At 39.7% G+C, this 144179-nt stretch overlaps 5 protein-coding genes across 10 annotated transcripts; 4 read left to right on the top strand and 1 right to left on the bottom strand.

Annotated features, from left to right (window-relative positions):
• Positions 1 to 11999: 11999 nt before the first annotated feature.
• On the top strand, positions 12000 to 17003 carry LOC118806727 (carboxypeptidase A1-like). The gene is made up of 11 exons (XM_036568257.1): positions 12000 to 12105; positions 12366 to 12447; positions 12545 to 12679; positions 12995 to 13096; positions 14072 to 14173; positions 14346 to 14444; positions 14542 to 14652; positions 14768 to 14858; positions 14945 to 15144; positions 15255 to 15339; positions 16229 to 17003. The coding sequence occupies exons 1-11, from the start codon at positions 12041 to 12043 to the stop codon at positions 16420 to 16422; spliced, it is 1266 nt and encodes a 421-aa protein (XP_036424150.1). The 5' UTR covers positions 12000 to 12040; the 3' UTR covers positions 16423 to 17003.
• Positions 17004 to 34205: 17202 nt separating this feature from the next.
• On the top strand, positions 34206 to 40218 carry LOC118806726 (carboxypeptidase A1-like). Its single transcript, XM_036568256.1, has 11 exons — positions 34206 to 34299; positions 34733 to 34814; positions 34912 to 35046; positions 35193 to 35294; positions 37896 to 37997; positions 38168 to 38266; positions 38349 to 38459; positions 38575 to 38665; positions 38754 to 38953; positions 39064 to 39148; positions 39970 to 40218. The coding sequence occupies exons 1-11, from the start codon at positions 34235 to 34237 to the stop codon at positions 40161 to 40163; spliced, it is 1266 nt and encodes a 421-aa protein (XP_036424149.1). The 5' UTR covers positions 34206 to 34234; the 3' UTR covers positions 40164 to 40218.
• A 15616-nt stretch (positions 40219 to 55834) lies between these two features.
• Positions 55835 to 61767, top strand: LOC118806725 (carboxypeptidase A1-like). The gene is made up of 11 exons (XM_036568255.1): positions 55835 to 55967; positions 56251 to 56332; positions 56430 to 56564; positions 57026 to 57127; positions 58857 to 58958; positions 59100 to 59198; positions 59311 to 59421; positions 59531 to 59621; positions 59704 to 59903; positions 60471 to 60555; positions 61453 to 61767. Exons 1-11 carry the CDS (start codon positions 55870 to 55872, stop codon positions 61638 to 61640), a joined length of 1293 nt encoding a protein of 430 aa, XP_036424148.1. The 5' UTR covers positions 55835 to 55869; the 3' UTR covers positions 61641 to 61767.
• Positions 61768 to 64115: 2348 nt separating this feature from the next.
• Positions 64116 to 72154, bottom strand: cep41 (centrosomal protein 41). Of its 2 annotated transcripts, XM_036568254.1 has the most exons (11): positions 72067 to 72154; positions 71601 to 71663; positions 71175 to 71222; positions 69968 to 70029; positions 69779 to 69845; positions 69547 to 69688; positions 68724 to 68893; positions 67822 to 67889; positions 67605 to 67719; positions 67236 to 67451; positions 64116 to 65627 (listed from the first exon to the last, which is right to left on the bottom strand). In XM_036568254.1, the coding sequence occupies exons 3-11, from the start codon at positions 71212 to 71214 to the stop codon at positions 65512 to 65514; spliced, it is 996 nt and encodes a 331-aa protein (XP_036424147.1). In that variant the 5' UTR covers positions 71215 to 71222; positions 71601 to 71663; positions 72067 to 72154; the 3' UTR covers positions 64116 to 65511. The 2 variants fall into 2 exon arrangements, with proteins under 2 accessions (XP_036424147.1, XP_036424145.1); XM_036568252.1 differs by lacking the exons at positions 71175 to 71222; positions 71601 to 71663; positions 72067 to 72154 and adding an exon at positions 70162 to 70255.
• poc1b (POC1 centriolar protein B) lies at positions 71886 to 121563 on the top strand. 5 transcript variants are annotated; one of them, XM_036568249.1, is made up of 12 exons: positions 71886 to 71988; positions 73435 to 73519; positions 74086 to 74257; positions 74362 to 74541; positions 76801 to 76908; positions 77049 to 77164; positions 77267 to 77400; positions 77848 to 77916; positions 78014 to 78166; positions 78429 to 78506; positions 119437 to 119664; positions 120259 to 121563. In XM_036568249.1, the coding sequence occupies exons 3-12, from the start codon at positions 74112 to 74114 to the stop codon at positions 120400 to 120402; spliced, it is 1356 nt and encodes a 451-aa protein (XP_036424142.1). In that variant the 5' UTR covers positions 71886 to 71988; positions 73435 to 73519; positions 74086 to 74111; the 3' UTR covers positions 120403 to 121563. The 5 variants fall into 5 exon arrangements, with proteins under 5 accessions (XP_036424142.1, XP_036424144.1, XP_036424143.1 ...); XM_036568251.1 differs by lacking the exon at positions 71886 to 71988 and adding an exon at positions 72267 to 72443; XM_036568250.1 differs by lacking the exon at positions 71886 to 71988 and adding an exon at positions 72267 to 72448.
• The last annotated feature ends 22616 nt before the right edge of the window (positions 121564 to 144179 follow it).

Below are 144179 nucleotides of genomic sequence, written 5' to 3'. Positions count from 1 at the left end.
CGCCTACATCAAACAGAACAAAGACCTTCATGTGACACTTGAGGAAGGAAAAAGGGGAAAAAATACTTACTACTACTAAATACTTAGAATATTAAGAGAACCAAACTTGATTTAGCTGATATATTGCCACCAAAGAATAATCATGCACTGCTTCTTACAGGTTGCTGTTGGGGCTGTGATGCTAATAAAGTTTGAACTGCCCTCTCTCCAGTCTCTTTATTGTCTGATGCTGATTGAAGCTGCTCGATATTGTTCAAGGTTTGAGAAACTGGCTGGAGTGAAATGTGCAGAGCAAACTAACAACTGCGAATTGAGTTGTTGGCCTCCTTTTCACAAGCTTGTTTTACAAACTTTCTGTTCCACCTTAAATGGTGCCGCAATTACGTTCTGGCTCATGTACAAGCTATAGCATTTAAGGTGGAACAAAAAAATGATTAAGAAGCTGGTGAATAGGAACCAATTTCAGTCGTTTTTAAAGATGATCATTAATCGTGCCCGAATATGCAAAGTGCCGACATCCCTTCACAACCTGGAATGGTACATTTCTGCAAACAGTCTGCCATTTCCATTGCTGTCGCTCCATTGTCGTTGTCTCCTGCTTGGCTAGATCGTGGGCTGGTGTATGTAAATTTTGAGGGCATATATTAATGAGTCAAGACTGTTATGTAACAGTTTAGGTTTTTGGAATCGGCCCATTTTACCGCCCTCTTTTGCAAAACTGTTCGAGGTTCATAGTATGTTAGTTCTGTGTACTGACCTCTCCTTATTCAACTATCCAATGTAAATACAGTTTTCTACTCCATGGCACCTCTAAACTTATTTGGTATTTATTTTTAAACAAATGAGCTGCTAATTGATGTTGTGACCTGCAACCTGCCTATGGCCTCATGTTTATTACTGACTCTGTTTCTGAAAATACAAAAGAAAAATGTAGAAGGGACTTTATTTGTGCATGCACTCCCTTTTGTGTCCAGGAGGTGGCATAAGCAGATCAGCATAGTTGTTCAGCTGAAGTTTGTGTTCAGTGAAAGTTACTTTTAGTTTGCTATAAATGAAAAACAAAATAGTGGAGAACATGGACAACCTTGACTTTGGCCCTCACTTCAAATACAACACAGGCCACAGTCTGTTTTCATGCCAATTTCTTATCATTTTTAGCTTGTTTCTTTATTCTCACAACACTAAACCACTTTCACTGGTTTCAGTCTCAACACATGTTCCCACATTCACACACAGAGGGAGCTCTCAGCCAAAAGGTACTCATTCCACATGAAAGATTTCCTTTAAAATAAATATCATTGCCTTTGTAGAAACATGATAAATCATTTGATGAAGCTGGGTAAAATAAAGGTTTGTAAAGTTACCTTAAGTTTGCCTTTTACTTCCTTTGGATTTTTATATTCATCTAGAGAGCCTTGGGCTGTTTTTCCTTTAGCTGAGCTTTTCTAGTTTTTCCTTGTTTTTCCATAAATTCAGTCATTTTCTTGTTTTCACAGTCTCTGTTTCCACAAGCATTACATCAGTTTCCGATCTCTTGAGCTCTGTCGTGTAACACACTTATAAATGCTGGCTAACTGCCCTCAGGTGTTCTCTCTGTTGTCTGCATATTCAGATGGCATTGAGGGTCAGTCTGCTCCAGCTTCAGGGAACAGCCAGTAGAACAATCTAGAACCGGGGTGGGGAACTCTGGTCCTGGATTGTCAAATTTCTGCACAGTTTAATGAGTTTCCTGCTCAAACACACCTCATTCAGCTCACTAGATTCATGCTGCCTTCATGTCGCGATTACTAGAGAATTTTCAAAGTTGAATCTCGTACTTGCCACTTAAAAGCGTTCATGCAAACTCTCACAGACTGTGGATATAAAAAGTTCCTTAAAGTACAGCTTAACCTTACAATTATCTAAGAATCTGTCTGTTTTTATCAACATTGTACACAAATAGTGATACACAAAGATAAGGAATGATAGAAAACACTCAAAAATCTCTTTAAAAGGCTTAAATCATGCTAGCATTTCTAGTTTTATTGGCTGCCATGTTGAAATGATGTCATGGAATAACAACATGGAGAAGTCTGAGCTTCTTCCCACACTTCCCAGTTCTCACGTGATCATGAGTTTACGCATTCATGTGTTTTCAGTAACTTCTAAATCAGGGATGGAGAAGGGAGGATCAGAGGCTTGCACAGTTTAACGTTGCCTTCAGGTCTTCCTCTAAAGTTCTTACACACAACTTCAGAGGTGATGAGTATTGCCTGAAATGTGTTGAAGTGGTTTTGGTCAGAAAGTGCTGGAATGATGCTTTTTTATGTACATTTGTTTGTGTGATGTCAAAAAGAGCTTATTTTCCATAACTGCAACAAAATAAATTAGATGAGTAATGCTTTTATCCAGTTAGAAGTATTGCATTATACAGGGAGATTCACTCCAAAGAGGCCCCAAATATTCTGTAATAACTCTTGCTAGGACAAAGCAATCTGAACGAAACAATGTGCGATGTGCTCCTGAGTATACGGAGCTTTGAACAAGCTGGGATGCCCCTGCATCGGAGCGATGAGGTAGGCGTCGGACAGCCATCGCAATGTTTAACCTCCATTTGCAACTTCTGGGTGCAGACCCTCGTACCCCTTCATGTATCTGCCAGAAAACAGAGATCACTTCCAGCATCATATGTGATGCAATGGATTACACAAACATCAAGGTATGCAGTGTTTTATTTTGGTTCAGATTGCTTCATCCTAACAGCAGAATATTCGGGGCCTCTTTCAAGTGAATGTCTCAACTGTTTTTTTGAGTTTGGATATAAGAGTAAGACGTTAAGACAGGCTGATAAATAACTAAAATACACTTGGTTTACAGTACAACTATCAGCGGCTGCCACTTTTCTGTTGACTTAGAAAGTCACTAGTAATTATGACAGTGTGGTGACTTTCATGTTCACAGACTTTGTAAATACAATATTTCTAAGATAAAACTGAAAGCAGCATTAGCTTACCAAGTTAGAGGTGTCATTAAAAAAGCCATGCTGGTGGCTGATAGTTGTAAACTGGTTGTATCTCAGTTATTCAGCAGCCACATATGAACGCTGCAGGATAAAGATGACCGTTTTACTCTCCTTCCCACATGAAAGGACTGAGATATGAGCATATGCTATGTGATTTAATGCTTTTTACTGGATAAACCACACTCTTCATTTTGTAATGAAGCAAAATAACTTCCTTTCATTGAAAAGATTCCAAAGCCTTCACCTTCCCAGCTAGCATTGTGTGATAAGGGGACACCAAGCTAGCAGGTGGGAATTGGGAATTAATAAGTTGGAGCGGAACAAATGAGTATCCACAAAAAAGTGAAATATCTGTTAAACTGACTTTTCCTAATTTTCAGTAGTGATCATGTTTCCTTTACATGTAACACTGTGCTTAAAATGACTTTTAAGAGAGTTTTATGATGATGAATTATATAAATCATTTACATAATAATCATTGTGATATCACTTCTACAACTATATTGTAACACCACTAACCTGAAATTTGGGCAGTAAATTTGATAATCCAAAAATACCAGGAATTCTGCTGAACAACAACAATGAAAATGCAGAAAAAAGATTGCTTGATTGATTTATCAACTGTTTGATTTATTTATTTTATTAATGACTAATGACATTAATAATGCTCTGACACCATGTACTTTGCTACATGATTGGCAAGTTTGTCATTGATGATATCCTCATTTACCCGCCTGGAACTCCAATGTTTTCTGGAATTTGCTAAATTCTATCCATTCTTTATTTGTAACTTAAGTAGCATCGCGGCACCTTTGACAGCCCTCTTAAAGGGATCACCTAGAAGACTGAGTTGGACTCCTCAAGTTGAATGTGCTTTTGACTTTCAAAGAGGCTTTTACATCTCCTCCTGCTCTCAAACACCCTGATCCTTCCAAACCGTTTACTGTAGAGGCAGATGCCCCTGAGACTGGTGTGGGTGCAGTTTTATCACAAAGATCTGGAGAAGCCCTTAAACTGTACCCTATCGTGTTCTCACATAAACTAACACCTACTGAACACAACTATGGGATCGGGGATTGTGAGCTCCTGGTGGTAAAACTAGCCTTAGAGGAATGGAGACACTGGCTAGAGGGTGCTAATCATCTCTTCACTGTCCTGACAAATCATAAAAACCTAGAATGTGTATATGCTGCAAAATGTCTCAACCCCCACCAAGCATGCTGGTCTTTATTCTTTTTGAGATTTAACTTCAATATCTCATATCGTCCCGGTTCTTTTGCCCCTGCATGTTAACATTCTCTCTATCTGTTGGGAAATAGACGAGGAAATAAAGTACTAGAAAAAGAGACTGTACTTTTTTACGGATCAGTGCCCAGCTGACAAAATGTACGTATTGTCTCAGTTCAGAGATCGCCTCATCACTGGGGCTCATCTTCTCTTACCTCAGACCACACAGGATAGACCAGAACTCAGCAATAAATAGCCAATCACGATCACTATTCAGGGGTGTTCAAGCAGAAAAACTCAGTTATTTGCAATGTGGGACTGAACCTGATCACATTATGCATAATGAAATTCAAGCTTGCGTCAACCTGGCTTTTGGAACACTCTTGCTTCTTTGAGAAGTATTTAAAAACCTCTGCCCAGCAGTTTCTTCTCTCCACTTTATTTTATGGTGCTGAAGCATAAACCCCATACCACAGGCACCTTCATGAGACATCAAATGAGACAGGTGACAGATGGCAGTGCCTCTTTGTGATGACCTTCTGCTGGATCTCTTTGATGCATATCAATTTCAAAGCAACAAGAGAGCCTCATGTGGAAGTATGTATACTGTACGTCCTAAGCCAGCATCCCAGTTTCTGTTGGGGTCAACTCCAACACAAAGGGATCCAGAGATGGGCTTTCTTGTCTTGTGCCACATGTAGCTCTAAACACATGACACAGAAGAATTCAACATCACTAACTTGATTACTGACAGGTGATTCATTATAACCATATCAGTTATTGTGAGGGTATGCATGGTTTCAAATGTTTCAGTTTGACTATGTATGTGACTATGTGACATACATAGTCAGTTACAATCTACACAAGGAAACAGATAACAGTACATTAAAGCCAAATGCTACATGTATACTTGCAGTTGGGTTTCACTTCTGTTCGGGATCACATTAGTAGATGTTTGTTCTGTCATAGAAAGAGAAAAATTTAACCTTCTTAGTGAACCAGGTTCCGCTGGCCTGGGTGACCCATTCTCTGGAGTGGATGCCAGCGTCGATCCAGATACCAGGGCAGTTAGCACCAGTGCTAAAATAAAGTGACAGAATAAACAAAGAGTAGCTTAGCAAAAAGAATAGTGCCAAAATTGCAGGTTCTGTCTTCCATTGGTTTCAGTCCACTGTCTAAAATCGTTTATGAAAAGTGCCTTAACATAACGAAACCGAACCAGCCAGAAGCGCGTGATGAAAAATGATAAATTAGGCTTTATTGTTATGGGGTTTGGCGAAACTCAGTATTGTGAACAGATGATGGTCAAATCCAGAAAGGTCAAAATGCAAAAAGAACAAACATAACAAACACAACCAGGCAACCAGATCCAAAAGGGCAGCGACAAAAAGACAAGGTCAGAGAATCCAAGAGAAGGTCAGAATATCATAAAGGCAATCAGAAAAAATGGCCAGTAGCTGTCACAAGAAGAAACAACACCTTACGAGGAAAACAGCTTTATACTAACTATGTCTAGTCATGTGACAACAAGAATAGACAAACCAGATTCGTAGCGTGAGAACAATCATTGGAGTGCTGTGGAGGGTCAGCAGGTATGTAATCTCCCAGAGGATTCTATGAGATGGAGTTTATAGAAACATTACAGCTGGAGGGATGCATGACAGTACCCCCAAAAAGTCTGAGACAGGCACGGGACAGTGTCAACCACGACAACCACCACCCACACGGTGGCATGACTGGGAACATGCCTAGAGCCAGCACAGCACTGGACCTGGGAGGTACTCCTGAGACAACGACCAGATAGCGAACTAGGGAAAGCCCTCCTCGGGTGACCCCTGGGGATGAGGAGTGGGCTTATCTGGGTGCTGACTGTGGAAATCAGCCATCAACCCCGGGTCCAAGATATCTCCACCAGGTATCCAGCACTGCTCCTCAGGGTAATAACCTTCCCATACTGTAACTGGCCTCCCCTTCTCCTGGAGTCCAGCAGCTTACAAAGAGCATAAACTGGGGTCCCATCAACCCCTTCCAGAGGGGGGGTGCATTAGCAGGCAAAACCTCGTCAAATGGACTTGGGACAAAAGGTTTGAGCAGAGAAACTTGGAATGAGTGAGAAACCTGGTAACAAGAAGGCAAATCAAGTTTATAAGTAACGTCATTGTCAATTTCAAGGATCTTAAATGAACCAGTGTATTTAGGATGTAACTTCTTAGTTCCCTCAGCAAACCTGAGGTCCTGAGTCGACAGCCAAACCCGGTCTACTGGCTGGAAAGAGGGCGTGTCACCATGGTGGTGGTTGGCTTGTGTTTGTTGAAGAACTGCCTCAATTTTTGTGTCTCCTTCCAGACACCCTCGTTGCTTTGCATCCAATCATCAACAGCGGGGACATTAGAAGAGAGTCCAGTCCATGGGACAACAGGTGGTTGAAATCCAAGAACACCCTGAAAAGGGATGATAACAGTAGTAGAGCTTATAAGTGAATTCTGTGCTATTTCTGTCTATACTAAGTAGCGTCACCATTCATTGGGGTTATTGTGACAGAATACTGTAAGGAATTCACCTAATTCTTGATTAATTCACTCGATTTGTCCTTTTGATTGTGGGTGGCACCCAGAAGTCAAGCTAACCGAAACCCCGATATGTTCAAAGAAGGCTGACCACACTTAAGATGTGAATTGCAGACTAGCAAACTGAGCAAGATGACATGAAAGTATGAATGTAGAATGTAGAATCTTCTGCTGGACTCTGGCTGTCCAGATTGTAAGCCATCAGCAAGTGCAGTGCTGTGAAAAAGTGTTTGCCCCTCACCCGATTTCTTCTATTTCTGCTAATTTGTCACATTAGAATGTTTCATGTCATTCAACTAGTGTAATGAAGCGTAGTGTAATGAAACAGAGGAACCACATTGACATATTTTGACAGCACTTTATTTCACTCTCCACATTTCCTCAAAGCAATTTTAAGCTAAGATCATGTTGGATATGCCACTGTTCATGACAAACCTATATTGTGTCTCATGGGGAACATGATGTCTTGGCTTAGACGATGACTCTCCCTTTTGTCATGGTTAGAGATTATGTGAGAACATTTTCAGTCTTGTGAGAACCTTCTCAGCAAATGCTTCTCAGCAAGTCCAGCTGGGCCTGCATTTGTTTTTCAGATTTCTTACTGCAGTGAGAACCTCATCAGACTGTTATCAAGATGTTCTGCTAACTGACAGACTGGTAGATAGATCACTGCATGATCAGTGGATTTTACAGTGTTAAAGTGCACACAGGCACCCACAGAGGCATATTGAACCAATCAGTTGCTGAACCAGCAGGCACATTGCTTCACACTTGCCTTCGTGTTCACTTCCACAATAGAATGTTCTTTGTGCTCTGTTGAGGTGTTTTCACAAATTGCGGTGGATTATGAAACAGAAACCACCTCACTGCGCAATGGTGCTGATGGTTTTACAGTTCACAGAGATTGGGTTATCTGTTTGTGGAGCTCTGTCAATGAAATGAAAGTAGTCTGATTACATGAAACTAACATGAGTGCACTGCCAGTCTTTTCATCGGGTTTATTTAAGGGCACCAGGCAGTGGGGTCCTGCTGGTTCTTTGAGACAAACATGAGCAATTTTGAAGAACAATAGTTGCATGGTTGCATAAATGCCCGTCATGGTTTGTCAAATGACGATTGCTACAGTGTTCCAGCGAACTATGGAGGTTTTGAGATCCTCATTTTGCATCAACAGCATATCTTCTTTATCTACAGTAACAACAGATTTTCAACAAGGAATCTTACATCACACCATATTATGTCATTAGATTGGCTTTTATCAAAACATATTATTATAATTATTTCAAGACACTTTCAATCAACCTTAAAATATCAATAATGTTATAAAAATGTTCATAATATGTTGATAGTTAACACTGACTGATACCTTTCAAACTGAATCACTGAAATTGAAAGTAGAATGTGATTAAAGCTAATGAACATGTGGGTTAACTGGGTTTAGCCAGCTACTACAATATATCACAGAACATCATTTCAAAAAATGGACAATGGCAAAACAAACAGGAAAAAAATCACAAAATGCTCTGCTTTCTGTGTGAAAATGAGAGGAATAACGTAGCCCATCAGCTGCTCCTGCTGTTCTGCTAGTGCTGAGCTGGATCAGCTAATTTCTACTTAATAAATCTCCAATTTCTGTAGTTTAAGTTGAAATGCAAAATGTATGCTTATTTTAAATGTACAAGCTAAAAGAAAGTGGCATCATGATTGATGAGGACAGAGTGGGTTTATAATGCAGAGAGATTTAACAAAGAATAAACAGTAAGGCTGCTCACATTTATTCACTCCAATAAGAAAAACTGAGGAGCTTTAACTGTCAGCTAAAATAAAAAAAATGACAAATGCGCCTCAATAAATTATTCTCCAAATATTAGTCTCTGCTTATTTTCTTTTATTATTATAGTCTACCACATATACTGTTACAACCCATACAGGCAGTGGGACAGGTTGTAACATTGGAACACTTGTTTTTAAGACCAACTTACTCATTTTGTGACAAAGTACACTCTCAGAAATAAAGGGACAAGACTGTCACTGGGGCAGTGCCCCTCTTGTCACTGGGGTGGTACCCTCAAGGGTACATCTCAGTACATTTAGTCAGGGAACATAACTGCACTATAATCCATTAAAATCGTATGTTCTATGTTGTACTGACTCCACACACCCCGTCTCGTCTCCAGGTTTCTTATTTTATTGTTCTGTTTTAATGCGTTAGATTATGAAAAGGTACAAATACGTACTTTTCACCTGGAAAAACTAATTTAAGGTGCACAACTGGACTTTCAAACCACTGTTGTACCTTTGAGGGAACATTTACATTGTTTATACCTTGATGAATTAAAAATGTACCTACACAAAACCTTTTTTATGTGTAGTAGATTTCTTCTGTTACTTGTGATAAACAAATATGAGTGTCTTATTAAGATTTGAAATTTGTAGTGTAAACAACAACTGAGTGATTGTTGAACAACTGCCCATTCTGTGTGGTCTGATGCTGTATCTTCTTCTGCTTTATTGGGTGGCCACTGCTCACCAGCCATCTGGACCGATTTGACCACCATGGTGCTTCTCGCTGTGCCACATTGTGCAAACCTCATCTGCATGAACTGACCTTTCTGATGATACTGCCGCTGCTGCTGCTGCTGCACAGACTTAAACTATTTAATTATATCCATTGCTTCACCTGTTTTTCCCTGTTGCTGTATTTTAAAATTTTATACTAACACTCTCAAGGTTTCTTCCTCTTGCTCTTAGGGAGTTTTTCCTTGCCATTGTTGCCTTTGGCGCCAATCATGGGGGCTTGGACTCGGATTTTTGTTGTAAAAGGCGCTACATTAATAACCTTTAACTTTGACTTGACTTAAATAGGCTGAGCCAAAAGGGTTACAGCTTTCGCCAGTCTCGCCTATTCTAGACTTAGATCTAGATCAGTCAAATAATTATGTAATAAATAACTAAATGAGCTCTGAATTAAGTAGATGTACAAATAAAATTAAACATAGGCTGTAATAAATAATGCAATATCAAAACTAACTTAGTTAATTGACCATTTCAGATTATGCTATATATATATGTGTTCAAATATAATGGAAAATATTAATGAGTTGTCACGTTGCTGTCCAATCGTTATTGGTAGGAGACGTTATGACAGGACGTTTACCGGTTCCTGTCCTCATGTTCAGTATGTGCTCAAAGCAAAACCCCTAAAGCTCTACCTTTCAACAAGCTAATGCCACTCCCAGTTCTGAACAGCCCTGGTCTCACATCGCAATAGATTTTGTCTCTGATTTACTGCCTTCAGAGGAATTTACAACTATTCTCACCGTTTTCGATCATTTCTCATGTAGTGTTAGGTTTGTTCCATTCAAATCATTACCTTCCGCTTTGACACCACCATGGCCATATAGACTCACATATTTTTTAATTTTGGAATCCCTGAGCATATGGTGTCAGACCGAGGTTCCCAGTTTACATGAAGAGTTCGGTCCGGTTTCTGCGAACATCTAGGTATAAATGTCAGTTTGACCTCTGGGTACCATCTACAATCGAATGGACAATGTGAAAGGGTAAACCAAGAGTTAGGTAAATTCCTGAGAGCATTTTGTATCAGCAACCCTGCTGACTGGTCTAGATACCTCATTTGGGCAGAGAGTGCTCAAAATTCATTAATAAGCTCTGCTATTCAACTCACTCCTTTTCAATCTGTGTTAGGATCTCAGCTCCTACTGGCACCTTCGACTGCTATGCCCTCTGACATCCCAGCTGTGGATGACTGAATGAGACGCAGCGAGGAGGTCTGGGAACAGACTTGTAACATTGAGGCGGCTCTCCAGCTTGCCAAGGAGCAGGCAGACAAGCGTTTTGTGGAGAGCCCCTCCTATCAGCCTGGAGACCAGTAGTCTTCATTTGTAGCCCAAGTACATCGGTTGATTTCAAGTAGTCAAAAGAATCAATGATGTTACTTACAGACTCAATCTGCCTGCCCAGTTCTGTATTTTACCCTGATTTCATGTTTCCCTCTTCAAGCCAGTCACCCAATCCCCAGTTTTACCTTAAAACAGATGCTGCAACACTAATCCACCTGCACATGTTCAAACCAGAGCTCTCTGACGCAGCATCCAGCACAGCTGACTAAATTAAATCAGCTTTCTAAATTAACATTCTGAAAAACAGAGAAAGTTAGAAAAATAAGAAAATGTGAAAAAACTGAAAAAATGGTAAAAACTGTCAGTAAGAAAGATTAAAGATATGCTGAAAACTCCAATATCAAGAATAAAACACACTGAAGTGGTAGAGGGAGACAGGAAGTGCTCAAAACCTGCCTCACTCTGACCATCCAAAACAACATCCAGCAAGCCTGACTGAGTATCAGATGTCCAATCTCATTCACTCCATTCCTAGAAGATTTAAAGTTGTCATCCAAATGAAAAGACATGCAACAAAATGCTGACTTAAACAAAATATTAAATACTGATCTGCATAAAGGAAAGAGACAATAATATTTCAGTACTTTTACTTGTCTTACTTGAGCTTTATTTACAAGATCATCTGTAGTCTTAGAGATTCAGTTCTCATGGCTGGTTGTTACGACCTCTCTTGATTTTTCACGTTGGTGTCAGAAATTAACGTGTATATCCATGAAAGGCGAACTATTTCATTCACTTTGTACAAATCCTGGGAAATGGTCTAATATAAGTCAAATATGTACTAATTCATCTTGAGACCAGGCTACTCTGATGAATAATTGAATATGAATGAATAAATGATAAATTAATCTTAGTATGAAATACATAAACAAGATAAAAATGGTGTTCAGGGAGGGTCAAAGGACTTTGTTGGAGCACTGTATATAGACTGTATGTAACCTAAATCGTTATATAATCATATTTGCTCTATGTTATGCATGTGCTATAATATTGTATATAAAATTGTAAAGTTTAAATTGAACTAACAGGGTAAATATTAAATATATAACATAATATTAAACATGTATAATAAATATGTAATAGTACTGATGAAAATAATCATCTAAGCAACACTTGAATGTGGCAAACTTTATTATTTATTTATTTCTTATTTAGGCTGTTAGGACTGTTATTGTGTAACTGTGTTTGTTTGTTAGTCTGTTCACGAAGAAAAGTAGGAACTGTTCTGTTGTCAGTTCTGTGCAACAGCTCAGACCATCCCATCAGAGTAGAAACAGTATATAAGGCTAAAGTCACAGAGCAGCTCTGCTACAGGAGGCAAAATGAGAAAGCTGTTGGTTTTGGCATCTCTGTTTTTGGCCGTCTTTGGCAGGAAGACTTTTGAAGGGTATGTGTTCAAAATAAGCTTATATATATCAGAAATTTGTATTAATATTTACTTGCATATCATCACTGTTGGAACACAATCTTTTTTTTGCTTTATAGAATTTGAATAAGAGAATAAGTTCTTAGTAGAATAGAATAAAACATGCAATCAAGGTTAAGTTTTGGTTCTCCTAAACAACTATTCTTCATCAGTGATGATAAACATTGTGTTTTAATCACCGGTAAGAAAAGTCAATGAATTACTGAACTTGACATTAACAGACACCAGGTCCTGCGGATCACTGCAGTCAATGATGTTCAGATCTCTCTGCTGAAGAACCTGACTGATCATGAATATCTTGAGGTAAAATTCTTCCTGAATGTTGTAGGTAGTTTATATATCATTAGCGTTTGCATGTAAAATATCAATGTGCTGCATGTGTCTGTCCACCTGTGTGCAGCTGGACTTCTGGAGGGAGCCCGTTCACGAGTCTCTGCCTGTTGATGTTCATGTTCCCTCAACCAGTCTTCACAAGGTCAAGAGCTTCCTGAAGAACAACAAGATCCATTATGAAATCATGATCCAGGATCTTCAGGTTGGGAAGTTTTGAGTATTATTTTTATTATTATTATTATTATTATGCTAATCAAAACAGTTTCGTAAAAAAAGAGTATACATTTTGAGTGTGTTGGAAAACAAATTTCTCATATGTCCAAAATATCTGAGATCTTCTCTTTTTATCCATAAAAAAGTTGTGCTCTCAGTCATGAATTTTAATGTGACCGCTGAGTCGCTGACCCACCTCACCAAAATTGTAATGTCTATTTCTAAAAGCCTAAAAGCATTAACACATAGAGTAGAAGTGAATATAAACTTCTAATAACTCATTTAAACTTTCTTTTTCCACCAGGACCTTGTGGATGAGGAACAGCAGGAGATGATGCGCTTTCGTGCTCATCAGCCTAAATCCACTAAGGACTTTGACTACACCAACTACCACACCCTGGATGAGGTCAGAACTATTCTACTAATGTCTTACACGACTTGTAGATGACGACTTTGATTTCTTCAAAATCAGACATGTTCCTGGAACAAGCTTTCTTTTAACCACTCACAGCCATCTGATTTCATCAGTGTGAGCAGCTCAACAATTCATGACCAAATTCATGAGCAGAAATGTTTGTTTGTTGAACAAAACGAAACACTGATTGTCTTTATCAGAAGTCAACCATGTCAGCTCTCTTAGGTAGAATAAATTTACTGATGTTGTTCCACATTATCTTCCTGTTTATCCTGGGTAAACTTACTATTGTGCATTCAAGACCACCATCTTCATGTTGATCCTGAATAAACTTAGTAATGTTGTTTCAAGACCATCATCTACATTGTTGATTCTGGACAGATGTATTAATGTTTATCTAGGACCATTAATTCTGAACAGATTTGGAAATGCTGGCTGGAGACCATTTATATTGATCCTGGACAGATTTACAAATGTCATATTAACCCTGAGTAGATCTGCATATTGTGATGCAGAACCACCATCTTCCTGTTGATTTTGAATAGATTTACTAATAATAACATAAAGATAATTGTCCTGAATCAACGTTAGTAAATCTATTCAGGACCATTATCTTCATATTGACCCTGAACAGATTTACTAATGTTGATTGAGGTGAATCATATTCATGATGATCCACACTAGATTTTCAAATTTTGACCCAGGACTTTTATCTTCATGTTCATCCTGGATAGATTACATGAACAGTTTTACTTGATGTTATGAATTTTCAAGTGGCTCAGGGAGGAGTAGTTAGCACACACTGATGCCATGATCAGATGGCAGCGACTAATCAAACGAAGTGTTGCAGGAACAGGAAAGGGATATTGATTCATAAACATGTTTATGTAAATTAATGTTCACTGATGTTTGACCTCTGACTGACCATCAGATTTGCAGTTCTAACCATGTAGCTCTGACTTTCAGATTTATACCTTCATTGACATGCTGGTGAAGGAGAACCCTAAATTAGTTAGCAAAATTGTGATTGGTCAAAGCTACGAGCGCCGTCCCTTGAATGTTCTGAAGGTAAGTCACTACTGTTAATTAATGTTTTTAATATGTCATTAAAATCTTTTTTTTTTGACTGCACAGTAAAACAGTTGGGGAAAGAATGAGGTGTGGAACATGAAACTACTTTTGTTTGTAGGCAAATTTATCCTTTTCTTCTAAGTTATGTTTTGTTTGCTCTCTCACATAGTTTAGCACTGGTCCTAACCGCCCTGGTATCTGGATTGACACTGGCATCCACTCCAGAGAATGGGTCACCCAGGCCTGTGGAACCTGGTTTGCCAAGAAGGTTTTAACTCATATTAATAAGATCCTGAGGTGAATCAAAACTCATTTGAAAGTATGTGTATCATTTAGCTGTAACGCATGGCTGTCTCATTGTGCAGATTGCGGCTTCCTATAACCGTGATGCTGCTCTCACTGCCATCCTTAATAAGTTCGACATTTTCCTGGAGATCGTCACCAACCCTGATGGATTCCAGTTCACCCACACCTCTGTGAGCCCTCACATGTTCAGAAAAACATTAACCTACATAGAAGATCTGTCACACGCTTTAGGTCCATCACAGTAACCAAATAAATGATGGTTCTTCTAATCTGCCATGTGTTTAGGACCGCATGTGGCGCAAGACAAGGAAGCCCAATCCTGGATCGCCTTGTGTTGGAGTTGACCCCAACAGGAACTGGGATTCTAACTTTGGAGGTACTGTATACAAAGCTATACTGACTTTTTTATAGTTTATGTACAATAATACATCAAGCTAAAGATCTAAGCACTTTGATCTCCAGGCCCTGGTTCCAGTAACAACCCATGTCATGCTACCTACCGTGGACCCTATGCCCATTCAGAATCTGAGGTAAAGGCCATTGTGGACTTTGTTAAGTCTCATGGCAACCTGAAAGCCTTTGTGTCCATCCACAGCTACTCTCAATTTTTGCTCTACCCTTACGGCTACACCACGACTCCTTGCAGGGACCAGGCAGAGCTGGTGAGACCTGAAAAATAGAACTTCATTTCTTCTTTTCACATGACACTTAGTAGTTCAGGTCTTTCAGTGCTTTGTGTTACATGATAAACTTTCTTTTTATGTTCTTGCAGCATAAATTGGCAAGGAAGGCAGTTGCTGCCTTGAAGGGTCTGTATGGCACGAGCTACACATATGGCAGCATCATCAATGTCATTTGTAAGTAGAACAGAGCTAGAGCTTAATCCATCCACTTCCAAGTTGAACAACAAGCTAAAAGTTAATAAGGTCGCTACCTGGTTATCTAAATGCCTTACCTCAGTTTGCCTTTGTTTTTTCTGGCTTTAAGGGTAAAAATGTCACTGGTGCCCATTTTCTGCTGAATAAAGATAGAATTGCTGCTTTCTTTACAATTTTTTTTCAAAGCCTGAGGTAAGAATTACACTCATGCTAGCTTGATTGTTTTGTTAGCCTATAGCTTAGTGGCTAGGCTAAAAGTCAGGACTGGTAGGGATTCCCAAAGGCTATATGATGTATTTGCACAATGCACGCTGGGTATTGAGAGAACATTGATAAACGAAAACATGTACAGTCTGTATAGCATCATATATAACAGTAAATTCTGTAAAACCAGTGAAGGATCTATTCCTGCACTACAGCATACAGACTAATACAAATGCCTTTTTAAATGCCAATCAGTTCAATACACCTCAATAATTCCTGAAAAAACACAGAAAACTCAATGTTACTTGAGAAATGGATCTGGTTGATCTGGGATCCAGGCCTGCTTTACAGACTGTACATGGAAGTACATCTACAGAGTGCAAATATCAATATTTGGAAGTGTTTGACGCACCCTATTGATTGTTTTTAGGGTTTATCATGTCTGAGTAGCAGCTGCAGGTCCCTTAAAATAATTCTAGAATAAACTCTCCAAACCCCAAATATCAGGGCTGATTTCATTTTAATAGTGCAGAACATCCAAGCAATACAGCTGCCAAGCATATAAAGATTATTGTGTCAGTAATGAAATCACCCTGTTTCATATTGATTTCATCATATTTCATATTGATCTGCATCTAATCAAATTCTCAATTGTATCTCTCAGACCAAGCTAGTGGTGGCTCCATTGACTGGAGCTATGACCAGGGCATCAAGTACTCCTACACCTTTGAGCTGAGACCTTTGCAGTCCAGTCCCTACGGTTTCCTCCTGCCTGCTGATCAGATCATCCCCACCGCTAAAGAGACGTGGCGGGCCCTCAAGGTCATCATGAAGCACACCATGAACAACCCCTACTGAACCAACAGTTGGGTTAAATGATGCTTCAGGAGCCAATCTTCTGATTAATCTTCAAATGAATGAATAAACAAATAAAAAATAAGCAAAGTAAGCAATATTGAGACAACAAGTTTCTCTGTCGTTTCTCAAGAGGACATTAACTGAGGACATTAATTTTGTCAGTCTTGTTAGAGTCAGTGGTATTACAGCTTTACTGATATTGTCCAGCATATCTATGTCTTACGCATGAATTTCACTTAAACATTACTACACCTTTGCCACTGCAATGTTAGGTTATTTTTTTGGCCTCAGCCATGTAAAGGACGAATTTAATGCCACAAGTATCACTCTTTAAATAAGTGTCAGTCAGAATAGTGGGTCAGTCATTTCAAAAGCCTTGGATTTTGTATTAAATGTTTCTTTTACTTCTTTGTACACTGAATCGTTCAATCTATATATCTCAGTAAATGTGATGCCTATATTTTAACGGGACCCCCACACCACCACCACCACCACCACAGGTCTGTGACCTGGTTAATCACCTACATCAAACAGAACAAAGACCTTCATGTTACATTTTACGAAGGAAAAGGGGGGAAATATTTACTACTACTTACTACTAAATACTTATAATATTAAGAGAACCAGACCTCATTTACCCCATATATTGACACCAAAGAATAATCATGCACATTTAAACACTTATCTACATGCGTGCCAACGTGTCAAAGAATGCATTTATTCTGTATTTTAAATTGCTCTCTGATCTCTACATAGATGACATGTGATTTTGTTCGGGGGGAATAATTCCCAGAGGCAGTTTTATATGCCTATTTACAGCCCCATGATTTGGCTCTCGAATAAAATGAGCTGTTTTCCCTTTTTTTGGGCGGCTTTTGAATAATTTGATGAGCTCTGCTCTGATTTTTTTGGTTTACAGCGAGGCACCGTGATGGCTCATGCAAAAGCAACATGTCAGAATATACACAGACAGAAAAATAAAATAAAAACTATAAGCTATTTACTCCTTAGTTAGCTATGCTAGTTACCAGTGGTGGACAATAACGAAGTAAATGTAATTCGTTACTGTACTTAAGTAGTTTTTTTTTTTGGGTGACTTACTTTCACTCCACTACATTTCAAAGTCAAATATTTTACTTTTTACTCCACTACATTATGAGAAATCTGTCGTTCCTTTTGCCTTATGTGTGTATAAAAACAAAACGTCAAAACAAAAGAAGCGCGAAGCAAGAACACCAATCAGGGCACAGCGCGCACTTTGTTTTGAGCTTGTTTTGACCTGTTGGACATACCGACACAGTGCAAGCACACAGTTCAACGTCAGTGCAGCAGCATAAAATTTTGGGAGAGTCTATTCAAGATAAATGATGAACTAACCTAACTTTGTGTAAATAGACCACAATATAGAAATATGTACACTAGGGGTGCGGGAAAAAATCGATTCTTAGATGCATCGCGATGCAGACGTGAACGATTCTGAATCGATTCACAAATCGATTTTCTAAATATTTCATTTAAAAACACAGACTTACTTCGCTCTGCTTTAAACTTTAGCTTTAGCCGCTTTCCTCACATCTCCGCCAGAAAACTTTTCCTCAAAAGTTGAATAGTTTCTTGTAAAATGTCTTTCAGCTTTCAGTTGTTTTACGAGGCTGAAGTCGCTTCTCATTTTCCAGCTTCTTGCTGAACTTTTCCGGTTCCACCTTAAATTCTGACTGAGACGCTGAATGTAATTGCGGCACCATTTAAGGTGGAACCGGAAAATTAGAAACAGAAGCGACTTCATCTTCACAGCTTTTTAGTGTTCGACCGTCTGTCGTTGCAGATTTAACGTATCAGGAAACCAACGGCGCTGCTTATAAATGCCAATTTATATGGTCCATTCATCTCCCAATGTTCGTCTATCTTTCTCTTTTCCTTTTCGTTCGCTACTAGCCAGACGAAACCTTGTTGCTACGTGACCTGCAGTCTTCCTCAGTCTTGCCACATCACTTCCATTTGATTTACTTCTAAAAGATATTGGACGTAAATGCACTATGGATCATTACAAATACTTTGTTTTAAAACTACCAAGTCCTCAGACAGTAAGAAAATAGAGATCATGTGTAGAAAAAAAAGATGTATCGAGATGCATCAATAATTGTTTTATAATCGCATCGCAGCCCTCTGAATCGTAATCGAATCGAGTTGTGAGGTGCCTAAAGATTCCCACCCCTAATGTACACATATGCAGTTGTGACTGACATCTTTTTTTCTGAACTTATTCAAACACTATTTCATTTTATAGTAAATTTGTCTTGGATAGTTTATGTTTATGAACAGAGACCTACAGGTGCAGTATAGTAAAGGAAAACTCATTAGTGAATCTGAGTTTAAAGCAAGTTTTTATTCAACTTAAAATGTAACTAAGTTGCATTTAAACTGAAACTTTGCTTGTTTGTAAAAAGTTATTTCAGAGCCACTCAGTTCTACCTAATGGAAACAGTTTGCCTTCAGTGTTTTGTGCTTGTGATAATTTTAATAGACAGCAGCGTCAGACTAATTAATCACATTCTGTTAAAAGACTGGTTTACCAAGAGTGACACTGGAATATTTTCACCTAAAATAAGTGAATGAAGCAAGCAGAGTCTTGTTACAAAAATGATAATAGGACATTAAAGTCATAATTAATCTTTTAGTACTTTTACTTTCGATACTTAAGTACATTTGAAGGCAAATACTTTTGTCCTTTTACTCAAGTGGAGGTCTAAAGGGAGGAACTTCTACATTTACTGGAGTAATATTTTACCTTGGGTATCTCTACTTTAACTCAAGAACATAGTTTGTGTACTTCGTCCATCACTGCTAGTTACTTGGAGCTTGCTGGTAGCTAACATTACCTGTACTAGCTACTTGCTTACAATCTGAACAAAAATACAAAGTAGATTAGAGTTGTTAGCTCACTATGAAACTCTCAGTTTAAGATGATCTGGCTTCAATCTTCAAAAAGTGGACTAAATCACACAGCATGGCTGCTACTTACAGGTTGTTGTTGGGGTTTGAAACTGCCCTCTCTCCAGTCTCTGACCTCTCTCCAGTCTCTGCCCTCTCTCCAGTCTCTGACCTCTCTCCAGTCTCTGCCCTCTCTCCAGTCTCTGCATTCTCAAAAGCTGAGTGAAGCTGCTCGATATTGTCCAAGGTTTGAGAAACTGGCTGGAGTGAAATGTGCAGAGCAAACTAACAACTTTGAATGAAGTTGTTGGCCTCCTTTTCACAAGCTTGTTTTGCAAACTTTCTGTTCCACCTTAAATGGTGCCGCAATTACGTTCTGGCTCACGTACAAGCTGTAGCATTTAAGGTGGAACAAAAAAAATGATTAAGAAGCTGGTGAATAGGAACAAATTTCAGTCGTTTTTAAAGATGATCATTAATTGTGTCCGAATATGCAAAGTGCCGACATCCCTTCACAACCTGGAATGGTACATTTCTGCAAAAGGTCTGCCATTTCCATTGCTGTCACTCCATTGTCGTTGTCTCCTGCTTGGCTAGATCGTGGGCTGGTGTATGTAAATTTTGAGGGCATATATTAATGAGTCAAGACTGTTATGTAACAGTTTAGGTTTTTGGAATCGGCCCATTTTACCGCCCTTTTTTGCAAATGTGTTCGAGGTTCATAGTATGTCAGTTCTGTGTACTGACCTCTCCTTATTCAACTATCCAATGTAAATACAGTTTTCTACTCCATGGCACCTCTAAACTTATTTGGTATTTATTTTTAAACAAATGAGCTGCTAATTGATGTTGTGACCTGCAACCTGCCTATGGCCTCATGTTTATTACTGACTCTGTTTCTGAAAATACAAAAGAAAAATGTAGAAGGGACTTTATTTGTGCATGCACTCCCTTTTGTGTCCAGGAGGTGGCACAAGCTGATCAGCACAGGTGTCAAGCTGAAGTTTGTGTTCAGTGAAAGTTACTTTTAGTTTGCTATAAATGAAAAACAAAATAGTGGAGAAAATGGACAACCTTGACTTTGGCCCTCACTTTAAATACAACACAGGCCACAGTCTGTTTTCATGCCAATTTCTTATCATTTTTAGCTTGTTTCTTTATTCTCACAACACTAAACCACTTTCACTGGTTTCAGTCTCAACACATGTTCCCACATTCACACACACAGAGAGAGAGAGCTCTCAGCCAAAAAGTGCTCATTCCACATGAAACATTTCCTTTAAAACAAATATCATTGCCTTTGTAGAAACATGATAAATGATTTGATGAAGCTGGGTAAAATAAAGGTTTGTAAAGTTACCTTAAGGTTGCCTTTCATTTCCTTTGGATTTTTATATTCATATAGAGAGCCTTGGGCTGTTTTTCCTTTAGCTGAGCTTTTCTAGTTTTTCCTCATTTTTTCATAAATTCAGTCATTTTCTTGTTTTCACAGTCTCTGTTTCCACAAGCATTACATCAGTTTCTGATCTTTTGAGCTCTGCCCTGTAACACACTTATAAATGCTGGCTAACTGCCCTCAGGTGTTCTCTCTGTTGTCTGCATATTCAGATGGCATTGAGGGTCAGTCTGCTCCAGCTTCAGGGAACAGCCAGTAGAACAATCTAGAACCGGGGCGGGGAACTCTGGTCCTGGATTGTGAAATTTCTGCACAGTTTAATGATTTTCCTGCTCAAACACACCTCATTCAGCTCATCAGTTAACTGCATGATTTATGCGGCCTTCATGTCGCGATTACTAGAGAATTTTCAAAGTTGAATCTCGTACTTCCCACTTAAAAGCGTTCATGCAAACTCTCACAGACTGTGGATATAAAAAGTTCCTTAAAGTGTTTACATTTGCTTAAAAAAAGTGGACATAGGCATGAAAGTATGCAGTTCAGAATCATGCACAGAACAGCTTAACCTTACAATTATCCAAGAATCTGTCTGTTTTTATCAACATTGTACACAAATAGTGATACACAAAGATAAGGAATGATAGAAAACACTCAAAAATCTCTTTAAAAGGCTTTAATCATGCTAGCATTTCTAGTTTTATTGGCTGCCATGTTGAAATGATGTCATGGAATAACAACATGGAGAAGTCTGAGCTTCTTCCCACACCTCCCAGTTCTCACGTGATCATGAGTTTACTCTTTCATGTGTTTTCAGTAACTTCTAAATCAGGGGTGGAGAAGGGAGGATCAGAGGCTTGCACAGTTTAACATTGCCTTCAGGTGTTCCTCTAAAGTTCTTACACACAACTTCAGAGGTGATGAGTATTGCCTGAAATGTGTTGAAGTGGTTTTGGTCAGAAAGTTTTTATTTACATTTGTTTGTGTGATGTCAAAAAGAACTTATTTTGCATTACTGTAACAAAATAAATGAGATGAGTAATGCTTTTATCCAGTTAGAAGTATTGCATTATACAGGGAGATTCACTCGAAAGAGGCCCCAAATATTCTGTAATAACTCTTGCTAGGACAAAGCAATCTGAACAAAACCATGTGCAATGTGCTCCTCAGTATACGGAGCTTTGAACAAGCTGGTCGGTACACTTGGTTTACAGTACAACTATCAGCGGCTACCACTTTTTTGTTGACTTAGAAAGTCATTGAAAAATACAAGTTTCCCACTAGTAATTATGACAGTGTGGTGACTTTGTAAATACAATATTTCTAAGATAAAACTGAAAGCAGCGTTAGCTTACCAAGTTAGAGGTGTCATTAAAAAAGCCATGCTGGTGGCTGATAGTTGTAAGCTGGTTGTATCTCAGTTATTCAGCAGCCACATATGAACGCTGCAGGATAAAGATGACCGTTTTACTCTCCTTCCCACATGAAAGGACTGAGATATGAGCATATGCTATGTGATTTAATGCTTTTTACTGGATAAACCACACTCTTCATTTTGTATGAGTAAAGCAAAATAACTTCCTTTCATTGAAAAGATTCAGAAGCCTTCACCTTCCCAGCTAGCATTGTGTGATAAGGGGACACCAAGCTTGCAGGTGGGAATTGGGAATTAATAAGTCGGAGGGGAACAAATGGGTATCCACAAAAAAGTGAAATATCTGTTAAACTGACTTTTCCTAATTTTCAGTAGTGATCATGCTTCCTTTACATGTAACACTGTGCTTAAAATGACTTGTAAGAGAATTTTATGATAATGAATTATATAAATCATTGACACAATAATCATTGCGATATCACTTCTACAACTATACTGTAACACTACTAACCTGAAGTTTGGGCAGTACATTTGATAATCCAAAAATACCAGGAATTCTGCTGAACAACAACAATGAAAATGCAGAAAAAAGATTGCTTGATTGATTTATCAACTGTTTGACTTATTTATTTTATTAATGACTAATAACATTAATAATGCTCTGACACCATGTACTTTGCTACATGATTGGCAAGTTTGTCATTGATGATATCCTCATTTACTCGCCTGGAACTCCAATGTTTTCTGGAATTTGCTAAATTCTATCCATTCTTTATTTGTAACTTAAGTAGCATCGCGGCACCTTTGACAGCCCTCTTAAAGGGATCACCTAGAAGACTGAGTTGGACTCCTCAAGTTGAATGTGCTTTTGACTTTCAAAGAGGCTTTTACTTCTCCTCCTGCTCTTAAACACCCTGATCCTTCCAAACCGTTTACTGTAGAGGCAGATGCCCCTGAGACTGGTGTGGGTGCAGTTTTATCACAAAGATCTGGAGAAGCCCTTAAACTGTACCCTATCGTGTTCTCACATAAACTAACACCTACTGAACACAACTATGGGATCGGGGATTGTGAGCTCCTGGTGGTAAAACTAGCCTTAGAGGAATGGAGACACTGGCTAGAGGGTGCTAATCATCTCTTCACTATCCTGACAGATCATAAAAACCTAGAATGTGTATATGCTGCAAAATGTCTCAACCCCCATCAAGCATGCTGGTCTTTATTCTTTTTGAGATTTAACTTCAATATCTCATATCGTCCCGGTTCTTTTGCCCCTACATATTAACATAGCACAGACAAGGAGATAAAGTACTAGAAAAAGTGACTTTACCTGATCAAATATATGTATCATCTCAGTTCAGAGATCGCCTTATCACTTGTCATTCTTCTCTTACCTCAGGCCACACAGGAGAGACCAGAACTCAGCAATTAATAGCCAATCACCATTGATGAAAGAATATGCACAACGACTCAGGTTTGCTGAGGGAACTAAGAAGTTACATCCTAAATACACTGGTCCATTTAAGATCCTTGAAATTGGTAATGACGTTACTTATAAACTTGATTTGCCTTCTTGTTACCAGTTTTCTCACTCATTCCATGTTTCTCTGCTCAAACCTTTTGTCCCAAGTCCATTGGACAAGGCTTTGCCCACTGATGCACCCCCCCTCCACCGCCGCCTCTGAAAGGGGTAGATAAGCCCTCTCCTCATCCCAGGGGTGTCCCGAGGAGGGCTTTCCCCAGTTCGCTATCTGTTCATTGTCTCAGGAGTACCTCCCAGGTCCAGTGCTGCACCGGCTCTAGGCATGCTCCCAGTCATGCCTCTGGTCGTGTGGGTGGTGGTTGTCATGGTTGACATTGTCCCGTGCCTGTCTCAGACTTTTTGGGGGGTACTGTCATGCATCCCTCCAGCTATAATGCTTCTATGAACTCCATCTCCTAGAATCCTCTGGGAGATTACATACCTGCTGACCCTCCACAGCACTCCAATCATCGTTCTCATTCTACCGAATACTAATCTGGTTTGTTTGCTCTTGTTGCCACATGACTAGATGTAGTTAGTATAAAGCTTTTTTCCTTGTGAGGTGTTGTTTCTTCTTGTGACAGCTACTGGCTATTTTTTTTCTGATTGCCTTTATGATATTCTGACCTTCTCTTGGATTCTCTGACCTTGTCTTTTTGTTGTTGCCCTTTTGGATCTGGTTGCCTGGTTGTGTTTGTTATGTTTGTTCTTTTTGTATTTTGACCTTTCTGAATTTGACCATCACCTGTTCACGATATTGAGTTTTGCCAAATCCCATAAGAATAAAGCCTAATTTATCATTTTTTTTTCACAAACTTTTGGTTGGTTCGGTTTGTTACATTAAGGCACTTTTCATAAATGATTTTAGCCTGTAGAGTGAAACCAACGTAAGACAGAAAGATGGGGAATTTACCCACTATTCTTTTTGCTAAGCTACTCTTTGTTTATTCTCTCACGTGGTTTTAGCACTGGTACTAACTGCCCTGGTATCTGGATCGACACTGGCATCCACTCCAGAGAATGGGTAAACCAGGCCAGTGGAACCTGGTTCACTAAGATGGTTAAATTTTCCTCCTTCCTTCAAAGTACAAACTTGTACTAATATGATCCTGAACAGAAGTGAAACCCAATTGCAAGTATGCATGTAGCATTTGGCTTTAATGTACTGTTATCTGTTTCCTTGTGTAGATTGTAACTGACTATGTATGTGACGCTGCTCTTACTGCCACCCTTGACATTTTCCTGGAAATCGTCATCAACCCTGATGGATTTCACTTCACCCATGAATGTGTGAGCCCTCAAACTGTTCAGAAACACTTCTAAAGTTTATCATCTGGAGCAAGAATGGTTCTCCATAGGAAGGTAGATCTTAAGGACCAGGGATCGTGACCACTGCTTTAGTCTATTATGTGTACCTGTAAAGCTTGCTTCACGTGATCTGTTATAGTGTGGTCATGGTAAGGCTGGGTCCATCCATTATTGTGTTAAAGTGTGTGCTTTAAAGCGGAGAAAGCACTAAAATGTGCAGGGCAGCAGGCCTCCAAGACCAGGATTGAGAAGTGCTTCCATAAAGGACCTGAGAAGGGGAAAGGGATAAGCAGTGTTTAGCCATTTGAAATACAAGAGTAACCCAGCACAAAAGCTGGTCACCTAGATGATGTCTATTTTGTGTCTATTTTATCTGCCTGTATGACATATTTGATGTCTCATGAAGGTGACTGTGGTATGGGGTTTATGCTTCAGCACCATAAAATAAAGTGGAGACAAGAAACTGCAGAGCAGAGGTTTTTAAATACTTCTCAAAGAAGCAAGAGTCTTCCAAAAGTCAGGTTTGCACAAGCTTGAATTTCATTATGTGTGATATGATCAGCTCCAATCCCACAGTTCCAAATAACCAATGTCAAGCACAGTTTTTTCTGCTCAGGCACCCCTGATCTAACTATTGATTAATTACCTGGTTTTGTAGATGTGTTTGAGCAGAGAATATTCTACTGGACTCTGGCTAAGCCATCAGCAAGTACAGTGCTGTGAGAAAGTATTTGTCCCCACCCGATTTCTTCTATTTTTTGCTGATTTGTCACATTTGAATGTTTCATATCATCCAACTACTTTTAATATAAAGACAACATGAGTAAACACAAAATGCCACTTTTGAATGATCATTACTTTTATTGAAGATAAAGATTTATTCAAAACCTATAATAACTATAATAACTTAATGACTGGTTATGCCACCCTTGGCACTAATGACTGCAATCAAATGTTTGTGATAATTTGTGATGAGTCTTTTACAACACTGTAGGAATTTGTAGAATTGTTTTAATTCTCAGACTCAGCCACTCCAAAACCTTCATTTAGTTTTTTTTACCCATTCAGAGGTGGACTTGCGTATGTGCTTTGGATCATTGTCCTGCTGTATAACCCAAATGTGCTTGAGCTTTAGGTAGCAGACTCATGAGCGGACATTCTCCCCCAGGGTCCCGCAGGCCCAGAAAGTCACACTACTGCCACCATGTTTGACTGTTGGTATGATGCTCTTATGGTGGAATGCAGTGTAGGCCAGAAGCAATGGGACCTATGTTTTCCAAAAGGTTCCACCTTTAAAACCTCAGTCCACAGAATATTATCCCAAAAGTCTTGGGGGTCATCTAGATGTTTTTTGGCAAATGCGAGACAAGCCTTTGTGTTCTTTTTGGTCAGCTGTGGTTTGTGTTTTGCATCTCTCCCATGGATGCCATTTTTGCCCAGTGTCTTTCTCATTGTGGAATCATGTATATTGACCCCAACTGAAGCAAGAGAGGCATGCAGCTCTTTTGATGTTCATCTGGTGGATGAGTCGTCAGTGTGCCTTGGTGAAATTTTGTTAGACAGACCACTCATGGGAAGGTTCACCACTGTTCAAAGTTTCCTCCATTTGTGGATTATGACTCTCACCGTGGTACACTGGAGTCCCGGAGCCTTAGCAATAGCTTTTTAACCTTTTCCAAACCAGTAGATTTCAATGACTTTGTTTTGCATCTGTATTTGAATCTCTTTAGAACATGGCATCATGTGTTGCTTTTTGAGACCTTTTATCCGGCTTCACATTGCCAGACAGGTTCTATTTAAGTGATGCTTAGATTCAACAGATCTGGCAGTAATCATGCCTGGGTGTGGCCAGTGAAAGTGAACCCACTAGTCAACTAAATTTGGTTGACTGGTTGATTTTATAGCTAAGGGGGCAATTAGTTTTTCACATAGGGCCAGGTAGGGCCGAACAGCATTTTTCCTTCAATAAATGAAATTATCATGTAAAAACAGTGTTTTGTGTTTACTTGGGTCATCTTGTCTAATATAAAAAGTAATTTAATGATCTAAAATATTCAAGTGTGGCAAATATGCAAAAATAGAAGAAATTGGGATGGGTGTGAATACTTTTTTCACAGCACTGTACATGTGCCTGCATACAAACATGATGTAGTGTAATGAAACAGAGGAACCACACTGGTATATTTTGACAACACTTTTTTAAAGCTTTGCCAAATCATTCCTGTAAAAGGCCTTGGTAAGAAGAACGGAGATCTTTATTTCACTCTCTACATTTCCTCAAAGCAATTTTAAGCTATGATCATGTTGGATATGCCACTGTTCATGACAAACCTATATTGTGTCTCATGGGGAACATGATGTGTTATCTTAGACGACGGCCCAATCCCATTTCTTCTTTTTACCTCTACCCCTTGTTTTCGAGTGTCACCCTAACCCCTTGGAACTGAGTTACAAAGGGTAGTGGTTGAAATCTTGCCTACGAAATGGGACCCTCAAATAAAAAATAAAAAAAAAACATTTCTTCATTAACAGGCTACAAGCAGAGCTCTCTAGGCGACCCGGCCCATCTTCAGTGATAGCAGAGAACGGAAAAGTTCAGCAACACTGGGCTTTAGTTACATTTAGGGCATCATATGCTTCCAAAGAGGGGGTATAAGACAATTATTTATTATCGCCCACCGCTAATTCTTTGGTGATACGAAGCTGAAGTCAGCTATTCACCAGGTTCTTGTTCAAATTTTCCCGTTTCACCTGAAATGGTGCAGCAGTTACATTCTGGCGCTTCAGTCGTAAATACTGCTGGACTATTTAAGGTGGAACGGGAAAGTTAGCTAGCCAGCTACCCAGACATGCTTGTTACGAAGAAAACGACCATAATACATTGAAACGGCATTAAGATACTACAATGGTTATGGTAATTTTTTAACGGAGAAAATACTTACATTTGTGGGTTTCTTTGGTAACTCGCACAGCCATCTTGCCGGTTTTTCTTTTTTTTCTCATAACACTCCGTTTAGAGTGTGCCTCTGATAAAACCTCTGTTTAGAGGGCCATATAGCCCTAACACTTCGCCCTACCTGTCTATCATACAGCCCCCTACCCCACTTCGCCCTAGCCCTCTATTTCTATATCTAAAAATTGGGACACCCTAACCTTAGATGTGAACGCGCAAAACAGAGGGCTAAGGGCTAAGTGGTAGGGGCAAGGGGTGAAATGGGATTGGGCCAATGACTCTCCCTTTTGTCTTATAGTTAGAGATTATGTGAGAACATTTTCAGTCTTGTGAGAACCTTCTCAGCAAACGCTTTGCTGTGAAAAAGTCCAGCTGGGCCTGCATTTGTTTTTCAGACTTCTTACTGCAGTGAGAATCTCATCAGACTGTGGCAAGTTATCAAGATGTTCTTCTAACTGACAGACTGGTAGGTTGTAGAGCACCGCATGATCAGTGGAGTTTTGAGTGTTAAAGTGCATACAGGTACCCACAGAGGCATATTGAACCAATCAGTTGCTGGACCAGCAGGCACATTGCTTCACGCTTGCCTTCGTGTCCACTTCCACCGTAGAATGTTGTTCATGCTATGTTGGGGTTTTGTCATGAACTGCAGTGGTTTATGAAATGGTAACCTCCTCACTGTGCAATGGTGCTGATGGTTTTACAGTTCAGGCTCACAAAGATTGGCTGTGGAGCTCTGTCAATGAAATGAAAGTACTCTGATTACAAGAAAACTAACATGAGTGCACAGCTAGTCTTTTGATCAGGTTTATTTAAGGGCACCAGGCAGTGGGGTCCTGCTGGTTCTTTGAGACAAACATGATCAATTTTGAAGAACAATAGTTGCATGGTTGCATAAATGCCCGTCATGGTTTGTCAAATGACGATTGCTACAGGGTTCCAGCGAACTATGGAGGTTTTGAGATCCTCATTTTGCATCAACAGCATAACTTGTTTATCTACAGTAACAACAGATATTCAACAAGGAATCTTACATCACACCACATTACATCATTAGATTGGCTTTTATCAAAACATATTATTATAATTATTTCAAGACACTTAAAATATCAATGATGTTATAAAAATGTTCATAATATGTTGATAGTTAACACTGACTGATACCTTTCAAACTGAATCACTGAAATTGAAAGTAGAATGTGATTAAAGCTAATGAACATGTGGGTTAACTGGGTTTAGCCAGCTACTACAATATATCACAGAACATCATTTCAAAAAATGGACAATGGCAAAACAAACAGGAAAAAAATCACAAAATGCTCTGCTTTCTGTGTGAAAATGAGAGGAATAACGTAGCCCATCAGCTGCTCCTGCTGTTCTGCTAGTGCTGAGCTGGATCAGCTAATTTCTACTTAATAAATCTCCCATTTCTGTAGTTTAAGTTGAAATGCAAAATGTATGCTTATTTTAAATGTACAAGCTAAAAGAAAGTGGCATCATGATTGATGAGGACAGAGTGGGTTTATAATGCAGAGAGATTTAACAAAGAATAAACAGTAAGGCTGCTCACATTTATTCACTCCAATAAGAAAAACTGAAGAGCTTTAACTGTCAGCTAAAATAAAAAAATGACAAATGTGCCTCAATAAATTATTCTCCAAATATTAGTCTCTGCTCATATTTTCTTTTACTATTATAGTCTACCACATATACTGTTACAACCCACACAGGCAGTGGGACAGGTTGTAACATTGGAACACTTGTTTTTAAGACCAACTTACTCATTTTGTGCACAAAGTACACTCTCAGAAATAAAGGGTACAAGACAGTCACTGGGGCAGTGCCCCTCTTGTCACTGGGGTGGTACCCTCAAGGGTACATCTAAGTACATTTAGTCAGGGAACATAATTATACCATAATCCATTAAAATTGTATTTTCTATGTTGTACTGACTCCACACACCCCGTCTCGTCTCCAGGCTTCTTATTTTATTGTTCTGTTTTAAAACATTAGGTTATGAAAAGATATAAATACAAACTTTTCACCTGGAAAAACTTATTTAAGGTGCCCAACTGGACTTTCAAACCAACATCAAACATCTCAAGGAGCCTTAGTGCCTCTGTTACCTTTCTGGTTTCCCCCTTTTAGTTAGGCTGTTGTAGCTCGATCTGCCAGAGTCTCTGCTGAACTCTGTTAACACTGCTATGATCAGTCACTCTTTACAAAACTGACTCTCTGTGTGTTTTCTTTTTGTTTGTAGAGTTGAATAACTCCCCATTCTGTGTGGTCTGATGCTGTAGCTACTTCTGCCTTATTGGGTGGCCACTGCTCACCAGCCATCTGGACCAATTTGACCACCATGGAGCTTCTCGCTGTGCCACATTGTGCAAACCTCATCTGCATGAACTGACCTTTCTGATGATACTGCTGCTGCTGCTGCTGCACAGACTTAAACTATTTAATTATAACCATTGCTTCACCTGTTGCTGTATTGTAATATTTTATACCAATACTGTTTACAAGGATAAGCGGCTTAGAAGATGTGTGTGTTTGTTTGCTGTCCAGTGTCGACCAGAAGAGGATGGGTTCCCCTTTTGAGTCTTGGTTCCTCTCAAGGTGTCTTCCCCTTGCTTTTGGGGAGTTTTTCCTTGCCACTGTTGCCTTTGGCGAAACTCATGGGAGCTCGGACCCAAATTTTTCTGTAAAGCTGCTTTGTAACAACACCTGTTGATAAAAGCGCTACATAAATAAACTTTAACTTTGACTTGACTTGAGTTATATAGGCTGAGACCAAAGGGTTACAGCTTTCGCCAGTCTCGCCTATTCTAGACTCAGATCTAGATTAACATACCATGTTTAAAACTGAAGATTAAGATACAGTCAAATAATTATGTAATAAATAACTAAATGAGCTCTGAATTAATTAAAGAATAAATGTGTAGATGTACAAATAAAATTAAACATAGCCTGTAATAAATAATGCAATATCAAAACTAACTTAATTAATTGACCATTTCAGATTATGCTATACTATAAAATATTAATGAGTTGTCACGTTGCTGTCCAATCGTTATTGGTAGGAGACGTTAAGTTCACCTGTTCGTGTCCTCATGTTCAGTATGCACTCAAAGCAAAACCTCTAAAGCTCTACCTTCTGACAACCTAATTCCACTCCCAGTTTCTGAACAGCCCTGGTCTCACATCGCAGTAGACATTCTCTTTGATTTACCGCCTTCAGAAGAATTTACAACTTTTCTCACCATTTTCGATCATTTCTCATGTAGTGTTAGGTTTGTTCCATTCAAATCATTACCTTCCGCTTTGACACCACCATGGCCATATAGACTCACATATTTTTTAATTTTGGAATCCCTGAGCATATGGTGTCAGACCGAGGTTCCCAGTTTACATGAAGAGTTCGGTCCGGTTTCTGTGAACTTCTAGGTATAAAAGTCAGTTTGACCTCTGGGTACCATCTACAATCGAATGGACATTGTGAAAGTGTAAACCAAGAGTTAGGTAAATTCCTGAGAGCATTTTGTATCAGCAACACTGGTGACTGGTCTAGATATCTCATTTGGGCAGAGATGTGTGTTAGGATATCAGCCCCTACTAGCACCTTGAACTGCTATGCCCTCTGACATCCCAGCTGTGTATGACGGAATGAGACGCAGCGAGGAGGTCTGGGAACAGACTTGTAATATCGAGGCGGCTCTCCAGCGTGCCAAGGAGCAGGCAGACGAGTGTTGCGGGGAGACCCCCTCCTATCAGTCCCTATCAGGAGACCGGGTTTGGCTGTCTTCATGGGACCTCAGGTTTAGGGAGGGTAGTCTTAAATTACAGCCCAAGTACATCGGTTCGTTTCAAGTAGTCAAAAGAATCAATGATGTTACTTACAGACTCAATCTGCCTGCCCAGTTCTGTATTTTACCCTGATTTGATGATTCCCTCTTCAAGCCAGTGGTTCCTGGGCTCTTAGACGAGGTGACGCCAGACAGAGAGCCACCCAAGCCACTGGATGTAGAGGACACACCAGTCTATGCCGTTCGTCAGGTGCTGGACTCCCAACGACATGGTGGAACCCTGCAATACCTCATGGACTGGAAAGAATACGGACGCCAGGAAAGGAGCTGGGTACCACCTAAAGACGTCCTGATCTGGTTCTTGTCCAGCACTGGGAGGCTTCCGGGGTCTCTACCTCTGATGCCTCTAGTCGGGTAGGCGGTGGTTGTCGCGGGCACCCTCGTCCCTCATCCGTCCTGGACTCCTCGGGGGGGTATCGTCATGTATCCGGCACGGCTGGAACTACAACCACAGCTGCCGCCTCAGACTACAATTCTCAGAACCCCTCATTGATTGACTCCATGAAACCAACCTCAGCGATCATCTTCTAAACACACTCACAGATCTTAACTGCAGCTTCATCTGCGAGCATCTGTTTCCGTCTGCCACTGTTACACAAGTTCAACAGGAAGATATAACAAAAATTAACAAATTTTAAGGGTTGACTCAAAAACTGCCTAAAGTAGCGCTCAATTTTTTAGATTAAAGTTTACATACTGGTGCCAAAGTAAAAAGTTTATGAATAAGCCTGTTTAAAAACAAAAATATGCTTTTTATAATAAATGGTTAAATGGTCCTCAAGGCAGTGCTAGGTGTATATTGTTTAACACAAAATCTATCAGATATGCTTTACATGCACCTCAGACTTTATCAGTAGAGCCACTGATAATTGAAGATGTATATCATGTATTCAATATGTCTATACAAATAATGTGTAATTTTCAAGACAGTCGCCATTCAGTTAATTCAATAGAAATCAGGGAAAACATTCAGCAAGTTTGATACTGTTACCCAAACAAAAGAAAAAAGTTACATCACTTAGGATACATGTCAATTAAATTTAGAAAAACAACATACATAATCAACAGTGATTTTGCATTATAATATGAATCTGAAGTGTTCAAAAAGTTGGACCCATCTATGATCTTTTGTTTTTTGGATGATAAAACTATTTTATTTGTTACTGTATTATGGAAACTGTGCTTTACCATATTCAAAAGTGCATCATTACAGCTGTAATATGACTTATCAATCAATATTTTGAGTGTAACTGAGCAATAATGAGCTGGAAAACATTCCCCTTTTACTTTGAAACAAACGCTGGAACACTAATCCACCTGCACACGTTCAAACCAGAGCTCTCTGACGCACACCTGACTCTAAACTTCATTAACATTCTGAAAAATAAAGAAAGTTAGAAAACTAAGAAAACTTGAATATTGATTTGAATTAATCGGACAAAAAATTACGTAAAAATTGTCAGTAAGAAAGATTAAAGATATGCTGAAAACTCCAAAATCAAGAACAAAACATACTGACGTGGTATAGAGAGACAGGAGGTCCTCAAAACCTGCCTCACTCTGACCATCCAAAACAACATCCAGCAAGCCTGACTGAGCGTCAGACGTCCAATCTCATTCACTCCATTCCTAGAAGATTTGAAGCTGTTATCAAAAGAAAAGACAAGCAACAAAATGTTGACCTCAACAAAATATTAAATACTGATCTGCATAAAGGAAAGAGACACTAATGTTTCAGTACTTTTACTTGTCTTACTTGAGCTTTACTTACAAGATCGTCTGTAGTCTCAGAGATTCAGTTCTCATGGCTGGTTGTTACGACCTCTCTTGATTTTTCACGTTGTCGGCAGAAATTAATTTGTATAACCACGAAAGGCGAACTATATTTCGTTCACTTTGTACAAATCCTGGACATGGTCTAATATAAGTCAAATATGTACTAATTCATCTTGAGACCAGGCTACTCTGATGAATATGAATGAATAAATGATCAATTAATCTTAGTATGAAATACATAAGATAAAAATGGTGTTCAGAGAGTGTCAAAGGACTTCTTTAGAGCACTGTATGTAGACTATATGTAACCTTAATCATTATACAATTATATTTGCTCTGTTACGCATGTGCTGTAATATTGTATATAAAATTGTAAAGTTTAAATACAACTAACAGGTTAAATATTAGATATATAACTTAATATTAAACATATATAATAAATATGTAATAGTACTGAGGAAAAATAATCATCTATGCAACTCTTGAATGTAACGAACTTTATTATTTATTCATTTCTTATTTAGGCTGTTAGGACTGTTACAGTGTAACTGTGTCTGTTAGTCTGGCTGTTCATGAAGAAAAGTAGGAACTGTTCTGTTGTCAGTTCTGTGCAGCAACTCAGACCATCCCATCAGAGTAGAAACAGTATATAAGACCAAAGTCACAGAGCAGCTCTGCTACAGGAGGCAAAATGAGAAAGCTGTTGGTTTTGGCATCTCTGTTTTTGGCCGTCTTTAGCAGGAAGACTTTTGAAGGGTATGTGTTCAAAATAAGCTTATATATACATATATATATTTATCTATATCTGTATATTATCTATCTATCTATCTATCTATATATATATATATATATATATATATATGAATGTATGTATGTATGTATTTATAGAGAGAGAGACAGAGAGCAATGTCAGAAATTTGCACTTTAATATTTACATGCATATCATCACTGTTGGAACACAATCTTTTTTTTGGTTTATAGAATTTGAATATTTACACCATGTCAAAAATTCATGATCAATGGATTAATAACAATGATCAAAAATTGCTAAGAATAAAATCTTGGTAGAATAGAATAAAACATGCAATCAAAGTTAAGAAACAATTATTCTTCATCAGTGATGATAAACATTATGCGTTTTAATCACCGGTAAGGAAAGTTCATGAATTACTGTCCTGGACATTAACAGACACCAGGTCCTGCGGATCACTGCAGTCAATGATGTTCAGATCTCTCTGCTGAAGAACCTGACTGATCATGAATATCTTGAGGTAAAATTCTTCCTGAATGTTGTAGGTAGTTTATATATCATTAGCGTTTGCATGTAAAATATCAATGTGCTGCATGTGTCTGTCCACCTGTGTGCAGCTGGACTTCTGGAGGGAGCCCGTTCACGAGTCTCTGCCTGTTGATGTTCATGTTCCCTCAACCAGTCTTCACAAGGTCAAGAGCTTCCTGAAGAACAACAAGATCCATTATGAAATCATGATCCAGGATCTTCAGGTTGGATAGTTTTGACCACTGAGTCGCTTGTCCACCTAACCAAAATTTTAATGTCTATGATTTCTAAATGCCTAAAAGCATTAACACATAGAGTAGAGGTCGATTTAAACTTCTAAGAACTCATTTAAACTTTCCTTTTCCACCAGGACCTTGTGGATAAGGAACAGCAGGAGATGATGCGCTTTCGTGCTCATCAGCCTAAATCCACTGATGACTTTGACTACGCCAACTACCACACCCTGGATGAGGTCAGAACTATTCTAATTTAATGTCCTGGCCTTTGTTACACATGGGTGTGTTTATAACCTATATTTGTCTCCATCACTTTAGTTATTTCAAGAGATTTTAAAGTCATATGATGACAGTTCAATGTGATCACAGTCCAAAAATGCATAGCTTTACTCATGTGGTGTGACTTACACGACTTGTAGATGATGACTATGGTTTCTGCAGGTCAGACCTGCTCCTGGTCAATATCCCCCTAACTGTTCCTGGAACAAGATTTCTTTTAATCAGTCACAACCATCTGAAGTCATAAGTGTGTGCCCTCTACTCTGACTGAGCAGCTTAACAATTCATCACAAAATTCATCAGCAGAAATGTTCATTTGATGAACAAAATGAAACACTGATTGTCTTTATCAGAAGTCAACCATGTCAGCCCAAAGGAGCACTCTTAGGCACAGTCTCAAACGGCCCCCTACTCCCTGTGTAGTGCACTTCATCAACAGTGCATAATATGTCTAACAAAGAGCCGTTTGGGATTCAGCCATTAATGATTAATTCCCTGATGGGTGTAGAGCGTGTTATTTCTGTGTAGAAGCCACAGTTTCATAACTTGCATGGTGCACTATGTAGGTATGGGAGGCAAATCCAGCCAAAAAAGAAATTAAAATTAAAACAATAAAATGTAAATGCTAACCTCTTTTTACCATTTCTTTTTCCAAACATCGGCAAATATCCTGCCAAAATTGAAAATGAAATTAAATACTTACATTTGCCATTTCATTTTTAACATGGCACAAGTAATTTGTGATAAAAATAAAAATAAAAATAAACTTAAAACTGCTATTTGTTATTTCATTTTAGTCGTTATTCTGGTATTTCATGGCCAAATCTAAAATGAAAAAGCTAATAGAGAAAAGAAAATCCGAGCTCCACTTTGGCTTTGGGTTTTCTTCATGAAATGCAGAATATGTGTCAAAACTAAAATCAAAATGAGTCAGAATGACATCATTCCTCGAACTAAACTACTTCGAGTCTCGAGAAAAACCATCGTCATGTCTCAGATCTGGGGAACTGTACATCAGACCAAACGCAGTCAGACCAAACGGCCTCAAAAAAACTGTGAAAATGTTATACTGACATTTATATCGAGATACACAATAGTTTTCTAAGTTATATGAACCAGTCTATGCTCGACCAGGCTTGTGGTTGGTCTGATACCTTTTCTCTAAGACCGTTTGGTCTGATGTTCAGTTTCACCAGATCTGAGACATGAAGATGGTTTTTCTCGAGACTTGAAGTCGTTTAGCTTGAGGAATGATGCAGTTCTGACTCTGAGGTCTGAGGATGTCCTAAAATGTATGCGTAGCCCCACCTAGTGCTAATTAACATATATTGGCATGTTGGTCATTTTGAAAACGAAAAAGCAAAGTGGCAAATGAAAAGTAAATCTCCATAAGGTGGCGCTGATGTTCGTTTGCATTTGCCTTTTCATTCTGACAGTTAAAGCCCGTCCACGCCGAAAACTAAATCACAAACTGTCACTTTGCTGTTGATTTATCCGTTTTGCATTTTGTCAGATATGCAGCCGATTGCTATGAAAAAGAAATGAGAACGTGAACACTGCATTTTGATTTTAGTTTTGACACGTATTCTGCATTCCATGAAGAAAACCCAAAGCCAAAGTGAAGTTCGGATTTTCTTTTCTCTATTAGCTTTTCCATTTTAGATTTGGCCATGAAATACCAGAATAACGACTAAAATGAAATGACATAACATTTTTAAATTTATTTTTATTTTTATTTTTATCACAAATTACTTGTGCCATGTTAAAAATGAAATGGCAAATGTAAGTATTTCATCTCATTTTCAACTTTGGCAGGATATTTGTGCAGATGTTTGGAAAAAGAAATGGCAAAAAGAGGTTAGCATTTACATTTTATTGTTTTAATTTTAATTTCTTTTTTGCCCGGATTTGCCTCCCATAATGTAGGAGTATGAAGCTATTTGCGATTCATCCATAGTATTTTGTCTGTGTAGCTAACATTAGCATATCCACTTAAAGGCCTTTTAAAATACGTTAAAGCATTTTGCAGCTCCTTTTAGTTCCTAAAAACATTTGAGCTTTTGTTCATGATTCAACATCTTAATGTTGGCTTCAAATAGATTTACTAATAATCTATGATCTACATGACAACATACAACATTAGTAAATCTAATCAGGACTATTATCATCATGTTGACCCTGAATAGATTTACTAATGTTGATTCAGGATTCTCATCTTCAGTGTTGATCTGGGTGAGATGTAGCAATGTTGATTCACGTGAATGATTTTCATGATGATCCACACTAGATTTTCAAATTTTGAACCACAGCCTTTATCTTCCTGTTGATCCTGGATATATTTAGTGAATAATTTTGGTTAATTTTAGAATTTTCAAGTGGCTCAGGGAGGGGTATCTAGCACACACTGATGACATGATCAGATGGCAGTGGTTGGTCAAAAGAAGTGTTGCAGGAACAGGAAAGGGATATTGATCCATATTTTAAATCATGTTCACTGATATTCGACCTCTGACTGACCATCAGATTTGCAGCTCTAAGTACGTACCTCTGACTTTCAGATTAACAGCTTCATTGACATGCTGGTGAAGGAAAACCCTAATTTAGTTAGCAAAATTGTGATTGGTCAAAGCTACGAGCGCCGTCCCTTGAATGTTCTGAAGGTAAGTCACTACTGTTAATTAATGTTTATAATGTTTCATTAAAATAAATAATTTTAGACAACACAGTAAACAGATGGGGAAAGAATGAGGTGTACAACAAGGAACTACTTTTGTTTTTAGCAAATTTATCCTTTTCTTCTAAGTTATGTTTTGTTTGCTCTCTCACATAGTTTAGCACTGGTGCTGACCACCCTGGTATCTGGATTGACACTGGCATCCACTCCAGAGAATGGGTCACCCAGGCCTGCGGAACCCGGTTTGCCAAGAAGGTTCTAATTCATATTAATAAGATCCTGAAGTGAAACCCATGTGTATCATTTAGCTGTAACGCATGTCTGTCTCATTGTGCAGATTGCGGCTTCCTATAATCAAGATGCTGCTCTCACTGCCATCCTTAATAAGTTCGACATTTTCCTGGAGATCGTCACCAACCCTGATGGATTCCAGTTCACCCACACCTCTGTGAGCCCTCACATGTTCAGAAAAACATTAACCCACATATAAGATCTGTCACACGCTTTAGGTCCATCACAGTAAACAAATAAATGATGGTTCTTTTAATCTGCCATGTGTTTAGGACCGCATGTGGCGCAAGACAAGGAAGCCCAATCCTGGATCGCCTTGTGTTGGAGTTGACCCCAACAGGAACTGGGATTCTAACTTTGGAGGTACTGTATACAAAGTTATACTGACTTTTTTTTGTAGTTCATGTACAATAATACATCAAGCTAAAGATCTAAGCACTTTGATCTCCAGGCCCTGGTTCCAGTAAAGACCCATGTGATCCAATCTACTGTGGACCTTCTGCCCATTCAGAGTCTGAGGTAAAGGCCATTGTGGACTTTGTTAAGTCTCATGGCAACCTGAAAGCCTTTGTGTCCATCCACAGCTACTCTCAGTTTTTGCTGTACCCTTACGGCTACACCACGACTCCTTGCAAGGACCAGGCAGAGCTGGTGAGATCTGAAAAATAAAACTTCCTTTCCTATCTACACATGACACTTAGTAGTTCAGGTCTTTTAGTGCTTTGTGTTACATGATAAACTTTTCTTTTACGTTCTTGCAGGATAAACTTGCAGGGGAGGCTGTTGCTGCCTTGAAGAGTCTGTATGGCACGAGCTACACATATGGCAGCATCATCAATGTCATTTGTAAGTAGAACAGAGCTAGGGCTTAATCCATCTTCTCCCAAGATGAACAACAAGCTAAAAGCTAATAAGGTCGCTACGTGGTTATCTAAACGCCTTACCTCAGTTTGCCTTTGTTTTCTCTGGCTTTAAGGGTAAAAATGTCACTGGTGCCCATTTTCTGCTGAATAAAGATAGAATTGCTGATTTCTTTACAATTTTTTTTTCAAAGCCTGAGGTAAGAATTACACTAATGCTAGCTTGATTGTTTTGTTAGCCTATAGCTTAGTGGCTAGGCTAACAGTCAGGACTGGTAGGGATTCCCAATGGTTATACGATGTATTTGCACAATGCAAGCTGGGTATTGAGAGAATATTGATAAACGACAACATGTACAGTCTATAGCATCATATATAACAGTGAATTCTGTAAAACCAGTGAAGGATCTATTCCTGCACTACAGCATACTGACTAATACAAATGCCTCTTTAAATGCCAATCAGTTCAATACACCTCAATAATTCCTGAAAAAACACAGAAAACTCAGTGTTACTTAATGGAAATGGATCTGGTTGATCTGAGATCCAGGCCTGCTTTACAGACTGTACATGGAAGTTCTCACTCTGTACATCTACAGAGTGCAAATATCAACATTCTCAGTTTATATCTTGGAAGTGTTTGACACACTCTATTTATTGTTTTTAGGGCTTATCATATTTGAGTAGCAGCTGCAGGTCCCTTAAAGTAATTCTAGAATCAACCTTCCAACCCCCAAATATCAGGGCTGATTCTGTTCTACCAATAGCCAATACCCCTCTAATCAAATTCTCATTTCTATCTCTCAGACCAAGCTAGTGGTGGCTCCATTGACTGGAGCTATGACCAGGGCATCAAGTACTCCTACACCTTTGAGCTGAGACCTTTGCAGTCCAGTTCCTATGGTTTCCTCCTGCCTGCCGATCAGATCATCCCCACCGCTGAAGAGACGTGGCTGGCCCTCATGGTCATCATGGAGCACACCAAGAACAACCCCTACTGAACCAACAGCTGGGTTAAATGATGCTTCAGGATCCAATCTTCTGATTAATCTTCAAATGAATGAATGAATGAATGTATCAATGAACAAATAAATAAATAAATAGTAATTAATTAATAAATTAATAAAGATTCTCTGTTGTTTCTCAAGAGGACATTAACTGATGACATTCATTTTGTCAGTGGTGTTACGGTCAGTGGTATTACAACTCTACTGATCTTGTCCAGCATATCTATGTCTTACGCTTGAATTACACTTAAACATTACTACACCTTTGCCACTGCAATGTTAGAAAAACTCAGTTTTTTATGGCCTCAGCCATGTAAAGGACGAATTTAATGCCACAAGTATCACTCTTTAAATAAGTGTCAGTCGGAATAGTGGGTCAGCCATTTCAAAAGCCTTGGATTTTGTATTAAATGTTTCTTTTACTTCTTTGTACACTGAATCATACAATCTATATATCTCAGTAAATGTGATGCCTATATTTTAACGGGACCCCCACACCACTACAACCACCACAGGTCTGTTTGTAGACCTGGTTAATCACCTACATCAAACAGAACAAAGACCTTCATGTTACATTTTGGGAAAGAAAAAGGGGGAAAATATTTACTACTAAATACTTATAATATTAAGAGAGCCAGACCTCATTTATCCCATATATTGACACCTTAGAATAATCATGCACATTTAAACACTTATCTACATGCGTGCCAAAGTAAATTGTTCTCTGATCTCTACATAGATGACATGTGATTTTGTTTGGGGCAAATAATGCCCAGAGGCAGTTTTATATGCCTATTTACAGCCCCATGATTTGGCTCTAGAATGAAATGGGCTGTTTTCCCTTTTTTTGGGCAGCTTTTGAATAATTTGATGAGCTCTGCTCTGATTTTTTTGGTTTACAGCGAGGCACCATGATGGCTCATACTAAAGCAACATGTCAGAATATACACAGGCAGGAAAATAAAATAAAACTCTGTGTAAATAAGCTATTTACTTCTAATTTAGCTATGCTAGTTACTTGGAGCTTGCTGGTAGCTAGCATTACCTGTACTAGCTACTAGCTTACGATCTCAACAATAACAAGTAAATTAAAGTTGTTAGCTCACTATGAAACTTTCAGTTGGATAATCTGAAAGATAATCTGGCTTCAATCTTCAAAAAGGGGATAAAATCACACAGCATGGCTGTTACCTACAGGTTGCTGTTGGGGTTGTGATGCTAATAAAGTTGAAACTGCCCTCTCTTCATTGTCAAATGCTGAGTGAAGCTGCTCGATGTTGTCCAAGGTTTGAAAAACTGGCTGGAGTGAAATGTGCAGAGCAAACTAACAACTTTGAATTAAAGTTTCCAGAATCCCTTCACAACCTGGAATGGTACATTTCTGCAAAAGGTCTGCCATTTCCATTGCTGTTGCTCCATTGTTGTTGTCTCCTGCTTGGCTAGCTCGTGGGCTGGTGTATGTAAATTTTGAGGGCATACATTAATGAGTCAAGACTGTTATGTAACAGTTTATTTATTTTGGAATCGGCCCATTGTACTGCTCTCTTTTGCAAATGTGTTCGAGGTTCTTATTGTATGTCGGTTCCATGTACTGAACACTTCTTATTCAACTGTCCAATGAACATACAGTTTTCTATTCTATGGCACCTCTAAACTTTACCTGTCATTACCTGCAACCTGCTTCTGACCTCATGTTTATTACTGACTCTGTTTCGGAAAATACAAAACAAATGTATCTAGAGAGCCTTGAGCTGTTTTCCTTTTAGCTGAGCTTTTCTAGTTTTCCCTCGTTTTTTCATAAACTCAGTCATTTTCTTGTTTCCACAAGCATTCCTTCAGTTTCTGATCTCTTGAGCTTTGTCCTGTAACAAACTTACAAATGCTGGTTAACTGCCCTCAGGTGTTCTCTCTGTTATCTGAATATTCAGACAGCAATGAGGGTCAGTCTGCTCCAGCTTTAGGGAACAGCCAGTAAAACAATGTAGTACCGGAGCGGGGAACTCAGGTCATGGATTTCTGCACAGTTTGATGATTTTCCTGCTCAAATACAACTGATTTAAATCACGTCCTGTCGTGATTACTAGTAGGGGACTCTTGTTCTATAATGCCGCTTCTGAGATAGGATCATGGAACTTGAATCTTATGCTTCCCACTTAAAAGCGTTAACTGAGTAAAAAAACTCTCATAGACTGTGCAAGAGTTCTTAAAAGCATTTACATTTGCCTGAAAAAGTGGACATAGGCATGAAAGTGTGTCATTCAGAATCATGCACAGAACAGCTTAACCTTTGTCAACATCAGACACAAACTCAAAAATCTGCAGTGAAAATTTTGCAGTGATCATGTGTGGCTGACTGTACAACTACCATTGCTTTTTTGATGACTTGGAAAGAAAAATCCAGGTTTCCCACTAGTATTTATGACATTGTGGTGGCTTTTATGTGCACTCAACTTGTAAATATAATATTTCTAGCATAGACCTAAAAGCAGCATAAGCTTACCGAGTTAGAAGTGTCATTAAAAAAGCCACACTGGTGGCTGATATTTGTAAACTGGTTGTATCTGTTATTCAGCAGCCACATATGACCACTCCAGGATAAAGATGACCATTTTAATCTCCTCCACACATGAAAGGACTGAGATATGAGCATATGCTATGTGATTTAATGCTTTTTACTGGATACAACACTCTTCAGTTTGTTGAGGTATTTTGTTGCAAAATAACTTCCTTTCTTTGATGAAATAAAAAAAAACCCACAATATACTTTTTTCAAGGTTCTCCATTTGGTTTCTGAACAAAACCACTTGAACCCACATTATGTCGTGCTTAGAACCACTGAAATCGTAAGTAGGAGCCTCTTTAGGAGGACAGCAGACAAAAAAACACCAAAACTATGCAAGGCCTTTTCATCTGACCTGCTGTTCCCCACCTCTGATTTAGAAGTGACCTATAAGAAATGAATGCTTTTCAAAATATAATTGGAATCAGGTCAAGGAATGCAGCTGCTGTGTTCCTATTCCTGTCTTGTTCCAGTTAAAGACACAAGAGCGTCCCCTATTAAAAAAGTGATCTAGGACAAGTTTTTGCCTTTGTAAATCATAATCAATGCCATCACACAGATAGCAGTGACCTGATCCTGCATTTGGTAAATGTGACTCAAGGTATGGGAAACGAAGCAGCAGTCTCGTGTGACAGCCTTAAAGTCACATAACCTCTGTGCTTGTAAAAGGCCATGGTCACTTTGAACGGTTCTACTGCAGGAAGCAAAGGTGAAGCGTCTTTTGATCTTGCTCGCTCTGTCTGTGGCCGTTTTTGCCAAGGAAACCTTTGTAGGGTAAGCTTCCACATACATAGTACATTTCAGTCTTTGAGGCGCTTTGAGATCAGTATTTTCTGTGAGCTCAAAGGGTGAGTTGGAGTATTAATATTTCAGGGCTTTACTATGGTTTTAGAGTTTTGATGCGGTGTTCAAAGACTCCTTAACTTCACATACAATGTGCAGATTCTCACAGGAGATTCCTCATGTAAAAGTGGAAGCTACACAAATGAGTAGTTAAAAGCAGTACCTACTCAACTGGGCTCTTGAGTGGTGCAACCCTCTAGCATCGGCTTTATTATCAGAAGATCACGAGGTCGATTCCGCAGCTATCCGTGACTGGGAGTCCAACAGAGCATAATCGGCCTTGCACTCTCTGGTGGGCAGTACAGACCTCCTTTACCCCCATCACTCACCCTAATGCTAGCCAACACAGGCATCTGTTAATTGACATAACAGAATTAGCAGTTAACATTCTCCTCCAAGTGTCTTGAGCGCCAATGAAAAGATTTAGTGGAGTTTGAAGTGTCTCAGAGGAAACATGCTAGTCTTCACATTCCCAGCTAGCATTGTGTTATACGGGAAACCAAGCCATCAGGTGGAAAATGGCAGTGACTAAGTTGGAAAGGAAAAAATGGGTATCCACAAAAAAGTAAAATATCTGTAAAAATGGCTGGCTAATTTGACTTGCTAAAACTGATTTGCTAATTTTCAATAGTGATATGATATTTTTTCATATAACATTCTGCTTAAAGCAATTTTAAAGAGATCTTTTTGATAATTTATTATGTAAATCATTGACACTGTAATCATTGTGATGTCACCTCTAAGACAATATCTTAAGATCACTATCCTGACGTTTGGGCAATAAATTTGGTAATGCAAAATTACCAGGAATTCTGTGTGAAAGTAAGCTCGACAATAATGGAAAACATCGATAAAAGATTGCCTGAGTGATTTATCAATTGATTAATAATACCTATGACCAATGACACTAATGCTCTGTTGGACACCAGATCCTTCACAAAGCTGGAGCACCTTCAGGTAAAAGTGAATCATGAGGAATTTTTGAACTTTACAAATGGATTTAAACATAGCTCATTTGATGAGCCTGATGGAATACTCCTTAGCTGATACGTGGAACTTCTTCTTTGGATATACTAAACCACGTTTCCATATGAATATCAAAGAATATAATGTCCTTTGTGTATTTGTCCTCTTGTGTTTGCAGCTGGACTTCTAGATGGAGCCCACTGATGAGCCTGTGTTCCATTCCACAGCCTGCAATCCTGTCAGGTCCTTACTGGGATACAATGAGATCCACTAAGATATCATGATTGAGGATCTTCAGGTAGATGCTTTAACATGACTTTACCTGGAAAATGCAACTAAAAGAACTATTTGAATGTGGTTTAGTATCGTCAGTGCTGTTTTTACTTTGCTTGACAACGTGGAACTTCTTCTTTGGATATACTAAACCACATTTCCATATGAATACCAAAGAATATAAGGATCTTCTGGATACAGAACAGCAGGAGATAATAAGCTCTTGTGTTCTTCAGCCCAGATCCACTGATGACTACAACTACACCAGCTACCACACCCTGAGTGAGGTTAGAACTACAGTATTTTGGTGTTTTGGCTTTGGTTGCACAGGGGTGTGGTTCCTGACTAAGCTTAGTTCAATTCCTATTTTCAGATATTTTAAGGTCATAAGACAGTGACGGAAGTAGGGATGACTGCAGTATACGTAACAATGCGTTCTCATGTAAGACAACGTATGAGTCATAGTTTGAATTTGCCTGACCTTTACTGTTCTGATTTTCAGATCAACAGTTTCATTGATATGTTCGCACAGGCGATCTCTAATTTGGTTAGCAAAATTGTGATTGGCCAAAGCTACGAGGGCTGTCCCGTAAATGTTCTGAAGGTAAGCGTCATTCATCCTTCTAGCTCTAATGCCTGCTCCGACAACACCAACAGGTTTTAGCAGGCGTTACTGAATCTCTGGAGCCTCTTATGCAAATGGAGCAACAATTCCAACTAGCTCTTTTGGTTGCAAATGTAAATGAGCTAACAGCCCAACTGCAAGGCTTTAGGTATGTCCACAAAAAGTGATAACGTTGCTAATATTTCAACACCTGTTGATTTACCAAGCTCTGTTTTCTCTGTCTGATAAGTTTGATGGTAACCCTGAAATGTGCCATGGATTTTTGTCCCATTTTCTGATCAGGAAAAGATTTCTTTTTTAATCTCATGTCTGTGCGAGAGAGCATTAGATTAGGCAACCGCTATCTGGCCTAAGGTTCAGTTTTTTTGTTTTTTTTTTGATCAGCCTCATGAGGGAAAGCTCAGTGGTGAACTTTTGATAAAGCTTTGACAAGGTAACTGTTCAGTTTCAGATTATTCACTGAAATTTTGCACCCTGGTAGCTGGAAGTGGTTGGAGCAAACCAGTGAAGTGGAGATTGCTCCATGCGCTAATGTGGTGAGTGTTCCCACAAAGGGGTTGGTTTCTAAGTTTTTTCTCATGCCTGTGACTATTTATTGCCAGAAACTATCCTCTGTCATTTCAACCCTAATCGACTCCGGAGCAGAAGAGAAAATTATTCATGCCCAACTCATGGACGAACTGCAGATTCCTGTGACGCCCCTGAAGACAACTTTGCGTGTAACTGCTCTGGATGGAGAACCTGTAGGAGCTGGATCCATCACAAAGATAATGGAATTAATAAGATTATGTGCCAGTGCCCTCCATAGCGAACAGATTTCCTTTTTAGTATTGGACTCTTCTGAGTACTCTGTAATATTAGCTCTTCCTTGGTTAGACCTACACAACCCCTGCATTTCCTGGTGTAACTGTGAACTAACTTCTTGGTCAGATTACTGTCACCAAAACTGCATCACGTATCCTGCCACTCCTGTGCAATCCACTTTCATTGACAGCCCTGTTACTGACACTATCTGTATGAATATTCTGATCTCCACAAGGTTTTTAGTAAATGCCACTAAGCTACCACCTCACTGTTCCTGTGATTGTGCTATAGACCTCATTGAGAATGCAACCCTGACCTCACTGAGAATGCAACCCTACCCAAGTCCCAAGTTTACCCTTTAATTCAGGAGGAAGAGCGCGCTATTGACACTTAGACTGAGGAGGCTTTACAACAAGGTTTCATTAGACCCTCAACTTCTCCAGTAGCTTCAGAGTTTTTCTTTGTCAAAAAGAAGGATGGTGGCTTCTGTCCTTTGACAAACTACCAGGGTTTAAATCAAATGACTAAGAAGTATCCATACTCACTTCCCCTCATTCCTGGAATTTAAGAACAATTAAGGGGGGCTCAGTATTTCACCAAATTGGATTTAGGTAGTGCTTATAATTTAGTGAGAGCCAGAGATGGTGACCGATAGGGGTGGGAATCTCCAGGCACCTCACGATTCGATTCGATTCCGATTCAGAGGGCTGCGATGCGATTATAAAACGATTATCGATGTATCTCGATGCATCTTTATTTTCTATACATGATTTCTATTTTCTTACTGTCTGAGGACTTGGTAGTTTTAAAACAAAGTATTTGCAATGATCCATAGTGCATTTACATCCAATATCTTTTATTAATAAAACAAATGGAAGTGATGTGGCAAGTGAACTGGACGGCTCTCATTCACTGCTCTGGTTTGGAGAAGCTGCTGCCACTCATCTGTGATAAAATGCACTGTTACGGTGAAATAAGATAAGTGGTAATGGATGACCACGCAGCACATTATATAGTCTTTAGGGATTTCATAACTTCGGTTTTGGTTTCGTGATGGGGGGGGGCATGAAAGACTGCAGGTCACCTAGCAACGAGGTTTCGCCGAGCTAGTAGCGAACAAAAAAGGAAAATGAACATTTGGAGACGAATGGACTTATTCGCATTTATAAGCAGCGCAGTTGGTTTCCTGGTACGTTAAATCTGCAACGAGAGACTTTCAAACACTAACTAAAAGATGTGAAGCTGCGAAGATGAAGTCGCTTCTCTAATTTTCCCGTTCCACCTTAAATGGTGCTGCTTTTACATTCGGTGCCTCAGTCAGAATTTAAGGTGGAACCGGGAAGTTCAGCAAGAAGCTGGCGTCATTTTACAAGAAACTATTCAATTTTTGAGGAAAAGTTTTCTGGGAGAGTTGGAAGAAAAGCGGCTGTGGGCGAAGCTTAAAGCAGAGCAGAGTAGATCTGCGTTTTTGTTTATATTGTTTAGCCTAAACTAGCACATTATCACATACTGGACATTAAATATTGCGGCTCCCAGGGTGGTTTGATTTTTGTTGAAAGGACAAAATGGCTCTTCTTATCATTTGAGTTGTGACTCCTGACCTGACCTGGCTTTTAATGCAGAGGGAGCCGGTCGGATTTCTCGCTCTTCTACTTGTGTTTTTGTTATGTGCCGCCACAGACTGTCCGGGCGCTGCACTTACCCGCTTCCAAGTTCCGCCCTTTGCGTTCCATCAACATTACATTATAAATTAAATATTTAGAAAATCGATTTTTGACATTTATAAATCGATTCAGAATCGTCCACGTCTGCATCGCGATGCATCTAAGAATCGATTTTTTCCCACAGCCCTAGTGACCGATGGAAGACCGCATTTGTCACTACTACATGGCACTATGAATACTTAGTCAATGCTGTTCGGCCTGTTGAATGCCCCTTCTGTGTTTCAGGTTTTCATTAACAATGTACTTCGCAACATAATTGGCAAGTTTGTCATCGCATATATTGATGGTATCCTTATTTACTCACCTGATCTTGAGTCTCTTGGTTTGACTTCTCTATAACAGTTTATGTGTTAAGGGTGAGAAATGCAAATTCCATTTACAGTCAGTATCTTTTCTGGGTTACATTATTGGTGCTAATGGTGTCATTATGGATGACAATAAAGTAGAAGCAGTAGTAAACTGGCCTTGACCCTCCTCTGTGAAGGAACTGAAATTCCAGTAGTATCATGGCACCTTTGACAGCCCTCTTATTTGAGTTGGACTCAAGCTTAACATGCTTTCAACTCTCTCAAAAAGGCTTTTATGCCTGCTCCTGTTTTAAAACACCCTGATCCTTCCAAGCCTTTCACTGTAGAGGTAGATGCCTCTGAGACATGGTGTGGGTGCAGTTTTATCACAAAGATCTGGAGAACCCCCAAAATTGTACCCTATCAGATTCTTTTCACATAAGCTAACACCTCCTGAATGTATCTATGGGCTCAGGGATTGCGAGCTCCTGGTGTTAAAACTAGTCTTCGAAAAATGGAAACACAGGCTAGAGGGTGCTAATCATCCCATCTTTGACCTGTTTTTAGTATTTTCCCAGCTCCCAACACTCCTGATCCAACTAATCATTAACAGCCCATTGTTTTCTTAAAGTGGGTGTGTTAAAGCAGAAAAAGCACTAAAATGTGCAGGGCGATGGACCTCCAGGACCAGGATTGAGAAACACTGCCATAAAGGACCAGGGAAAGGGATAAGCAGTGTTTAGCCTTCTGAAACACACGCATAACCCAACACAAAAGCTGGTCACCTAGATGATGTCTATTTTGTGTCTATTTTATCTGCCTGTATGATGAAATGATGATTGGTGAAACCCTGGACACATCTGATGTCTCATGAATGTGCCTGTGGTATGGGATTTATGCTTCAGCACCACAAAGTAAAGTGGAGACAAGAAACGTCCAGGCAGACTGCTTTTGTAAGCTTTTTAAGAGGATTTTAAATACTTGTTCTCAAAGAAGCAAGAGTCTGCCAAAAGCCAGGTTCACACAATTTTAAATTTCATTTTGCATGATATGATCAGCTCTAATCCCACATTCCAAATAACCGACGTCAAGCACAGGTTTTCTGCTCAGCAACCCTGATTCAATTATTGATTACTTTTTGTTTTGTACATGTGTTTGAGCAGAGAATCACCAATTTCTGCTGGACTCTGGCTCTCCAGGATTAAAAAAAAATGCTATTGATCTACAGGGCATCTTAACAAGGCAGCTGGTTGTTAAGATGCTGCCTATGAAGCAGAATTGCACACTTTTTTTTATTCTTCAATACTGAATTCGTTGAAGGTTAGACTCTGGGGCTTCAGTTTAGGCAATTCTGTTTCCTGCGTGTTTATTTGAAGAACAACACACTTGTAGACATTAAAGACTGAGGGCATGTTGTACTGTAGGAAATAATCACTAGCAGTATTGAAACTCATAAATATTTGGGATTGTAGACACAGGAAAATCAAGTCAGAACAGAAGTTGGAGACCACCTGCATTGCTGAGGGACTGCTAAAAAAGTAGTGTATGTTCTTCCAGGATAGAGTGAAAATGACTGGAGCCTATACACAATGCTGTAAGCATCCTGACTTTCACAGGGAAAAGCTGAGATTGTAAGCCATCAGCAAATACAGAGCTGTGAAAAAGTATTTGCTCCCACCCGATTTCTTCTACTTTAGCTAATTTGCAACATTTGAATGTTTCATATCATCCAGCTAAGTTTAATATAAGATAAAGACAACATGAGTAAACACAAAATGCAGGTTTGAAATGACCATTCCATTTATTGAAAATAAAGATTTATTCAAAACCTATATCACCCATGTGAAAAAGTAATTGCCCCCTGAACTTAATAACTGGGTATGCCTCCTTTGACAGTAACAACTGCAAGCAAATGTTTGTGATAACTTGCGATGAGTCTTTTACAACACTGCGGAGGAATTTTGGCACACTATTCTTGGCAGAATTGTTTTAATTCGGCTACATTGGAGGGTTATCAAGCATGAACTGCCCATTTAAAGTCTTGCTACAGCATCTCAATGGGATTCGAGTCAGGGCTTTGACTCAGCCACCTCAAAACCTTAATTTTGTTTCTTTTGACCCTTTCAGAGGTGGACTTGTGTGCTTTGGATCATTGTCCTGCTGCATAACCCAACTGCACCTGAGCTTTAGGTAATGAACTGACAAGTGGACAGTCTCCCTCAGGGTTTTCTGATAGAGAGCAGAATTCATGGTTCCATCAATTATGACAAGTAGTCCAGGTCCTGCAGAAGCAACAAAGCCCTAGAACATCACACTACCGCCACCATGTTTGACTGTTGGTATGATGTAACAGATGCTATTGCCAGATGCAATGGGACCTATGTCTTCCAAAAAGTTCCACCTTTGACACATCAGTCCACAAATATTATTCCAAAAGTCTTGGGGTTCATTTAGATATTTTTGGCAAATGTGAGACAAGCCTTTGTGATCTTTTTGATCAGCTGTGGTTTGCACCTTGCAACTCTCCCATGGATGCCTTTTTTGCCCAGTGTCTTTCTTATTGTGGAATCATGTATATTGACCTAAACTGAGGCAAGTGTTGCCTGCAGTTCTTTTTATGTTCATTTGGGTTCGTCTGGTGGATGAGTTATTGATGCGCTCTTGGTGAAATTTGTTAGACAGGCCACTCCTGGGAAGGTTGACCACTGTTCCAAGTTTTCTCCATTTGTGGATTATGACTCTTACTGTGGTTTGCTGGAGTCCCAGAGCCTTAGCAATAGCTTTTTAACCCTTTCCAAACCAGTAGATTTCAATGACTTTGTTCCACATCTGTATTTGAATCTCTTTAGAACATGGCATCATGTGCTGCTTTTTGAGACCTATTAGCCTGCTGCTCATTGCTAGACGGGTTCTATTTAGATTATGTTTAGATTTAAAAGGTATGGCAGTAATTGGGCCTGGGTGTGGCCAGTGAAAGTGAACCCAATAGTCAACTGAATTTGGTTAACTGGTTGATTTAATAGCTAAGGGGGCAATTAGGGCCAGGTAGGGCTAAACAGCATTTTTCCTTCAATGAATAAAATCATCATTGAAAAACATTTTGTGTTAACTTGGGTTGTCTTTGTCCAACATTAAAAGTAATTTGATGATCTGACACATTCAAGTGTGAGAAATGTGCCACAATAGAAGAAACTTGGAAGGGACAAATACTTTTTCACAGCACCGTACATGTGCCTGCATACAATCATGATGCAGTGTAATGAAACAGTGGAACCATACTGGTATAATTTTGATAACACTTTTTAAAGTTATGGCTTGGTAATAAATCAAATTCGCTACCCCAGAAGTACTTGATCAGCCATGACCTGTTTGGTGCCCAAATTTCACTTTTTTAGTTTTAAACTGGAGCTATAAGTTTAGCAGTGTAGCTAACAAACACTAGAAATCTTATAGTCACCCAAATTTTCCCATAAATACATCCCCAGATCTTCTCTCAAACCACTTGTCACATTAAAATAGTGTAATTTTTTTGCCAAACCATTTTTTAACAGGCCTTTGATAAGAACAACAGAGATCTTTATTTCTTTGAATAAATTTTAAGCTAAGATCATGTTGAATATACCACTGTTCATGACAAACCTCCATTGTGTCTCAAGGGGAACATGATGTGTTGGCTTAGACGATGACTTTCCAAACAGGAAAATGTCAGGAGTATCACTAAAGTGGACTTCCTCTCCCTTTTGTCTTTTAGGTAGTGATTATGTGAGAACATTTTTAGTCTTGTGAGAACCTTCTGAGCAAATGGTTTGCTGCAAACAGAAAGTCCATATGATTTAGTGGAAATCTTTGACAAGGTGATTTTTCAGAGTCTAAATAGGAATTCCAGCTGAGCCTGCACTTCTTTATCAGACTTCTTACTGCACTGAGAACCTCATTAGACTGTTATCAAGATGTTCTTCTAACTGACAGACCGGTAGATTGTAGATCACTGCATGATCAGTGGATTTTACAGTGCTAAAGTGCATACAGGTACCCACAGAGGCATATTGAAATAATCAGCTGCTGGACCAGCAGGCACATTGCTTCACACTGGCCTTCTTGTCCACTTCAACAATAGAATGTTCTTTGTGCTCTGTTGAGGTGTTTTTACAAATTGCGGTGGATTATGACACAGTCATACTCACTGCGCAATGGTGCTCATGGTTTTACAGTTCAGGCTCACAGAGATTGGGTTATCTGTTTGTGTAGCTCTGTCAAGGAAATGAAAGTACTCTGATTACATGAAAACTAACATGAGTGCACAGCTAGTCTTTTGATCAGGTTTATCTCCAGTGCATCAGGCAGTGGGGTCCTGCTGGTTCTTTGTCACAAACATGATCAATTGTTAAAAACTGTCACGTATGCTTCTATAATTACAAGAAAATCTTGTACCCAGAATGTTAGTTGTATGGTTGCATAAATGGCAGATGATTGCTACAGTGTTTCAGCAAGCTGTGGTGGTTTCAAGATCCTCATTTTGCATTAACAGATTTTAAACTTGCACGGCAGGGCTATGCAGAGACAGGAAGTAGGATTGAGATTGTAAGACCCCAACTACAGCATAGCAACTTTATCTACAGCAACAACTGATATTCAACCAGGAATGTTACATGTACAGGCACTTACCACAGGACATCCAGGAGCAACACAGCAATTATTATCTAATCATCATTGGTGGGAAGTGCTTCATGTTCAGTTTGCTCTCAGTGCAAAACATCAAAGACATTGCCGGCCGGCAAACTTGTCCCCTTACCAATTCCTGTAAGACTATAGTCACATATTGTAATTGATTTTATTACTGATTTACCCTGTTTACAGGGGTTTAATACCATTCTGACTGTAGTGGATAGGTTTCAAACAGCAGAAACTTTAGTCAATCAGGTGTTCAGGTACTTTGACATACCCGGAGAGAGACTTCAGGTTTGCAGAGGGGAGTAAAAAGCTCCAGCCTTAAATAAATAGGCCCATTTAAGATTAATGATGTCACTTATAAGCTTGACCTGCTTCCTCGTTATCACATTTCTCATTCATTTCATGTCTCCTTTCTCAAACCTGTTGTCACTGGTCCATTGGACAAGGCTACACCCGACATAGCACCACCCCCTTTGGAGGAAATTGATGGAGGACTCTTGGAGGACTCCATCTCCTAGAATCCTCTGAATGAACGCATGGCCATGACATCATCCCACTCTGCCTATCAAAATTCTTTGAATATATTTGTATTTTTTTGACAGACCAGCAATGACAGGCTTAAGGAGAGAGACATGAAAGGAGCATGAGTGGTTTCTCCACTTTGACCTTTGTCAAAGCAGGCAGAGAAGCTATTGAGTTCATCAGCTAGTGTGACATCAGTCACCAGTGGATAGGACTGCGCTGTTGCTGTTGTGGTTGATAAGAGACTGAACACCTTGCCATCAACATCGGGGGTTATTGCTGATGAAGTAGTCCTCAATTTTCTGCCTTTGAGCCCTTTTGGCTTGTTTGATGCCCTTTTTCAGGTTGGCCCTGGCAGTGCTGTATGCTGCTGCGTCACCTGACCTGTAGGCTGCATCCTGTGTTCTAAGCAGATTACGGACCTCGCTGTTTAGCCAGGGTTCTGGTTAGGGAAAATCCAGATGCTTTTCTTTACAGTCCCTCTGTCTGTGCAGTAGTTGATGTATGCCAGCACTGAAGATGAATACTCCTCAATGTCTGTCTTGAAGCTGGGAGGGTGCACCCTCGGGCCATGTCTGCACTGTCCTGATGGATGGTCTGACCCTGATTATGACAGGTCTGTAAGTAGGAGTGAGGAACAGGGAGATGTGATCTGATTGTCCCAGGTGGGGGGAGGGTGAGGCTATGTAAGCGTCTTTAATGTTTGAATGTACATTGTCTGATGTGTTTTCGCCTCTGGTGGGAAATCAACATATTGGTGAAAGTTTGGCAGTGCAGTCCTGAGGTTAACGTGGTTTACGTCTCCAGCAATGGTAAAAACCCCATCCGGATGCTTGTTCTGTTGCCATGTTATGGCCGGTAGTAGCTCGTCTAGTGCTATCCTAGCATTAACTTGTGGTGGTATGTAAACAGCAGTGATAATCACAGTACTGAAGTCTATAGGCAAGTAGAACTAATGGGAACTAATTTCCCCAGCAGGTAAGTTTTGGCAGTTTTACTTTTAGAGCAACTTGTACAAGACAACATGAACCGGGGAATATCAGCTAGCATATTCTCCCACCAATATTGAGTGCTAAGTAATTGTGTCTCTCCAGGGTGACCAGAAGTGAGAGATGAATGGGCCCAAGTAATCAAACAACCCCTAAATTCAACTGGGACGTATTTCTTATTTTAATGGCATTGTGGGGGACTAGATGAATGTTCTAGAGCCTGATCCATTTTATTGTCTACTTCCCACCTAACAGCGGGCACTACACTCTCTGCGGCTATAATGTTAGTAGGCTTTTCTGGATCAGGGTGAACTAAAATAGGTGCTGACATGAATGCTTCTTTTAGTCTTTGCAAAGCATGTTCAGCTTGTGGACTCCAAACTAAATGTTTGGGTCCTCCCTTTAGAAGTGATGTAAGTGGGACAGCTAAGGTACTAAGTCTCTGAGGAATCTTCTGTAAAAGTTGGCAAATCCTAAAAATTGCTGTAGTTGCTTAATGGTAGCGGAAACGGGCGAGTTTGTAACAGCATCGACCTTGTGGTCATCCATAATCACACCCTCATAACTAATGACAAGAAGGATATCTCCTATACATGAAACTCACATATTTCTTCTATAACATATAATTGATTTTGTAGCAGTCTTTGGAGGCCCTGGTGAATGAGCTAAAAATGGGTCTGGATGTTGGAGGAATAAACCAGAATGTCATCTAAATTTGCAATAGCAAAATGTCAAAGCATCTATCTAAATACATTATTAATGAATGATTGAACAACAGAGGGCAGACTACAGACAGGCATTACCAAGTACTCATAGTGGCCATTGCCCTCGGGCTTAAATAAATACTAGCTAATGACTAGAGATGATAAACAGGTGTGTAGGTTCAGAATTCTTGTGAAGAGGAGTACAGGAATGAACGTTTCATTGGTGGATGGTGAAGTGAGGGGAGTCACATGATCTTCCAATGGCTCATGGGAGCTGGAGTCCTCTATGCAATCCATGGACTCAACTGATCCCACAGAGAAAGAGAACAGGTAAAGGAGGTGTCCTCAGTGGAAGGGGTGACATACATAAACAAGATGTAAATCGTACTCAGAGAGTGTCTCAGGACTTCGTTCCAGCACTGTATGAAGGCTGATGATGACACTAATTGTTTTATAATGATATTTCTTATATGTTGCACATGTGATATAATATGTTCTATAAAATCTTTGAAGATTAAATATAACCAGCAGGTTAAATGTTAAATATGTAACAGTACTGAAGAATAGTAATCAGTTACGCAACTCTTGAACGTAACACACTTCATCTTTTTTGTGTATTTAGGGGATTGCTATGGTGTAACTGTGTTGATTTTTTAGCAAAGTAGGAACTGTTGTCAGTCCTGTGCAATACCTCAGATGATCCCATCAGTGTAGAAACAGTATATAAGGCCAATGCCACAGAGCAGCTCTGCTACAGGAGGCAAAATGAGAAAGCTGTTGGTTTTGGCATCTCTGATTTTGGGCGTCTTTGGCAGGAAAACTTTTGAAGGGTATGTGTTCGAATATATGTATGTGTACGTATACATATATATATATATATATATATATATATATATATGTGTGTGTGTGTGTGTGTGTGTGTATACATAGATATGATCTAAAATTACTAAGAATTAAATCTGGTTAACTTTAAGAAAAATTTTTACTTCTCCTGTCTCCTGTAAAATTAATTTTCTGGAGATACAAAGTTTTCTCATGACAGTGATGATATACATTATACATTTTTATCACCAGTAAGGAAAGTTCATGAATTACTGTACTTGACATTTACAGACACCAGGTCCTGCGGATCACTGCAGTCAATGATGTTCAGATCTCTCTGCTGAAGAACCTGACTGATCATGAATATCTTGAGGTAAAATTCTTCCTGAATGTTGTAGGTAATTTATATGTCATTAGCGTTTGCATGTAAAATATCAATGTGCTGCATGTGTCTGTCCACCTGTGTGCAGCTGGACTTCTGGAGGGAGCCCGTTCACGAGTCTCTGCCTGTTGATGTTCATGTTCCCTCAACCAGTCTTCACAAGGTCAAGAGCTTCCTGAAGAACAACAAGATCCATTATGAAATCATGATCCAGGATCTTCAGGTTGGGAAGTTTTGAGTTTTGTTATTAAAATTCTTATTCTTATTCTTCTTCTTATTATTACTATTATTAATGTAATTGTTGTTGTTGTTGTTTCTGGTAATCAAAACACTTTAGCAACAAACTTCTTGTATATTTAAAATATCTTGGATCTTCTTGTTTTATCCATAACAAAGTATGTAGGACTTCTTGTGCTCTCAGTCATAAATCTGACCACTGAGTCGCTTGTCCACCTTACAAAATTTGTAATGTTTATGATTTCTAAATGCTTAAATACATTAACACATAGAGTTGTGGTCAGTTTTAACCCCTTGAAATGAAAATTTTATTACACACTTCTATAATGTAAGAATAGCTCAGCTAGTTTGGAGGTTATTAGAAAATAAGCCTTAGTATGTAATAAGCCTGAAACTTTAAAGGGGTTAAACTTCTAATAACTCATTTAAACATTCTTTTTCCACCAGGATCTTCTGGATGATGAACACCAGGAGATGATGCGCTTTCGTGCTCATCAGCCCAGATCCACCAATGAGTTCAACTACGCCACCTACCACACCCTGAGTGAGGTCAGAACTATTCTACTTTAATGTCCTGGCCTTTGTTACACATGGGTGTGTTTATAACCTATATTTGTCTCTATCAGTTTAATTATTTCAAGAGATTTTAAAGTCATGTGATGACAATTTAATATGATCACTGTCCAAAAATGCATAGCTTTACTCATGTGGTGTGACTTACACGACTTGTAGATGATGACTATGGTTTCTGCAGGTCAGACCTGCTCCTGGTCAATATCCCCCTAACTGTTCCTGGAAAAAGCTTTCTTTTAACCAATCACAACCATCTGAAGTCATAAGTGTGTGCCCTCTACTCTGACTGAGCAGCTAAACAATTCATCACAAAATTCATTTGCAGAAATGTTTGTTTGTTGAACAAAATGAAACACTGATTGTCTTTATCAGAAGTCAACCATGTCAGCCCAAAGGAGCACAGTCTCAAACGGCCCCCTACTCCCTGTGTAGTGCACTTCATCAACAGTGCATAATATGTCTAACAAAGAGCCGTTTGGGATTCAGCCATGAATGATTAATTCCCTGATGGATGTATAGCGTGTTATTTCTGTGTAGAAGCCACAGTTTCATAACTCACATGGTGCACTATGTAGGGAGTATGGAGCTATTTGTGATTCATCCTTAGTATTTTGTATATGTAGCTTACATTAGCTTAGCCACTTAAAGGCCTTTCAAAATGTGCAAAAGCATTTTAGTTCCTACAAACTGAATCTGTAAAATATTTAAGCTTTCTTTCATGATTAATTTAAATAAGGACTCTTAGAAGTCTTAGCAGTAGCAGTCTTAATCCAGAGGGTCATCATCAGAGTAGCCCCTCCTCCTTTAGTGTTCTGCGAATTTTGACCCGTCATAATATCATCATTGACTCTGGAGAGATTTTCTAATACTGATTTAGGACCATCATCCTCATGCTGATCCAGGATAAATTTACTAATATTGATCCACAACCATGAAGATGACTTCATGTTGGTCCTGTCTAGACTTACTAATGTTTATTCAGAACCATCATCTTGATTGTTGATCCTGGAGGGATTTACTAATGTTTATCTAGGACTATAGTCTTCATATTGATCCTGGATAGGTTTTCCAGTTGATCCAGAACCATCATCTTCATATGGATCCTGAATAGATCTGCACACTGGGACCCAGAACCATCATCTTCATATTGATTTTGAAAAGATTTACCAATGATCTATATTCCACATGAAGATAATGGTCCTCAATCAAAATGAGTAAATCTGTTCGACCCTAAATAGACTTACTAATATTAATTCAGAGCCATTCTCTTCAGGTTCATCCAGGGTAAATTTACTATTGTGCACTGAGGACCATCATCTTCATGCTGATCCTGAGTAGACTTACTAATGTTGTTTCAGGACTGTCATCTTCATTGCTGATCCTGGTGACAAGTAGTAATATTCATTCTTCATCATCTTCATGTTGATCTGGAATAGATTTTCAAAGTTTTGACCCTCATCTTTCTGTTGATCCTGGATAGATTTAGAGAACAATTTTACTTTACTTCAAGTGGCTCAGGGAGGAGTATCTAGCACACACTGATGACATGATCAGATGGCAGTGATTGGTCAAAAAAAAAATGTAGCAGGAACAGGAAAGGGATATTGATCCATGAACATGTCTTATTTGAAATCAGGTTCATTGATGTTTGACCTCTGACTGACCATCAGATTTGCAGTTCTAACCACGTAGCTCTGACTTTCAGATTTATAGCTTCATTGACATGCTGGTGAAGGAGAACCCTCAGTTAGTTAGCAAAATTATGATTGGTCAAAGCTACGAGGGCCGACCCTTGAATGTTCTGAAGGTAAGTCACTACTGTTAATTAATGTTTTTTATGTTTCATTAAAGTAAACAATTTTAGACAGCACAGTAAAACAGATGGGGAAAGATTTTAGCAAATTTATCCTTTTCTTTTAAGTTATGTTTTGTTTGCTCTCTCACATAGTTTAGCACTGGTCCTAACCGCCCTGGTATCTGGATTGACACTGGCATCCACTCCAGAGAATGGGTCACACAGGCTTGCGGAACCTGGTTTGCCAAGACGGTTCAGTTTACTCATTTTGCTAACTCATATTAATAAGATCCTAAGGTGAATCGAAACCCAGTTGCAAGTATGTGTATCATTAGCTGTAACGCATGTCTGTCTCATTGTGCAGATTGCGGATTCCTATAACCGTGATCCTGCTCTCGCTGCCATCCTTAATAAGTTCGACATTTTCCTGGAGATCGTCGTCAACCCTGATGGATTCCAGTTCACCCACACCTCTGTGAGCCCTCACATGTTCAGAAAAACATTAACCTACATATAAGATCTGTTACAAGTCCATCACAGTAACCAAATAAATGATGGTTCTTTTTAATCTGTCATGTCTTCAGGACCGCATGTGGCGCAAGACAAGGAAGCCCAATCCTGGATCCAGGTGTGTTGGAGTTGACCCCAACAGGAACTGGGATGCTAACTTTGGAGGTACTGTATACAAAGGTATACTTTTTTGTCATTAATGTACAATAATACATCAGGCAAAAGATCTAAACACTTTGATCTCCAGGCCCTGGTTCCAGTAACAACCCATGTGATAATAACTACCATGGACCTTCTGCCCATTCAGAGTCTGAGGTCAAGGCCATTGTGGACTTTGTCAAGTCTCATGGCAACCTCAAAGCCTTTGTGTCCATCCATAGTTTCTCTCAGTTTTTGCTGTACCCTTACGGCTACACCACGACTCCTTGCAGGGACCAGGCAGAGCTGGTGAGAAACAAAAAAAGAGCTACATAGTAAAATAAGCATCACACATTACCATACATTATACTCACTACATACCCTGACTGGCCACTTCATTAAGTACACCTCCTTTTATCTACACTCATTGTCCATTATCTCAGCTCCACTTACCATACAAGGACACTTTGTAGTTATACAATTACAAACTGTAGTCCATCTGTTTCTCTGCATACTTTTTTAGCCCCCTTTCACCTTGTTCTTTGATGGTCAGGACCCCCAAACAACCACCAGAGAGCAGATATTATTTGGGAGGTGGATTGTTCTTAGCAGTGACACTGACATGGTGGTCCTGTGGGTGTCCTGATCTTTGAAAAACAGGGTGAAAGAGGTCTAACGAAGCATGCAGAGAAACAGTGGGACTTCAGTGTGTATTTGTAGAGCTATAAAGTGCACCTACGTTGTAAGTGGATCTGATAAAAATGGACAGAGCGCGGATACAAGATAGGTGTGCTTAATGAACTGGTCAATCAGTGTAGCTCAGGTCTTTTATTGCTGTATGCTGTACGAAAAATGTTTCCTATTATTTTATCACAGCATAACCTTGCATGGAAGGCTGTCACTGCCTTGTCTCGTCCTTATGGCACCAGATACCGATTTGGCAGCGTCATCAACGTCATTTGTAAGTAGAACAAAACTAGAGCTAAATCAGCTGTTCCTAGGTTATAATGTTCATTAAAGGTTATTATATGTGTTTACAAGTGAAACTAAGCTGTTAGTGCACACATGCACCAATCAAAAATAAATAAATAAATAAATAAATAAATAAAAATGAAAAACAGCAATAATACAGACATTTCTACTTACAGAATCTTACAGTAAATTCAGACAATCTTTCCAGTTTACTGCAATATACTACACAACTATTATATAATACTGTAATAGAGTGAACATGAATATTAGCCTACAGGAGGAGAAAATACAGATTACACAAGTATTATATAGCAATGTAGAAATCTCATAGTTTCATATCATTATGGATGATTTTTGTAAGGGTACAATCATTGTCAGTCACTGAGAACATCTGATGCTACCATTAGCTTTAGTTTTAAAATAGCTGGATTCACAGAACATAAAAAAATGCTATTTATGCTAATAAAATAAAAATACATTTTAAATACAAATAAACTTTTTGTAGGAATTAAACTTGGTATGTGAGATTTCAGGTATCATATAGACAAATTAATGGCTTTCCCAATTAATTTAATGGGAGCAACCATCATTATTAGTAATGACTTAAATTTTAACATTCATTCAAATGATCATTCAAATTTTACTAGTAAAAATTACATATTGATATTTTGAAAATCTATCAATTATATGTTTAAATTGATTTCTTACAAGTTTGTTTACATGTCACATTTCATGCTTTTATTAGTACTAGTGACATTCTTTCTTGTTCAAATTGAATGTTTGGTATGAAAAACTGTCAGTTTAAAGCTAAAATGGTTCTCCATAGAAACGTCAGTGAGAATAGAAGTTTCTATTGTGAGAAGCTGAAAATTGTCTTATCTCTCAGACCAAGCTAGTGGTGGCACCATTGACTGGACCTATAACCAGGGCATCAAGTACTCCTACGCCTTTGAGCTGAGAGATACTGGTCGCTTTGGTTTTGCCCTGCCTGCCAATCAAATCGTCCCCACTGCTAAAGAGACGTGGTTGGCCCTCATGGTCATCATGGGCCATACCAAGAACAACACCTACTGAACCAACAGCTGGGTCAAACGATGATGCTTCAGTTAATACTGCACCTGCAGATGCACGATACAAACTAATAAAAAGTCATTTTTTATGAGAGCAATTTCCTCATTAAAGCTTCCAAGTGCTGTGAAAGACAGAAGTTGTTGTGTGTTACAGTTACCAGTCTTAGACCCCTGCACTCAGAACGTTTGTTTATTGGATGGATAATTATGATTATTGTCACTGTGCAAAAAAAAAGGGATCTTTAAAATGTTTTAATGTAATAATTGCTTTCCAGGTCATTTTGGAGCATTTATTTGTTTATTCATTCTGAAAATTAACACAATGCAGAGGGTAACTGGAGTTTTCAAATGCAAAAAAGTAAAAAAACAACAAAAGTGCAGATATGAGGCTTGTATGCAACAGCGACAGTTCCATTGAAAACATACTTTCTCAGTACTGCAAAAAAGTGACTCGTGGCATTTTGGTTTTGTACGTCACAAATAAACTTGGGCCTATCACGGTCCAATATACTAAAATATTCCAATGAGTTGATTACGACATGGTGATAAGAAACTACAAAACATGCCTGCCCTAATGTGTCAAATATGGTGAGCCCTACTAGAAAAACACAGATCACAGATCAGCATGACTGGTCACCGGAAAACCAGCATGTTTTGGACAGTACGCTGGTCAGCAGCAACAGAATTTGAAATGTTGATTACAATCAAAACCAGCATATGTTATTTTGAATGCTGGTAAACCAGCATAAATCAGCCTGGACTTTATGCTGGTCTGTGCTTTTTTTCAGCTTGGCTCTGGCGAACACAGTGATGTGATGTTCAAGTTGCAGGTAGCGGTAGCTTCACATACCACAGCACAGGTTTGATTCTGGCTCACCTACACTCCACTGACACTGCTCTATTATACTGTCCTCGTTAGCACTACAGGCTAGCGTAGCCTAGAGAGTAGGCCCAAAACAGTTTCACATACATAACAACACAGGTTCACCGTCTCACTGATGCCTCAGACTTGTTGAGACTTGACCCAAGTGTAGAGGATAACTGGTTTTGGAACAAAAAGGGGTGGCCAGTGCCACTCTAGCAAGAAGCCGGTCATCCTGGCCCCCCCAGTTACGGAGTGCGAGACAATCAGCTATCATCAATAAAGCAGTCACCAGAAAAATTGCATAAATGGTTACAATAAAAATTTGCCTTTAGGTAGATGGCCTGTCTAAACGTTATTCTGTAAAGTTACTGTTGCGCACTGAAAAAAGTAATGCATTTAATTGACTTGACCCAAATACATAATTTCATCATGAATGCATTACATAATTCATAATTGCAGGGCAGGGGGATGGGATGGGGTTTGGGAACTCACAGAAAAGGAGGTGTTTGCAATTTGCATTATTGTGTATATTCATAAATCTTAGGATTCTTAATAAGTGTAAGGGTTTAGGGAGATCACGATATAGTTTCTTGGGCCTAACAACAATACATAACAATATTTAATAATTTATTACTCATTATAGATCAATTACATTTTTTTTATGGTGGACATTACGGCTTTAGAGACACTAGGTCTCACTGAAATGCCCCTGCAATACAAAAAATACTTTCAATGAATAAAAAATCACAATGTAATTTGCTTGTTTACTCACTATCGTTTTGTCTCAAGCAAGTTGATGCATGCCACTCCACTCACTAACGTCTAATGTTTAGGTGAGACTATTTAGGATTTTCAGTGATGTATAATAAATATATCATGTTGCAGGTTGTGAAGAATCTGTTTAAAAATGGTTAACATGGATGGGTATACAATTACACCAGTTCCTTTGAGGGGCCCAGTAAAGATTTCAGATTGCCCACCCTGCCTCCTTAGAAGTTACACAACTGAGTAGTGACTTGCTGTGGCACTATAACTGGCACGCTTGCACAATTGCCAGTCATGGTATGTGGGGAGGATTGCTATATAGTTTCAGCAAACTGTAGTGTGGTGGTTAAAGGGCTCATTAGCTTCTCAACTTCTCAAAGCTGGTTAAAGCTGAACTGTAGACTATTTTTTATATACTACAGTTAAAAACACACTTCTGCACATTTTAATACACAATTACTGTTTATTTGCTGAATTTAACATATTGGGGGAAAATAACATAGCCTGTGCAAAAGTTATCATATTTTTATCCCAATATGTTAAACACAGCAGATAAATACATTTAATATACATATAAAAGATAATTGTGCATTACAATTTGCATTAATTGCTATATTTTAGTGTGTTCTCTATAGAGGATATGTGAACTTATTTTCACCTGTTCAAAATTTTGCACTCAACTGTACTGCACTGCAGTAACACCCATACCAATCAAGTGCACCTAAAAAAAAGTGAAAAAAAAACAAGAAAAATGTGTGAAAAAGGTGAGATAGAGGCAAAATATTTCAACAACCTGCCTTTTCATAGTACACAGAGGAAACATTAGTAAAGGATAATAATGAAAATATGTTTACAGTATAAAATATTTCTTTATTCAACTTTAAATATACAAACGATAAACCAGGTAGTTTTCATTCATATAATCTTCATTGGTCATTCAAGCAAGGTTTGTTAAAGATTAGTGTAACTGACTTCCATCAATCAAGCAATGGACAAAATGAAAGTTTCTCACATGCGTACAGGCACACACACACACACACACACACACACACACACACACACACACACACACACAAATAACTGGTCCAGCAAGCCCAGCACTTCACACAGGTTTTCAGTGCACTTTCAAAATTGTGTTACAGTAAATGCACTTTGAGTTCCTTCATCTCTTTTTTACAACTACAGGCACAGCAACGCACAGCAATACTGAGTGACTTCTATAGTGCTTGGACTGGGTCTGTCTTGATGCTTTAGCATATCCTTCTGCAAGCGATGAGCCTGAGTTAACTCCATTAGCTCCACATTCTATTTGACCACGCATTTCATCCTACACCAGTGGAAGGCTCGTCTGCTGTATGTGTTTATGAGGTATGAGTTTTACACTACAGCTGTTTTGCAGACAAGACTGGGAAACACGGAGATAAAAACTGCCACTTGCTCTCGATTTGCATACCACATTAAGACCTGTTGAAATAAGTAATGTTTAGATGGAGAGGAAGGCATAGTGCTAGGGTGTAAAAAAATTAAGCAGTACAGCATACATGCCCATTCAGAAACAAAGTAATTCACCTAAATAGAAAGAGAATCACTGTTATCTCTAAGCATTCAAATGAACTGAAGCAATGCACTGACTTAAAGCTTTCACTAAAAAGACAATAACACCCAACTCATTCCATATTATTAGTTTCAGAGGAATGCAGTTCAAATAAGCTTCTACTGGAATGAGAATAGACTCACATCATCTACAGCACAGGTTCCGAACCCTGGATGTGGTGTATCCCCTAGCCCTGCACATTTTAGTGTTTTCCCAGCTCTCGACACACCCACAAGGGCTTGTTAATGAGCTGATTAGTTGGATCAGGTGTGTTAGGAGCAGGGGAAACGCTAAAATGTGCAGGGTAGGGGGTTCTCCAGGATCAGGGCTGGAAAGCACTTATCTACATTTAGTTAACTAAGTGTCATGTGATAAAATTGATTTAAAATACAACTAACCATGTAAATAATCATGAATGCAAAATCTCCATTTCAAGCAGTACATGTCAGAGATGATCAGTGGTCAAAATATTTCAGTAATAACTGAAATCATTCCTAAAGCTAGTCTACAGGTCATTAAGGCTAGAAGCATGTAAATGTAAAGGCTTAGTGCTGATCACTAATGTTCACAGGAATCCTGTGGTACCAGAATATATGGGCTTTATTTGGGCTGCAGTGATGATGACGAAGACGAAGATGATGAAGGCGGTGGCTATTTCCAGGGCCGGCTGCTCTGTGACCTGGCACTCACCGAGCCCTGGCGACTACTCCGAGCGCTGGACACTTTAGAGTGGGCACTGCTGGTGGACATTCTACTGCTTAGACGACCTGGAGAAAGACAGGACATACATATATATACGTGTTTTGTCAAATCTAGTCTAATGTTTCACTGATGTACCTTGATGTGGGAAAAAAAGGGAAAAAAGAGAAACTAGGTGTTCAATATTATTCATATAAAACTTGATGAACCAGATGAATCAGTAGCTAGGTTCTATGCATTATTGGCATAAAGAGGATGGCAAATATTAAATAAAACTGTCAAACTTTGTATACAATTTGTATGTTTGTTTGCCAAAAAAAAGGAAATATGATAAATTACAACTGAAACATTCACTATTATAATAAATCAGGCAAATGCAAATACAATAAAGCCATGTGACTAATCAAGTGTTTCTGTTTTTCGCTCTGCCCTGGCTACAAAACATGACAGAAGGTGGCATCTACCAGCTGTCTTATGAATAATTTGAAATATTCCTTTATTTTATCAAAGAAAACAAAACAGTGATTCTAAACAATAAACACATAATTGCTATTCATCAATTAATGGTCAGTACATTCCATTTCTATGCTCTTGTGTTGTGAAATAAAAATCAACATTTAAAATTTCACTTACACCATATTTCATAGTGCTTTTTACAAGTGTGACTTTGAGTAGAGTACTTTTATTCTCTTGTAGAAAGCTGAAAGCCTTATTCACAAATGTTTTTGCAACATTTCAGTCATTTGATGGAATTTAATTCGACAGCTGGACAGAAATCGAACTACAAATAATAAATTACAGCTTACTTGCTGTTTTAATTTGACTTTATATCGCCATCTACTGGTGAGTGGAGCAAAATGACCACAACAAACTAAGAGGATCTTTTCATATTTAAACCCTAGAAGTCGCAGTTATCGCCAGTGATAACAAAAGCATGTCATTACTTTTTTGTGTACTATTTCTGACTCGTAGCTCATAGAAATGAGTGGAGAGATTGTGTGTAAAGTGCAAACTCTAAACTTTCAACCTATCACCCATTTGTGTTAGAGTAGAGGAGATATTTTATTTTGATCTGAATTTGCTGAAAAAAAATTGTGAAGATTTTTTGACAGTTTTTGACTGAAGTGTAGACTTGAATCTGTCAATATAGAATGTAAACTGAATGTAGATGTAAATAACTATGTAATTATGCAATTTCATTTAAACTGTAGGGCTTATTACTTTAATCTCAATCACAAATAAAAGAGTGTAATTTTCAAATCTCAAGAGCTGCAGTTTTTATTATAGCTTACACTATCAACAAATTTTAACTGGGGAAATTTTGCCCAATAGTACGGAGCTCGTGCCTGAGACCAATCAGAAGCAACTGTGCTGTGACATCACTACCACAACTAACTTGCTCCCTGGCATGCTGTGCTCTGCGTTCAAGCCTCAAGCTGGAAAAAACTGGATACTGGTCTTCTTGGCCAAAATAGCAAGTGTAGTTTATAGAGAAATAATCACAATTTAAATCACAAAGTCTGAAAAACTGCAAATAGATATTTCCCCAATTAAATGGTACAGTAAAAATAACAGTAATAACACTAGACTTCTAAGGGTTGAAGTCAGCCTGTACCATAAACATAACATTAGTATCTTGTCAGATCCTTTATCTCAGCGTAAACCAGATCACTTACTGCTAGTCTCACTAGGTATGAGCACTTCTTCCAGATAATGCTGGATTTTGCCAAGGTCTTCTGAAGAGAAACGCCATTTCTTTTCAGCTGGTTGCTGCGTCTGACGTGGTGTGGAATACTTCCGCCCTGAAGACCCCGTCGGAGATTGAAGACAGGAGATGGGAAAAGAGCCTGTCGTCATTCCTTCTGGAAACTTCTGCGCTATTACCTTCAAACCTTGTGCAGTGATGGACAGAAGAATTTCAAAACTGTATTACTTTCACTGAGAATCATGTATCCACATCCCACCAAATCAAGTATTACAAAATAGGTCTAAATATGTCCACACTGCTACCCTTTGAACATGAGCAGCTGCTATAAGGGGCTCACCTCCAGAGAGCATGAAGAGATTTTCAAAGCCCCTCTCGCACATGGTGGTGGCCGCCTGGCTTGCTATCCTTTCATCTTCATCATAGAGAATGATGATCTTTCCTGAGGCGTTTTTCTGTGAAATGGTTCAAGACTTCTTCCACAAATACTTGTATTATTGTTTACACCAATTTAAATTCATGTCTTACTTTAATACAATAATAAGCCCAAAGGATACATAGTCCAGCACTTCCTTGGTGTAAGGATTCATCGTTCTTGATAGGGTTGCAATAGGGTAACTGTGTGCTGTAAACGGAGACAGAGATCAATCCCAAAATCTCAAATCAAAGGTCAAAAGTTAAGGGCAGCTTCACCTTCATTTGGAAATATGACTGATTGAAAGTATTTTAAAAGATCATTAAAGACTAAAAAGGACTGATTTCCACTGAACAGGTTTAGTCTAATTAAAATACTACAAACAATTCTCAATTCAATCAATTCCCATTTACTATTACAAGTCTGTACACTAGTAATGTAATCCAATCAGCACTACTCTCTGTGCTTTATTCAGGTTTGGTAAAGATATATTCAATTTTAAACCTGCCTCTCATTTCTTACTAGCCTAAGGCCAATAACTGATATTACCAAGTCCTGCAATAATATAAATACGTGCCAGTATTACACAAATTATCATTCCTTTGTTCTCTTTCATGTGCCATGTGATTTTTTTGTCATTGCTCCGTCTTATCTAACCATTTGCTTTGTACAATCTATCTATATTTGGTTAAAAATACAATAGAAAAGGTTGCGCTTAATCATAAGCTACACAAACAAAACAACACCTACATACATACGTTGAATGGCACTTGGAAAGATTATAATTTGGAGTTAAAGAAAGAGTAAAATGGACAAGCTTGTACAGAAGAAGGGTGCCGATGTGCCAGATTGGCAGTATTTTGGCTTCCATCCAAACAAATGCAGAGAACCTTTGCATGTTAACAGTGTTACATGCCGTCAATGCAGAACACATGACCATTATGAAGTAAATGACCTACATATGGTCACAATGATATTGTTTATAATTCTGCAGACGGTAATCATTTGTCTAAAGTTAACTGATCATAAAAGTTTATTTCTTACCACTGATGATATGACACTGATCATACTGGTCTCTGTCCCGGACGTCCAGCAGCAGGTAAGGGCAGTCTGAGTAGGGGCGCTCTGCAGAGCTGGGAGCGGACACTGGAGTCAGGCTGACTGCCTTCTGCCCATTCTTATCCAAATCCATTTCTCCAACGCCACTGATCACACTGGCAAGAACACAAACACTCTCAGATTAACTGATCTGGGGTAGCTGTCGGTGTTTCAGCAGAATGTAAGTAATATAACCTCACTGAGTCTCTGAGGGGGGAGTCTAGTTGCACTCCTCTGCCCCGGTCAAGTCTAATGGAACTCAGGGCCCTGAGAAAGCGGACTATCCAATGTGGGCTCTTTGTGGATTTACAATAGAGGGGGGTGAGCTGCTCAGATATACAGGGAGACATGCTGGCTAGCCAGATTAAAGGAATAAGGTTACAAGCACAGAGGTCTGTGTGTACAGTTGGATGCACCCCCACTCAAATGACATTTTTTGCTGATTTTTCTAAGTGAAAATAAGTTAAACATCCTCTACTGGAAACTTAAATACGGCACTTCCTGCAAACTGTAGTGCACAATTTCTATTTATTTGTTCAGTTTAACATATTGGGAAAAAATAATACATAAAGCATAAAACAACATGTTAAATTCAGCAAACAAAGTGTGATTATGCATGAAAATGTGCAGAAGTGTGTTCTTTGTAGAGGATGTGTAAGTTATTTTCAATAAGAAAATTAACAAAACTTGTTATTTGACCACAGGTGCCCAAACTTTTGTATACTGCATGCATGAGTGTGTTTTAATGAGAACTAAAGGTTGAAGCTACCTTTGAAGTGTGGATCTAGGAGAAAAGCCAATGTCGCCTGATTCATTGCCATCTATGAGTTGAACAGGTTGAGGTGTTAGCTGGGGTGAGCCATTGGTCTGATCTGAGAGACGATCTGTTTCTGCCGACTCTGAAACATCATCTAGGACAGAAAGGATGTATAAACAGACAAAATCTGACAAACGACAAACTGAGAAACACAAGAATCAGGCATTCACTTGACAGAATTTACCTTCAAGTCTAGGAATTTCATCCATTATGCTTTCATTCAGATCAGACACTGAAGCAACTTGTATTACCTGATAAAAGACAAAGTCAGTCTTTATCAGTAAATCATCACATTCACAGGGGATAATTCAACATCATATATGCACAAGAACACAGCTACTGAAATAAAAAGTACAATACTCATATAACTTACCAGCTGAGCAAATGTCGTCACTTTGAGCCTCTTAAACAGTTCATCTTTTCTATATCTGTAATCTAAGAGCACATACATTCACAGTTACACAATAAACAACCAAAATGTCTCACCACTAACTTTCACAATGTGACTCAGAGCCACATTTAGCAAGAGTAAAATGCAATCTGATTCCTGCATAAAATCTCACTCACCGGGGTCCTGTGAATCACCATTTTTTACCTCATCCTCATCAACCAACAAATCACACAAGTTCAACCCTCCGATATCCGTCCCCATACTGTCTAAAAGAAGAGGCTGCAGCCTGCGCTGGACCTGAACAGCTTCTGAAAGAAACACTGCCAGCGCCTCCTTTTAATGCTGGCAAGAGTTCCAAAGGCCAACCTCGCCATCTATCCTGCTAAAGAGCAAATACGGACACTGCCACACAGGGTTCCGCTGGCTAAAACCTGACAGAGGAATTATTGTAATCTACAGTACAATCAGTCCCCTCTGCTCATTCAGTCAAACCAGGGAATCGTTGTGTTGCTTATCCCTGAGAAATCTGAGAGAAACTGTAACAAGATGGCTTCTGTGGACAAAGTGGCCATTCTTGGAGAAAAAGCCAGGTTATCTGGTCAGAAAATATCAGTAGGGCAGAGCTTCTCTTATTTGCAATGCTTAATAGACAAAAACTGAAAAGTATTCCCTTAAATACCCTCAACACCCTCGGTAAACTTGCCATATTTAAGTCAGTGTCCTTGTTTTGCATGCAAACTTTGATAAATTGTACCAGTGTACCAAAGCTATAGTGGTGGAGAAGAAAGTACTAGAAAACTGATCCATCTTTAATTTAGAGTAGGGTAATATAGCAAAATGTAATATCACGACAATTCAGTAAGCATTTTACAATACATGATATATCATGATATTTATTTTTTCTGACATTTGATATGTTAGAACACAAAAAAGTAGTGTCACATTTCAAAAAGACTGTCAAAAACTTTGAATCCAATTACTCGTATTCAACATTTCACACACTGTACTGCACTAAATCTGATTAAACAGGACTAACTGGGCTCTCTTATAAACAAACATGCAGTTGGAAAGTGTTTAAGTATGGGTGATCGACCATGATATGCTCTGAAAAGCATACTTTTGTGAGGGAATTTATCATGATAATGATAAATATTGTCATATTGCTCAGCTCTACTTTAACTGTACTTACTTTTCTTTATCTCCTCCAACCTCTCCATGTATTTTGTCATGCTGGATCCTAGCAAAATAAACAGCAGTTATATTTTAAGACTAATATTATAATAACACTACACAGCTTTAAAAAGTATATAAAAACACACACATTAAACTCTAAATATACACATTAATATACACCAGAATTGCACCATTTCCAATGTACAGTTTTTGTAACACTAATATAGGTATGAAGTAACAGCTATGATATGTACAGTTGTACATATTTCCATACATGCATTTAGTGAGTCTGAGGTAGATAAATGAGATACAGGATGCATAGGAGATAAAATATAGATATATATGTTCCAGATTATACAAGATATGGATAGAAGTAAATGAAGAACTCCATTTTCATCCCTCACAGCATGATCCATGGAAAGAATAAAACTAGGAATGTTACCTGTGTCAAGCCTCGATTTTACATGTTGATATTTTGGATTTTGTGGGATTCTCTTTTTCAGTACTGCAAAAAAGGAGCAGACATGATTGGAGTGGCCCTGGTAAGCTGCACCATGTTTTAAACTCAAGCTGGAACTGTCTTGTTTCAATTGTTTCAAGGTAACCCAGTAAAACAAACTGTAACCCAGCCAAAGCAAACAGTAACTGAGCGGACACAGAAAGCTCGGTTATTTCATATCTAGCAGTGATGCAGTTACGCAATGAATATATCATCCAGCACCGGAACCGTCGTTTGTGCTGCTGGCAACGCAGGAATCACCAGCCACGGTGTCAAATGACTGCAGGAACCTTAACGCCACAGCTTCAACAGACCATTCTTAGATAGCCAGGTTAGTTCGTGAAACGCAGTTTTGTCGCCTATCTGCCGCTTCAGTGAATACCTACCAGAACAGACTGAAAACACTGACCTCTGTGTCGCCAATACTCCGTTTCGAAGACATCTTACAGACGCGCAGCCAAGCTCGGCTAACGTTGCAGCCCTCGAAATCAAAATTCACAGCTTTGCAAAATTGAACAAGACCGTCGCTGATTGGCCCGTTGGTTCGCCTGTCCAATCAACAAGGCTGTTCATATGACGTCTGCGGCGACTTCCATCGACTCTGCCGTTGCGTAGCAACAGTGGCGTGAAGCTTTTAGCTGAGTTGTCGAGCTGAAGTTACTTAGCAACCTGTTAGCCAAATCCTAATCTTTAGCGATTAAATAATAAATAACGTTTCGGGTTGAGGCATAATAAGCGAGAATAATCTGACACCTGAAGGCCTTTCGGTTGACATTTCTCGCTGCCGTAAGGTGGATTTCTACAAGCTTTCTAGTTTAAGTTAGCTTGCTAGCTAGTTGGCTAACTCTCCATAAAAGGAGAAATCGGGCTTTATCATGCCTGCAGGTGCCGTACATGATCTAGATTCGGAATTTAACACAAGTAATCGGCAGGTCTGTGTTCAAAATGGAGCTGGTTGCTTTTTTATATTAGCATCTAGCTAAGTTACAATGCTTGGACTATTCGAGAGAGTAACTTAAGAACGGAATCGACCCATCTAGGTTCGACTATTTCGGACTAGCTGTGTAAAACGCGCCTTGTTTGACAGATGGGAAGTAACTTGGCTAACTAGATTCTGTTTACCTTATATGATAAAGAAAAAGACTGAAAGTTTGTAACGCATGCGAGAAGTTTCAAAAGCATGCAACTAGCTAGTTAGCTAGCTGGTAAAATTCAATGGCATCTGTCTTGGTAAGTGGATACCAACTTAAATTAGCTACCTCGCTAACCGTTTTAAACGTAGCTGATGTTAAGTTGCTATTTAGCTAACTAGCTAACCATTTAGCTGACTTAGTTGGCAGCTATATTGGTTACGGTATATAACACCATGCTGAAGTTAGTGTTTTACTCGCCCGCTTTTTAATTCCAATTTTACGTTCCACCTTAAATGGCATAGCAGCCGTGTAGCGGTGTGCATGCTCCAGAATGTAACTGCCGCACCATTTAAGGTGGAACGGAAAACTCGAATGAGAGGCTCACTTAGTGAAAAGTAGTTTGAGTAGCTTCTTAGCTGGCTAGCTTAAATAATGGATTTAGTGCTCTTTATTTGTCACGTCAATTATCAAGAGTGGCAGAAGATCTAGCTCGTCTAAAACAACAAGCTGGAAAGCAGCAGTTAAATTGGTCTCATAACTTATGAAGTCTGTAGTCTGTAAATGCTGTATTTTGATATAGATGCGTAATTAAGTAAGTTTATGGTCATGTCCGCACACAAAAATGACATGTATTTCCATTTCAGGAGGATCCCACCCTTGAGAGGTGTTTTAAAGGACACAAAGATGCTGTCACATGTGCAGATTTCAGTCCCAGCCATAAGCAGTTGGGTATGTTGGAGTGTGCATGTCCTGTTAAAGGGAATTCCACCATTTTTAAAATACATTTCTGCATAATTAAATCCTTAAGATGTAAGCAAAGTCATTTAGAGTGGTTTGATGTGAAATGTGTTGTGGAGAAACGTACCAGTTTGGATTTGTTTACAAGAAGAGTGATGGGAACAGGAGGTTGTGGCGACTACAACACAAATACAGCCATTATTATTTTTTTTTACCCAAAATAACCAGTCAACCTATGTGTCTTCTGAGGTTTTAATATATAATGTTCATAATGGAAAATAGTGATTAATCTGATAAAAAAAATGTTTTCTTTGGCTTTCCTTTGGTCTTTTCTGGCCTTAGAACTTCTTGCATATATTTCCCAGGCAATAATGTATTAAAAAAATATGTTAAAGGCCAAAGCTGTGTCACAAAACTATCGTAAAACAATCAGGCATCAGGCAATGCATTGAAGCAATGTATGATTGAATCATGAAGAAAACCCAATTAAATTCCTCTTTAAAATGTATCACCAATCTGTTTTGCCCTATTTAACTATGGTGAACCTTTTTTTCCAGCCACTGGATCTAATGACAAGAATCTAATGATCTGGAACCTCAACCCAAAAGCCAGAGCTTTTAGATTTGTGGGTCATAAGGATATCATAACTGCAGTCCACTTCTCCCCATCTGGTGACTTGGTAGCTTCTGCATCCAGGGACAAGACTGTTCGACTTTGGACACCGAACATGTGAGCAAAAACATACAAGATTTTCAATATGTCCTCTTTGTAATGGGTTAGACTTGATTTAATGTTGCAGGTATGTCTAAAATATCTCTATTGTCCTATGTCAGCAAAGGAGAGTCAACTGTGTTCAAAGTGCACACATCCACGGTACGCAGTGTGAGCTTCTCCAGTGATGGTCAGAGACTGGTTACTGCCTCGGATGACAAGTCAGTGAAAGTGTGGAGTGTGCATCGGCAGAAATTCATCTACTCCCTAAATCAGCACACCAACTGGGTGCGTTGTGCAAGGTATGCAGCTGGTGTTTCTCGCAATTTCCCTAATTTGTAATAAACTGTTTTTTAGAAAAAAACTAAACTGATAATGATGTTATAAATGTTAACAGAATTGCAGGCTCAAGAAAAATAAAAATGTTGATAAATAGACTAATTATGATTCATACAGACTAGACAAATTAAAGGAAAAAAGCTACATGAAGTGTCCTAGTAAGATCCTGGGCCACCACAAACAGGTTCACTACATCTTGGCATAGATTCTGTAGGTCTCTGGAAGTACTGGAGGGAACACTGTTCTCCTAGAACACATGTCACGCTCCAATCCTCATGGGCCAAAATATTGTAGACTTTAGCACACTGCTTCATTAAACACACTTGATTAAGCTCATCAGGCCTTCATGAACTGAATTCAGAGCGTTAGATGAGGGTAAACGCTAATCTCCTCAGCACTTTGGCCCGGAGGGTCCCCAGTTGGACATGCCTGTCCTAGAAGATATTTCCTTAATTGGTGTTTTGATGAGGTGGTGGAGAGCACCGTCTAATACATCACCACATTCCAAAATCTCCCATAGGTGTTCAGTTGGGTTAAGCCATAGCATATGATTTACCAAATTTTTGTAATCCTCAAATCATTCAGTGACCATCCACAGGGCAGGAGGAGTCACTGTGTCATCCTGTGAGAGACCACTCCCATCAGAATAGAAATGTTTCATCATAGAATACTGGTGATCAGTCAGAATAACTTTCTAGTCACCCATCCAAGGGGACAAGAAGACCCAAATCATTCCAGCAAAATCCACCCCCCCAGCATAACAAAGCCACCAGAACCCCACACAGTAGAGGTCAAACATTTAGGCCTGTATAATTCTCTTGGTGTACACAACACATGCACTTGCCCACTTGTGATAAATATGGGGAAGGATTGCTCATCTAACCGTCACTTTTTTCCCACATCTCTGTAGACCAGAGCTCTTTTTTTTTCTCTAATGTACTCTATTACACAGCTTTACTATAATACTCCTATGTCGTTGAGGATGGACTGCTGGCACACTGATCACATCCTGCACTGACATTCTCAGCTACCTGAGGAACAGTTGCTCTTCTGTTTTTCCTTATATATCACAATGATGCACAAGCATTGCGCTCATTGAATGTGCACTTTCAACCGTAATTTCCAACACCAGCTGTTGTCTTTCTCTTAGATCCAAATGCAGATATCATGTTCTTCATTGATCCTATTGAAACACAGGCCAGTTCATCAGTATTTGTGATTAAAGCTCCTGCTGTCCATTCCCCAACAATGAACCTTCTTTCACTTAAACACTGAGATCTTTTCTGTTTGCCAGATTATTCCAAATTCAAGGTAAACTGGGCCTGCTTATCATTTTTTAAATTATATTTTAATTGTTTTACAAAACAGAATATGCATATATACAATACACAGTGTGACAACAGGAATCTGAAAAAACAAAAACAAGAAACAAAGAGAAGAAGAGAGGGAAAAACCAACACATACTCACAGAAAACAAAAATGGCTCCAAAAGGCCACCTAGTGTGAGAATACAACATTGTTACATTTGTAAATGAAGAAGTTAAAATAGCTGATTTAGTGCTTATATCAAACCAGAAAGTAACAGCAGTGCTGCACTCCAGTCAGGCTATATGAATAAATGAAGCATTCCAAAAATGATTTAGATATATATCAGGAGCAAAGAATAGCTATAGTATGGTTTTCTCTGCAGCTGTAATGGCAGGCTGCCATTTAATAACCTTTTCTGAACTAGTGAGATTCAGTAGTGTGAGTCATCATTTAATAGGAGTAAACCTGGATCTAGACCAAAGGTCACTTAATTCATGGACCACATATTTACAGAAAAATATAACAGTCTCAAAACAGGCAGACTAAAGTAGCTTTTGAAATTGTTCATATATAGTAGTTAGGATTTTATTTTGTTAATTATGGCTTGTATGGTGTGCACTACATTTTATGAATAATAATGAAATGAATAAGTTGTCACACATAGACAACATTTTTAGTGGTTTATATGAATTTATCGTAAATAAAGGTTACTGCACCTTGAAAACTTCCAGTGTACTTAATCATTGCTTGGCAGTTTTTGTACATGCCACAAAGCAGGGTAGAATGTTAATAACTTAATTAGCAGCTCCACTTGTTCAGTTTCTGTGCTCATTTATTCAGGTTTTTTCTATGTCACTCGTCTGTATATCAAAGATATGTTTTAGCTTTTGTCACAGTCAGCGTTTGTTTTTCAGGTTTTCACCAGATGGACGATTAGTGGCGTCCTGTGGTGATGATAGAACTGTTCGCCTGTGGGACACATCAACCCGCCAGTGCATCAACACTTTCTCTGACTACGGCGGGTGAGATTTCCCTTTTCTCTGTTATATCTCAGGTTGGAGATCCGAGGAGAATGAATATGTCTGTGTTGATGCTTTTACTTAATTTCCTCTTGATCTCTCATTCCAGAAGTATTTCTTTGTCGCCTCATTTTCATCCACAGGCCAGCAACATTTGTGGACTTCAATGCCAGTGGTACTTGCATTGCATCATCGGGAGCAGACAACACACTGAAAATATGGGACATCCGAACAAACAAACTTATCCAACATTACCAGGGTAAATTAGATTCTCTGCTGTTTCTTTACTGCTAAACTGATTTTAAAACAATCTTGTTATTAGAACCACGTTATTCACCGACCTCACTTTCCTCTGTCTCAGTCCACAGCGCAGCAATCAACGGCTTTTCTTTCCACCCGTCTGGAAACTACCTGATCAGCGGTTCCAGTGACAGCACAGTGAAGATCCTGGACCTGCTGGAAGGAAGACTCATCTACACTCTTCATGGCCACAAGGTGAAGCTCTCAAAGGCCACAAGGCTGTGTTCGCTTTATGAACTTGAGTTACACTTCATGTGGTGTAAAATGGATCATCTGATGAAGAACAGAGCAGAAGTAGGAGTGGCGATGTGGCAAAAATACATCACCATGATATTTCAGAACACTTTCACTATCCTCATAGTGCATCATGATATTTAGTTTTTCAAAGGAAAAGGAACCAGTACATTTAAAAAAACTATTAAAAACTGTTAACACACGGATTTTTATTAAACTTTTCACATACTGTGCTGCATCAAATCAGATTAAACAGACCTAATTATTCTCGCTTAGCAATAAAACGTGCATTTGGTCCTGTGGACGATCAACAGTACACTTGTGTATTGTCACGTGATGTAATTTACTTTGACATGATTATACTGTCATATTGCCCACCCTTTAGCAGAAAGTTTTTTCTTTTCCCAGGGTCCAGTTCTGGCAGTGGCATTCTCTCGAGAAGGTGATCTTTTTGCCTCTGGGGGAGCTGATTCGCAGGTATAGAGTAGTATAATAGGCTGTCATATGCTTTTCCTGGACTGGAAGGTTGATCGGTCATGTGTCTGATCCAGAGCATCTGGTGATGTCTGCATAGGTTCTGATGTGGAAGACCAACTTTGATGCGCTGAACTACAGGGAAGTGTTAAGCAGACACAGCAAGCGGGTAACCCCAGATCCCCCTCCTCACCTGACGGACATCTACCCCAGGTCCCCCCACCGTCACCACACCCAGAATGGAACTGTTGAGGTTAGTGCTCAGACAGCACAACTACTAAAACAACAGATAACTTCACTATTGCCACTATGTCATTGTTGTTTTGTCACAATGTTAATTATTCAACCTAAACAGATGAGCCAATCATTGCATCAGCCCTGAGAAACATGTAAACAACTGAACAGACTACAAGAAGAGTCGATTAATGAAATGCACTGCTGAGCTTTTCATACCTTGTAATATGATGACTTGTCTGTTGTGTCTTTTATTAACTGTCCAGCATGTGCCTTTTCAGATTAATCCTGTTGTTACTGACATCCAGTCAGCTGATCCTCATGTGGTGGAGGTAGGAGAGGCTCCGTTCTCCCTGAAGGTAAGATTTAATCTCCGAAGCTGAAGCTCCTCCAGAATCAGTGTAGAGTTTAGTTACACAAACAAAGTGTAGAGAACAGTGGAAATGTATTTCTTAACTGAGGTTGCGACTAAGTAGATGAGCTAAGAACTAAGTATCTGTGTCCTATTATGTAGTTTAACCAAAGTTTGCATGGAAAATCTGCAGCATTTTTGATCATTGTCTGGTCTTTACGTTGAAATGACAAAGAGTAGAGTATTGTATTGCACCTTTCCTTTGTAGTTGCTCCTGCAATAATTACACTACTGAATTATTTCTCTAGTGAGAGTACAAGCTGTATTAAAACACAATTCTTGCCAAGCCAAAACTAAAACATTTAGCTTGAGAGTTTCTCTAACAAAAGCAGTGAGAAAGGAAATGACTGTTGCAGTCAATGTTGCCATGAATTGTTTACCCTGGGTATTTGTTTAACTCTTGTAATCATGCAGGCATCTCTTTAAAAAGAGGCCTCAGTCTTTAAAACTCATTTAAACCTGTGTAGGGCATATAAGATTGTAGCACATCCACCAGGGGGCGATGCAGGCTATATATTGTGTGGTGTGTGATGCGATGCCTTCAGACGTGCATGTTTTACTGCCACCTGGTGTTGGTGAACAGCTCAACAGTGACACCGTTGTGCTCTAGGATAAAAAAGACAGTTTGGCTACTGGAATACATTTTTACTGCAGTCGCTGTGGTAGTGGAGAATTTGCTTTTATTCCTCTGGTTAAAATGATAAGATGTTTACAATCTGTATTCTGTCTGCATTAATATGCGTAAAGCAGGGCAGTTACTGAATTCCTTAGAGGAGGTGTGTTTAATTATTACATCAGTTTGAAAGTGTAAAGAGCACTTCTCCTGATGGTAGCGTGCAGAGGGCGCAGTGCGCTGGTGCAGCTCATAACACAGCCCTGAGAGCTCACACGTGATCTGCTTAATGCACACTACACTTAGGGCCTTTTCAAACGCAATCCCGTCAGTTACATTGTATATTACTCTGAACAAGGGCTGAACAATATTTGGAAGAATGACATTGAGATGTTTTAGTTTTTGCAACAAATATTGTGATATTTAATAATGTTAGATTTGTTTTGTATTTGTAGAAGAATGTGTTTAGAGGAGAAATTCAGGCAGTGCACTGTTAAAAATAAAGATTCTGTGCAGGTACATTTTTCGTTCATCAAGGTACAAACAACGTAAACGTTCCCTCAAAGGTACAACAGTGGTTTTAAGATCCAGTTGTGAACCTTAAATAACCTTTTTCCCAGGTGAAAAGTACGCATTTGTAGCTTTTCATAATCTAATGTTTTAAAATAGAGCAATAAAATAAAAAGGCTGGAGATGAGACGGGGTGTGTGGAGTCAGTACAACTTAAAATATAATTTCAGTGGAATTATGTTCCCTGACGAAAGGTAATGAGATGACCACCCCAGTGACAAGAGGGGTACTGCCCCAGAGACAGTTTACTACTTTTATTTCTGAGAGTGTAGTCTAATAATATGGTTAACTCAAAATAACAGTTGTAAAGTGTTAGTACTAGGGTTTCATATGTAGAAAGTACTAGCGGTGCACCATCGGCCAAGATTTTGGCCAGTTTTTGCTTTTCGGTAATTGGCCAATTTATTATGTTCGTTTTTATGTTTATGATCTGTGTAACAATATTATGACATAATTAATGTGCGTCTATTTATAGATTCTATAATGTAAGGGTAGATCACGATCCTCCTCTGCTGTCTGGCATTAGGGAAAAGTGTAGCACCAGCTTGGCCATTAGACCTTGTAAATTGAAAGCCAATCATATTAGACCTTGACAACAGTGAAACTCTTCCAAATGTAACGACAGTTCTCTACAGTAATGGCAAAATGTGTCATGAGTGAAGCTCTGGGCCTTTAACAACAGTACATTTCAAAAGTAAGTTTTGATGAAATTATTACTTTTAACTGTTACTATAATCGACTGAAATAGTGATGATTAGAAACTACATCTGTTTAGTCCTGCATATACTCGCACTACAAAACAGTGCTGCTGCAGCTAATCATTTTCTAGTTGACTGTCTACTACTGGCTGCCGTTAACTGTTGTGTTAAGGTAAACATACCTTTTTTCATCATTGTAAAATAAAATAAAATAAAATTAATGGGGGAAAAGCACAGTTTGGATGTTTGCTGGCTTGCTAGTTAGTTAAACGTGTGCTACTTTGTCTTATTTCAGCTGTAAAACTGATTTGACATATGTGTCCTTTGGCTAGCCAAGTTAAATCTTGGAAATTTGTGAGTTGATTAGATTATCATCAAGGTATTAATGACTGGATAATGTTTGATTAATGATGACAGCATACCATTTTCATTTATTTTGGTATTTACCAAAACAGTACACATGTATGTACCAGTCAGTTATAACATGCTTTTCCACATTATTCAATCTTTCGTTGGCCACACCGTCTCTGTACGGCAATGAATATGAAGAGAAAACAATGCACTGATGCACCAGTGACAGGACTGAAGACAGACCTACATAATTTTGTTATTTTGTTTGTTTATTTGTTGGAGCACATGAATACTCTTGATTCATCCGAACACCCACACAAGCTCATCTGAAGCCTTTGAGGTTGGCCAGAATGCTCAAAGCACACAGTAAAAAAAAAAGTGTAATTTGCTAGACGGCTCAGTGGCATATTGCAACCTTTGGCAGTACTAATATTGCTGGTCCAATATCACAATAATGATCAACAAATATATATTGTGCGTAGGCCTGACATAATTATTACATAATTGCCTAATCACAATTATTTGGGATGATCGCAGTGATCACTTTCCACATTAGATTTCACAGTAATATTAACAAACAAAATGTAAATTGAATGTGGTGGGTGGAGGCAAATACATGTAAATAAAAGAAAGCAGTAAATTTGTTCATTAAAACACATCATAGAACTTATGAAAACAAAAAAAATCATGTTTAACGGGCAACGCAAAGTAATATGTTTAAAGGGCAGTTCTGAATAGTGTGTGTGTGTGTATGTGTGTGTGTGTGTGTGTGTGTGTGTGTGTTTGTTAGCTGTGTAGCTAATGTTTTTAGCATGCATGCTAGCAGAATTTTTTTGCTTATATTTTCACTCTCAAGAAAAAATATAAGCTTTGTCTAAATACGCATGATTCCGTGTAACTGAGACATTTGTGTGAGAGTGCTCAGTAAACATGGCTAAGAAGCAAGATGACTAGTTAGCCAATATTTCCTTCCTTACTTTTGACTTGACCTTTAATAGATGCATAAAATGAACAAGAAAAAAACAATTTAAATTTTTGATCGCAATTATTTATATGACATTCAATCGTCAGCTAAAATTTCAGGCTTGTGACAGCCCTAATTGTGCGGGCCTGCAGTCAATTTCTCTCTGAGTATAATTCTCTCATTCAGTCTCCTTTGTCTGTGTCTTTCTCTTACTCAGTGTGTCTCCCAGTCTTTTGCTTTTTGTCCCTCTTACATATTCTCTGCCTGTGTGCTCTGTGTAGTAGCTCAAGCATGAAAGCAGCCCAGTAGTCCGTACACACACGCATACACACACACAGACATGCACACGTGCTTTTAGCTGACCTCACTTTGCCACTGGAGCCGATGCCTAATAATAGACTATTTCATGCTATGACTTCAGCTTTGCTCTCCCTCTCTCTCTCCTTTGCATTCCTTTTTTTTTTTTCTGCATTTCCATTTCCTCTATCATTCACTAAATTGCATACAGGACATGAAGTCCCTAACCAACACCATGCCTCCTGCTAAGTGGGTTCAATCTGGTTCAGGGTGCCCTCCTGTTCCGGAGCTGTCAGGCTGTATTTACAGGGAAACCCTCAGATGTCCGGCCCCGCGCATCCCACTGTCCCCCAGGTCAGAGTTTCCTCAGTCCGCAGCCCTGTGTTGCGTGCGTGGGAGGCCAGAGAGGAGGAAGCAGGCGGCGCGGTGAAGTCTAACCCGGGGCACCTTTTTGTGTGACACTTCCTGCCATTGCTTCCCCTTCACTGACTCTCTCTCTACTCTCCTTTCAGTTCCAGCATGTGTCTGTGTGAGATGACGCAGTATTTGCTTGATGCCCTCCTCAGTGCGGCTCTCCCCGGCGCATTAGCCCTTAAGCGCTCTCGTGCATTTGCAGCATTAGCAGGCCCCATCGCTTCTGAATGGGCGCGCAGAGCACGTCAGCACTGAGCTCAACACACTCGGCCCATTGATGAGAATGCATCTACTCTTCATATTTCCTCTGCATCCTCACTGATACTGTGCATCCTGTCTTAAAGAGGTAGTTCAGTGAGACATGCCAAGACATGTTTGGTGTCTGAAATCTGTTTCTTTAGTTTTGCACTGGAGCTAAAAGTTAATGTAGCTAACAAGAAATTGAAGCTTGAACCCCTCAATTAGCACAGTGCAAACTAGCGATGCACTGAAATTTCAGCCACCGAAAAGAGAAAAAAGTTGGTCAGAAAACGCAATAGATTTAATAGGTCTGCGCTGAAGCGTCCAGACCTACAACTTAACAAATTATATGAATGGAAATGAAAAAGAGAAACAGTGAATAAAACCACTGTTTGTTTCCCTGCCTCTTCTGCTCTAGTCAGACACATTCAAACTGTTTGAGCAGCAGCAGATCAACAGTGACGCGCTCAAACGTGGTCTTCTGCAGCTTAGACCTGCACACTATACAGTCTTTAGCTTACATGTGTTTCAGCATTAAATGATTTAATGAAAAACTTTAATGGAAATCACATTTTCTATTTATTTATAACTCATTATTCATCAAAGTTGCATCATATCTGGTGGTAAAATGACTGCACACCACTCACTTGGCGTATGTGTGCAGTCAGACTCTGGTAGGAGTTCGTGTACATTTCAGTTTGAGTTTAACAGCCTGAAAAATAGTGCTTGATTTGTGGTTAACCAACTAAAACTATTATCAATGTCATCTATAATACCAATATTAAGAGTAACACTAGAGCTGTCCTTATCATGAAATTTTAGCTGACAATTGTCATGTAATTGCAATTAATGATTTAATTGCTGTTTTAGTTTCATTTTATGCAGCTATTAGAGTACAAGCCTAAAGTGGCCAAATTAGCTGAATGTGTCAGAGTCATGTGTAGAGTCAGTCAAGCCGACACTTTTCTTGAGTGTGAAATTATAAAGAAAAAAATCTCTGCTAGCATACATGCTAAAACGTTAGAATTAGCTACTTTGCTAACAAATGAACAAACTTATTAATGCTGCCCTCTAAACATGTTAGAGCACAAAAATAAAACAACTTTTTTTCCATGTTTGTGAACTTTTTATGCGTATTTTTATTTATTATTTTTTTTTGTCTCAAGCCAGCCAAATGATGCTTGATCTGACGACTGGAAAATGATTGCAGACAATTTTTGGTATGTATTGTTCAACTGATTTAGAGTGACAGTCTCTGGAAATACTGCACTCAGTATGACGTGGTCCACCATGTTAGGGATGTTTACGGATCACAGAGTCATAAGACTGGTCACTCCAAATCAGTTGACCAACAGATGGTGCAGGTCAACAGTCTCTTCAAAGACAGTGTTAAAAAGGGGCCAGAAGCAGAAGAAAAATTTCAGAAGTGAAAGAGTGATTGCAGAAGCAAAAAATGTATCTGCAAGATCAGCAAATAGAAAAATGAAAACAATGATTGGCAAAGTAAACAATACAGTTATATCAAATTGAGTGAAAATGGGTAGTAATCTTTCTGAAAAATTACAGTTGATTTGTATTTGCAACATATTTTGGATGTTTTATATTTAAAATTTGATATTTAATGGCTTCAACAGTGAGTGTAGATGTAGGACTTTCTAGCAAGTGACAGGCATTTACTGAGTGATCAGCTTGAAGATGATCTGCCTGAGAAGTGTATGTGTGGTGTGTGTGTGTGTGTGGCTGTTTGTGTGCTGACCAGTATCATGTTCCTAAAGGCGGTAGAGTGGGGCTGACGGGCAGGAAACGAGCACAAAGTCTCTTCCTGTGGCGTAAAGAGCAGGGGATTGGGTGGCCGCGAGGTGTGGATGCCAGCTTTAAGTGCTGCCATCGGCTCCAGTGACAAGACGTGACGGAAGGAAGTGACTAAAGATAGAGCAGCCCAGGGGAAGGCTCACTTTCCACTGGGAGAGCACGGAGAAAGATAGCCTTACAGGGAAAGAACTCGCTCCTCCAAACTGCCAAAAACAGACTTTTATTGATATGACAGGAATTATGAGAGAAGTTTGTAAAAGAAAACGGGCACATATTTTGTGTTCATGTAGTTACATGACATTAGTACTGTCACTGTTGATTATATCAGTAATAAATGAATTTACTAATTACTTGAACAATTGCTTTAGGAAAAAAAGCCCAAATGAACATTGGCCTTAACTGAACAATAACAAACCAGACAAAGTCTATAAAATATTTCAAAATGGCTTATTAGTAACATCAGTGTGGGGAAGGATGTTAGCAAGATGTAAGAACGAAAGAAAACTTTAAAAAGACTTAATATGCTATGGGCCTGATGTACTGGGTCTTCTATGCCATTTTGCTTGCATGTAATGCACAAAACTGGTGGCAGCACAGTGTGGAAGTGTGGCTGATTACTTACTCCAACATTTGAGCAGTTAGCGTCGCTCAGTTTTACATGGATTTTAGTCCACTTTTTAAAACGAGAAGTAAATCTGCAGTCGTGTCTTACAGGCGTGCTGTCGGGGGGCTTCCTTTAACAGTGACAGCAGTCTAAACAGAGGCGTGAGCCACAAATACATGCTGAAGAAATATTTCCCAAAAGAAAAACTATTCTATACTTCTACAGAGAACACACTTCTGCACAGTTTGATACACAATTCTTCCAGTGTATTAAACTAAAAAAAAATGAACTATAAAGAATAAGAGAATTTAATATATGCATTATTATCACGAAAAACTGCCAAGTAATCATTTCTGTTTCATTAAGAAGGTAAATTTTAATCAACTTTATTTTGTAGCAGCCTTATATGACATACATCTGACCTCCAGTAGTAGATGCTGATTAGTTTTGTAATTTACAGTGTGTGGCCCATATCCTACATTTTTTCTTGTATTTCATTTCTTCTACTTATTACATTTGCGTGGTTTTACGTACTGAAAAACTAAAGTGGGTTTAAAACTAAACCCTTTTTTTTGTTACTGTGCCTTTAAGATTAATGTATGTAAATGACCTCTGTTCTGGCTGGCTGCTTTGTATTGCATGCCATTCAAAAAGCAGTCTGGGCTGAAATGCTCCTTATAACTTCAGTCTGAGTGGGCAGGTTTCAACTGCAGTAGGCTGTTAAGCAGATAAGTTTAAAAGCATTGGGCCCCATTTACCAATCATTCTTAATAACGAATTCTTTCTTAAAACCCTCACAAACACAGTTTTCACAAAGATTCTGATATTCACCAATGTTTTCTTATTTGGGATTTATTCTTGGGTAACAACAGAATCTACACACACTCAGGAGCGCAAAGGTGAGAACAATTCTGTGGTTTCAGAACACATCACGAATCTGACATAGGCTCTTTCTTAGGACCTTTCTCAAGGACAAATTTAAGAAAACACTTAGAAGACATTTAGGAGAATAAGGCCCATTGTTTTCAGTGACATCACGAAATGAATTCGAAACAGGCTAAGTTGCCATACATGGCCTGTATGGACTGAGGAGTGAACAGCATGTTTAGAAACTGGCATGTTTACACACTGCATCAAAGTTTTGTTTCAAAGAAGTGAGGAACATTTAGTTTTGATCTGATATGGGTCTTTCAAATCCATGTTTTCTCATGTGAATGAGCTACATGTCAGAAAATGGGGTTATTTTTTTGGCTGGAGAAAATCAGCAAGGGTGAAAAAGTGATCTATCAGTTAAACAGTCAGTAAAAGATGAGCATAAATCATAATGGAGCGGCATTTGTTGCTTACATTTTTTTAAAAGGCCTTTTTTGTAGTGAAGTGAACTGACGTGTCCTGTATTTGTTTGTACAGTATATTTTGCAGCTTGTGTATGTAGTTCTGTGTGATTATTAGGAAACAGTAGGTGTTCCAGTGTGGGGAAACGTGTTAAGAATGTGTTATGGTTATATAATGGCAGTTCGCAGCTATATTTCCGTTGTGTTATCACAGGCTCGCTGGTGTTGAGTGCTTTTGTTATGACAGTGGGTGGTATCTGGACTAGTGTTCTGATGACCCACACCGTTTTTTCCTGCCATTTCCTGTAAGTGCAGACAGGGTGAAGAAGGGCTGAAGCGGAAAGAGCCTCCTGTGGCCTCCTGGGTGCCCGCTAATCCGTGCATTGTTCCTGGGATCTCTGATAGTTTTGTACCCCCAACCATGCTATATCCATCCACTTCCACTTCTCTATACAGCATACTGTGGCTTAGATGGCATGGCACAACAGAGGTCCACGTGTTGAAGATACCAGAGAGCCGGCTAGCTCATTGCTTATTCACCACACGCACACACAGACCATTCTGAAGGGCACATTGTCTGACTGATTTTCTGAACCCTGTGACTTTTTGCCTTCGAGATGTAATTGAGTATTTAAATACTGGTTTGAGATGTAATTGTTAATGATAGTGAGTGCTAATGCTTGTCCTCTGAATTCTAATTCTGTTCCCTTCAGCAAAGCAGGACATGCAGCACAGTTAGACGTCCTACCCACACAGTGAGAGCGTGTCAGCCTCTGGTGTCACCACTGGGCTAGTCTGCTATAGACAGAAACACATTCAAATGCTATTTTTACCTCAAAAGAGCAAGAAAGAAAAAGTAAACTGCTGCCTCCCCCAACCCACCACTCTTTTAAAGGAGTATATCAGCATTTTTCAACCTAATCGCTGTCATACTGTTAACTACCACAGACAATAAACTCCACACAGTTCTTTATGGGTAGAAATGAGCAGAAAAACCATTGACTCAGATCACTTACCATAGAAGCCAATGGGCAGTTGTGTTTTAAATCATAAGGTTTTCTATTCTTTTTCTAAGCACAGAGAAATGTGCAGAAATAAATGTCCATTGTTATTAAAGCCATGGCACAGATCTTCTGTTCTTCCATCTCTCTGCGTTTTACCATCTCTTTTAACCATATTTAGCACATTTCATTCAGACCTGCTTCTTGTCATTCCTGCTTAAAGAGGAATTCCACTGATGTTTCAAAATTCCTGTGTAATTAAATGGTTAAGATGGTAACAGAGTCCTTCAAAGTTCTTTGATGTGAAATGCTGTTCTAGAGAAACTTATAAAGTCAGGATTGTTCACAGTGGTGGTGATAGGAACCAGATGTCTAAGAATGAAAGAGTTTCTAATAGCTACCTCACAGAAAGCTATTACATGACGTCGTTACGAGTCCTCTGCCTGATGTCTGAGACGGAGTTGTTTTAAAATCATTTAAAGATAAGGTTTTTGGCCTAAAATGTATTTTTCATAAATACTTTCATGGTGGATCTGTACATACTTTGTAATACAAAACAGTAAGAAAAAGCACTTTTTACTACCATTAACAATTTCAGAAGACATAGTAAATAAAATAGCATACGTTTTGTTTGTAGACATCTCAACCCCTGGCTTCAATCACCACCACTGTAAAGAACTTCAAGTTTCTCTACAATAAGCAATTTTCATAAAACCACTCTGAATGGCTTTGTTTGCGTGTCAACGATTGAATAGCGGAATTTTTGAAACATTCATCTTTTAATACTTGATTAAATTAGTTGAATAAGTTGAGTACTTGAGTGCGTTTGTTTTTCTTAATATTCAGAAGCTTCATCTGCAGATATTGTAGCCAGGCATCCACATCACAGAACCCCAAAACTCCATGTGGCCACAGAAGCTAAAAGAGCAGAGATGCCTCAGAAATCTCTTCAGGATTCACGTTATAATTCGGAAGTCAGAATTTGATCTGAGAAATAAAAGTTCTCTAACAGAACTTTATCAAAACCTGCTGTGTCATCCTCCAACAAAATAAGCCCCGCTCCCTCCCCACCCAGTTTGCTCTGATAAGAAGCACCCAGGCACCTAGTTTTGATTATTGACAGTGGTTTCCATGAAAGACAGCAATTGGGAAGCCGTCAGAAGAAACCGAGGGGTGTATCAGCATTAAACTCTTAAAAGGAGCACTTTAAATGATTGATGACGATGAAATATGTTTGTATACTGATCCTTATCCGAGTACTGCTTGATAGGCTATATGTCTTACACCACAGCTGCTTAATTTGTGCTGTCAACACAATGCAACACAATTAATGAACATATTTAATATTGTGATTCATTATGAAATGTAAATGTTATTGTTTTGAGAGCGGTTTTCAGATGAAGATTCGAGGCTTGTTCGGAAACACAAAGGAATATTCAAATCCTGTAAAATGCTGATCGGGTCAGCTCTGGTTAATAGCTCTTGCTGATCCAGAAACCAGATGCTTTCTTGTGGTGAAACAGAGGCTTCCTCTAAACGTGGACTTCTCCTAAACTACTTGTCAGAACGTATGATTTAGTGCCTGCTTGTCAGTGTTGCCATGATAAATGTAGCAGGGGTGACTGTCTTATCCAAATCGAGTTTAGGTCTGTTTGTCATCTCCTCACCACCCCCACCCCTCTTTGTTCTTTTGACTCTCAAGGGTATACATCGGCCCAGAGAGGCCAGGGATAAAAATACGCTGACAGTCCGTCGACGCGGTTTCTAAAAATAGCATCGTGTCCCTATTACAGGTAACAGGGACGCCTCAAAGGCAAATAATGAGCTCCCCACTTGCTCTCCTGCTCTTCAGCATCCCTCCTCTCTTTGTCCTCAGTTCCATCTCTGGAAACAGCGCAGATGTTTATAACAGGCTCACATACTACTTTGCAGCAACCTTTCATTGTCTTAAAGATGCTACATAAATTGTGAGAGTGAAACGTCTGCTGTATCATTGCCCTACGCCCATGTGCTGCTTTTGGTAGGTAAATTTGCATGCAAGTTGGTCAGAAACAGCCTAGTGGATTATCACAGTTCCATGTGAGAACAGTAGATGTGACATGTTAAAATGGCCAGGAGCTATCTTGATGCCTTTTTAAAAAAATGTAATGCCCCACAAATAGTGCAGTTATGCAACTAAGACAGTACAGTGAGATACTTCACTAATGCTGACAAGTCAAGGCTAAGTTGGATGGAACAGGCTGTGACAGTCAGGCCGACCTGGCTGAGTTACATTTTCAAGAAAGACTTTTGAAAGAACAGATGGAAGAGAAATGAATGTGAATACAAAAACTGTCAAATGCGAAAGACTTTCCAAGCACAAAAACAATGTTGGAAGGATGAAGAAAGGGGAAATTAAAAAGGTGAAAAGTGGATGTATGTTAGTTCGAATAACTTACAAATGCAGCATATCAAGATGTTAAGATGGATGCAGGTTTGTTTTGCAGGGTGCTTTTGTTGAAAAACCTCATGGGCACCTGGAAAAGACACCATGTTTATACCAGACATCAAAAAGCCTCCATATATTTTTGCAATTCCTATCAGAATATGAAGACCTGCGATACTTTGAGACCATTAACGGCAGCTGAGTCAATCGTAATGGATGTATTTTTTTCAAACTGGCTCATGCTTTTGCAGGCCTGCCTCTGTTTGCCTACATAAAAGTGGCTCCGCTTGTGTACGTGCTCTTTGACACTGGTGCTGTGGCCTCTTCAGAGTTCCATTGCTTCTGTGAAAAACACGGGGTCATCCCTCCGTGACCTCGCCGCGCAAACGGAAACCCACTGTGTGCCAGTTTATGATTTAGTGCCTGCTTTTCCTTTTCTCCCCCTCTTTAATCCTCTCTCACCTGTGGGTGCTATTTTTAGCATTACCCTGAATGTAGGTTGGAGCTGGCCCCAGTGAACTGTGTGGGAAGAGCCATCAAAACATGGTTACCACTGCAGAAAAACGTGAATTTGTCTCTCACTTATCAACATCGAACAATGATGTTTTGCATGACAACAGGACCATTTAAAACTCGCCCTTGTTCAATCGGCCTTGTCTTTGTTGACTTTGTTTTTGCAAAAGAGTGAAGAGGCTTAAAGAGAACTGCAGGCATGATGAATTTCTGGAGCTCAGCTGGAAGGGAATGGCTTAAAAGGGAGGAAACTGAATGCTAGGGATGATGAAATGTTGTTTTTTGCCCTCCAGTGTGGAAAGTATAGAGGATTTACTATGAAAAGGGCTGTAAAACAAATCTGCTTCCTTAGAGGCAGGGGCCGGGGGGTCACGGGTTTGAAACCCAACACCGGCTGGGCTTTGGAGGTAAGGCCCACCTGTTAGGAAGTCATTAATTTCTATTCCTATCCCAACTCTTATTCCGGTTCTGTGAGCTCTGTGTTTATGCAACATAAATTTGTCTGTTTTTAACCCTTAAACGTGATCAGCATGCTGAGTCCGCACTTCAATTCCTTACTCACATAACTACATAACTGAAACATAAATTTCACAGAAGTTTGTAGAACTACTATGAACTAAAAAGCTACTGTATTACTGTAGCATAATAATTTACAGCACCATAATTTTAAATAAAGTTAAATAATAAGAAATCAATAGTGAAGTGCATGTCCTAAATAAAATAACAGCTTATGCAATTCCTCAGTATTGCAATGGTGTTTCTAGGCGCTAATGGATTTACGGTGTTTGCTAGTTGGTTTTATATTCTGGGTGGTTGGTGTTAGGTTGTTGGTAGGTAGTATCTCAAGAGGTTGCTAGGGTGTTGCATAGCTGTTCTTATATTACTCCAGATTGGTCTAGAGTGTTTCTGCGTGATATCTCTGGTGGTTGCTATGGTATTTGAGATGTTGGGTGGTTACAGTGGTGCTATAATAATGGGAAGTGTTAGGTGGTTGCTGTGGAATCTCTAATTTTTGGTAGGTGTTAGCAAGTTGGTTGCTGTGGTATTCCAAGTGGTTGCTAGAATGTTGCTAGTGAACTTGTATTATGGTGACATGAGAGAGGTGTACAAACGTTTGGCCACAGAGAGCCATTCATGCCTATGGCCGAAAAAAAATGAGACTTTGAACAGTTACTACTCAGAATCCATCAAAAGCTGTATACAAGCACATCTCTCACAATTAGACAGAGCATTCTGGTGTTGGTTCAGTGTCAGTATCTTATTCTTCTCAAAGACGTAGTTAAAGTGTACAGCAAATTTGAATAAATGAATAATAAAAATGCAGATTACAGGGTTAAATGGCTTTGGGTTTTTTTTTTTATTTCCTTGTTTCTTTTTCTCTCCTTTCCCTTGAATTTTTTATCCAACAACCTCTTTAAGACTTCAATGTCATTTTTACCCACAAAATCTCAGTAGCACCTTTGATTGTTCTGATGTGGGTTCAACTGGTCATAGAGGCTCACAATGAAGCATGCCAGTGATGGCCATGACCCTCTGAACTTCCATACCCTTATATCCCATCATGCCTACAGCCTATCCCCCGTCCCTATCTTGGCTCAGGCCTGTGGCGGCTGCCCGGCGCCTCCCTGCCCTGCCTGGGCCCTGCAGGCTTAACCTCGCACAAAACGCTGGCATTCCTCTCCGCCTCTGGGAAATCTATTAACCTCGCTCATAGAAGGTGAGGTTACGACTTTACATTGAAGGCCGTATGGAGGGGGAGTATGCTGAGGGGAAACAGAGCTTGGCTAAAGAACGTTTAACCGTCAGGCTCAACATTCCTCACGGGCCTGCTTCGTGTGAGCCAGGCTGGGGGCTAACGCCACCGTGCTACCCACGTCCATCTCGGACACCCTCCAAATGTGCATGGGTACTGGCAGTTTGAGGTCAAAGCTGCCTTTGAGTTATCACAACGGTCATGGAACTGCATTGATTTGACATTTAGCTTCACAAGATCATTGATTTCTTCAAACATATGTAATACTCTACTTTTAAAATGTCTTCATGTTGCACATTATGGATTGAGGATTTCCTACTGAATGTGGAACGCATGTTAAGGCAGATCATATTCTTTCCCTATAGAATACTTGTATTCGCTAAATCCAGTCATGGTTGTGGATGCTGCCTTTTAAGATGTTATGTGATTCTGTTGTGGCTTAAGCCGTTGCTAGTTGCACTGATGTGTTTCAAAGCCTGGGTGGGAATTCAGTAAAGGTTTTCTGGGAATGCAGGCCTTGAGTGGGGTTAGGTGTTAGCATTCCTATTGTCTGACTGTGGAGTAATTAGTGGCTAGCTCACTGCGCACTGCAGGTTCCCACAGCTACCCTGCATTCGATTTGGTATTATCTCGAGTTCAACAGCAGATTATCTGGTATTTGTGTAGCAATGGAGTTTAGCTTAAGTTAAATCCTATACAGTGACCCTCTTGTTTCTTTCTGTTTGTGAATTCATGGTTGTTTTTTTAGTTTCACAGGGTTCTGAGGTCTGTGAATTCTTTGAATTAGTTGCATTGTTTTCCATGTTTGAAGATAAGCCGTAATTTCAAAGGAAGTTTAATCACCCCAGTTGAAAAAAGTCAAAAAGCACTCTGAAGGTGGCAAGGTTTGCTGTTGTTTTACTGTACAGGAAGAGATTAGTATTAATCTTCTAATATAGAACTAATAACCTTAATGTTCTGGAATGTGGATGCCAGTTAATAGGTTTTGTGGCACACAGAAGGTCTACAATAGCAAATCCAGTTATCGTGTCAGGATTGGAATATTTAATAGACCCTTTTTCTTGATTATTATAGCACATTGTTTATAGTAGCTAATAAACTAGTAAGTACAGTGTATCAGAGACCACCCTTCATTTATTTAATTTCCATTGAATGTTCATTTGTCAGGACACACTTTTGAGGAGATTAGATATGCGTTATTCCACTTGCATAAGGAAGAGGAAAGTCAAAGGAATATAAGCAAAAAACAGGAGTTTTCAAAACTGGAGTTCAATAACTGATTGAAAGATACAGAGAAAATAGGACTCCTAACAACCATCTGGTAGACCAGCAAAACTGTCCGAATCAGATAAACAGCACTTAAAGCTGTCATCTTTGAGAGAGAGGAGAAAATCAAGCTGTTTCAGATCTGAAAACATCCACAGGTGTTTCTGTCCATCCTTCCACTGTGAGTAGACAACTCAACACTATGAGTCTGAAAGGATGTGTAGCTGTCAAGAAGCCCTTACTGAGAAAAGGAAATAAAAAAAAAGAGGAAAAAATTGCACCAGAGCACCAAAACTGGACATTTGAGATGTGGAGGGAGGTTGTAGTGATGGGTGAGTCTAAATTTTGCATTGTGAGAAGCAGAAAATGCAACCAACTTCTAAGACTGAGCTTGTAGGTGTGAAAAAATATCCATGCAGATCTCTTTGAAAAAACTGAAAGAAAGTCTCCTGAAAAGACTGGAAGCTGTAATAAAGGCAAAGCGTGGGCACACTGAATTCTGAAACATTTGATATTATATTTAGTTGTTGAGGCTTGTATAATTTTCTATTGAATATACGTTTTTGCTCTTTTTATTTCCTTGTGCGTTTTAAAAGCCAAATCTTAGCATAGCAGTAGAATATATGATCGTGAACGGCTCTGGTGTCTTGTGAATGTAGTGCGAATGCGTAAAAGTATTAGTAGAGTGTGTGCAGTATGTGTTGACTGGCCTCCAGCAGGTGAGAGATTTGTAGCCTGTGAGGGGCCTCCGTCCTGTTAGGCCGGAAGCCTGTCCATCATTAGCGCTGAAGTGAGAGAAAGCTCTGGAGCCTGAGAGCTGAACTTGGGTCAGTAACCCCTCTCTCTGTGTGCCCTCTCTCAGCTAGAAGGCAGAAGTGCTCTCATTAACAAAACCATACCACGGCCAAAGCATTGAACTGAACTGTCAATTGATGGATTTCATGCTTGGTTTCTTTTACAGTGGTAAAGTTTTCTTCTGTGTGATTCCGGGAAGCGCCCAGAATCGCAGCAATTAGCGGCAGTTTAACAAACTCGCAGTAAGCTCTACTGTGCACAGAGTGCTCAGCTACTCTCCCACAGTTTCTTTCCTCACGCCTCCTTTCTTTCACTCTTCCCTCTCATTCAACCAGCTCTTTCCTTTGTGGACCTTTTTCTGACTCTGAAGCTGTTTTTCTGACTTCTACCTTTTGTTGGCTTTTCAAGGTTATGGAGCTGCTGACTGTCTTTCAAGTTAGAAGGCAGCAAAAGCATGACTTGTCTGAACAGCTAAAATAGAAAATAGCCCGCTTGAGGTTGGTATGAGTAACACATTCCTCGGTACATTCTTTAAAGCAGAAATAATGCATCGGATTAGCCAAACATCCTCGGTTTTAATTAGCTGTTATTATTATTCTGCAACAGAAAATGAAATGAAACTGAAGGATATCTGCACCACACACCCAGAGGAGAGTGCAGTATGGAAAGATTATCGCAATAAGAGCATTCTTAAATCCATTTCAAATGAATTTATTAAAGTGGAATTTTAAAAGCAGTTTTGAAGAACTGGTTATTTTATAGCATTATTTGATGTTATTTCCTACATTTTATTGTCGATTATCTATGGATGGCTAATATTGTCGATACACATGACTGATGCCATTAACTATGTTATGTTTATGTTGAATACTTTCATATAGTGTCTATTTTTTCTTTTTTACTTATTTAAATATAAATTCCCCCTTTTTTTTCTTTTTAGCCCCTTCTCTGGTCCTTTTTCTTCTGTGTCATGTGTATGCAGAGAATCTTGATTGTATGTTAACTATGGAAAATCAATAACAAGTTATTAAAAAATAAATAAATATAAAAATATAAATATTGTTGCTACACAGTAATTTAACCAGTGTCATCATTATCTAGTTTTATTCAGCACTTTAGGTGATGATAGGCTGGTCTTGGTCAGTTTTGAACGAAGTTTTGTTAGACTTGAACCTTGAAAATGTGGGTCAGGTCTGGTTTATCAAGCTCAAAATTGGTGGTGACATTTTAGGCTTTTTTTTAAATCATGATGTAAATGGTATCCATCTGTAGGCTACTCCAGGGGTACATCAGCTTCCCTGTGAGCTCCTAATTTAATGTTTATGGGACTGCTGTCAGGGTCAGTTTCAGATGCAGTAAGGGTCCATTTTTAGACTCGAAACTTGAAAATGTGGGTCAGGTTTGGACAGAATTTTGTTTGGGTTTGGACTCAAACCATGATGACAGGTGTCAGGCTATGTCGAGCTTGGACAGAAAGTTCTCAGGCTGTATTCATGTTAGGACTAAATTAAAGCTCCAACTTAAACCTATTTTCATAATTAACATTACAGAATCCTAATAATTGAGATTGGTGGCTTTACTCATGACCACTCAAGACCTAAAGATTATTTTCATGAGATGTTGCAATTTTATAGAAGAATCCAATTACCGTGGAAAGTAATGTTGACCTGCTCTTCACTCGTACTCTGCTGTCGTCTCTCTCTCTCTCTCTCTCTTTCTCTCTCTCTCTCTGTCTCTGTCTCTGTGTGTCTCTCTCTCTCTCTCTGTTATTTACAGACTGGCTCATGTGAGGGCAATCAGTCAGGAGACACGCTTAAAAAGCACTCCAGTGATGTCCACTGATTTTGCACGGATCAATCGGATTAACCAGAATCAAATTACAAAATGTGTGTCCCTGCAATTCATTGGGATGCCAGTGGAAGTCATATGTTCTGATGCCTTGCAGTGTTCAGTGATGTGCTTTGTTTTCATTTTGACTTGTGGATGAAGTCTGACTTTGAGGAACGATGCCAACAACACGTTAAAATAAGCGTGCAGTAATAAGCTTACGCCTCAATGAAGCAGGAGTGTGTGAGTTCCTACTGCCTGTGAGTGGTAAAGGGGAGGTCATGTGGCAGCAGTGTGTCTGACTGAGTTTTAAGTGCTGGGTGAGGTTAGTTTATGCACCACTTATGTGCAAAATGCGTAATAGAGGGTTGACTCTTACCACACAACCGGTACGGATGCCTTTAAGAGTGGATATGGGTAATGACTGGTTTAGGTCTGGCTAGACAGAACGGTATACTACCATATTACCTCCCTGCAACAAAGACCTATACATTGTACAAAATACACAGTAAAACCTGCAGTGGGCCTGCAAACTATGGGATCTGTTTGAGTGGGCAGTTTAGACCAAGTAGACCAAGTACAGAATGTCTTTGTGGGTGAACAGGTGTTGTGGAGGAAGGATACTGCGGTTTAACTAGGGTGAGGCTTAGGACAGGGTCATCGCTTCATGGGCAGCGAGTCGTTCTGGAAGTCCTCCGCCCTCGGAGCCACCTGTGAATCAGATGTTTGGAGGAAAGAAGAATAGTACTTTGAATTTGAATTGGATCTTTTCTGAGGCAACCCTCCCTGGACAGGGGAAGTTCTCCATTGTTTGCATTGTTCTAGTCTTGTTATGTCTGTCTGAAGAAGGCCCATTGTTTCAGTCCTTGGGTGACAATCATTCAAGTTTCTGTCTTGGCCTCCCACTGGTTTGCAATGTCCCCCTCATCAACACAAGAAAGTTGTAATTGAAGTTCTGGTGAATGCTGAATTACTAATATGGCTCTACTAGGATTTCTGACTTTTATGTGACTTCTAAAGTAGCCAACTTTCTATACTCAGGAAATCTGAAGCTGATGCACTTCTTGCCATACTTTTGTGGCACATTGGACACATTATCTTGGTATTTTTTCCTTTGCCAGATGGAAAATTCTAATTCGTAGGTTTTGCTCTGTGGTTGAGATGATAATCTATTGTGGTCCTCAGCCACCTTTTTACGAGAACACAAAGGACCTCAGTGTTACTAAGACAAAGAAGTACAGTAAATGATCATCCTCACTTGACTTTATCATGGAGAGGAGATCTGCTTGACATTAACCCGACCCACACAGGTGGTGGAATTTCAGGGACAGTGAAGAACATCCCTCTTATCTTTTGTTTTCCTTCCTTCTCCCACAAGTGCTTTTACTTTTTTTATCCTCCCCACAATCTTTTTTTTTTCTGAAGTGCATAGGAAAACATCCGCCTCTCTGTCTGAAGCCTTGACTCGTTGATCTCCTCGCCCACTCTTTGCAGTGACCTACGCTGACCTCCCCTGAGCTGGTACAAGAATGCATCAGGCTAGGAGCTCGAGTTCCAGCACATTCTACAGATGCCTCGCTCGTTCTCTCTTCCTGTTCCCCTCCCCTCTTCAACCACTCCCCCAGTACCCCTTCCCTCACTTCTCTCACACATAGCTGGCGCTCCTGTTTTTTTACAAGGCTGTCATGGGAAGGAGATCCCAACACCTTTCTACTGGAGCTAAAATTAGGTGCTCGTTTCGCACATTTTGAAAAAACCTTGCGTATATAATATCCCGGAGGTGCTTCGAACCATTCCGGTTTCGCTCCCGTCTGGCGCAGGGTGAGGTGTCTGCCTGGACCCAGCTGTGGGAAAGTCATGCTGAAGTCTGGGCTTCGGTTTCAGGTTCAACACAAGACACTTCTCTGGCACTGGGAGAATGGAATTCTCCTTCTCTTGGATGACACCCTTACTCACTCGTCCTTGTTTGGATCCTTCTATTCAGAGACTTGTAATATGTGATGCACTTCTAGTACATCTGTTTTTTCATTCAGTATAGGCTCTGTGTTTCAATGCAGTTGTCCATCATGGAAGAAAAGAACCTAATGATCAAAAAAGTATTTCAAAAACATCTGTTTAAGTGTAAAATACAAGCCATACAGATAGTCCGCTTGTACCTTTTCTTGACCAGTTCCATGCTCTGTTAAGCAGACCTCTTCAGACTTAACAATCAATGCCTGTCATGGTCAAATCCTACTTTCTGTTGTTATTTTTAGGGATTAATAAATGGAGACATGTTTACTCTTGTGCCACTGAGAAAGTGCATGTCCTTGTTCTCAGGCCAGCAGCATAAAGGAAGCCACAACTGAACTTTCGGCTACAAAATGACTGTAGAAGCTTAGCAATGGATAGTGACATTTTAGTTTTTTTATCATTTGAAGTGAATCAGTATCCATCTGTAGGCTACTCCAGGGGTACATTAGCTTACCCACACGCTCTTAATTTCATGTTAATGGAATGCAAAGGCTCCCCAGGGCCAGAGGGTTTATGGGGCTGCTGCGGGGCTTTAGATCTGAACAAACAGGTTTTGCCTTGGGCATGGATGTTGGGAAATGCAGCCTAGAGAAAGGGGCCAGTACAGGCTTTTTTTTCCCCTCTCTAAATTGCATTCGGACCTAATCGGCTTGCAGTAGACTGGGAAACCAAAGCTGTCATTGTTCATGACAATACCACTTCAGAAATGCCACACGTCAGCTTACAGTCAGTCAGACAGCATCTGTAGTCTGGGACTAGGTGGAGTGCTGGTGACCTTACTGTGGGTGCTGGAGCTGCATTTCAAGTGTAAAGCAGTTAAGAGTGGCCATTATGACGGTTTTATCGTTGGTGTTTAGAATGTTATCAGGATAAACAGTCAGCATTTCTGAGCATATCGTGGACATCGTCGGTACTTAAAGAACACGGACCAACTGCATTCATATCAAGGAGAACATAATTAGTTCTGTTTAATTGGATTCAATGCAGTATGTGAAATGGCAAATAATCGTGTTTGAAGTTCTCAGTAGCACTTTTTGTTGCATTTTGCCTGTCAAATCAAAATGTCATGATACGTATTGTGTATCTTGAAAATGGCTTTAGATATTGTGATATACTAGTTTTTCATATCGCCCACCCCTGAAAGTAACAGTCTTATTACACACATTAGCATGTTGATATATATACTGTGTGTCTCATGTACTGACATGCATCTCCATTCACAAAAGCACATGATCATGGTTGTTCCACTGGAGAAATGTGAAAACAGGCTACTGGTGTTTCACCTACTACAAATTGATTGCATTTATCAGCCAAGAGCCTTCATTGTGATGTGGTGTTGTGTTTGTCCAAGTCGTGCTTGTTAAGTATAAAAGTATCTAAGTACTATGTGGTAAAATGGCAAGATGGTAAAAATAATATTTTTTTAAAAAATGTAACATTTTTCTGAGGTTTGCTCTTGGAAGAGATGCCAGTAGTGCTGCAAAGTGGTGGGCAATATGGCAGAAATATAACATCAAAATACTTTTCACAAAACACAATACATAATACGTACCACAACACGTCTTTCTGAGTTTTGATATGTTTTGATATGAACAAAAAACATCAGCAGTGCCGCACATAAAAAAGGTATATTACGATACTAAATTATCCAATATAAAGTTTTTCACCTACAGCTGGAAGAAAGTCCAGTTACATAAGACTAGTTTTGTTCTCTTTATAGTGAAACATGCAGTTAATCAGTGTTCTTTAAGTACTGATAATATTAACAGTATACTCAGAAAAGCATATTGCCTATCCCAGCGCCATATTTAAAAATGCTTTTTAAAGCTATGAGCCAGTTTCTTCGACCAAGAATAAGCCTAATTTTCAAAGATGTACCATTGGCACTGTAATTTAGTCCAAGACTTTTTCTGCATGCAGATAAGCAGGGCCAATTATGATCTTCCCATCGTTCTCAGCATTATAGGGATTCGATCTCACAATCTCCCAACAATAAAGCATAACAAAAAATCAAAAACTATGAAGACAGTGATTTTTATTCAGCATTTCACATATTGTACTGCACTATATCTAATTAAACAGGACTAATTATACTCTTTATGATGAAACATACAGTTGGTCAGTGTTCTTTAAGCACTGACGATATCCACAATATGCTCAGAAAAGCATATTATCTTGCAACCTGATATCATTTGCAACCTGATATCATTTAATATGGAAACCAGAAACATTGCCCACCCTTAATATAAAGGAAAAACATATTAAAATTGTCATATTAAGTGTCTCCTTTGCCATGTTCATTGGCTTATAAGAGGCAAAAACAGACCCTGCATCTGCACAGCTTCATGCTTAAAGTCATTGGTGCTTGTGTAGGGAAAGGAAGTCAGTAGCATGCTGTGCGGTATGAAGAGTAAAGGGACAGGAAGAACTCCACCACATCACAGAATTACAGATCACACAAGAAAATGTGACGTTATGGTTAGTTTACTGTCCTGATTTGTTTGTGTATCGTAACCAGCAAGTAGATAATGCAATATTAATATGGTTTGCCTCCATTCATCAATTAAACTCAATTTTAAAAACTATCAATTAAATTGTACCTTCTCAATGAATAAGAATTCACACATTGTCATTCATTTTTGAGAATTTTTTGAGAAATTGTGTAAAAAACCCTTTTTAAGGCTTCCTAGATCGGAATGTTTGCTGTACATGGATTGTTTCTGTTGTTTTTGTCTTTTTTTATATATATTATTATTGTTTTGGCCTTGTTTAAAGGGCTTATGTACTATATTATATTTTTCCCCCTGAGCTCCACTTGTAACATTTGTGCAGTTTTATGTGTCTTTAACCTTAGAATTAAACTGGCTGTATTTGTCACTATAAATTTTAAAACTGATTAAGCAGTTTGGGATGAACCACTTCTTATAACTTTAGTATGTATGAATGCTGTTTTTGCAGTTTAGTTACCATATATACCCCTGTATAGACAGGATGCTCCACAGAGCTTCAGTGTGAATGGGTGGAGCTGGAATAGCGGAATAGGTGGATAAATTGGTTGTTGGTTTTTATGACTTGAAACAGTGAATTTAGTTTAATAATAACGCCATTTCAAATTCTTTTATTCTCAGTCAGCAATAACAAGTCGAATCACCCAAGTCAGCCAGGGTCAAAGAATTTGAGTAAATTCAACTCGGTTTTTACAGCAGTAAGTGTTGCATGAGGTACTTGGCTATAGAAGTCAGGGTCCGCGGTGTGGCTGCAGGGCTAATGGCAGGGCTGAAAGACCCCCCGGTGGCTCGGAGACACACTCGTTGTGCCTGACACTCTCTGGCTGGGCTCTCTGAAGGGCACAGGCTCAGCTGGGCCTCATGCCACCCACGGCTACAGCTGTCAATCAAACGCCTGAACTTTCACTTTGCCTCTGCTTCGTACTGCAGTGCTGCAAGCTTAACAGCGAAAGCACACACAGGCACTCTGCACACCAGTACATACAATGAACATGCCTGCCACACAAACGCAGAAGCGTCTGGTACGTGCAGGACACTGTACTTTCACTGTTCACACAGGGAACCGCTCATACACCACACAGCTATTTACAGGAACTTATGTAAAACATGCATGCTGATGCATCAGAAGTTCAGTATCATTTTCATATTCTTACACACATTAACGCACTTTTCAGGTCACTTATTTGCATGCACAGTAAGTGTCACGCTAGTTATCAGTTAATCAGTCGCCTCAGGGTGGAACAGTAACACTGAAGGGGAATTCCATTGTATTTTCAAAATTTCTGCACATTAGTTGAGATTCAGAGTGGTTTGATGTGAGATTGTGAATTGTAGAGAAAATAAGCAAGAGCATTGGAATTTTGAGCCAGTATATTTATGATATTTTTCTTACATATGTGTATAAATTGGGACTAAAGACTTGAATTAGCATTACAGACAAATGTAATGAGAGTGACAAATGCAGTAAATAAATACAAATAAAATGCAGACATATTAACATAGAAATCCAGTGTCGCCTAAACGTTCTGCACCTCTGTCAGTTAGAAATATTAGTCACATATAAGCATCTGTCCGATGCCAAAATTTTTATTTAAGCAGCATATGCTGATACCGATATGATTCCAGTATCATCATGCATCCCTAATTAACGACTCAGATTTCTCTACAGTGGTGATGATGGGAACCAGAGTTTGTGATGGCTACAATACAAGTGACCAGTGAACCTACATATGTGTTCTGAGTTTTTATATATTCTGCTAATGATGTTGATTAATCTGAAAAAAAGTGTTCTCTGGAGACTGTTTATCGTACTGCATGTACCCCTTCAACAGGAATGTATTTTAAAAATAGGTTTTAAGCCAAAACCTTTTCTCAAAACTGTCATAAACAGTGTCTCAGTGTCTCAGCTTTTAAAGGCATTAAAGGGCCCATATCATGGAAGACCCTTCTTTTTTGTAATAAAAGGTTTGGTATAATATGTAAACATTGCTAAATATATTGTTGACTCTCCTCTTATGGAAACTAAGCTATAAAAACAGCCTGTTTTGAATTTGTTGTTTCTGTGATGTCATGAAAAACGAAATCTAGAGTGGAGTGTTTCAGCCCAGACTGCTTTTTGAATGAGGCGCAATACAGGATAGCCAATCAGAAGACAGGTCATTTGCATATTTCAGTCTTAAAGGCAGAGTAACAGAAACAGCCTAAGAACAATCCTGATTCTGGAGTTTTTCCTGAACGTAGCATGTCAAACAACTCTGAATGACTGTTTTGTTCAGTCTCACTATTAATAGTTGAATGTAGAAATTTTGAAACATCTGTGAATTTGCCCTTTAAACAGTTTTTCCAGCCCAGATTGTTTGTGAATAAAATGCTTGAATTCCAGGAAATATAGTAGTATGTGTGCTGAGTAAATCTGCTCCTCTGATTCCAGCTCAGTGCATCATGTGGAATGCTAGGAGGAGTGGAGTTAAAACAGGCGTATTACATCTTATTGTATCTTATACATCTTATGGTTAATTATGTCTTGCTTGCCAGTGTGAATTGGGTAGAGACAATGAGAGGTGGAGAGGGGAGTATAAAAAATACAATATCAGTGCCCTCCAGGGGCTCAGCCAATGAATTTATTGGACTATTTGTACAAATCAAGAGCTGTTTTTATAGCAGATAAAAGCTAAACAAAAGCGGTGGTTTGGCTGAGCCAAGCTCAGGGTCATCCCTCCACACTCTCTCATTTGAAAAAGAATGACTTAAATCTCCTTGATAATTTGCTTGTTCCCATGCAGATGTCATGCATTTGGACCACTTAGGTATGCTGTCAGTGGGCTGTGGACCAGACAATTTCTTACAATGTTCCTCTGGCTTACGCAGCAATTGCACAATGTTCTCTGGCCCTGTCGCGGCCACAGCTGCACCCAGAGAGAGAGAGAGCGAGAGACGGAGTGAGAGAGAACTAAAAACAGAAGTGGCTGGAGGAGGCAGAGGAAGAGAGGGAGGGTGGAGAGTGGAAACCCGAGTGCTTACTGCAGTTCACAATAAGTGGAAGAGCTGCAGAGGAAAAAGAGGAACAGAAAGTTAGAGTTCAAAAACAAAGACAAATTCAGGAGAGCATTGAAATGTGTGGGTAAATGGAGCAGAAGAACAGCGTGTATTGTAGACAAAAAGTCAGGAAACTGAAAGGACACTGTGAAGCATGGAAACTAAAAGGAGACGCACAAGATGCATAAAGCAGAAATGGAAACGTTATGCTTTATGAGGGAATTTCCCATCGTAACTGTACTATTTCTTATACGACTTTAGGTGATATGGCAGCTTTGTGTGCATTCTTGTTATAGCATAAAAAAGCAGCAAAATAATTCTATTTTATGAAATGAAAACAACTAAATAGCATTACATTATATAAAATGATTTAATTTAAAGTCAGTAACACGCATATCGTCTGAACTAGGGATGTGTATTTCGGCTAATTTTGGTGCTCTAATATCTGTAAGGGTTAATGAACGGATAATCAGTTAATCACGGGGAAGGAAAACCAAGGGAAATAAATGGACATTTAAGGGCTGCCTAGCTTGAGAAGGTGCCAACACTGGTGTTACACAAATAAAATTAGCAGCATGCACAGGAATACATTTCAAAACATGTTTTATTATTTAAAAATAGCCAAGGGAAATCAGTAACCTAGATTTTTGTGTTGGATAAGTAACAGAGGCTAGCTCTTCAGAGGTACAGCACTGGATGCTGATGAGGGCTCTTTGTCTTCTTACAGGTGGACAATGTGCCAACATGTTAGCCTACTTTGGCCAGAGCCCATCACATCCTTAACAACGTGTCCTTGGCAGCCACTCACGCTAAGGCATAGTATCTCAGTGTAATATCCAGTGTAACTTACTCACAAACATGAGTGACCTCACCATGTTTTCCTGCATTGTTAAAGCATACAAACAGCATTTCACTGAATTGTTTCTATTTTTTTCCTCCATCTTTCTGGGATAAAACAAGACGAATATACAGAAATATAGAAATAGTGATGCCAGTATTTGAGGACTGGCACCTCGAACAGTTAGTAAAGTACTGGAGTACCTGTGCACATTGCTAGTCTCAACAAAACATCGTAGTGTATCTTCTTTGTTTTTTTTTTTTTTTACATAATTAAAAATATACAGCTGTTGTTTATACTGAGCCAAAATCATGATGAATAGACCAATAGAACCAAAAGAAATGGCTTGGAATAAAATCTTACTACACTAAATTAGATTGAAAGATTGAAATTTAAGTTTAAAAAATTAATATTAACCGTTTTTTTTCCTGTCTTGTAAAATTACTGTTTTTTTTGGGAGGATACGAGAGCTTGTTCTAACAGCGACTATATGAAAACATTCCAGTATGGTAGAAAAAATTATTTGGTTTTGCTTGCATAATCAGATAAACAGTATTTATGTGTTTCATTTTATTATCTTTAACTAGCATGTCATAACATATTATAACAGTAAGGTCCAGTTTTTCAGATGCAGGTAAAGCCACACTGACAGTATAATGAGGTGCTAGTCTTGGTTCAAAGCAGGCCTGTGACTTCAGATGCAATAAACAAGGTACAGATAGCATACAGTGTAAACTGCACTTGCGGCCTGCCGCATTGTTTCCAGAGAAGAAAGTATTCGGGCCAGAGTTACTTTGTACTTCATGTCACATGTATATTTAACTTTATCTGCAGTAATATTGGCTAAACCGTGCTCAGCAGATGTGTGTAAAGTTCCCGTCCCACCTTGTGCACATGTTCTCTCATTTCTTTATCTCTCACCCACAATTCTGCCTGTAAAAGCATAAGGGAAGCGGATATGGTTTCATCTGGCGTGAAGAGCACACAGGATGAGGGATTGTTCAAACACAGCTGAATGAGGTGTCAGTTGGCTGTATTATATCTCAGACTGATAACAGAGTCACAGTGGGTTGTTGACCCTGATGTTAATCATTGGCTGTAAGATCGGCAGGTTGAGTATTAAACCAACATTTGCCTTTTATTGCGGCCTACAGGTTTACAATAGCGGTGAGTTTCTGTAATTCGTTTGTTTTATCTATACGTCACATGCATGCATTCAGCAAAATGAGATTCATTCACTTGTTTGTGTAATTCATCCATTCATTCTATCAGTCAGTAACGTTTTATCCCTTTCTTAGTGCCTGGAGTTGCCGACGTATGCAATAAGTTTACACACATCTTCTACAGAGAACACACTTCTGCAGTTTAGTGCACAATTACTGTTTGCTGAATTCAACATACTGGAAAAAACATACAATGTGGCCTGTGCAAAAGTTATGGCACATTGTATATATGTACCCTTTAGAATTTTCTATATTTTTGCAGAATTTTGACCTAAAACTTCATCAGATTGATGCTCAGATGAGGGTGGTTACTCACACCTGATTGCCATCCCACTGATTGAAAACACCTGATTCTAATTTCACCTTCTAATTATCTGCTAATCCTATAATCTTAAAAGTTCACATACTTTTGCCACTCACAGATATGTAATATTGGATCATTTTCCTTAATAAATGACCTATAAATGACTAAATGATGAATATTTTTGTCTCATTTGTTTAACTTGGTTCTCTTTATCTACTATTAGGAAAATCTGATTAAGTTTTATATTGTTTTATTTTTTTCTTCAGCAACCTTAACAAATAAATAGAATGCCATATTTAAGTGTGTTCCCTACAGAGGACATGGTAACTTATTTTCACATAGAAAATCAACAGCTCAGACTCAGAACAGACCTGGAGTATGCTTTGGTTTTGTCCGTGATGCATTAGTATTGCTCATTCGCCACAGCATCTCAGACCCACTCCTCACACCTGGACCCGTCCGGTCACCTCAGTCCAGCTCTCAACCAGCGGAAGGCAGTAATGATCAATTACCCACAGGCAGAACTGTGACATCAGTTTCTCGTGGACAGGCGGATTTAATTTCCTGCCCTGCGTCCGCTGCGTAATGCCAGCGTAATGGCTTCCTGCTCCGAAGCGCCGTGGCTGCCGCGCCGAGCGCTAATTTGTATCTGCCAGGAAAGGCGGCCCAGCCAGCTCACCTGGTCCAGACATCACACCGTCTGCTTCTCTGGCCCATAAAACACACAGACACAGTCTGCGTTTTCTCTCTTTCTCACTCCCTTTGTCTCTTGTGTTATTGTACTCCGCACTGCTTTGGATCAGAGGACACATGCAAAACCTCTGTTTTTAGAGACGTCCTGACTGGTTTTGAAAGGTACCATTGCCGATCAAGGTGTCTGTTTAATTAGGGCCTGACTAATATGAAAATTTTGTGGCTGATACAGATACAGATTTTAAAGTATCTCTCTGATTTTTCAAAATTTCTGTGTAATATAGTCATTGAGATGCAAAGTCAAATGTGAAGTGGTGCTGGTGATACAACACTCTTAACTTGCTGCGACATTCAGAGTGCAGCCTGTGCTTGCTTTGTGTTCCGAATTGCATCCTGACACATTTTAGAACGCAGTAACATGCAAATTCATGAAGCTCGAAGTATTGCTTTTGTGAAGCATGTTTCTGGCCTTAGTGCTAAGAATATAACAGCCTTTCAAAGCTAAGAAAGGGCACTTCACACAAGTTAGAGCAACTTCAGTTGTGAAAGTAATGTCGTTAAAATGTAGGGGCTCCCAATTGGTGCAACCTTCTAAGTTTGGCCCTGTTGACGGGAGACTGCAAGTTCAATCCCCGTTGATGCTAGAATCATTCATAGCTGGGTATCTAAGAGAGCACCTTTTGGCCTTGCTCTCTCTGGGTGGGTGAAATCGCACTCCCTCTTCCCCATTAGTCGGTGCAGTGTTGGCCAGTGCGGGCGTATATAACATTGTGAATGTCATATGCTGTCAGGTTCTGTCCAGAAATATAAGAGTGTCATCATTACTGTTAACTGTCATGACAGACATCATAATGTTTAGTTCATGACATGGTTATGGCTGTGTTATGTAGCAGGGTTTAAGTAAGGTGTTACTGTATTTTCTTGGACAATATGATTGCATTATGTTTTTTGGAAAACAATAAAATGCTAGGCTATCAAGTATTGTTTCTCACTCTGTACAGATGTCTGTATCGCTGACACATCAGTTATCGTTCTCCTCCAAGCATATTGAGCTGTCCGCTGAAAAGTTGCGGTAGAGCTCTGCGCATCTTGGAAGAATACATGCCTTCATCCTCCCAGCTTGGTGGCATTGTGTGATAGGAGAAGACGTGATTTGCGGGTGGAATTGGAAACGACTCAATAGTCAAGAAAATTGGGTAAAAAAACAAACAAAATAAGGACCTATCAATTGAGTTTCTTTTAGTTTGTGTATATACTGAAATTGAAGTGATTTTCACTGCAGCATTAGATTAAAATTTATCTTTGTGCAGAGTGCTGTTACAGAGCCAATGAAAGGCAGTTGGCATCTAACCAGAAGTGCAAAATACAGTGTTATTAATATATAAAGTGCACAACAAGTAATCATGGTGAATATATTGCTGTTGTCAGAACAAAACCTTATATCTACGAAATGATAACTTTACAATAGAAGGAAAAAACCTACTTTACTTGTAATGTCAGTCAATGGAACCAGACATTGAATTCTAAGAAGTATGGACATTTACATACAATATAAAGGGCAACAGGTATTTTCAAATTATGTCAAAAACTGAAAAACATCAAAAATGGAGATACGAGGTTCTGTTCCAACAACAGCAATATATACATCTGTACAGACTGAGTGAGAAAGAATACTTGATAGCCTAGCGTTTCATTACTCTCCAAAAGACACTTTGCAATTATACTGTCTAAGAAAATACAGTAACACCTTACTTAAACCCTGCTACATAAGACAGCCATAACCATGTCATGAACTAAACATCATGACGTCTGTCATGACAATTAACAGTAAAGATAACATGACACTGTTATATTACTAGACAGAACCTGACAGCATATGACATCTACAATGTTATTTATCAGATTCAACTAAAGTGTTGCTGACACTACTTTGTTGTTTTCAGACACTCAATATAAAATTACCCTGATTGAGATCGGGGCTAATCTGAACTGGAACATCGCTATCTCATAATCTGTTTGCTCTCTTCCTCTCCTGCAAGTTCTCACACATTCTCACAGCCTGTTTCGTTCTCTACTTTAGAAGCTTCTGCTTTTCTGCTGCTCCTGAAGGGTCTTGCTGCATGAGTTCATCTTGGTGTCACTTGCTCCTCGGCCGCTCGTCCCAAAGGGAATGTGCATGCTAGTCAATGCTGACCCGTTGAGCTATTTAATGAGCTTTTAATTCTGATGGCCCCATGTGCTCTTCGCGTCCCACATGCCTTTTGTGCAAAAATGTTTTCACTTCAACTTTTCACCGAGTTTTTTATTTTCTGCAGTGCAGTCAAAAACCGGCCATGAGTCATAGCGAGGCTTTTGAGTTCCTCATTCCTTTTTGTCCTCCTGTATATTCTAGCTCCTTTCATTCAAGGATGTATGAATGTCAGAAGCCCTCGCGTATGTCTTTGACTTGCGAGCAGCAACAATAGCCAGTGTTTTAATACCACACAGTCGACAGGCTTAATCTCCACATTTCTCGTGATGACTCATCTTCGCTGATGTCTTATGTAAGATGGCTAAATTTCCTTTGGAAGCTAGCCAGAGATGCACAGATACCAGCAGCATGGTCAGTTTGTTTAACCCTGCCCGCCTTCTGGAGAAACGGGCTGGCAACAGGACACAAACAATAACAGCAGCTCCAATGGCAGACACAACAAGCGTTTCAGGCGGGAGCACGGCACGGCGCGCTTCTGTCGTCTCTCACAAGGTTATTTAACGCTGCATTTTCACATCACGACTTAGCCGAGCGCTGTGAGTCATAGGCTCTTAAGAGAAAATTACTGGAAGGATTTGTGTGCAGTTCAACATTGCAGTGCGCTGCAAATGGACATGGTCCCCAGGTGCTTGTTTGCTAGACTCTGCGTTGCTATGCTGAGGCATGTTAAAGGCTGAAATAAGAGTGTAATGACGGCCTCGCCTGCCCTCAATGCATAGGGAGCGCTTAAGCTTCTGCTTGTGAAACAGAACATTAGAGGCGCTTCTGTTGTGCACAGAAATGGATTGTTTTTGTGATTGAGATGATCACAAGCAGCCCAAACAGCTTTCAGTGTGTTTTGAGCAATTTACTGTGTTTCTGAGCGCGCGCATGCACCGGCCTGCGCACGCTCCTTCTCAGCTGATGACTCATCCGCTCAGTGGGATCTCAGTGACAGACTGCGCTTCAGCCGGGAATTGGGTCAGAATGCAGCTTTTGCCTCCTTCCAGCCTGTTCCCATTTCCGCAGAGGGATCCCCCTGTTCCTCCGGCATAGCATTCAGAGATAATCTGCAGGCTAATATTGGTCATTATCTGCCCTTTCCTTGCCCGCTTCATTAGTTTCCTGAACGATCTGTCACTTGAGTAAGCAGTTTGTTGGTCCTGCAGGCTGGTTTGCATAAGGGACTTACATCCTGTGGCCTCGTCTTTCAATAGGTGCAGGAAACTGATAATGTAATGCAGCTGGACACACACTGACCATGGTTGGAGACAGAAAGGGAACACTTTGTCCAGCTGCACATTGCCATTGCTCTGCAGGTTTTATTGCTGTACCTGTTTGATCACCGGTTCCGCTAAAGGTGCACACTCTAATCCCAATCGAAATATGACATAACCTCTTAGTCACAAAGCTGGTTATAAAATGGTGCAGTTTTTATGGCATCCGTGGAAGCGGATATTTATCTGCCCTGGAGCCAGTGTGTGGGCGAGCGAGTAGTGGTGAGAGAGGTGATGGAGAGAGAGAGGTGGAAAAAGAGAATGCGAGGGGGAGAGAAAGAGAGAGAGAGTGAGGAAACAGGGGGAATGTGTTTCCCCCTACTCATCTGGCGCAGGATCCAAATGGAAATTCTATTTTCTGAGCAGTGATATTGATGAATGTAGAAAAGCCTCGGCTCTGGGCCTCACTGACCTGTCCTCCTGTCCCGCGAAGCTGTAGACAGCTGTGGCTCATGTCCCCTGACAGGAAGTGGCCTACATTCAAAGTGACAAGTGTTGGTTTCACATTTCCGCTGCGCTAGCCAATGTCACTGGTCATCTCTGCTCACTTCGCTGGGTACGGACAGCTCACCGAAATATCTGCAAAGGCAGTCGTGGACCTCCAGCATGATATGATTAGTAACGTTACAGTTTGCTGTAGGGCCGTCACTGTTATTTATATTAGTGATCGAGTAATCTATAGATTATTTTGACAAGTTTTTAAAAAAGGCCACACAATAAAAAAGGACTTAACAATAAACTGTGCATAGGCCTTCAAAGATTCCAATTTATTTTAAATGGAAAAAGATGAACAACGAAGCCTTTAAGAAGACTTTATTTAAAATGCATATAAATACACTTCTGTTCAAAAGTTTGGAATCACTGCTGATGTATAAAATGTCTAAAAATGTCCTGTGCAGTCTCCCAGCGTTCAGATAATTAGTGGGAAGCCAGAAAGCTTTAGCAATGTTTGATGTCTGCAGAATGATGAACAGAGCTGTAGATGATTGTAACATGGCAGAGAAATATTAGGATGAAGTTAAAATAAATGTATCATCAGAATTCCTCATATTTCAGAAGTTAAATATAGAATAAAGCATCAAAAAATATATATTTTGATGTCTAATTTATAAAACTGTAATCTACATTATTAAATAATTCTGCTGGGAACAAAACTTTCCAAAAACGTTCCAAACTTTCCAAAACTTTACAGGAGAAAACTTTCAATGTAAGTTAATAGAACATGTTTTTATTCTAGGTCAATTTGTGCTGTTTCTGATGTTGTGAAATTTTGAAATTATGAAAGAAAAATTGAGAGAGAAGGTTTTGTTGTGACAGTAACAAGATCTTATTGTATGTACAGCACTGTTGCACAGAATTTAGAGACTGCCTTACATTTATTATTTCATCATTTTTTGAGAGATATTTCTGATGAGATTAGATATAAAATAATCCACTTGCATAAGGAAGAGGAAAGTCAACATAAAACAAGTGGAAAAAAAACACATTCTCAAAACTGGAGCTCAAAACATTAAGTGATACAGAGAAAGTGGGACTCTAACTACCATGCAAGTCCTGGTAGACCACCAAACTGTCCCCATCAGATAAACAGCACTTAAAGCTTTCATCTTTGAGAGAGAGGAGAAAATCAAGCTGCTTCAGATCTGAAAAAATCCACAGGTGTTTCTGTCCATCCTTCCACTGTGAGAAGACGACTCAACACTTTGAGTCTGAAAGGATGTGTAGCTGTCAAGAAGCCCTTACTGAGGAAAAGAATCTGTGGTGTGGACTAAAGTTTAATAGACTAATGAGTCTAAAGTTGTGATAAGAGAACAGATGCTTGGATGATGAGAAACAAGAAATGCAACCTACTTCTAAGTCTGAACTTTGGAGGTGTGGAAAAACATCCCTGCAGATTTCTTTGAAAAACTCAGTCTCCTGAAAAAAGAAGAGAAGCTGTAATAAAGGCAAAGAAAGTAATACTTTTCTGTATTTTTGTTTGTTTGTTTGTTTTTCCCTGATGCCAAAAATGAATAACATGGTTTTAATGCCTGTTTTGAACAGAATTTTAGTGAACTACGGGTGGTCTTTGACTTCTTTTTATTGAGTAACCAGATTTAATTGAGTAATTGTAACAGCCCTACCTACTATAGCTACATATGCAGTGCTTTAAAATCACTGTAATGCTGGACCTCTTAGGGTCATACTCAAATACTTCAGGTAAGTTCACACATGGCTTCAGCATCTTTGAAGTCAAAGTAGAAGAAGAATATACAGTATAGTATCTTTAGCACAAGCAAGACCAGATGCTTCATAACTTCCTGACTTGATGTGATCTATTGTGAATAGTACAGGAAGTATAAGATGTGTGCACACCAATATGAAACCTAATCAGAGCAGTGAGTGGAGCCAGAGAGGAGCTTTAACTCCATTAGCCTCCCTTTAGCAGGTACTCTACACAGCGGAAATCAGACTTTGATCTGCACAGAGACTGATAAAGAGACAGAGAGCGAGCGGAAGAACGCTGAAATGAACTTGGTGGCGGAGGAGGGAGTGGGAGGTGGGTCAAAAGCTAATGCCTCCTTTGATTTCAATAAGGATTTCCTTGTGCTGGGAGTGCTCACTTTAATGGCATTACATGGCATCCTGTGACAAGGAAATGTTCTCTTCTCCATCACAAGACAGCCAGCACTGCACGCCTAATAGCTTAATGTGTTTGAGTCAGCGCAGGGGAAGGTTAGAGATTACCTGCGTTCAGTGCAGCGCTACTCAGAAGCTGTTTCCTCAGAAGCTTTGTGTTTAGTGGCAATAATGATATTAGAAACTCAATAGAGAAATTAGATATGAAAGACGCTCATCACTTCTGATGCCTGCTAAGAAAGCTTGCGCCTCGCTCACTCTTAAAGTGATGGTTCGGTGAAATATCAAATGTACACAATTTTCCACTTAACCCAGATGTAGTCCATCAGCCAAGACACGTTTGGTATCCGAAATGTTATTCTTTCGCTTTAAACTGAAGCTACGAGAATAATGTAGCTAACACACACTAGAAGTCAATAGTCACCCAAATCTTTTCTGTCAGTACATCCCTAAAACAGCTCTCAAACTGCATTCACATATTCATTAAGGTGGCACAGACTTGTTGATGTGGTTTAGAACATAGTCTGACATATGTTTAACTAAATGCTCGGGGTCACCATTTTACAGCACAGATGTGTCTGATGTACACATAAGAGGACTTTCTGTCCATTTCATTTATGTAAATGCACATTAAACATGGATGGAAAATCCAGATTTTTTTTAAAAAGTGTGTTTTATATTTTTTATTGATAAAGGAGAAATGTGAAAAACAGTGGTGGAAACAGATTGTTCAAATAATTGTTGAGGTGGCAGGAGTCATGTATTTTTCATTACGTCCTTTCAGACCTGTTCAGCGTTTGTAGGGGTTCGGTGGGCAGTAGTGAAATAGGACAGCAACTTCAGCCCTCATTAAATGGGCCATTGCCCACTCCACTCGGTGTCTCTGAACTGTTAGGGCTCCAGCCATGTACAGTTGACAGAGGGCTGTCAAAAGCACTTTACTGGGAACTAATAAAGGTTCAAAATCTTCCGTACACCTCGCACAATGTGTCACGTCTTTAGAAATTTGCACAAAACAGTAGTTAATGGAAACACGGGTCCTTTTTTCCTTTACCGTTTTTTTTTTTCCTAAAATTTGCTTATAATTTGCAAAACATTTGAATGGAAACCCCACTGTATGGTTGAAGAGATTACATTCACAGTTTTCTTTTTATAAATCTCGAATATAAAACACTGAAGATACATGTTCATAAACAGAAATTATGAAAGTAATCTAGCGTCTATATGTTGGCGGAGACATATGGACAGAGTCGGGATTCCTCGAAGAAAATAGCCCATTATTTTCAGCTACACGGTGGAGTTGTGTAGTTTGATAGTTCACAATAAGTCATATTGTGTCTTAAACCACATTGATAAGTCGGTGCGACCTTAATGAAGACCTGGATGTGGTTTGAGTAGGTTGAGAGAAGTTTTGTGGATGTATTTACTTTATTTACTTCTAAACCACATGTGTCAGGCTCCAGTCTTCGTGGGCCAAAACACTGCAGACTTCAGCAGACTGTCTCATTAAACACACCTGATTCAGCTCATCAGCTAATTAGCAAGACCTTCAGGAACTGAATTCAGAGCATTGGATAAGGGTAAACGCTAATATCCACAGCTTTGGCCCGGAAGGTCCCCAGTTCGACATGCCTGCTCAAAACTAAAGAAGGAACATTTGGACACCAAACATGTCTCGGCTGATCGACAGCATCTGCAGAAAGTGGAAAACTATGTACCTTTTTTGGCTGAACTGTTCCCTTAAACCATAAAGGTCATAAAAGTATTCTTTGGAGTGATGCCACAGGAAAAAAAAACTGGGTTCCCTAAAGAGCCTTTAAACCTAGGTAGTTCTTTTGCATTTTTTTAAATGAAATGTGCAGGTGTGAAGAATTGCTCTGAAGTTTGAAGAACGTTCACATATGTAAATCTTTTATACTAGTTAAAAGTTTTTCTTAGAACCAAACGTCCAAGTTGAGAACTATTTAGGAGTGCAGAACTTGGCCAAATGATTACGATTAGTCAGTTCTTTATCACTGCTTAAAGAAACTTATTGACCACTGAAACCTGAAGCCTTTAATATTGCATTTGTGAAGTATCCAGGCTGTATTAGTGTTGTAAATGAAACTCAGGCGTCAGGTTTTACTTTCAAATGAGTGCATTAAATCTGCCAGATTTGGGGCAATAATGTCAAGAGGACATTGTGGAGAGGAGGCACGTGACTGAGCCTTTGTTTCATTAATGTGACTACGAGTGGACATGATTTCCACGATCCGTCTGATCTTTCCTGTGTTAGACAAAACATTCCATTTCTGGGGTGCAGCGCATGGACCTGTGTGATATTTCAAAGGCTTGTCGGGGGGCTTTTCTGCGGGGCTGAAGGAGCTCATAAATATTCCCCGTTGGCCCAGTAGAGACCAAGTACCTGTTTAGCAGCCAGCAAGCTTGTTGACATAAATTATAGCTTGGCCGGCATAATGGCCATGGGTCTGTCCTCGAAGCTGAATGATTATATTCAAGCTGTAATGACCCACCTGTGCCCACTTCAGACCCACTGAACAGACTGCCAGGGTCATACCATCATTTGACTATATATGGTGCTCTGCACTCATTCACACCACCATATTTGAACGTTCATGCTGCTAATTCACAGAAGCTTTGGCAGCTGATAGTAGAATGCGTGGGTCTTTATTATATAACTGTACTCCAACCCATGGTCCTGGATTTGCATGAATGATTGCATGGAGGTCTGAAGGTGGAATAGTTTCGTCTGAGAAGGCTCTCACTGGGCTCGGGGACAAACAAGGTTAAAAGAGACTGAGGTACAACAAGACCTATTTCAACAAATTGGCACCCAGCTGAATATGTGCCTTTTTCTGGAACACCACTGTAACTGGAGCCTAACCAATATATCAATTGGCTGTTAATATCTGCGATATTTATGAAACATAAGGCACATTTTTTAAACCTGCAGTCTCTCAACGATCAGGTGGAACTTTATAGGGTTTTGCCACTTGGAAGCCCAACATGAGGCACCCCGTCTTAATCTATACAAACTGAACTGATCAATTTGAACACCAAACTGTCACTCAGTTATATTGGTAATCAAGTAATCTGGGGATTATTTTGACAAATAATCGAGTAATCATGCAAACGTTTGTAACAGCAAACATTGAATTATACTTTATGTTCATAAAGACTTTTAACTACACATACACACATTCATTTTAGCCTGCTGGTGTGGGTTTCCTTTCTTTCAGTGATGAACACAACATAATTTATAAACACATAATAAACACATAAACACAATTTAAGTGCTAATAGCACCCCCTGTGAAGAACTTCAGATTGCTGAACGTGGCTTTATAGTGTCCTGTGGATATCCTGTTTTTCATTCAAATTGCAAAGTAGTAAGCAGATTCATTGAGAAGGTACATTTTTAATGATAATTTTTTTAAGAGTAATTGATTTTAATTGCGTAATCATGACAACCCTACAAAAATGGTTAGAATAACACAAACATGGAAGATGCGTCAACCTTTATCACATGAATAACGTTACAACTGATGAAAAATAAGGAAAATAAAAGATAATTAACAGAAACCAAAACTGCCTCAAATTTTGGTTAGCCCCACCCCAGCTAGAGTATCGGTATTTTTTAATATGAATTATTTTGTGAGTTTCTGCTGTTTATTTGAGCTTAAGAAACAAGACCAGTGAGAACGGACTGTCATATTTCACATTTCACAGTTGGCAATCATAACAGTAAAGCACTGTTTAAAGGGCCCATGTCCTATTTATGTTGTTACTTACTTACTTACTTACTTATTTATTTATTTAATTTATTTATTTATTTATTTGTCCTGAGGTCGATTTATAAATTGATGTGCTTTTATGTACAAAAACAGTCGTAATTCTTTTTACATTACCATTTTCCAAGCTCCCTTTACTTTTAGGCTTTTTTATATTACTCTGGCTACCCTGTATTGTGCCGTATTCAGGTCACAGTCCAGGCTGAAACACTTCCTATAACTTCGGCATAAATTGGCAGGCTAAACTGCAGTAGGATGAACAGGCAGATACACATACCTGCATTGGTTTTTGTGACATCACAAGGACAGTGAAGCAGGCTGATTTTGTAGTTAGCATGTATGGATTGGGGAGTGATTGGTACATTTTGAAAGTTTGACTATGTTTACATCAAATGACAAGCTTTTATTTGATGAAGAAAATTTGATTGTCATTAAAACTACGGGGTTGGAATTTTGTTCCCTTAAAATCGTATTGGTATCGGCTGTAAAATGTTCTTATTGGTCAAACTCTTGTTGTAATTATCTTGACCAGTTACAAAGACCTAATCTAATGCTGTCTCGGTACACCACGACATTGATAGATGATTCATGGAAGTCATGTCACCTTAAAGTATGACTATGAAGTATTTAACAGATTTAAAGATGCTAAGAAAGTACTCATCCTGTATGTATGGGAAATTTTATCTGACCTTACGCACTGGCCATTTCGTTAAACTCAGTGCTTTGTGGTTTGAGCTTGTCCTCAATTAGTCATCTATCTATCCAGTCATTCATACTTTACTGAAGCTATACACTAAGTGCTAATGGCCTGTTTTTGTATGGCAGTGATTCATGTCCGTTTAGCCTGGACTTCTAAGTGAGACCCAGAAGACCACTCTGATTGGCAGTCAGGCGAGCCCTGTTATCCTCACCCCTTTCCGCCCAATTGCACTTGGGCTTCCTGTGCTGATCGGGGGGCGGTGTTAAGGAAGAAAGAGCAAAGAAAAAAAATTGAAGAAGCAGCTAGATCTGTAGAGTGAGGAACTTACAAACGACGTGAACAGATGTTTCCCAGATGTGGCCAGTGGGTGCAGGAGGGACCCACGAGCTGGCTGCACTACACACTGACTGCTTTGTTCACCTCCTCCCCCCCACATTCACCCCTCTTCCCCTCCCAGGCCATGCTGCTGTCTCTCAGGCCTGGCCTTTGAAGTCGGGACGCGGCACAGGAAGCAAGGGGCTGCAATCGATTTTCTTCCTGCATTAGGGCAGGAATGTGTGGACTCCCCTCCCCTCCAAGGCTCCCCACTCTGGTGATGAGCCGTGTCTTAGTGCTGCTTGGCCCTGAGGGTCAGAGACCCCCATGCTCTGATGCAAAGCTTTCAGAGTCAACAGAGCTTGGCAAAAGTATGTGGAATAGCAGGTGTTTGAATGGTAGCTAGTAGCAGAGAACCCTTAGCATCCACTTATTGAAAAATGAGCATCAGAAATAGGTTATGACGGCTAACTCAGCTGTTGCAGTTCCCTAGGACTGCAGATTTTAGTGTTTTTCCTGCATCAACACACCCACTTAAACTAGAGGTGGACAAAATCAGGACTCTTGAAGACATTTTCACAATAGAATCAGAATCACTATATTTCGCCAAGTATGTTGCACATACAAGAAGTACTAGATACATATTATGATATTTTGGTTCTTTATGGTTTGTTAAGTGCTTTTTATGAATACTTTGAATACATTATTTCTTTATTTTCAACTTATTGCGCATTGCTACATCAATTAAACAGGACCATGGACTACTGGCATCATCATTATTTTACACCAGTTACTCTTTTTGGTAAAGCATGTTGTTGTTGTTTTTTTTTTGTTTTTTTTTTAACCCATTAAACCCCGATTAAATCATAGTCAGGTCCACCCACCATCATACAGTGCAATAAAGCTGAGAGGGTGAAGGCTAGCGCTTTGCTTCCTCCAAAACATATAACACAATGTCATTGGACAGCACAACACGCTTGAAGGAGAACACTAACTGCTAATTCTTTTACATCAGTAAAAGAGGCCTGCAATGCCTAGCATTGCGCTGAGTGATGGAGAGAGAGGACGATCCTCCCTACCCACTCCAGACACACATGGCAGTGGCATCAACAGGCATCTCAATCTCTCGAGGATGGTGCCAGTGCTTAGATGGGTGCGTCACCCTGGAGTAAGACTGAATATATACCAATACTGATGCCTTGGCTTCGACGCTGATTCCAGAATGATAATTTTCTCATACCTTTCTTTTAAACTGCAAACTGAAAGTGGGTGTGACTTAAACCAGAAATGAGTGAGAGCTGCTGGAAGTGGGTGTGTTTACTGACAGCAATGGATTGCAGACTATTCAAGAAGCAGTGACTTTAAGGACATGCATATAGAATGTAATTTAGACAGCCAATCAGCAGTCTGGATTTTGAATAAGCATCCTTATTGTCTGACTGATGCTGATACGATGGACTGCTTGGATATTAAAATTTGATATTTAATGACATGGAATTTTTTGAAACTCAGTAGTGTTGAAGTATTTGGTCGATTCCACCAAAATATTGAATTATGATAGCCTTCTCAGGAGTTTGTCAGTGTCCTTGAAGAGCTGTAATATGCACAATGTATTCGGATAAGATTATCAGAATCATATCACCAAGTATGTTACAGTATGTTAGGGCCAGCGTGAAAGAAGCTAAAGAGAAGTGTGAATGTCTGTACATATGTAGATATTTATCATGTCCTCTAATTTATCATATTCTATCACCCCTAACTTTTCATCCTAAGATTCATCCTTTGTGCTGACGGTTAGTGGTAGTCAGATCCTTTGGCCTCTCATTGTCCTTTCTCCTTCTTTGCTCTTGTTTAGGGCGGGAGTGGACGTGCACGTGGGGTCCCAGGTTACAGAGATGGTCCAAGCACCAGCACTGCCTCAGCTTCCACTTATACTCATGCACATGAGGAGCAAGAGGAGGATGAAGAGGAGGAAAGACTGGGACCTGGGGTCACGTACCTGTTGGATGAACGCTCGGGGCTTCCACCAGCTTTTAGAAGCACTCTAGAGCACATTGTCCAGCAGCTGGACATTCTGACTCAGGTGAGCAGTGCTGGCTATTTTGCGATTCTGTTTTTGGCTTTCTCCATGCCCCTTAGAAAACAAAAATGTTCACTCATTAGAAATTAAATGGTGTATTTCTATATTTATATAAGGATGTACATCTGTACGTTTTGATTTCATTCAGTTTGATTCAATTTTGATGTGATTTACAAAAATAATAATTAAAAAAAATACAGAATGAAGAAATGTGAGTGGAGTAACTGGTTGTTTCTCCAGTTGATAATAAAAACAATAATATTTTAAATAGTTTGATGATATAACTGTTTAACTACTTGGATAACTGGGTTTGAAAATAGCCCAGGACTTTTAATTTTACTTTTAAAATACTTGGATATTGGATAGTCTTATAGTTATTATCAATTCTATTTCTGCACAAGTCAGTCATTATAAATCGCATCAAGTGGAGTATTTGTAAGTATTTAATGTAAGAACTTTCTGTGAAAACTTCCTCTGAATGACTTCGTGTGCATCTTAAGAATTTCATTATGCAGAATTTTTTAAAAATTGGTGGAATTCCCCTTTAAACTCCCAAGAATGGTTGGTGTTAACACTGATGCTGCGCTTGTTCCTCAGACCGTGGCAGTTCTTGAAGAGCGCCTCACCTTGACGGAAGACAAGTTAAAAGAGTGTCTGGACAACCAGGCCGTCATTCTTCAGCAGACCCTCTACACGGAAGAGCTTCGCGAGGCGAGGGGCGCTGAGGGGCCGGCTGTGTGAGAGGCTGACCCTCTTCAGCTGCTATGGTCCCCACTTCAGGGATCATTGACTCCGGCCTGAAGTAGGACACAGACATAGCTAACATTTACCATTTCTCCCTCCTCCCCCCTTACACATCATTCCTTCTGTCCACCCTGCTCGCTCTCCCTCTCTCTCTGAGAGAAAGACACGGGGCAGAGGAAAAAGTAGAGAAAAAAAATGGAAGGGATTGAAAGAGGAGTGAGGTGGGGTGGTGGTGGGGGGGTTGAAGGATCTTGTAGCAGTCTCTTCCAGAAATTCAGTAAGTCCCTGTGGAGGAGACAGCTGCAGCTAGCAAAACATCCCAGCCTTGTTTTGACAGCAGTGAGGGGCGGCATTCTTCAGGACAGCCGCTCTGAAGACAAATCAGGAAAGAGAAAGAGTAGCTGTCTCTCTTTCTCTCTTTCACTATTTCTGTATCTCTCTCTCTCTCTCTCTCTTTCACTATCTCTGTCTCTCTTTCTTTCTCTGACTCTCCGTCATTTGTCCTTAAATCCCTCCATGTATCTTCTCACATATTTATAAGAATAAAGACTGTTTCAGATGAATAGCGGTGTGATTTGCATGCATTCGTGTTTGCATGTGTGAAACTGAGTTGTCGTCCCCAGAGACACTCTTGGCCTTGTTTACTCTCTCTTGCAGCCTCGTGGCTTTCCTCTGGGTGGAGGTCAGGCGGAAGTGGGGAGAGGCGAGACACAAAGGGTCCGGCAGCTTGTGTTTGCTTTGGGTACCACATCCTTCCCCAGTGCTGGCGTGCTGCTCCACTCCTCCCCACACTCGTACTCTCACACAGAGAACGTACAACACTGGCCAGGGGACACAAAAACAAAACATTTAGTCCACTTAAAAAGAAACTTGCAAGTGGCAACCATCAGGGTCCAAGCACCATTTCATAAAAAAGTTCTGATTTTATAAAAAAATATAAATAAATAAACATTTTTTGTGCACTTTTTTTGCATTTTTGAAGTGCTTTCGATTTACTTCCACTAGTCTCAGTGGACCATTTCATCATGCAGCGACACGTGTGTTATGTTTGATTTCAGTCAGATAGCACTGTTGAGTTTATGATGTAGTGATAAAAAATAAAAATGCTTGATTGCCTGTACAACTACAACAGATTCTGTGATAAAGTTCAGGGGCCTCCGGAAAACAGTCATACACACAGATTTGATCATAAAATAATGTTATGTGAAGATTTCATGTTAAAGTAGTGATTTATAAAAAGTGGGTTTGACGTAAAATGTGCATAAATGAATGCATGTTTGGATGCAAGTCTAAGTGTGCTCCATGCATAAATCTGTGTGATTTGTGATTTTTTATATATATATATATTGTGTGTGTGTGTGTGTGTACATATATATATATATATATATATATATATATATATATATATATATATATATACACACACATATATGTATGTATGTGTGTGTATATATATGAATCTACAGTCACACTGTATATCAGATTGTACCTTTTAGCTGGAAAAAGTTAGTTGTAAATATTTGGTTAACTAATACCAAATGTGATGAATTACTGAACGATGTTGAAAGTTTTATTCCATTAATTCTATCCTTAAATCTAAATCTATAGTAGAGTATAAAATGAACTTGAGCTTGAAGTTTAACTGCACTTTTTTGAGATGCTTCTTATGTGCTATAGCTGCATTTTGTACTTTTTGCTACCCGCCAGCCGACTCTGGCGGTGCGGCCTGTAGCTTCTTCTACCGTGTGTGGTAGACTTTAGCCGGCTGCAGTAAAATTTCTATGCTTCTGTATTTGGAGTAAACAGATAAGAAACTCTGACCAAAAATGGTGGATGTAAACTTCTGTATAGGACTGCAGATATATAAAAGGCGATTTAAACAAAACTTTAGAACGTTGTTTTGAAATTTAGAAATTTATTTGACATCTGTTTTGTGCAAATGTTCTATGTTTGAGGGAATTCTACAAGCCCCATTTTACCTTCCCTGTGCATTCTTGCATTCTTTTTGGCAGCTATTTCTGTTCTTTTGTCCTACACAAAAAAACATGGCGAATATGTACCTGTTGTTGTGGAACATCACTAGAATGTTTGAAGTGTTCTGATGTGCCAGTTGACCTCTTTTTCCTGTGCTCTTGTGATGAAAGAGCCTTTTGCAGTTCTGCTCTGCAGGCATAACATAAGAGCAAACACTCAACACGTGACGCTTGTTTTTCTAATTATCCCCCCTACCAGCCCCTCAAATGCTTCCTCACACATAAACACACTCCCACACACAGAGCAGGTGTGCCCCATGACCTCTTTGCCAGTGGCACGGGCCCTTTGTTCCTGATCGGGTTTCCGAACAAGGCTCTTCCAAGCAGCCAGCAGCTCCGTGGCTGCGGGTTCACGAGCCAGTGGTAAACGATAAGGACAAAAATAACTGGGTGCGTGTGTGTGGCAGGTGTCTGAGATGAGGATGCGAGTCGCATTTTGACTCACTTGTGACTCGACTTGTAATTTCCCTTAAATGGCTTGGAGCTCAGGACTTGTGAAATTTTAGGCTGACAAAACTCGTTAAATTAAGACCACCAACCTAAATGTGGTAAATAAATGAAATCTTGCATTTTCACATTTACGTGTGTGACTTTTATGTGTTTGTCAGTTTTGCTAGTGCTGTCATTACTACAGTGGTGTTCTCACACAGCTTGCAGTGGCATCAAGTTATTGAAAAACCTTCAGTCTGATGGACAGAATGAAGCACTAATGCAGTGTTTAAAAAAGAGGCAAAATCACTTGAAACTAATGGCTTGTGCAGTTTAGAAAGCAGTATGCTAGCTATTACAGTACTGTACAGCTACAATACTGTTAGCTGAAGTTTTTCTATAATGAATGGCTTGTTATTTGAAGTCTTGTCAAACCTGACATGTTTCACATGCATTTTGCATTTTGCACAATGCAGTGCCTGCAAATAATAGTGAGACTAAATTAAAATTCTCTGCTAAAGACTCGGGACTTGACTCAGACTCACACACCAGAGACTCAAGATTCGACTTGGACCTGCACTTCAGAGACTCAAAACCTGACGTGGACTTGCACCTCGGAGACTAGAGACAACTCATGCTTACACCCCAGAGACTCAAGATTCGGCTTGGACTTGCGCTCCAGTGACTCTACTTGGACTTGCACCCCTAAATACTCGACTCTGACTCGCCCCAGAGACTAGAGACTCGACTCGGACTCACCCCGGAGACTAAAGTCTTGACTCAGGCTCACTCCCTAAAGACTCAACACGTGACTCCGGCCTCCCACCCTTAGTATTTGACTCAGACTCGCTCCCTAGAGACTCAACTCTGACTCGCACCCCAGAGGCTAGAGACTCAACTGGAACTTGCACCCCAGACACTAGATTCTTGACTTTACTTGCACCCCCAAGTACTTGACTCACACTCGCTCCTTAGAGACTAGAGACTCAACTTGGACTGGACTCGGACTCACACCCCAAAGACTCAAGACTTGACTCGGACTTGCAACCCCGAGTATTCAACTCAGTCTTGTTCTTCAGAGACTCGAGACTTGAATCGGACTTGCACCCCAGAGACTCTAGAATTGACTCAGACTTGCATCCCAAGTACTCAATGTGGATTCACACTCCAGAGACTATAGTCTTGACTCAAATCAGACTCATACCCCAGAGACTAAAGTCTCGACTCGTACTCGCACCCCAGAGACTAGAGTTTGGGCTCTGATTCGTGCCCCAAAGACTCAAAACTCGTCTCCGACTTGCACCCCAGAGACTCTGTTCGGACTCTTATTAATGGACTTATGAACACCGTTGCCAGGTGTACGTGTGTTTGTGCGTCTTCAGGATGCACACACAATCCTGCAGGAGAACACAGATTTAGAGGCCTCCTCTCCTTCCTCCTGTTAGCAAGCCGGGGTGGTGCTGAAACATACACAGCAGTAATCTGAGGAAATTCCCTCTAAACCTCCAGCCCTGGAGGAAGAAGAGTAAACACTAGGTTTGTGTGTGGTTGTGTGGGTGAGAGGGGGAGTTAGAAAGAAGAGGAGGAGAGGAAAAGAGGCAGTGCTCAATCTTTCTGCTCTGACACCTGCACACAGCAGACACGTTCAGGTGTCCCTCGCTTTTAGAGAGAAAGTGTGCTGAAAGATTCCCTCAGCAAACAAAAATAGACCCGGTGGAAAAAAAGTTGAAAGCTTTGTATCCACCTGTAAGGGCTGCGGGCTGTGTTTGGGTTAGAGATCAAGCCGGAGCGGCTGGGTGGAACTGTCTGTAAGAGGGTGTAGAACAAGGTTGTCATTTAAAGTTACAGTTTGGCACGCGGATGTGGTTGATTAGCCAAGACATTTCTTTTAGTTTTGTACTTGAGCTACGACACTAATTTAGCTACAAGTTACAGACGCTTATGGAGTTGTTAAATAATCTCTAATAGTCTTTCTTATGTGGTTCCTGACACTGTATGATACACAGTTATATGTAAAACTATTAGGCGGTCAAGCACAGCACACACTTTTAAGAAACAGTTGAAAATGTACCTCTTTAGCTTTTAATTAAAATTCTTCCTTCATTTTTTATTTCTTTTATTCAATTCTTTTATTGCTGGTACCAAACTTTACCACCTGTCTGTGAAGCACTTTGAGCTGCTACTGATGTAAAAAGTGCTCTGTAAATAAAGTTTTATTATTATTATGAGTGATTTGCTTTGCAATGCGCAACACTATTGTTATCCAATTTCAATTCTTCTTCTACTTTTTGTTGTTTTGTCCGCTAACTCGTCCCGCAGTTTTCAAGATATAGACACTGTTCCAACTCCGGAATGTTCGGTCTGCATGGGAATGTGCTAGTGTACAGCTTTTTCATCTTACACATACGGTTTTGATACAATCTTCGTTAAATTCCGATTTTGTTTTTCAATAGGAATGAATGGGGTAAAAAATTGCACGACCATCTACTGTACTTCCAACGTATCTACGTAGACTCCCATTCATATTTGCCTCCACACAAGCCCAGTTATTTCTTTGACTGACAGCCACCATATCGCATGTACATACACAGTGCAGGTCCCCAATCTCTAATCCAAAGCTACACTGACCCACACTTGTCTATGTGTCATTTTTTCATCCCTTGTTCTTCCCATAGACTCCCATTCATTTTCCGAAACAACTAGGAACCACTCAGTTCACACCCCTCGTGCCATAGCAACTGCCTACTACTACTAAAAGTTCACTACTGCTCAAACATTTGGAAATTGGCCATAGTAATAATTGTTGTTCAGTAATATAGTATACAGTATCTGTTGCAATGTTATAATTAGACATCAAAATGTAAACCAATGGTTTATTCACTATTTGGAACAATTTGAGAATAACAAGAATTTTCTATGAGCAAAGTATTTTAAAAAATAATAATAAGCTGTTATTTATAGTTAGTACTTGTCACAAAATTACTATGAATAGCCATTTGATTAGTGAGATTTGGTCACTGCTTTTCAATTATGAGGCATTTTGGATGGTAATTTTATTTAAGTTTATTTTCACTACTGTACCGCTTTCTCAGTTATTGTGAAATAATCTACAGCTCCATTCATCATCAAACATTTCTTCATTTTTACAGCTTCCTATAAATAGTTTGAAACCTGTAGTACATTAGCTTCATATGAGAATCACTTTATGTAAATATTTATATATTTATTTAAATACTTTCATGTTTCTGCATTGAAGTCAGTTGTACAATATTCAGAACATGCTTCATGATTATAGACTGTATTCCTGTCACCACCAATTTCTCATTTGACCGGTATAGTTGCACCATTTGTGTTTTGGCTGAGTGTGGACCACACAGGACTTTAAAAAAGAAAAAAAGAAAGCAACAGTGACATTTCATATGTTGGTGGACAACTCCAGTGAAATATGTGAATGGTCAAAGCAGGTCCTTAGATTTTAAACATATTAGGGCTTTTAGAAGGTATTAAAGCCCTGGAATCCTCTTTAGTGTCTTCTTGTGCTTCATCTTCGCTCAACACCAGCTTTGTGTGTGCATTTAAAACAAGACTTTCCCGTCTACTGACAAATCTCTGCCCTCTTATCTTCTGCTCTGTTTTTCTAAGTCTGGCTCCTTTTGAAGTTGAACGCTTGCGTGGCCCATAGCAAATCCTTTGACCCCGAGTATCTCGGGCTTTCCTTTGATAGTATAATGCTAAGAACCTGTTTTGCTTCCTGAAAGGAGAGACGTCTGGTTTAAAAAGGCATTTAGGTACGATAACGCCGCAGCTGCACTTAACATTTCAGCCCGAGCAGGAAAAGGACAAAAGACGTTTTCGAGTTTTGTACCTGTTTAGAGTGTCTTTGTTGCAGATTTTCGCACAACAGTCCCTGCCTGCTTTCCGAAGTCTGTTTTTTGCTCTCCGTGTGATGTTCCAGCGAGGGTGTTAATTGGACCGGGAGCATCGTTTGCAAGTGTGAAACATTGGTGCGAATGCTTTCGAGCAGTTAGATTGCCTGCCATGCTTGAAAACCTCCTGTTAGGGACTCTCAGATTGATTTGTATGTATGCAGCTCAGTTAGGAACTCGTACGTTCATCATATGTTAAACATCATTAGATTTAAGAGGAAATTGCCTTTGGTCTTAAAGGCCAAAGTATCCTGCTCTTTCCCTTTCTTGTGAATCACTTTGTTTTCATAAAGTCTCATGAGTTTCCGGTTTTCATGGATATCTTCCCTTTTTTCTGTCTCCCTCGTTTCCATTCCACTGAAAGAGGAAGTGTGAGAACAGGTTTCCGATAATACGGAACTCCCCACCTCTCCTGTGTGGGATCGGGCCTCAACGGGAAAGAGAAGCTGCCAGGGGTGAGTGTGAGGCCCTAACGTCCTTCCTGTCCCTCAACAACCCGTTGGACAAACCTGACCTTGTCCGTTTTTATACTGGAAATGACTCAGGCGGTCAGTCGTGGATGGTGTGGGTAAAGGTTTACAAACCTACGCTTTTACAAATCAGGGCTAACCACTCTTATAAGAATCTGATGTTTAGTATTGCTAACCCAGAACTTTCCATCACTTTGTCAATTTTTCATACCACATAATGTTTTTGAGAAAGGTGCAGTGAGTATTGCTTTAATTCAAGATTCAGTTCCGGATTTATTTACATGGCGCTTTTTACAGCCCGGGTCCAGGCCCCAACTGAGCAAGCTAAGGGCAACAGTGGCAAGGAAAACTCCTTAAGAGCAAGAGGAAGAAACATTAAGACTAAACAAGACCCAAAAGAGGAACCTCCTCTGATTGACACCAGATAGCAAACACACAATAAAAGCAATATGAATAAAGAATAGAGAATATCGAATAAAGAAAAGAAATGAATGTGTCATTGGACAAAAGCATTTAAATGAACCAGTGAAAACCAAACATACCATAGGCGTACTCTTAGAGGCCTATCACCGTTTAAAAAAAAAAAGAAAAAGGATTATATCCACTGCTAAAATGCTATTAATGTTAAAATCCTATGTTTTCTTATTACATTATCTCATAATGTTTTTGGTAGAAATCATAGATTTGACCAGCCAAATGATCAGCAGACACTGATTTTTGACATTTGTCTTTCTCAGCCACTTTGGAACACTGAACTGTGCTGAACTGGTTGACAACATGCTTTAAGCATTCAAGTTGATGAATTGCAACATGTCACTGAAGATGCATTTTCTGCATTCACACTTGGACTTTTTCCCAGCCTGCCTCAGGGCTGTTACTGACAAACATGGTGAAAGGTTTCACCAAGATGGAAAAATGAAATCGGGGCAAGTGGAATCTGTCAGTGCTTTTTGGCAAAGCAACTAGCGACTAAACATTTTAATTTTTGTTTTTATTGCTGCCACTGCATACATTATATACACTGTATGTATGTGTGCATAAAGTCAGAGACCACCTTTAATTTATTTAATTTCAAGTCGAAGTGGCCATTCAAGATATCCGTTTTTCAAGAGATTTTTCTGAGAAAGTCATAGAAAAATAATTGAAAAAACCAAGAGTTTCCAAAGCTGGAGTTAAAACATTATTAAAAGCTACAGAGAAAATGGGACTATGCTATGCTATGCAGCTATGCAAGACCTGGTAGACACCAACACTGTCAGCATCAGATAAACAGCACTTAAAGCTGTCATCTTTGAGAGAGAGGAGAAAATCAAGCTGCTTCAGATCTGAAAACATCCACAAGTATTTCTGTCCATCCTTCCACTGTGAGAAGACAAATCAGTGCTATGAGTCTGAAAGGTTGTGTAGTTGTCAAGAAGCTCTTACTGAGAAAAGGAAATAGACAAAAAAAGAAGAACATTTGCACTAAAACACTCAATCTGGTGTTAGAAATTTGTAATTGGGATCGTAGGAAGCAGAAAATTCAGATAAACTGAAAGCAAGTGTCAAGAAAAGAATGGAAGCTGTAATACAGGCAAAGAGTGAACACACTGAATCGTGCCTGAAACCATGTATCACTCTTGTTTATGTGGTTTGTGACACAGTATGACACATTGTGATCTATAGAAATGGACAAAGGCACATTGCATAGCTAAAAACGTAATTTGAGAAGTACTTTTATTGTCTGTTATGATTTAAACATGCAGTTTGTGCATTGCTAGTTAGCATGCATGAGCTTCCGTTACTTGTCCGCCTGCCTCAGCAAACCTGACTGCCTGTCAGATTTCCTTCTCTTTGTCTGAGCAGTTGTAGATTTTATCTGTACTGTATGTTGGTGTGCGTGTCTGTAGAAGACCTCACATCTGAATCACTGGAGGTTTCCTCAGGGGGAGACGGCAGCTGGAGCGATGGGGCTTCTGGAAAGTGCCATCTGGGTGGTGGGTGGCAGAACTCCCTGACACGTTGCTCCTTGCCTCCCCCAAACAAATGTAGACCGCACTGGTAACACCTCACAACTGTGCTGCTGAAAGGTTATGATACCTTACTGCACAATCAGGGATCATATCAATGCATGACTACTTTAAAATACTGTTCATTTCTCGGTTTGCAAGTATGTGCGTGCAAGTATTTTGTTGCCTGCGACATATGTTTGATATTCTCATTGAATCGGGGAAAAATTATTTGTATCCATTTTATTTACACTTTTCTAAAAATGAAAATGAGTGGGCTTCTTTCCATTCTGAAAAAGTAAAAGGAGCGCAGACAGTTTCTGCACCTTGAGTTATGCTACTGGTGAAAATATCAAGCAGAGAGCGGAAAAAATAATGTTGAATTTTCACCATTCAAAAATTGCGTTTGGTGTGCAGGATATTATCCGTTATACACATGATCAAATTAATTTACCATCATCCGAAAATACTGCACAAATAAGTCGCTGTCAGTGTGTAAAGACCTTTAAGCTTCACATGTCGGAGAACAGAAGCCGAGTAACTGCTGCTCTGTGCTGAACGCTCAGAAGTCTTTTTTTAATAAACCTTTTTAGCTCAACAAATTAAGCCAACAACTGGGGGCTAAACAAATATGTATCTAACTGTTGAACTGAGCCAGAGCTGCTTTCACAACTTTCATTTCTTTAGCATGTGGTAGCTGCCGAACAACATCAGCTAACTTATGTTAGTTTGGTTTTTAAAGTGTTTATTGTGTTGCATTATATTATAAAAACAATAAAAAAAACTGACAGATTACATTCAATATTTTGTTTGCTCTTTAAATGATCTAGTCGGTAAGATTTTGTGGGCCACGGAAGCTTTTGAGGTCGGTTGTGTGGGCGCTAGTTAGAAAAGGTTGGGAAGCTCTAGAGAATGCAGCAGGAATGCGGATAGCTAACCTTACTGCTAGGAAGCAGAATATCTTATTACATATGTGGTGACTGTCTTCAAATCGTCTTTACAGTGGAGAGAATGGATTAATCAAATGACAGAAATGACTCCAACAGGAACAACAAGCTAAAAGCTAAAGTTAACAGGGTAGCTACCTGACTATCTAGACACTTTAGCTCTGTTTGACCTTATTTCTCTGAACAGGTAAAGGAAACTGTCTCTCGTGTCCATCTTGTGCTCAATAAAGATAGAGTGACTGTTTTCTTTCTGATTTTGTTCAGTGACTGAGGTAAGAGTTACTCTCACGCTAGCTTGGTTGTATGTATTTGCCTATAGATCAGTGGCTAGGCTAGCAGTCAGGATTGGTTGACACCACTTGGATTCCCAATGGTTGTGTGACATATTGGAATAATGCTTGCTTTCTGTTATTAAGAGAACATTGATGAATGACACATGGCAATTCAAAAATTGTGAATTCTGTCAAACTGATGAGGCTGATGAGGAGGATACAGTGCTGCACTACAGAATATTTCAAATAACACATTTAATTCTAGTTTTAGGCTCTAATGGCCTTTGACTTATGGTTTATAATGCATGTTTTAATTTGCACCATATTTTTTTTTTGTCTGTATCAAGTAAGATTTGTCAGTAACAGGCTTAAATACTAGAAATGTAGGCTCATAAACATGCTATGTGTGCCTGGCAAATACTCATGGCAAAGCACTACAAACATATAATAATGCAATGTTAGATCAAACTAATTACAGGCTTTTAAAGACAACACCAATTAATGATAAGAAGCCTTTTGTCCAACAAGATTGAGGTTGTGCCTGTTGAAAAAATCTCATGTGGACACTGTCACTGTCTTTCACCATATGTGTGCGCGCCATTCCAATCAGCTCTAATGTTCTCTGGCTTTACTGTAGTGAATGTGATGTGTTGGGGTGTGCGTTGTGACCGTGTCACAGGCGGCTCTCCCGGCTCCGTGTCCATGTGCCTGCTCTGTCAGGTGCCTCATTCCCGGGCTCCATCTCCATCATCTCTAGTCTAATGGTTTTTGCTTAAGCCGGTCTTTGGGCCTCTTCCCGTGGGCTCCTGAGTGGTAGTGGGTCCTGACTGCGGCAGGTGGACGAGCCCAGGTAATCCCCCTCCCCTCAGCCCTCACCCCGGCTTAACGGGCCTCCTGCCAGGCTGCGTGATGAGCTGGCTGAATGAGACGGCTCATCTGTCGATTCATCCCGGAGGTGTATACGCACCTGAGGGCCGCAGAGCTTGTCCTGCCTCAAACCCTCCTTCTGCTCTGATTGGATTGGGCGGCTGAAGGCGTACTTTAGAGTTTGGAAGGTCACAGATTTGTTTCTTGGCCGTTCTGACCAGATCTCCCTTTCTAGCACTTTCTAACTCTCACTTTACATCTTGTTTACTTTCATTCGGTGGTGGACAAAGCATTCAAGTCCAGTACTTAAGTGAAAGTAACATAAAACATAAAACTATTACTGGAGTAAAAGTTCTGTTTTACTCTATATTAATCTTTGAGTTAACTTACATAATTCCTTTTTTTAAAGTACTTAAGCATCAAAAGTAAACATTCGCCCTTTTTTCAGTTACTCTTGAGTTTTTATAATTATTCCGTTGTGTTATTTTGATGAACAAATTTTATTAAGGAAACCTGTGTGGTTACAGACAAGAAAAACTGCTAAAACCTTTAGGACAGTGGTCACAACCCAAATGCTAAGAAGAGCCATTTTATCCGTTCAACAAAAATCAGACCACCTTGGGAGCCACAATATTTAATGTCCATTTTACCGTCTTGGCTATAAATATGTGTCAATATGCGCTTCTAGTACAGGCTAAAACATCTAATATAAATGAAAAACGCAGGCTTACTTTGCTCTGCTTTAAGCTTTAGCTCAGCTGTAGCTGCTTTTCTCGCATCTCCAGCAGGAAACTTTTCTGCGAAAGTAGTAAATCTTTTCTTGCAAAACGTCTCGCAACGTTCGACTTTTTACGAAGCTGATATCAGCTTCTCATTCGCCAGCTTCAATTTCCCGTTCCACCTTAAATGGTGCCTGAGGCAACTGTTGTCTGTGTTGCTATATGACCAGCAGTCTGCGCGCCAACCTTCAGGGTTAAAGGGTAAATTAGCAGTTATACATAAACTCCAGTGTTTAAGACCTAATATTGTTAAAACTGTAAATAATCACTTTCTTATTGTTCACTACTGCTGTCATGTCAGTCTTTAGATCCTCTTTTCCCCAAGAATGTATAACAATAATGAATGAAATATATTCTGTTAGCATTAAAATGTTAACCATTAAATGTTGCAATTTTTGGCACCAGGGAAACAAAGTCAAATGTTTTGGTGACCCTTATTTCACCCACTGGATCCTGGTCATCATTTAAGTGATTTGACGGACAACTTCCGCTCAAATGCATCCCACTCGAGTGACTCGTCCTTTCCTGCTGTGAATGTCTTTCTATGAGCCACTTAGCTGCTGCTAGCAAAACAAATGCTATGCAAATTCAATCTAGTCTTACAACACTGAGACCCTGCAGGAGGGGAACCCTCAGGGCCTTCTAGGTCTTCAGAGAAGGCCTAATGATTTCTGTTAATGCTCAGTTATTCAGTGTAATCATGCTTCTGGTATTTAAGCTCTGCAAGTTTTATAGTACAACTCTTATTTCATTGATATGTTCTATTTGGAAAATTATCCACTCAGGATTTTTTCTGCGTGGTATTGAGGTGCATACAGCCAAGTGAGCTTTCTCATTGGTTAGGCCTTCAGTAGCTGACCTTCAGAAAGTCTGAGATATGTCACTGACTGCAAATACAAGCCGTAGTTTAACCAGGTTTCACTCAGATGTTTGAAATGGAAAACAGTGTTAGCTCTGTGCCAGGACTCTTTACTGAAAGAGTAAAATATATGTTAATGTCCTTTCCGAGCTTCAAATGTTCATGTTTAATCTAGAACGGCCAAAAAATGTTCATGTGAATATTCGTTAGCATAGCACTAACATATAACTGAAATCCCATATAGGCACCGACAGAAATGGGCATTTTTTCCTCGTTTTTGGCCAGGTTTTGGCATTTATGACCCAAATTGAAAGTCTAGTTGTAATGGTGAAAGTATTTAGCCCTTCACAACAACAGTTACCACTTTTTTTACATTTTTAAAAAACTTTTCAAAACAGTTACATATATAATTGCATATTTTATCGTTGTGCTACTTGTATTTGTCCTCAAACTGCAGCAGACTCTGCTCTGTATACACAACGGCTGATTTACTAGGGCTTCGGCTTGGTTACCTCATTTTTTTGCATGACACACTGTGCTGGATAATAAGTCCTTAGTCCACTTATGTCATGTCCTCTTCCTGTCCAGTCAGGCTTTATGTAAGCGAGTGGTTAGTGGCCCACACTGGAGCACAGGTGTGTTGTGGGAAGGCCCCACTAATCCCAAGAAGTGCCAACAAAGCAGTGGCCTAGAGTACAGAGGGCTTTGTATGTGTGCGCATGTGTATCCTTGTCTATAATCCTCACCAGGTGTTCCAGCCAAACCCCCAAATTCTCTGACCCTTTAATCAGGCAGTTCCTCTGGTGGTGGTGGTGCTGGTGTTGTGTGAGTAAGTGAGTGAGTGAGAGAAAGACACTGGGGTTCAGGTTGGGCTTCTACCTGCCAAATGCTGTTGTTGTTTCAGATTAGCCACTTGTCTAAATCCCACTCCCACTGCTGGATAGCCCTAGCCCATCTGTCGGCTAGCTTCTCTCCAAACAGAGGGGGGAGCAGGGGATGAGAGGATCTAGAGGAGGAAGACAAAAAGAGTAGAGGATAAGAGGAGCCTAGGGAAGTGGAGCTGCATGCGGAGGAAGCCGTGTGGTCACCAGGCGCTCATCTCTCCACACCACTTTAGCCGCAGGTGGCCCACAGCCCTGCGCTCTGAATGAATTCCTCACTCAATTCAACAGGCAATACCAAAGGAGTCTTATTAAAGGGGAATTTCACGGCAAAATATCGAAAAAAAGAAAACATTGAGATGCGAACAGTCATTCAGAGTGTTTTGATGTAAAATTGTCAATTGTGGAGAAACAAACAAACTCAGATTTCTTTACAGTGGTGGTGATTGGAACCAGGATGGTCATAGGAACACAAATATAGCCATTTTATTTACTATTCAAAATGACCACTGAACCTTCATGTGTCTTCTGAGTTTTTATATGTAATGTTGATCATTTAAAATAGTGCTAAATCATTAAAATAAACATTTTCTTCTAGGACTTTTGTGCCTCACAAGTCATTTGAGGCCAAATCTTTATCTCAAATCTATTGTGAAAATTTCTCATGCATCAGGCAGCAAATTCATAACCATTTCATGTAAAAACTTTCTGTGAGAGATCTTTTAGAGGCAAGTCTAGAACAGAGAATCTCACATCAAACAACTCTGAATTACTTTATTTACATCTTTAATGATTTTATTTTTCCAAAAAAAATAATCAATGGAAATCCCTTTTAATGTATTAACACAGAGAAATACAGTGGCAGCTCCAAAGGAACAAGTTCTTGCGTTTGATTATCAACTTCAAAAGCTGTGAAGTGATTAGCATGCTAATCATATAACAGCACTTTTTTTTTTTGAGTTGTTTTGTCTGATTCTTCGCATTTCTCGTCTGAATGGCTCATTCTGTAACTGCAGCCCCTTTTTGGCTGTTTTCCCCCAACAGGAAATGAAGGCACTGTTATGAGGCCTCATAATCTGACGCCAGGAAGAGGGTTTGTTCACAAAAACAAAAGCTAATTTATGTTAGCCTTTCACATAACCTCTTCCTGTTTTGGCTCCAGAAACAAAAACCCCTACTGCCAAGAATTAGCATATACATGTGCTAGATGTATTTTAATACATCTAAATAAATGACCAGTAGGTTTTTTTAGATGCTTGTTAGCATTTGAGCAATACATTTCTTGACTTTTCACACACAGAAACTTTAATCGAGTGAGGAAGTTTCTGAAGTGAACCCACTTGTCACTTTCTGTCAGGTGACGCAGTGTTTTCTCCAAAGTGCTTTCCGTGCTAAGCGGCATTAGAACAGTTTTCTAATCTTTTAAGATGTTGCCGCGCACGGGACCGGTCAAGAAGTGTGCCTGGCTGATGGGATGACGGCATGCAGACGCAAAGGTTCCCGCCGGCAGGCTGCCCTCACACGTCACTGAGCCAGGAGAGCACTGATCCTCTAATGATGTTTACCAGGAGAGAGTACCGTCTGTTCCGGGCCTTCTGTTCCAATGGGTGCAAGTGATGTTGTTGTAAGTGGGAAGTTAAAATGAATCTGTTGTGGTCACTTTGATGGTGCTGCGGGTGTTGGTCTTTAAGAAGCTGATAGTTGCACCCCATTCAGTTTTATTTCTGTAATGTTTTTGCAAAAGACATCATCCCAAACAAACTTTGCCGAGGAAAATGTCATTGCTCAAATGTTGCTCTTTGATGGCTCAGGAGACGTAATGGTAATTGACAAAAAGAAATAGTATTAGACAAAAAGGAGGCATGAAATACAACAGATGAGAGTTTGGTTGCAAATGAAAATGAGTATTTGTGTCTTGGCAAATCTCACCATGTGTGATTTTATTGAGATCTCTACCAAAACTCAGGAGGGTCTTTTGCTCCGGAGGAATATCTGAGCAGGAAACTTAATCAAGAGTCTCCTTTGTCTTTCCATTTGATGTTATCGTTGTCTAGGAGAATCTACAGAGATGTTAAGGAGATCACTTTTTAGATTTTTGTTTGGTGTGGGTTTCCAGAAATGTACATGCAGAGCCCCTTATTAGCAAGACAAGGGTAAAGTGGCATGGAGCTCCATGAGGACGAAATACTGAAAAAAATAACTTCATAATTATGAGAAAGAACCATTAAGAGGGAACAGGATTCAAAAGGAGGAACTCCCTAAGAGCATGGGAAAGAACCACAGAGAGGAACCAAGACTCATAAGGAAAAACTCTCTAAGAGTATGAGGAAGAACCACTGAGGGGAAATTCCCTAAGACGGGTCAGAAGCTAAATGTTAAGAAGAGCCATTTTGTCCTTTTAACAAACATCAAACCACCTTGGGAGCCACAACATTTTATGTCCATTTTACCATCTTGGCTGTAAATATGTTTCAGTATGTGCGAATGTATTAGTGTAGGATAAAATAAACAAAAACAGGAAACTTTTCCACAAAAATGAAATAATATCTTGTAAAATATCTCTTAATGTTCCTTTTTTTACGAGGCTGAAGTCGCTTCTCCGTCTCCAGCTTCTTGTTCTAATTTTCTCATTCCACCTTAAATGACACCTGAGGCACCAGAATGTAACTGCTGCACCACTTAGGGTGAAACGGGAGAATTTGAACATGAAGTTAGTGGACGAGAGGCTGACTTCAACCTTGCGACTGTTTAGTGTTTGACAGTTTCTCGTTGCAGATTAAATGTATCAGGAAACCAACTGGAGTGATTAAAAACGCAACTACTATTCGTCTCCAAATTATCAATGTTCATCTTAAATCTTTCTCTTTGCCTTTTCGTTAGCTACTAGCTAGGTGAGATTGTTGTCTGCATTGCTATGGTGACGAGCAGTCTAAGCGCCAGCCTTCAGGGTTAAAGAGTGAATTAACAGATATACATTAACTCCAGCGTTTAAGACCATTTGTTGTTAAAACTGTGTTGAATGACCTGCAGAGCTTTATTTTATTGCAGAAGAGGATTATTTTATTTTTACCTAAAAATCTAATTCTGCTGTGGAGCTGCAACAGGGCAGTAACAGAGCCGCGTGTTGCCGGACCCTGGCCTAAGAGCATTAGGAACAACCAATAAGAGGAACCAATACTCAAAAGGAGAAACTCCCTATGAGCATAAGGAAGAAACATTGAGAGGAACCATTGAGAGAAACTCCCTAAGAGCATGAACAAAAACCACCTCAGAAGGAAAAACTCCATAAGAGCCACTGAGGGGAACCAATGTTTAAAAGGAAAAACTCCCTAGTAGCATTAGGAAGAACCAATACTGAAAAGGAAAAAATCTCTAAGAGCATGAGAAAGAAACACTGAGAGGAACCAAGACTCAGAAGGAAGAAGTCCATAAAAACCATTGAGGGGAGCCAGGATTCAAAAGGAAAAACTCCTTAAGAGCACTACGAAGAACCACTGAGAGGAACAAAGACTCAGAAGGAAAAACTCTCTAATATCATGAGGAAGAAACGCTGAGAGAAACCAGGATTCAAAATGAGAACCCACCCTCCTCTGAACCGGACAGTGGAATTAGTGTGTATGATATGATCTCAGAAATAGTTATTGCCACACAATATTTGTGAAGTACAGTGATCTCTTCTAGATGGTTCACAGCCTTGACAACTTTGAAAAGCAAACCTTGAAACCTCTGACCTTCTTCTCTCTTCCTCACCCGGCCTACAGCTGGAGAGAGAATGAGAGGCTTTTGATTGGGTCCCATCTGCTCTCTTCCTCTTGTTAAAACACAGCTCCACCTGACCTTGACAGCGCTGACACGCGTGCTCACACACTGCCAGTGACTCTTGCGGAGCACTGTGGACATTTCCCAGCTGGAGCCGGATCAGCCGCAGCCTCTGTAATTAGCACAGCTTCCTCCATCCCTCATTCGGCTCCATGGTCAATAGAAGTTCTTGCTCTCAGCCCAACTGAACAAACACAACCAAAAGCTCTGCAGCCCCGTTCAGTACCAAATGTCGACCCAATGAGGGTTCTCCAGCTACCGAATTACGTTCTTCCAGCCACTTTTCTTCAAGGCCTGAAAGGACTTTCTAAAAAATAAATGATGTGTGTCTTCAGTCTCTGAGGACACGGTGACTCATTTGTCTATTGCCTAAGGCAAAATTAGAACCCCTTCTTGACTAATTGTTTGAAGAGATCTTGATCTGGGCACAACAAATATCTGATTATTTCTCTGGGGACCAAAACAATGCTCCTGTTGAAGGCCTGGAATAGCCAATAACCTTGTGGGTGGTCCTCCGGCAGAGTGCTTCAGTTAATAATATGTAGCAGGCTTGCCTTTGCATCCTTATACTCCAGCATAGGGTGACCTTTGTGATCAGCTCTCCTTGAAGGAGAAGAAAAGGACCGCTCTGAATGTCCCACCAGGGTGCTGTCGTCCCGGCTTTAAGCACTTCAGACCATCGACTGCCTTGGACGTTGAATAAAATAACACTTGCGCCTTGTTTGAAAAAAAAGAAAAGAAAAACGGCTGAAAGTGTTCAGGTGGTGACGTAATGTGCCGAGGCTCACTCGGCCTACCTGGCTAAAAATGGGCATGCGGTGTGTGCTCGTGTTCTGGTGGGTGGTCCAGCACTGTAGGCCATGTCCTTGTGGCTCATATGTCTTTGTTAGGCCAGGCTGGATTTGGATGTTGCCACTTCTGCATGACTAGCATAACAGATGTGAAACTATGAGGAAAATTCTGTTTCACTAAGAAAAATAATGTACTGAGCAAATGGAAGTTAAGCAAGGAATCCAGAGGAGATCTGCTGAGAGGTCAGTTGGTCTCTAATCCTTGTCCTGGAGTACCCTCATGCACATGGTATTTTCTGTGCTCCAGCACACCCGCTTCAACTCAGGAAGGGCTTGATGATTAGCTTAGTTATCTTAACTAGTTGGATAAGGCACATTAAATAGGAAAAATACCAAAATATGGGTTGGGAACCGCTGGTTTAACATATGCTTTCTAGTGGTTTGTTACGCATATAGCATTTTGAAATGTACCTTTTCTGCACAGCACTTTTACAATGTATGTACAAAGGTATACAGGCACTCCTTCAAATTACTGAATTCTGGTGAACCCATTGCTAACAGGGGCATTCATTTGAGCACAAACAGCTTGTATAATCTCCCCAGCAGCCACACATGAGCCTAAGGTCACCATACCTGATGCCAAGCGTTGGATAGAGGGGTACAAATCATGTTTTGGCTTACAGTGGACCAATTTCATGAGAAACAAAACATTAATCTAGGCCAATCTGGAACTCTAGATACAATACAAACCATAGTTTAGCCAGGATTTATGCAGTGGTTAGAAAAGGCAGCAGGAGTTCTATGCCAGAGCTCTTCACTGTAAAAAAAAAAAATATATATATACATAAATGTTTTGACATTTATGGCCTCACATAAAGGCCCAGCTCTGCAGTCATCTGATTATTTAAATGGTCATGTTAACAGCATACTCTGGTTTCTTAGATTGGAGTAAGGTCTAGAAATCTGATTAAGGAATCCGATAAAGAGAGTTCTCAGTGCATGTAAACTCTTACTCTGATTTCTTTCAGATTTCTCAGTCTGCGCATGGGTGAAAACAGACCACGGTACTGGAAATAATCAAGCAGCGTTGCTGTGAGATGGCAGCAAAACACTGGAGCAAAGCTGAAACCAACTACATGTTTGACCAAATTAAGAATTTCAATATTCTTCATCTTCTAGATGGTGTATGTTCATATTTCGGGTAAAGTGGTGCGATGTTTAAAAAAAAGCAGTGGTATGAAGTCCGAGATTTACGTTATGTTTATATCACGTCTTCTTCTGTGAGTTTATTGGCTGGTCACAAAGCAGAAATCCGATTACTGCCTGATTCACGTAGACCCAGAGTTTCCCATTATCTGACAAAAGTGCATATAAACACGTTGATCGGATTGCTGACAAAATCTGATTTTCTGGAGTTATTGGATTATTATGTGCTTGTAAACACACTCATTGACCACACATTTCATGAATAATACATTTATACCTAGAATATATGTGCAGGGCAAATTTGCAGACTATGCAATAACAGGCTACTGAAAGTTCTTCGGCTCATGTTGAGAAAATAGGTCAGGCCGGGGCCTAAGAGTGCTCCCATGATTTTCTCCCTCAGATTGTTCTGAATGATCTGCACAGTTATGCTAGTAAGGCCAGGCAACAGTGCAATAGTGCTATTCGGCCATAGCATCAGGAGGAGCTGAGTAGAACTGAGCTGTGTGACACTGAACTGCAAGACTCTGCCCCCTCTTCAAGACTCTGAGCTGCGGGTGTCCACTGAGAAGTGTGAGAGGACGTGGAGCTCTTTATGTGGCGTTTCCCGCCTCACCTCACCGGACGCTGTGATTACATGCCATGGGCGCTGCAATTCTCCAACAAACAAATAATAACCCTCTTCCTGCCCTCCTTTAATTAACCCCCCCAACACACACATACGCCTACCATCACACAGCTATTACCCAAGATACCCCGGAGGCCCCCAAGCCGGCCGCTGCTGTTTACAAATTCCTGCCATATTTCAGGATCTGCAGGACTTCTGTTTAGGAGGCGAGGAAAACAGCTGTTGGAGAAGCAATGGCTTCCAGAAGGGTCTTTCTCAACAGCCAGCAGCGGCCAGAATCATCCGTCAGGAATGTGTTGAAATGGTCTGGAGAACAAGAGCAGCTCAAGGCCAGGGGGTTCACTGGAGTAGCTCTGTTATGTTGCATGGAGAGCGTAATGGGCATTGTTTCAGGGGGCATTCCTGAGAATGAGTCTAAGAAAGAGGTGAAAGCTGCTTGTTGTTATGGAAACAACGGAGAACAAGGTGTCCTGAAATGCCATTACAATGGGCTTTTGTGTTTCGGTCCAGACACACCCCATGAAGTGATAATGGTCTTATACTCAGGCCTAAATATTCAGTCCAGTTATGCTAAGCAGGGCATAACCAGGACTGATGGTTGGAAAATGTGTGTCTATCATTATGTTTTCAGGCTGAGGAGGTCTAAATTTGAGAAAATGAACTAAACATACTTGGTTCAAATGTAGTCATTCACATATGAATGAAATATGTCACAGTACTGTGCACAGGTCAGAGACCACCTTTCGTTTATTTCATTTATAATCAAAATGGCTATTAAGTACAAATCGTCCACTGTTTACCTTTATTACAGCTTCCATTCTTTTCAGGACACTTGCTGTCAGTTTTTCAAGAAATCTGAAGGGATATTTTTTCCACACCTCCAAAGTTCAGTCTTAGAGGTTGGATGCATTTTCATCTTCTTACAATAGAAGTAATACAAAGTACAAATTTCGACTCATCAGCCCATAAAACCTCACTTCAAATCTCAGACAAAACAGAAAGATGGTCTTTGACTTGCACAGTGCTGTAGTTCAACTCAATTATTACCAAAATTAGGTAAACTAAAAGACTAATTTTGTTGATGTTGACATTTGAATCAAGCAGTTTCACTCAATATTTAATGGCAATTCATTCATCAAGTGGCGACACATTTCATCAAACTGTGTTCCTCCGCCTTAGTTTACTGTTGCGTATGAGTCCATTTGTAAACATTCTCCGCTTCAGCTGAACATTGTGTATCAACATGGCTCTCACATCCAGCCTGTGGACATGTCCGGCCGTGTCTCTCGCAGCACATCCTGTTTGTGGCCATCCCGGGCCGGGGCGCCTTCTTCTCTGGGGAGGCCCCGAGGGCTTTACTTCCTGTTTTGGTCAAAGCGGCCAGTGTGCGATTCGGAGCATGTCCCCGCAGCTCAGCGCTGAACCCAGCCCAGACCCGAAAGCACAATTAGGCAAAAGTGCACGAGAACGCCCACCTCCCTTTAGCCTCAGGCCGAGCTCCTCTTCAACCAAGAATGCAAACAAGTGTCACTGCAGTGGCACACACAGGTAGACAGGCATGGGAGGGGCCACTGAAATGCACTGACACACAACATGATAGTGAAGCTTTTGAAACTTGCAAGTCACATTCGTTTTATAAAGCATATTTGCAGAGTTGGCCAGAGTGCAAATACAATCTTATAAGGGCAGAAAAATAGGTCATTGTTGTCTTAACACAACCTTAAGCTAATTTTATAGAAGGAAGAAACAATATTAACTTTAATGCCCATTAATCTGTAGTATAACTAGAATCTTATGCCCCCCACATGAAAATTAATTTCAATTAATATAAAATCAATGTAATTTTCTTGTTTTTTCACTATTGTTAACCTGAATGTTTACAGTTGACACCCTTAATAATGAATATACATTGTGTTGCAAGGATCTATAAAATGCCAGGGACCACCGGCGAGCCCAAAGTTTTATTACACACTTCTGTGACCTAAGAATAGCTCAGCCAGTTTGCATCGAAGTCCCTGTAGTTACTGAATAATGAGCCTTGGTATGTAAAACGCCTGGGATTTTAAAGGGTTAAACAATTTTCATGGCTAGTCAAAACTTTTGCACAATGCTGTATGTGCAGTATAGAAATAGCTCATGTTGAAAACCTCTTTGAGCAACTTTCAGTGGCTCCAAGCTCACTTCTCGGAACTCTGTGTACCCGTATTGTCATACAAAGGACAGGACACCAGCAGAACTCCCTACAGGATCCAGCACGCAAAACTGCACAATGGTTAACTGGCAATGGGAGATGAAGTAAATATCCATACAACAGGAACTTCCCTCTGTCCCTCAGGAGGCAGGCAGGAAGAGAAAGCCCCTGGTGAAGCCCAGCACACCCCGGGTGACCTTTCACCCCTGCAGGCCTTGAGGGCCACCCGTCCCCATAGAGAGGAGAACAACAGGGCAGATGACACGGGACAGAGGCAGCGGGATGGAGCCGGATGATTGAAGTGGAGCTGTCATTGTTTTATGCTGTGGGCTGACTTGTGTGGGGGGGGTTGCAGCAGGGGGATAGTGTGGGCAGTAACTACGTCCAGGAGCCTGTAGCCTGTCAAGAAAGAGGGACCTTCCGGCTGAGTATGTTTTTTAATGCCACATGATTTTTTTACCTCCCAAACGGCACACTTTGTCCCCCAGCAGAATTTCCCAAATATATTCATTTGAATGCATTTGTATATAGGAAAACAATGGCAAGCTCATTTTTAACAAGTCAGCTTCCCAACTGTACTAAAGGAACTGTCAAGCTCGTTTCACATGTGATGCAAAGCAGGCGTCAGAGTCTTTCTGTGAGAATCCTGCAGCCTCGCATTGTGGCAGTGTGCAGGGCCCTGCACGCCGGGCTTTGACGCACTAGATCGCATCAGTGCTGTTGTGATAATAGCAGGAAGAGGCGAGCTGTTATCAGTTCGCTGGCTGCCTGCGTGACCTGAGCGGCCCACAGCCTGTTGTTTGACGCCGCCTGAACTTTAACTGTAGTCTGTGCGAGTATCACTTGTTGGCACTTGCGTGACTAGTGAGAGGGTGGAGTCACGGAAGAGTCGCCAGGAAGACTACAATAGAAACACTGCAGCAGCGTAACACACAACCCAGGTTGGCTGTTAACTGCTCCCAAAACCAGGGGCTCTCAACCACAGGGCCGCACAGCACAAGCAAACTAAAAAAGCAAACTGTGTTGGCCCTCGGGCCAGTACTAAGGGGGGCAGTACTGCATAGTGGGCCGGTGATAGCAAAAAATGACCTAACAGTAAATAGAAATATGGTAAAATGGTAAAGCTTCGTCAAACAAAATATCATTAGTGTAAAAAGTTTCATTAGTGTAGAAACAGCTTCATGGTGTAAAAATCGTGTTGTAAAAACATTCAACTTAATTTACCACCGTTCTTTTGACACTTTATGCTCACTAAAACATGTCACATATTGCAGGGGTAGGCCTGTAATTATAGCTGTGTTGACAATTTCCCCAAAAAAGAAATTATTAGGCAAAAATATTTTTGTTTTCCTGTGGGCCTTCTTGCTTTCTAGTGATAGATCAGTGCAACTTCAGGTGGAAAAGGTGGAGAACCCCAGATCTTAACCACTGTGGAAGTCCAGGCCTGCACTGTATCTGAGAACAGGCCTGTTTCTGGGTCAGGTTTTCATCTTGATTTAGTTCATATATTGACTTATGGAACCTGTTCCTAGATCATAACTCTTGATTCTGTACAAAGGCAGATTCCAGTCACCAGACTGAGGTGAAGCACTCTTAGAAGGAAAGGTGTCTAAATGGTTCTTGACTAATTGGTATGGAACCCTTTACATTAGGTACATGTCCTTTGGACTTCATAGAGGTTCTTGCAC

The sequence above is a fragment of the Colossoma macropomum genome, unplaced genomic scaffold (genome assembly GCF_904425465.1).
Source record: "Colossoma macropomum unplaced genomic scaffold, Colossoma_macropomum, whole genome shotgun sequence".
NCBI lineage: Eukaryota > Metazoa > Chordata > Actinopteri > Characiformes > Serrasalmidae > Colossoma > Colossoma macropomum.
Note: the sequence above shows the minus strand (reverse complement) of the source record. Positions and strands in the feature narration are given on the sequence as shown.

Coding starts and splice junctions, on each gene's coding strand:
- cep41 (XM_036568252.1), bottom strand. CDS start 70,246: ATGGGGACGGATATCGGAGGGTTGAACTTGTGTGATTTGTTGGTTGAT. Junction 69,846..69,967: donor TGACGACATTTGCTCAGCTG/GTAAGTTATATG, acceptor GTCTTTTATCAG/GTAATACAAGTTGCTTCAGT. Junction 67,890..68,723: donor TCAGTGTCATATCATCAGTG/GTAAGAAATAAA, acceptor CTCCGTTTACAG/CACACAGTTACCCTATTGCA.
- poc1b (XM_036568247.1), top strand. CDS start 72,533: ATGCCTGCAGGTGCCGTACATGATCTAGATTCGGAATTTAACACAAGT. Junction 73,520..74,085: donor TCCCAGCCATAAGCAGTTGG/GTATGTTGGAGT, acceptor CTTTTTTTCCAG/CCACTGGATCTAATGACAAG. Junction 77,165..77,266: donor ACTTATCCAACATTACCAGG/GTAAATTAGATT, acceptor CCTCTGTCTCAG/TCCACAGCGCAGCAATCAAC.
- LOC118806727 (XM_036568257.1), top strand. CDS start 12,041: ATGAGAAAGCTGTTGGTTTTGGCATCTCTGTTTTTGGCCGTCTTTGGC. Junction 14,653..14,767: donor TCCAGTTCACCCACACCTCT/GTGAGCCCTCAC, acceptor CCATGTGTTTAG/GACCGCATGTGGCGCAAGAC. Junction 15,340..16,228: donor CAGCATCATCAATGTCATTT/GTAAGTAGAACA, acceptor TGTATCTCTCAG/ACCAAGCTAGTGGTGGCTCC.
- LOC118806726 (XM_036568256.1), top strand. CDS start 34,235: ATGAGAAAGCTGTTGGTTTTGGCATCTCTGTTTTTGGCCGTCTTTAGC. Junction 34,300..34,732: donor AGCAGGAAGACTTTTGAAGG/GTATGTGTTCAA, acceptor GGACATTAACAG/ACACCAGGTCCTGCGGATCA. Junction 35,295..37,895: donor ACTACCACACCCTGGATGAG/GTCAGAACTATT, acceptor TCTGACTTTCAG/ATTAACAGCTTCATTGACAT.
- LOC118806725 (XM_036568255.1), top strand. CDS start 55,870: ATGCCACAGAGCAGCTCTGCTACAGGAGGCAAAATGAGAAAGCTGTTG. Junction 56,333..56,429: donor CTGATCATGAATATCTTGAG/GTAAAATTCTTC, acceptor ACCTGTGTGCAG/CTGGACTTCTGGAGGGAGCC. Junction 59,904..60,470: donor GCAGGGACCAGGCAGAGCTG/GTGAGAAACAAA, acceptor ATTTTATCACAG/CATAACCTTGCATGGAAGGC.